The following is a 144,179-nucleotide window of genomic DNA, read 5'->3' as shown; positions in this document are numbered from 1 at the left end:
CTTCTCTCTTATCTTCCAAACTCCTTAGTTTAACTATCCATCTTGTTTTCTCTCTACCTACACTCAACGCATCCTCTATTTCAGTTTTCACACCAAGATATTCCTCCAGAAATTTTCTAATCTTCACCCTTACTGACCCATCACCTACCAATTTTACGTTAGTCAATATGAAATTTTTCTTTCTTTCGCGTCTTTCAAGTTCTTCCACTCTAGCTTTTAATAACCTTGATTCTTCTTTCCACCAATTTACATCCCTTTCCCTCTCGTCGTGAGCCTTTTTAATTTCTTCTTTCACATCTTTAAATTCTTCTATCATTGATAAGTAATCCATTCTAATTTGTTTCAGTTCATTTGTAAGTTTTTCTAAAGCCTCTAGTACCGTATCCATAGGGAACTCCTTTGATTTACCAGGCGAGGAAGCTTTCTTAGGCATCTTTGAACTCTCTTCTGTTTCGTTTAGTTTGTACTCAGTCGGCGTAATCCCCCCTCTTATAGAATCCCTCGCTTCCCTTTTTTCTACAACTCTCTTTACCGAATTTTCTCTGAGTTCTTCTAGACTCGCTACTTTCCTCATCGGCATATATATTAACCCCTTTCGAAAAATTGAACTTCTTAATTAGTACTCTTAACTTAAGAGGTTTACTTGTCTCAGGCCCCAACCTCTTATGTAGCCTCTTAAAGATGTTCACTCAAAGATTCACTCCAAGATGGCTCTAGATGCAAACTAAGAGTTTCCGTGATGATCTAATGTCAAAGGCCGAGTCTCCTCCAAAATACAGCGCCCCAAAGTCGATCACTCACATATCTTGAACCTCCAATGATGTCCTCTTGATTCTCCTGGTCCACTCGTCAACAAGCCCTAAGCGACTTATCAGCAATGTACCTTTTTTTTTACACGAAAGTCACTGGTTGAAAAATTCCAATGCCACGTAGCTCAATATTAGATGGGCTGCCAGATTTTTCCTGCTTTTAAGACCTCCAGGTACCACGGAAATAGAAACCAACACTAGGTTGAGATGCCCGTGGTCTCTGTTTGTCTCTTGGATCACTGAAAATGGGTCTCGGTCCAGAGAAATACAAAAATTTAGTCAAAATAAGTACCACCGCCAAAAATCCGATGTTGACACTTGCCTTAACACTTTAGTACCCCCCCCACGATTTCAATATTGAGGACCAATCCAAGGCTTTTAGAATACTCAATGAAAACTAAAAAACAGCTTTGTTCATGAAAGTATCACAGATAAAAATTTCGAAATTTAATTGAAGATTGTTACTTACGATTGTTTCTATTTGGAGACTAAGGAAAAATGTAATAAGTCATACTAGAGGAAGGGTTTTAGGCTTCGCACTAGATACAAATACAAACACTTCACATCTGGCTTAATAGCAATATATTTTAATATCCAGTCTTAAGTCACACATTTCCTGTAAAAAATAATTCAGATTCATTAAAGGAATATGGGAAAAATATGAAATGTTCAAAGCCAGAGTGTGTGTCAAGCTTAAAAGCCTTCCCCTAATAACTTAATGAAAAAAAGGATAATTTCTTATATTTTCATGTGTATTTGTCAGCTCTTTTATTTCCCAAAATGAGGGTAATTTTTCCTGTGAAGCAATACTTTGGCTGTAGCAAGCGTCCTAGATAGGAAAAGTGTCTCCATCATGACATATGAAACCTTATTGTCCTAATTTGGACGAGTGCATGCAACGAAGGAAGATAAAAATATTGTTGCGGACATAATAAAATGAATCAGACTCTGCCAAATAGCTCTGGTATCCATTTTGGTGCCAATATCTGCACGAAATTTATTTGGGAATTATGTAAAAGCCGCATCATAAACTCCATTTCTTAAATCTTCACTTGAAGTGAGACTGGGATGTAACATTAAAAAATTGTTCTTCCACCATGCCAGCCATTTCTTTTGGCTGGAAAAACATGTTAGTAATGTCGCAGAGGCATTTAAAGCAAATATTTTTCACATTTTCACTCTTCAGTTCTCACAAGGAAGGACTTTTACTGGCAATTCAGCATTTTATTTATTGTTGAGAGAAACATTGAGATTCTTTTGCTAAAATATCCATTAATCAGGTGATATCGTTAAGATAAATTAGTTGTAGAAATGTGGCGGGGTTTAAGGTGTCATAAACGTGATTATTCGTGCGCACCTTTTGCCTCAATGTTCTTACCTTGTGTTCTTGGTGAAGGTATAGGAGAGAATGGGGCAATATTACAAGGAGATTTTCAATTTCCGTAATTTTTCCTAAATGATGTTGTTCGAACTCCAAAAGATAACAATAATCTATTAACTTTTTCTTGAAATAAATAATAAAGTTGATGATTTTGGTTAAATTTAAAAATGAAGCTTATAGTATTGAGAATTAAGTTAGTAAGTCTCTGAGTTTGTTGCCAGAACTAGAGGCAAAAAAATAGATATACTCAGAGAAATCCGAAAAAGTTAAAATAACATTCCGGAAATGTTAATTTTACTCTGCATTATTGATCCAAAATCTGTGTAAATATTAGCATTTTTATGTGTATTGGGGGTTAAAGTTACCCTTTTCATGTTAATTTTACCCTTAAAAAGGTGTAAAATTAACACTAAAAAAATGTTGACATATTTTTACACATAAAAAGTGTTAAAGTTATGAGGAAAAAAAGTTAATCGCACCCTCTTTTTTTCTCAGTCAGTGTAGTGATTTGGAGTCTTCCAATAAATCCCTTCCTCCGAGACTCGGTCTCAGCTTGGTTCATTATTGCAATTTGGAAGATGATTTAGAATGACATTGAGTAATTTCAAAAAGCGATTTTTCAAGGTCATCTAGCAAATTATTCTATAGAACGTGTTTTTCATTAGATTTTGTGTAAAAGCCGTTGAAAAAAAATATGCGAACATGGAGTAAATGGATCCCGGTTAAAATCCCGAAATCCAAAATCCTTAACGCCAAAATCCATGTTCCCGAAAGCCAAAATCCCGATTTTTTAAGTGTCATAGCTACTCCCGCGATTGCACATTCGCTTGCTGGAAGCAAAAGGAAAAGTCTCTGTGTCTTGGGAAATTATTCTAGACATTATCCTCCATATTTTTTCATCCCTTTCAGGATTTTGAACATTCGGGATTTTGGCTCTCGGTATTTTGGCTTTCGAGATTTTGCTTTCGGTATTTTGGCTACCTCCAGGAATAAATACATATGTGCAGTAAAACGATTAAAAAAATTGTTTTATAAAAAATGGGCAGTGAAAAATTTTATTTGGTCAGTAAAAATTAGATTTGGTCAGTACTCGATTATGAACTTGAAAAGCAATTGATATATTATACAAGTTTTGGTAAATGATAAATAAAAGAATTTTCCACTTCACTTTTAACCATCTTTTATGCAAATTCTATAAATTTGTCATATTTTATTGCAAAGATTTGTGTTTTTTCTTACTCACCAAAATTTAATATTTCCGTTTCAAATGTTTTGCATATTTCTATTTCACACTTTCATACTCTTTTTTCTGAAACCTCAAAATAAATTAAATTTAACTCAATCCAATTTTTATGGATAAAGAATAAGATAGGTGGATGCAAAACATTTGCACAAGAATGGGACGTGAATTTTGATTGAATTGAATTTTTTTGTAATTTTCTTTATCGAAACCAAATTTAAATTTTTATTTGGCGAATTTAAAGATATTTTATTAGATGAATTTAAGTTTTTATCCGTTAAACTTTATTTTAGACTAATCGTTTGATTTTTTTAGTAATAATGGCTCCGGAACACGTTTTAGATCTGGAAAATTTCATAAAGTAAAAATTCACATCCATTTCTATCACAAAAGTTCTGCATAGATCTATCCTACTCTTTTGCACTCTCCTTCTTCCTTGAACAGCACACCAAATTCGATTTAGTCCAATCTAATTTTGTAATTGAATTAAATGGGATACTCTTATGCGAGTTTTTCAAAAAGAAAGAATCTACTCTTCTTCTTTTTCTTTTGAAGATCACACCACATTAAATTTAGTTCAGTTCAATTTGGAGTCAAAAGAGTAGGATAGACTTATCAAGATCTTTTGGGAAAGAAAGGGACGTGAATTTTAATTTGATGAAATTTTACCTATCTATAAGGCGTGCCAGATGCTAGTAAAGAAAATTGATTTCTTTAACCCATTGCTTACCATGGTATTATACATCATACGCAAATTGAGTGATTTTTGATGATTTATTTCTGGGCAATTGATAATCCAATTGCTGTCGGAAATAGATTATAAGTAACTTTAGTTCTTTAATTACTTGGGAAAAATAGTCCTACAGAGATGAAAATACATTTTGTTACTGTTTTCTTGCTTCGCGGAAGGCCATGCAAAATTTTTGCTCAAAATGGCGGACGGAAAATTCTACATCCCGTCGAATTTATTAAAATTGGCATCTTTCCTCTTTCCTGATTTGAATTCTGGTTGCCAATTTGCTTTCTTGGATAGTTACTCTATCTAAAGCAATAGAGTTTGTAATGAATTAATGCACAGAATTTAAATTCAATGTCCGTTAAGACGTGTGTTTGAGGGCGAATCCCCGCGCCCCCATAATAGATAAAAATTTTTTCTTTTCAAAAAATTCATCTACTAATTTGTAGGAAACTAATCCCAAAATATGAACATTCTATCTTAAGTATTTCTGGTACATTGACTGAATGGGTTAATGATCAAATTTACTGGTAACCAAATTATATGTTTATTTTGACCAAATTATTTTTTTGCAAATTAAATTAGGTTTCACTGATTCAGTTTACGATTTATCTAAATTACTGACCAAATTTGACCTTTTACTGTGGTCGTGTTACCTGGTGAAAAACTCGAATTTATAAGCACATGGCTTTCCTCGGGAGTGTACACAATATTCATAATCTAGATAAACTGTGAAACTCGTTTGGAGTTTTCCAGTAAAGGCACGTTTTCGAGCATCCCGCAAAGCTGAGACGCTGTTTTTGAAAAAATTCCAAATCTGTATAATTTCTTAAAGTTTTGATAAGCAACATAACATCAAATGTTTCTTCTTTTTTTTATTCTTATTTTTCTCATTTTCTCACGCTGTGCGCCGAAGTTTTGTTTCGAATAAGAATGAATGATACAAAACCAACACATAAGATTTTATACAAGTTCTCAAAAGAAAGATTATTTGTCAACATTAAAAATGTGCCTAAGGTCTCAGTCGAAGTTGAGTTTCAGAAGACTCAACACATCTTTTAGGTGAACTCTTAAATTTGGAAGTTTTTGTGTTGAAAATTTGAAAGGTAATTATTTTAGTTCGATATTACTTAGTATGATTTTCTCTAATTGATGAAAGTAAAGCTAAGGAAACATTATTGAATTTATAATATTTATCTTTAATTAAAACAGCCTTTACTTGTGAAAGTGAAGTAGAGTGATATTTAAAAAAAAAATGGAAGACAAAAATGTTTACAATTTAATTAAAATAATCTAATTTAAAATATATAATTGACAGAAATTTTGAAGTTTGCAAAATAAAGATAAATTTTATTTGTGAATTTTTTTTATTTTGAAAAAAGAACACAAAAAATCATCTTAGATCTTGAAGAAAATTATAAACTAGTTACGCCACTTTCCCACAGAATAAAGTTCATCAACCTGAATTAATAAATAATTCATGAATAAATATTGAAATAAATTTATTCAACAGATGGAACTGATTTTTAAAAAGCAGGAAAGAACATTTCAAAAAACTTGTTAATATTTCAACTTTTTTATTTAAATTTATAGGCTTTGCAAATAAAATCTAGATTTAATTTGGTTTTAGAATGGATTGTTTCACTTCACCGTGTGCGAATTTAAGTACGGGACCTGCAAACCTATACCTTTCAGCGCTTATCAATTTTGCGACGATTTCGCAATGTTCACTGTCACCTCCGGAAAAATGGCCAGCAGATTATGGAGATATAGCCATCAGAAAAGGTTTAAATAAATACAAAATAATATTAAATAAAATACTTTGAAACATTTTTACTTAATTTTCAGGATTCGAGGAGTATGATTTCATCATTGTTGGGGCCGGTTCTGCTGGTTGTGTTCTTGCTAATCGACTTAGTGAAAATCCGAATTGGAACATTTTGCTTCTAGAGGCAGGAGGCGATCCTCCGATTGAATCAGCAGTAAGTTTACCAAATACAAGGAAAAACATCGGGCAAAATATGGCAAAACAGATATTTTATTAGTTTACGATCATGATATCCTACACAGAGAAAAATTACCCTCTAAATTCAAGAAAAAAATACTCTAACTAAGGGTTCGATTTTGCTCCAAGCAATTTTTTTCTTAAATTTCGCTTAAATTAAGAAAAAATTTCTATAAGAGCATTTTCTTAAATTTTAGAGTACGATGGTTTTGAAATTCAGTAGCTTTGAATTTAGACTTTTTTACTCTTAAATTTAGAGAAAAATAGTTTTGAATTTGTAGCAAAAATGGTTTTGATTTTAGAGTATCATGGTTTTGATTTTAGAGTATTGTGGTTTTGATTTTAGAGTATCATGGTTTTGATTTTAGAGAATTGTGGTTTTGATTTTAGAAACTTATGGTTTTGATTTTAGAAACTTATGGTTTTGATTTTAGAGTATCATGGTTTTGATTTTAGAGTATTGTGGTTTTGATTTTAGAAACTTATGGGTTTGATTTTAGAGTATCATGGTTTTGATTTTAGAGTATTGTGGTTTTGATTTTAGAAACTTATGGTTTTGATTTTAGAAACTTATGGTTTTGATTTTAGAAACTTATGGGTTTGATTTTAGAAACTTATGGGTTTGATTTTAGAAACTTATGGTTTTGATTTTAGAGTATTGTGGTTTTGATTTTAGAAACTTATGGTTTTGATTTTAGAGTACCATGGTTTTGATTTTAGAGTATCATGGTTTTGATTTTAGAGTATTGTGGTTTTGATTTTAGAGTATCATGGTTTTGATTTTAGAGAATTGTGGTTTTGATTTTAGAAACTTATGGTTTTGATTTTAGAAACTTATGGTTTTGATTTTAGAAACTTATGGTTTTGATTTTAGAGTATTGTGGTTTTGATTTTAGAAACTTATGGTTTTGATTTTAGAGTATTGTGGTTTTGATTTTAGAAACTTATGGTTTTGATTTTAGAGTATCGTGGTTTTGATTTTAGAGTACCATGGTTTTGATTTTAGAGTATTGTAGTTTTGATTTTAGAGTATCATGGTTTTGATTTTAGAGTACCATGGTTTTGATTTTAGAGTACCATGGTTTTGATTTTAGAGTACCATGGTTTTGATTTTAGAGTACCATGGTTTTGATTTTAGGGTACCATGGTTTTGATTTTAGAGTACCATGGTTTTGATTTTAGAGTACCATGGTTTTGATTTTAGAGTACCATGGTTTTGATTTTGGAGTGTTTGCTGTGTTGATTGTCGAGTATTGCTGGTTCTGAAAGTAGAGTATTCTGAGGTTTTGAATCAAGGCAATTTGAGGGTTTTTTTTGTGAATGTTATATATTTCATTCTTTACCTTTTTCCACGTGATGCATATGATGCTCGCTTATTCACTTCCATGAAACTCTCATATGCATCTTTCATTTCAATTTTCTATATGAACTTTGCCAATCGGAATTTACCTCCACTGAAGTATGTTGCTTAATCTGAAATATTTAAGAGTATAATGGTTTTGATTTTAGAGTATCAAGGCTTAGAACCTCTCATAATGTGTCTTATTTCGATATTTTTATATAAACTTTTCCAATCGGAATTCATCTCCACTGAAGTATGTTGCTTAATCTGAAATATTTAAGACTAATATGGTTTTGATTTTAGAATATTATTGTCTTGCTTTTAGAGTACTTTGGTTTTGATGTTGGTCTATTGTGGTTTTGAATTCTTTTAGAGTATTGTGGTTTTGATTTTAGACTATTGTGGTGATGATTCTACAGCATTGTGGTTTTGATTTTAGAGTATTATAGTTTTGATTTTAGAGCATTGTGGTTTTGATTTTAGAGTATTGTGGTTTTGATTTTAGAAACTTATGGTTTTGATTTTAGAGTATTATGGTTTTGATTTTAGAGTATTGTGGTTTTGATTTTAGAGTATTGTGGTTTTGATTTTAGAGTATTATGGTTTTGATTTTAGAGTATTGTGGTTTTGATTTTAGAGTATTGTGGTTTTGATTTTAGAGTATTATGGTTTGGATTTTAGAAACTTATGGTTTTGATTTTAGAAACTTATGGTTTTGATTTTAGAGTATCATGGTTTTGATTTTAGAAACTCATGGTTTTGATTTTAGAGTATTATGGTTTTGATTTTAGAGTATTGTGGTTTTGATTTTAGAGTATCACGGTTTTGATTTTAGTGTATTGCGGTTTTGATTTTAGAAACTTATGGTTTTGATTTTAGAGTATTGTGGTTTTGATTTTAGAGTATCATTGTTTTGATTTTAGAGTATCATGGTTTTGATTTTAGAAACTCATGGTTTTGATTTTAGAGTATTATGGTTTTGATTTTAGAGTATCATGGTTTTGATTTTAGAGTATCGTGGTTTTGATTTTAGAGTATCATGGTTTTGATTTTAGAGTATTGTGGTTTTGATTTTAGAGTATAGTGGTTTTGATTTTAGAGTATCATGGGTTTGATTTTAGAGTATCGTGGTTTTGATTTTAGAGTATCATGGTTTTGATTTTAGAGTATTGTGGTTTTGATTTTAGAGTATTGTGGTTTTGATTTTAGTGTATTGCGGTTTTGATTTTAGAAACTTATGGTTTTGATTTTAGAGTATCATGGTTTTGATTTTAGAGTATTGTGGTTTTGATTTTAGAGTATCATGGTTTTGATTTTAGAGTATCATGGTTTTGATTTTAGAGTATTATGGTTTTGATTTTAGAGTATCATGGTTTTGATTTTAGAGTATCGTGGTTTTGATTTTAGAGTATCATGGTTTTGATTTTAGAGTATTGTGGTTTTGATTTTAGAGTATTGTGGTTTTGATTTTAGAGTATTGTGGTTTTGATTTTAGAGTATTGTGGTTTTGATTTTAGAGTATCGTGGTTTTGATTTTAGAGTATCATGGTTTTGATTTTAGAGTATTGTGGTTTTGATTTTAGAGTATCATGGTTTTGATTTTAGAGTATCATGGTTTTGATTTAAGAGTATCGTAGTTTTGATTTTAGAAACTTATGGGTTTTGATTTTAGAGTATTGTGCTTTTGATTTTAGAAACTTATGGTTATGATTTTAGAAACTCATGGGTTTGATTTTAGAGTATTATGGTTTTGATTTTAGAGTATCGTGGTTTTGATTTTAGAGTATCAGGGTTTTGATTTTAGAGTCTCATGGTTTTGATTTTAGAGTATCGTGGTTTTGATTTTAGAAACTTATGGTTTTGTTTTTAGAAACTTATGGGTTTGATTGTAGAAACTTATGGTTTTGATTTTAGAAACTTATGGGTTTGATTTTAGAGTATTATGGTTTTGATTTTAGAGTATTATGGTTTTGATTTTAGAGTATCGTGGTTTTGATTTTAAAAACTCATGGGTTTGATTTTAGAGTATCGTGGTTTTGATTTTAGAGCATTGTGGTTTTGATTTTAGAAACTTATGGTTTTGTTTTTAGAAACTTATGGGTTTGATTTTAGAGTATTATGGTTTTGATTTTAGAGTATCGTGGTTTTGATTTTAGAGTATCAGGGTTTTGATTTTAGAGTCTCATGGTTTTGATTTTAGAGTATCGTGGTTTTGATTTTAGAAACTTATGGTTTTGTTTTTAGAAACTAGAAACTTATGGTTTTGATGGGATTTTTTTAGAAACTTATGAAACTTATGGGTTTGATTTTAGAAACTTATAGAGTATCATGGTTTGATTTTAGAGTATTATGGTTTTGATTTTAGAGTATTATGGTTTTGATTTTAGAGTATCGTGGTTTTGATTTTAAAAACTCATGGGTTTGATTTTAGAGTATCGTGGTTTTGATTTTAGAGCATTGTGGTTTTGATTTTAGAAACTTATGATTTTAGAAACTTATGGTAATGTTTTTAGAAACTTATGGGTTTGATTTTAGAAACTTATGGGTTTGATTTTAGAGTATCATGGTTTTGATTTTAGAGTATTATGGTTTTGATTTTAGAGTATCGTGGTTTTGATTTTAGAAACTCATGGGTTTGATTTTAGATTATCGTGGTTTTGATTTTAAAAACTCATGGGTTTGATTTTAGAGTATCGTGGTTTTGATTTTAGAGCATTGTGGTTTTGATTTTAGAAACTTATGGTTATGTTTTTAGAAACTTATGGGTTTGATTTTAGAAACTTATGGGTTTGATTTTAGAGTATCATGGTTTTGATTTTAGAGTATTATGGTTTTGATTTTAGAGCATTGTGGTTTTGATTTTAGAAACTTATGGTTTTGATTTTAGAGTATCATGGTTTTGATTTTAGAAACTTATGGTTTTGATTTTAGAAACTAATGGTTTTGATTTTAGAAACTTATGGGTTTGATTTTAGAGTATTATGGTTTTGATTTTAGAGTATTATGGTTTTGATTTTTTGACACTGATACTCTAAAATCAAAACCACAATGCTCTAAAATCAAAACCATAATACTCTAAAATCAAAACCATAATACTCTAAAATCAAACCCATGAGTTTCTAAAATCATAACCATAAGTTTCTAAAATCAGAAGCATGGTACTCTAAAATCAAAACCACGATACTCTAAAATCAAAACCATGATACCCTAAAATCAAAACCACAATGCTCTAAAATCAAAACCACGATACTCTAAAATCAAAACCACAATGCTCTAAAATCAAACCCATAAGTTTCTAAAATCAAAACCATAAGTTTCTAAAATCAAAACCATGATACCCTAAAATCAAAACCATAAGTTTCTAGAATTAAACCCATAAGTTTCTAAAATCAAACCCATAAGTTTCTAAAATCAAAACCACAAGTTTCTAAAATCAAAACCACAATGCTCTAAAATCAAAACCACGATACTCTAAAATCAAAACCATAATACTCTAAAATCAAACCCATGAGTTTCTAAAATCATAACCATAAGTTTCTAAAATCAGAACCATGGTACTCTAAAATCAAAACCACGATACTCTAAAATCAAAACCATGATACCCTAAAATCAAAACCACAATGCTCTAAAATCAAAACCACGATACTCTAAAATCAAAACCACAATGCTCTAAAATCAAACCCATAAGTTTCTAAAATCAAAACCATAAGTTTCTAAAATCAAAACCATGATACCCTAAAATCAAAACCATAAGTTTCTAGAATTAAACCCATAAGTTTCTAAAATCAAACCCATAAGTTTCTAAAATCAAACCCATAAGTTTCTAAAATCAAAACCATAAGTTTCTAAAATCAAAACCATAAGTTTCTAAAATCAAAACCATGATACTCTAAAATCAAAACCATAAGTTTCTAAAATCAAACCCACAAGTTTCTAAAATCAAAACCACGATACTCTAAAATCAAAACCATGAGACTCTAAAATCAAAACCCTGATACTCTAAAATCAAAACCACGATACTCTAAAATCAAAACCATAATACTCTAAAATCAAACCCATAAGTTTCTAAAAACAAAACCATAAGTTTCTAAAATCAAAACCACAATGCTCTAAAATCAAAACCACGATACTCTAAAATCAAAACCATGATACTCTAAAATCAAAACCACGATACTCTAAAATCAAAACCCTGATACTCTAAAATCAAAACCACGATACTCTAAAATCAAAACCATGAGACTCTAAAATCAAAACCATGATACTCTAAAATCAAAACCACGATACTCTAAAATCAAAACCCTGATACTCTAAAATCAAAACCATGAGACTCTAAAATCAAACCCATAAGTTTCTAAAATCAAACCCATAAGTTTCTAAAATCAAGACCATAAGTTTCTAAAATCAAACCCATGAGTTTCTAAAAACAAAACCATAAGTTTCTAAAATCAAAACCATAAGTTTCTAAAATCAAACCCATGAGTTTCTAAAAACAAAACCATAAGTTTCTAAAATCAAAACCATGATACTCTAAAATCAAAACCACGATACTCTAAAATCAAAACCCTGATTTTCTAAAATCAAAACCATGAGACTCTAAAATCAAACCCATAAGTTTCTAAAATCAAACCCATAAGTTTCTAAAATCAAACCCATAAGTTTCTAAAATCAAAACCATAGGTTTCTAAAATCAAAACCATGATACTCTAAAATCAAAACCATAAGTTTCTAAAATCAAACCCATAAGTTTCTAAAAACAAAACCATAAGTTTCTAAAATCAAAACCATGATACTCTAAAATCAAAACCATCATACTCTAAAATCAAAACCATAAGTTTCTAAAATCAAACCCATAAGTTTCTAAAAACAAAACAATAAGATTCTAAAATCAAAACCACAATGCTCTAAAATCAAAACCACGATACTCTAAAATCAAGACCATGAGACTCTAAAATCAAAACCGTAATACTCTAAAATCAAACCCATGTTTCTAAAATCAAACCCATAAGTTTCTAAAAACAAAACCATAAGTTTCTAGAATCAAAACCACAATGCTCTAAAATCAAAACCACGATACTCTAAAATCAAACCCATAAGTTTCTAAAATTAAACCCATAAGTTTCTAAAAACAAAACAATAAGTTTCTAAAATCAAAACCACAATGCTCTAAAATCAAAACCACGATACTCTAAAATCAAGACCATGAGACTCTAAAATCAAAACCATAATACTCTAAAATCAAACCCATGTTTCTAAAATCAAACCCATAAGTTTCTAAAAACAAAACCATAAGTTTCTAGAATCAAAACCACAATGCTCTAAAATCAAAACCACGATTCTCTAAAATCAAACCCATAAGTTTCTAAAATTAAACCCATAAGTTTCTAAAAACAAAACAATAAGTTTCTAAAATCAAAACCACAATGCTCTAAAATCAAAACCACGATACTCTAAAATCAAGACCATGAGACTCTAAAATCAAAACCATAATACTCTAAAATCAAACCCATGTTTCTAAAATCAAACCCATAAGTTTCTAAAATTAAACCCATAAGTTTCTAAAAACAAAACAATAAGTTTCTAAAATCAAAACCACAATGCTCTAAAATCAAAACCACGATACTCTAAAATCAAGACCATGAGACTCTAAAATCAAAACCATAATACTCTAAAATCAAACCCATAAGTTTCTAAAATCAAACCCATAAGTTTCTAAAATCAAAACCATAAGTTTCTAAAATCAAACCCATAAGTTTCTAAAATCAAACCCATAAGTTTCTAAAATCAAACCCATAAGTTTCTAAAATCAAAACCATAAGTTTCTAAAATCAAACCCATAAGTTTCTAAAATCAAACCCATAAGTTTCTAAAATCAAACCCATAAGTTTCTAAAAACAAGACCACGATACTCTAAAATCAAAACCATGAGTCTCTAAAATCAAAACCCTGATACTCTAAAATCAAAACCCTGATACTCTAAAATCAAAACCATGATACTCTAAAATCAAAACCATCATACTCTAAAATCAAAACCAAAAGTTTCTAAAATCAAACCCATAAGTTTCTAAAATCAAAACCACAATGCTCTAAAATCGAAACCACGATACTCTAAAATCAAAACCACGATACTCTAAAATCAAACCCATAAGTTTCTAAAATCAAAACCACAATACTCTAAAATCAAGACCATAATAGTATAATAGAATTCAAAACCACTATACTCTTATTTCGAAACGATGATTTCGCTAAGATCAAAACCAAAATAGTCTTAACTCGAAACCTCTACACTCTAAAATCAAAACCATAACCTTCTAACTTTAAAACTTCTGTATGCTCTATCAGTGTTCAAAACTACGATTCTCTAAAATCAAACCCACTGTTCTCCTATTATTAAGCACAATTTGTTCTATTTTTTAAACTATCATACTCTTTTAGAGAAATTCAAGCGCAAAATATCTCAATTATAGGGGAAAATAGTTTGAAATTCTTGTACTCTTGATTCAAAACCACGTTTCTTAATTTTTTCTAACTCAAAATTTTTCTCTGTGTAAGAAGAATAAGAGGCTTAAAATTAAGTCCAGTCTTATAGGAAATTTACCACCCTACAACTTTGTTGAAAACCGTTTTCCTCATTCGGAAAAGAACATGCTTTTAGAAACTTTTTTTTAAGTTTGTAGGACATGGGGTAATTTGTGCCATTTTACTCTTGATTTTTACATTTTTTCGTTAAAGAATGAAGTATCTAGCTGATATGTTTTTGTAGGAAATTGTTTTCCCTACAACTTTATTACAGATCATTTTCTCTACCTCAGTGAAAAAATGTGCTTTTCTATAATTTTCTTAAAGCCATTTTTGGTGATAAAAGTCACTTCTTTTAATTTAAAAGAGCCAGAAAAGGCGAACTGGAGACAAGTTGTCACATATATTAGCAATTCTCGAATAATCTTTGTATTTTCTTCTTCATTATACTGCTGATTTAAGTGCTGAAACGGACAAAGCACTTATTACCCAGTTCAAATCTTTACCCGGTGCCGAATGCGCTTTTACCTCGACCGGTCATTTTCGATAAAATAAGTTCTAAAGGTAAAAACTTCCAAAAATAAATCTGAAACGGACAAATAATTCGTGTTCTTCGGATTTAAGTTATAATATGGAAACACTATAAGGTTATCCCAAGCGATAACTCATTATCAATCAGAATAGCTGGAGTTCCCGGTTCCCGATTAATTATATGGGTTGCCCAGGATTCCTTGAAATAAATTAGGGTTTCTTAGGTTTCCCATGAGTATCTTAAAAACTGTATGAATTTCAGACTTCCATATTCCACGGGTTCCCTCATACAATTCATGCTTTCCTCGGGATTCCTGAAAAATTGTATAGGTTCCAGGTTACACAAGTTCCCTAAAGAACATATGGCTATTCAAGGAGTCCTGAAAAAAAACGCAGGGAACCCAGAGAATCCCTGGTGGGTTTTTTGAAAAAGATATTGATTCCCCAGTAAGCATGCAAAAATTTATCTGTTTGCTGGATTCCTGATAGATCCCTTACAAAATGTAATGGTTCCCCAGGCTGTGGATTCTCAGCCTCAACGAATTCCTTGACTAATGTATGGCTTTCCGAAGATTCCTAAAAAATGTGTACATCCCCAGGTTCCACGAGTTTCCTAAATAATGTATGAATTTCCTGGGATTCAAGAAAAATGCATGTATTCCCCAAGTTCTAGATAGGTTCCCTACAAAATGTAATGGTTCCCTTGTAGATTGTTGGGGCTTTTCGACTAGCGTTGGACAACTGGGCTGACTTTAAATTGAATGGTTCCCTTAGTTTCCTAAAAAAAAATATAATGGTTCGTGGTAGGTTATCTGCGAAATGTTTTAGTTCTCCACTTGATTCTCCAGCATTATAAAAATATGTATGGGTTCCCTCGCGGCTTCTCAGTAGGTTCCCTGCAAAATGTACCTATTCCCCGCGATTCCTGAAAAATTGTATGGCATCTCTGGATACCTAGTGGGTTTTCTGCAGAATATACTGGTTTCCAGATACCCTAAAAATGCATGAATTCCCCGGGTTCCTACACTGAAAAAAAGAGAGTGCAATTGATTTTTTTTCCTCATAACTTTAACACTTTTTAGGTGTAAAAACATATCAACATTTTTTAATGTTAATTTTACACCATTTTAAGGGTAAAATTAACATTAAAAAGGGTAACTTTAACCCCCAATACACCTAAAAAGGGTAATATTTACACCGATTTTGGATTAATACTGCAGGGTAAAATTAACATTTGCGCAATGTTATTTTAACTTTTTCGGATTTCTCTCAGTGTAGTAGGTTCTATACAATATGTACTGGTTCCCCGGGATTCCTGAAAAAAACATATGGATTCGAGGGTTCCTAGTGACATGACTACAAAATGAATGGATTTTTCGGTGTTTTTTAAAAAATGCATTGGTTTCTAGTATTCTCAATGGGTTCTTTGTTAAATATACTGGTACCTACACTGAGAAAAAAAAGAGGGTGAAATTAACTTTTTTTCCTTATAACTTTAACATTTTTTAGGTGTAAAAATATATCAACACTTTTTAATGTTAATTTTACACCTTCTTAAGGGTAAAATTAACATGAAAAAGGGTAACTTTAACCCCCAATACACCTAAGAAGGGTAATAATTACACCGATTTCGGATCAATACTGCAGGGTAAAATAACATTTCCGGAATGTTATTTTAACTTTTTCGGATTTCTCTCAGTCAGTGTAAGAATCCTTAAAAAGTGTTTGTCTTGCGCGTATGCTTAGTGGATTTGTCGGGTTCCTGATAGGTTCCCTGTAAAATGTACTGTTTCCCTATGATTCTTAAAAAAATCTACAGATTCCCCATATCCTCAAACGGTTGCCTACATAATTTATGGGTACCCTGGGATTTATGGAAAATCGTATAGGTTCCCTAAGTTCACTGTGAGTTTTCGGACATAACGTTCTTTAAAATTAACTGAGAAAAATTAGTACCCCTTAAAACTTTTAATATTTAAAGTTATTCATTAAGGCTATCTGCAGTACGAATTTGAATCCTCAGTATCGATAGATAAAATCAAACTTTGAAAACATCAAATTGCTATATTCTGCCTCAGGTTTCCCTACTGTCAATTCAGAGTATAGAAATTATTATTCATTGTCCATTTTATTTTGCAGATTCCAAGGCTTTTCCTAGCAGTTCCGGTACCACCTTACGACTGGCAGTACTATGCTGAACGATCAGATAATTTCAGTTTGCTACAGCCAAATGGTGACTTTTGGCCTAGGGGGAAAATGCTAGGAGGATCAAGCTCTACCAATGGAATGTTCTATGTAAGAGGAAACGAAGGTGATTACGACAATTGGGAGAAACTGGGAAATCCAGGTTGGGGATGGAATGATGTTTTGGAGTATTTCAAAAAATCGGAAAATAACAAAAATCCAGAAATTGCTAATGCTTTTGATGGGTACTACCATTCTACAAGTGGACCTATGTCTGTTGAACTTTACAACAGTGACGAACCTATTAATGCTGTAATTGTGCAAGCTGCGAAAGAAATGGGCTTTAAATTTGTCCAGGATATCAATGCTAAGGAACATATTGGATTCACGTATTCTCAAGGAACACTTAACAGTGGCCTTCGGGAAAGTACAGCTACTGCCTTTTTGATTCCAGCTATGAATCGTCCCAATCTACATGTTGTCAAGCATGCTCATGTTCTGGATCTCGTGATCAATGAAGATGGAGAGGTTTCTGGAGTAAGGATGAACCTCAGGGGAGAACAAGAATTGAAGGCTTATGCAAAAAAGGAAGTCATCCTTAGCGCTGGTGCTATAAATTCCCCACAAATTCTAATGCTGTCCGGAATTGGTCCGTCGGCGCACCTTCAAGAAATGGGAATTCCTGTAATCAAAAATCTTCAAGTGGGAAAAAATTTACAAGATCATTCAATAGTACCATTTTTTATCCAGCTCGATAAATCAACTGCTGTCCCAGTCTCAGCAAGTGACATTATACAGGCATTCTTTTTATATTTGACAACTCATACAGGATTTTTTGCCACAACTGGTTCACTACAAACATTGGGCTATATTAATGTACACGATCCCCTTGCAAAATATCCTAACTTCCAGTACTATCACATAGCATTTCAAAAAGGTCAAGTGGCTGATATTGTTGGAACTTTCAAAGGTCTCGGTTATAGTGATGCATTAACCGATTTTGCCGGTAAAATCGTTCAAGAATCTAATATTCTTGTAATCATCCCTTCACTTTTAACACCAAAATCTGAAGGGGAAATCCTCCTACGCAGTGCAGAACCAACTGAGAAACCACGTATCCTCGCTAACTTTTTCGGAGAATATTCCGATATCGAGGCATATATTAAAGCCATTCGGCTATACCTTAGATTCCTGAATACTGAAACCTACAGAACACGCGAAGCTGAATTACTTCGTTTTCCAATTCCAGAATGTGATTTACTGGAATTCAAGAGTGACAAATACTGGGAGTGCTATTGCCGCTACACGGTAAAAACCGTCTTTCATCCTGTGGGTACGGTTAAGATGGGTCCTGACTACGATCCTGGCGCCGTTTTAAACCACAGATTGAAGGTTAAAGGATGCACAGGGCTACGTGTAATTGATGCTAGTGTAATGCCTAAAGTTCCAGGAGGAAATACTAATGCTCCTACAATTATGGTAGCAGAAAAGGGAGCTGACTTCATTAAAGAAGATTGGGGTTATGTCTCACTGTAAGGCCATGTGAGGCCATAAGAAAATTATGTAAAATGATCTAACTAAATATTTTTATATAAAAGGATAAGGAGGTACATTGTTACAATTAGTAAGAGCGTTCGGGTTTTCCGTTCTAAGTTCTCTGGCTCGTCTGACACACTTAAGTGTCCGAATCCCACCCGGTGCAAAGAATTGAAACGTTTGAAGAGATTTTTTTTGCGATACTTTGTAAACAGAATAACCATTTTTAAACCGATAAATGTGAAAAATTGTCAAAATGGCCCACCATTTTAAAATAAATAAATATTTTATATAAAATGATAAGTTAAACTCACAAAAGGCGTTCTCATCTCACTCCGTCAAGTTATAATGTTACGAACAATCATTGTGAAAAAAAATACAAACTTTTACGAACTTCTTAGTGGATTGCACGATTTACCAAGCATTTCGTAAGTCTCCAGTAGGAATTCTCGAACAAAAAGTGGTAAGCAAATACATGAAAATGGCACTGTTTAGCGCTCGCAGCGGATGATGGCAGAACTAAACACTGTCGGTAGATGGCGCTTGACACCATTTAGCAGATTTTCTCTTTCATTTTTTTTCCTTTTCTCTCAAAATGAACTTGGAATTTCCCCTGAAATTATTTATCAACTTGGGAGATATTATAATCACGATTTTTATTACCTATATTGTTATAGGATTTATGCTGCGGTATGCTGCCTATAGATAATGGTCAAATAGGAGTATTAAACATACCCCCGACCAAAAATTCTGCTTTTTTAGAGAATTGCGTCATTATTTTCTTGAGAAAAAAAAATTATTTTTTTCTGAGGAAATATTCAGTCGGGGGTTATAAAATTATTCATTATTTATGATAAATATGTTTTTTCTTTTGAAAATAGCATATTTTCCTCAATTTTTGCAATTAAATGTTGGCATTTTTTCTGAAAAAGCCATCGATATATTATGCTTGCAAGTGATTGAACAGAATTCTGTTCGCTTGGTACGTAATCCCAAGAATTGTGTTTATGCACAGAGAGCGACAATCAGAACAAGTGATTCCCAACCACAATTTTAACCCAAGTAGAGACTGGAAAAAATCCTGTCTCCACCCGGGATCGAACTGGGGTCTTTTCGCTGTCTAGGCGAATGCTCTACCAACTGAGATATGGGGACACACTGGCTCTGACTGTCTTTTTGCCACTGATCTTGATTAATTGCCAACGTGCATTTCAACTCGTTTTCGACTCGTACCACAAGTCTTGCCAACGGTATCATGCGTACAATTAAACCAGCAGCCCATTCCAGCATGCTTGCATTCGATCACAACTATTGTAATTGATCGCGAAACTGGATTCTTCTACATATTTAACTTGATTTGATGATTTATTTATTTTTTAAATTAAAATGACACGTGTTAATATTTTTTAAAAGAGAGATTTTAAATACCGTCGCTGCGGGTGACTTTGCACGTTTTTTCGCTGTTTTTCAACTTTGCCCTCTAAAAGTGGATAGTTAAAGTGAAGGGAGGGGGTTTTTGACTAAAATTATTTGTATTCAGTTATTAATGAATGGATTTTGTGCCACTAGTATTAATTTTATAAAATTTTACTATGTTTAAAAAAATCAAGAAAAAAGGCTTGAACTGGGAATAAGGTGCGGGTGACTTTGCACTTTTTAATAAATACTGAAAAATCAACAATTTCTGATAATAAGCGACAATGAAGATCTTCACATCTAAGGGTAATATGCGCGAGATCTACAAGATGACATGGTCGCCATTTGACGTTTCTGTCCGCCATTTTGAATAACTGTCAAAGTCTAAAACTGGTTCGATTGGGTTGAAATTTTAGTATGTTGTAGCTGATATCAAGACCTTTTCAGAACGTATCTATGTTCCGGTCTACGTCAAGTATTTACCTTGATACAAAGGCTCAGAGTTTAAAAATTTGAAATATTCATATTTTGGCGATCTTTATTTTCTAATCCTGAATTTTAAAACCTAAACGAAATGCCTCAGTAACCATTAGAAATGGTTGAGGCTTTTATTTTATATATTTATTTACTCTTACATAATTAAAAAAAAAATAAATGAAAAGTGCATTTACTTATTTTTTATTTTTTCATCTTTGCAAAAGTTTTTCAGATCTTCAAATAATATGCTGTTATAAAGAAAAACATTACTTTTCTTTTTGTTTGTTATTTAGATCGCATCGCCTAACGATAATACTGCCTTTTTTGTGATGGTTTCGATAAAAGAAGCTCTCCCTAGTTCTGTATTAATGAAAATGTCAAAATTTTGAACTTAGAGCCCCAGTATCCAGACAATCGCTTGACCTAGGTCGGATTTTATATATTTTATGAAAAGGTCTTGACATCATCCAGAACATACTAAAACTTCAGCTCAATCGGATAAGTTTTTTGTTTTGACAGTTATTCAAAATGGCGGACAGAATTGTCAAATCAAGATGGCGACCACACCATCTTGTAGATCTCGGTCATTTTATCTTAAGTTATAAAAAAAATTGGATAATTTTTGGCCAAATACTTCTATAATAAAGCTTAAGAAAGTCCATTATATGCTATTTTATAATATAAATTATGCGTTCTTAGGAAGACTATAGTGAAAAAAAGGAATTTACTAAAAATAATGAACAAAATCGAAGTGAATTATTCTAGCCAGATAAATTTAGAATAGATTTGGGCAATTTACTTCTCTGAAATCGATTTTGGAATTGCATCTTCAGATAACTTTTTCGCAGAGTCGTTTTTTGACAAAATACCTATACTAGGATTTCATTGACTATTACTGAAACTACAAGAATCCCTTTGTGGATCATTGTACCTTACTTGGTACATAACATATCCCTATATAATTTGACATGGTAGACCGGATCGGCGAAGACTATCAATAAGTGCTAGAATTGTTCAAACTCTCACGAACAACAGAGTGCAAAGTCACCCCCCCCCCCCCCCCCCCCGAGTGCAAAGTCACCCGCAACGAGGGTACCTTTAAAGAAAGTCAGGAAAATATGCCAATTAGTTAGAAATCATTTTGCGTCGACTGTACCCTTAAATGAAAATGATATAGGCTCTAAATTTCGTATGTTCTTAGTTTTTTAATATTTAAATGAGTTCCCGAAGCTTTTTCAATATATTTCACGATTTTAGAAAACATAAAATGTTATAATATCTTGAAAATTCCCAAGAATTTCTTTGGTTATTAATTTTCTGAAATAAGCGGACAAGAATTCTTGGCAATGCAATTTTAATTTAGGTGTATTATATATATATATATATATATATACATTTTGTAAATGGATTCATAATATTTAATTTTTTTTAAATAAAATTAAACAATACAAAAATTGAATTGGTCGGAAAAGGTTGAAGAATACATATTTTTCAAAATATATTATAAATATTATTCTTTTTTCATTTTTCGAATTTTTAACTTTTTTGCTATATTTTTTAATATCAAATGTGGTTATTGTAAGAATCATGAAATTGTATTAATGGAAAGGGTTTATATTTAGCTTCTACTCAATCCCGGCAACTTCAGCAAAGACAAAAACCAAATTCATTAAAGTCTCTCACTCGATTGGGGAAAAAGTATAACTTTGACTAATTACCGCTGCGATCGCTAGTGTCACTACAAGGTTAGCAGAACTCAGCTGAAAATATTTATTTTTTCAGCTGATTTGAAAACGCTTAGCATTTGGTGCTCGCTGGGTAATTAATTTTGTATTTTGAAATCTTTCCGTTCGTTACTTCCACTTTGACTGACTATTAAGAAAGGAAATTGTTTCCTCAATGTGATGTAACGTCTTCAATTATCTCTATTTGGACCAAATCTTATTAACGATAGTAGAAGAAAGACGTAAAAAGACCTTAAAAAATCTCTAAATCCTCAGTGTATGATAGTTTTTGGGCTGATCCATTACCGCCAAATTTTTCGAGCTGAGTATTCTCGAGTATCAGCCTGTGTCTATTTTCGGCATAACAAATTCGTTTAATCGTAAGACCTGAAGGACAGCAAATTATAATTTTGCCTAAACCGAAAGACTAATTATGGATTTCACACCACTTGAGGTTGGTAGTTCTAATTTCATAAAATTAATATCTTGTCCTGTAATTTAATTCATTCTAATTATAATATACCTCCCCTACTACCCCATTTGTCATTCTATGTTTTTCCAAGAGCCCAATATTATTGTCCTTTGTGGTGCTCTATTAAATAATAAATGTTCAATTGGATGAATAATTTGAATGAGAAGAAAATTGATTCAATTTTCCTGTTCCCCTAAAGAATTTTCCAAGAAAGTCGCCCTTTAATTTTCACCACTTACATGTCCAGAGCAACAAAACTATAAATATTTTATGGTTATAGTGGAAGTTGAGAAATTAAAGTAGAATTAATGGAATTTTATGGGCATCATCAACAGCCAATAAATTTGGGCTTTTACTCCCCCAGAACTGTCCCCTCTTGATTGTTATCTCATTTTTGGCAGAAAGAAGAATTTCATCAAGCCCTATTCGTATGCAATAAAAGTGGAGGATTGATCAAATAATAAATTATGGGAGACACCAGGGGGGGCGAGACAATAATTGTGTGAGTCTTATTTAAAAATTCCCAACGACCCCCGACACCATAAGAGGGGAGAGAAAGAGAAAAACCTAATAAAAGTCGGTGATTTATTTGCACGGCATATAAAATCAATTTCGATAATGGAAGAGCCAAGGCGCCAGAGACTTTGGTCCCCAGGTGGGTGTCCCATGATAATTTTGTCGTCGCAAATATGTGCACAATTTCGAGGAAGTACACCCTGATAAAATCTTATCAATGGCGTCGTCATATCAACCAACCACTTATGCCATTTTGCTCGTAACAAATGCCCTGATTTATTTTAGAGAATCTCATAAAAGTACGTGAAGAAGAAGGAAACATCAGCACGAGAAGAGGATTAGGGGAAAGTGGGGCAGATTCACGCTTAAAATTCAAATTGAACTTTATGATTGTTTTGTCACTTGTCTTCAATACCGATTTTGATTATTTCGAATGTGAATCAAAGGGTAATTATCGGGAACTGGTCAAAATAGGTATCATGATCTAAGACCTGGGTAAGGGGGGTTAGGGAAGGGCGGGATACAAAAAAAAATCAAAGGGAAATTCATTCCCATTCTTCTTGACAAGGTTTTCTGATTTCTCGAGTTTCGCGATTCGCAATGCATTTTTGAGTTAATCTGGCAATTAGCAATGATTACTAATTCTTGATGTAAGTGGAAATTCCTCCACTATCAGTGATAATTTACAAATATTTATGAAAAATATTTCTCTGTGTGATAAATTTACATAATCCTAGATTTGAGACTTTTGATTTTAGATATTAATATACGTTAATTGTTATTTTATTAATATTTATTATCAACTCGTTGGTCGTAATTCACATTATAAAATAATTCGAACTAGGGTAAACTTTGGAAATACAAATAAGAAAAATTTCAATTTTAAATGTGTTTTTTTAAGCCGAATAAATTTTTTTTTCATTTTCTTTGGGGGAAAGTCTGGCACCTCAGTTTGGTCAGTAATAAATAAAATTTGGTCAGTATGAAATAAAAATGTGGTCAGTAAAAATCAAATTCGGTCGGAGAAAAGTCAAATTCGGCCGGTAAAAAATCAAATTTGGTCAGTACATTTTTTTTAATCAGTAAAATGTGAAATTTAATCAGTGAATCAGTGAAAAATTAAATGTGATCAGTGAATAATAATTTAGTCAATAAAAAACTAAAAGAAAATCAATAAAAGTTTCTAAAATTTAAAACTTTACATATCCGGATAAAAAGTATTGCACATTTCGTATTGCGGAAACTTCGTATTTTAGTACATTTCGTATTTTACCATTTCGTATTTCATATTTCGTCTTTCCTAAATTTTGTACAAAAATTAAACAGATGCTACTGATATCTTCCCAAAACACAGAAAATTTCCCTTTTCCTCAACACGTGTTACATATATCTTCCCAAAATACAGAAAATTTCCCTTTGCCTCAACAGGCGATACAGATAACTTCTCAAAGCACGGAAAATTACCCTTTGCCTCAACAGGAGATACAGATAACTTCCCAAAGCACAAAAAAAATTGATTTTTTACTGACCAGGTTCTTTATTTTTTACTGACCATTTTTTATATTTTACCGATCAAATTTCATTTTTTACTGATCAATTTTGATTTTTCACTGACCAAATTTGATTTTTTACTGACCAAAATATACGATGATAATATTTGATTTTTTACTGACTAGATTCTTTATTTTTTACTGACCATATTTTATTCTTTACTGACCGTATTTTATTTTTTACTGACCGTATTTGATATTTTACTGACCAAATTTGACTTTTACTGACCATATTAAATATTTCACTGACCATATTTTATTTTTAACTGACCACATTTGATTTTTCACTGACCAAATTAGACTTTTTACTGACCAAATTTAATTTTTTACTGGCCAAATTTTATTTTTTATTAACCAAAAAGTCGAAGCCTATATTAATTTATTACGTAAAATGTGCTGTATATTTTTTAATAGCCAGTATCCAAGACAGATTATCAATGGTTTTCGTTTAACTTGAATGTGGTTACTAAACATATGAATAATAGTTCTTTAAATAAACTTTAGCATCCTCAAATGCCCCACTCTGCTGCTCATAATAAAATAATAATATTTTATATTTTAAATTTTGCTACAATTTGCTCACTATAGGATACAAGAATAATTCATTGAGAAGAAGCAGATTAATCAAAAATTCTCATTAATTTTGTAGTTTGAAAGCTTTCGAGTATTGCTAAAGTTTATGCTTTTAAAGATTTCAGAAAGTGGAGAAGTTTTATTGAAATCTTGATTATATAGACTTCATTATATAGAAAGTGAATAACAATAGGACGAAAAGTCCATAAAAGTCTAACTTTTCAGTGCAAGAGTTGAGAATTTAATTCAACATTTGCTCCTAGTTTCGTGAAAGAGCGAGTAAATATCTCAACAATTTGTTTACCGGAAAATTAGTAGTAAGCCCATCCATTTAACCAGAAATATAGAGCTTATCTGTAACAAGATAAAAGTTGTGAGACACACCACTTCTTGCACGGTATATTATGTAGGGCCATATTGTGCGGAAAACCTTTTATATTGCACATAAGCAGTGGAAAATTGGCGTAGATTTTGTAAAAGTTTGACGGTAAATGGGTTAAATTTAAATGAATTTTTGCAAGAGGCAATCAACTTCGTTGCCAATAGCGGAGGTAAATGGAATAAGGGAAAATATAAATATTTTTCCTATATGAAAGATACTCGTGAGAGCAGCAACTGATAAATTTAATTTTCAGACTTTTTCAGCCATGTTTTCACCCACGCCAAATCAACCCAAGAAGACAGAGTTTCAAGTGGAGCCAATTCTCTGAGATTTCAAAGTATTTCCGTGCCAGAAAGGGAATTGCTTTAAGGAGGAACATTAAATTCTCTCTTGCCTCACTTTGCTCCAGTTTATTGTCCTAATGAACAGTCATGTTTACAAAATGAACTCTCAGCGGTTACCACAAATTTTCATATTTTAACCCCCATCTTCGTTCTCAGTTCAGAATTAACACCGCAAACAGACAGATAAATCAAATAAAACTGCAAATTCATTTGGTCAAAATAGGGAGGGTCAGTCCGAAACAATATTTGTTCGCACATTTTTATTGTTTCTCGCACTCTCTTCAATCCCAAAGCCACACCCTAACCATGATTTTGCCAACAACTTGAGAGTCGTAAATAATAATAAAAAGTCATTTCACACTTCGATTGATTCAGTTGAATGATAAAACAAATAAAATAAATAAAAAAAATTGAAAGAGTCAGACGAAAACTTACGCTGCCGCTGAACATGTTCCGGAAAGTGTTTTACTAGTGCTTGAATTTATTGATCACATTGTACTCTTTGCGTAAGAAAAAGCAAGTGGATGAGAAATTTTTTATAATGGTGGGGGTCGGCGAGGGCACATTTCCGGTATCTCTAACCGTTTAGGCTATTGAAAAAAAAGATAAATTGAGACTTCTATTAGGGGGAAGTGGGGAACCTTTGAAATTGGGATTTCTCATCTATTTTTAAATAAAATTGAGACTTATCGTAGAGGCGCAGACAGATTGAGAAACTAAATTACATTATGATATGTATGAAAAATCCCAATTTCAAAGGTGCCCCACTTCCCCCTATATTGAATAAAAAATTAAAGTTCAGAACTTACATTACTTTTTTTTACATAGATGAAGACTTTATGCTTAAAAAAAAGTTCCTAAGTGATTTCAAAAGTTTTCAAACCCGAGTCCCTTGTATCTTAGAGCTCTATCACTTGACCTACTCGTAATGAATAAGCTTTACTCCTTCTTTATTTTAAGGTAACTGAAGATGAAAAGTCGACAGTTTTAACTATTTAAGAATGAGTGAATTATCGGCGACTCATAAAAAAAATTAAGACCGCGACAGGGTTTTAGTGTCAGGGTAAGTTTGCCAAATTTCGGCATAGCTGAATGAAGCACCAAAGTTTGAAATGTAATATTTTAAATTACATTTTGAAATTTCTTATTACTTAGGTATATTTTAGAAATGTTGTTTGAAACGTCGAAGAGTAGTTTATCGTCTTTGTTTTCTTGAAATCAATTCCTAAAATATTGAGAAAGTAATTAAAAAAAATAGACATTGCTTTGCGTAATATTCCGGCCACTTTTAGTGGAATTTCGGCCACTTTGTTTGAAGCCACTTTATGTGAGATAACGGATCGAAAATTTTCGAAACTTCTTACGGAACTAGTATAATATCTACTTTAAGACATTTATATTATCTACAGAGCCCTGAGCCCTGAGATCTTCCGTGTAATTCATCCAAATTTTCGCACAGATTCCCGTAGTGACTTGCTATTGCGGAACCCTTCCAAGAATTTTTTCTCATCATAACAGAGGCAATGCGTTTTTCTTTCTGTGAGCTTTTTGGAACCATGAAACTAAAAAAAAAATCTAAAATTATCAGAAATTTAAGTAAGCAAAAGATGTTGCCAAAATTTTGTCGAATTATACTCAAAATTTAACGATATTTGTGTTATTTTTTTAAAGAATACTTGGCCGAAGTTATACTTGCAGCGGTCGGAATTTAAAACAAACTGAAATTCAGTTCACCCTAATTAATAAAAAAAATCAGTATTTGTCTTAACTTCCATTTTTAGTGCAATTGCGACAAACTTCTATACAAAATTATTTCTAATCAGCAATTGTCATCATTTCTATAGTTCTTATGCTTGGCTCGTAATTTATAGCAATAAGAGAAGTGCTCATAATTTTGGACAGAGTGCTTATAAGCAACAATGTTCTAAGTTTGAAGTGCGATATTTTCAATACTAATTGACTTTTTTTGTTAATCTCTTTTCAGAAGGGTTGTTTAGAAAATTGGCAAGGGTTTATTGCCTTTGTTTTTACTAAAATTAGTCTTAATACGTTCAAAAATGAATTGATATGTAGAGGAGAATTTGACTCGAATTTTGGACGCCTTGGTTGTAAATTTGGACGCTTAGCTTGTAATTTTGGACTGCCAATCCGCCCCAATACGATGCCCTTTGTTCTCCATTTCGAACCTATTTTACGAAGCCTTTTTCCTGTTTGTGAAAAGGAACCGTAGAATGTCACAAGAAGCCCGGAATCTTTCCATATAATTCATTAAAGTGAATTCGGTACTCCAAGTACGTGCGGATTCGCTCATTCCCTGGCCTTTCCCTGGACCCTTTTAAGGCTTTTCTCACTACATTTCAGTCGTAGAGATAATGCTTCTTTACTTCTCTAGGCGTTTATACAACCTAGTCATCACAAAATACTTTACAAAATTTTGAGAAAAAAATCGGTGCAAAATAACTAGTATCACCTTACTGGTAAATGTCAGACAAAATTATTTATTTTTCACATGAAAAATGTTATTCACTCGATACAAATTAATGAGACTTTTATGTACTTTTTCAAATATCTTAAATCAAAACTTATTCAACAGAAGTAAAAAAAATATGTATAAGCTTACACACTGAGGAAAAAAAGAGCGATTAACTTTTTTCCGCGTAACTTTAACACTTTTTATGTGTAAAAATATATCAGAATTTTTTAATGTTAATTTTACACCATTTTAAGTGTAAAATTAACCCCTAATGCAACTAAAAAACATAATATTTACACCGATTTCGGATCAATATTTCAGGGTAAAATTAACATTTCCGGAATGTTATTTTAACTTTTTCGGATTTCTCTCAGTGCAGGAATAGGCAATCTGACCAAGTTTGTTAAATAAAACGCTTATTATCACTAGAACTATTCAAATTGACTATATATTTTTTATGTTGGAAAATTGGCATCATGGTTACCGGTCAAAATCCCCGATGTACCAAAATACCGATTACCAAAATTTTGAAAGTCAAAAACTCGAATTGGAAAAGCGGTCTCTATACTAGAGGTTTATTCAGTCCAGTTTTCTGAAGTTTTGAAAATCCTAAATATAGGGTAAGTGTCCTAATTCAAAACCAGTTCCAGACGCTTTAACTTTGACACAAGATTCAAGACATTAAATTATTTTTTTTCTGAAGAAAATTACATAAATTTGCTCTTTGACTCTTCTAGAATATTACTATTTAGTACAAATTCTTTAAATAGAGTTTGAAAACTACTTTAATATAAGAAAAATACACATGTGCAAAATGCTACTATTGGAAACAATTTAATCCAAATGGAGACAAGGGAAATTTTTCAATTGGAGACAAACACTAAGTGATTAAGAAAATAGTTTATTTAATCATATTTTTTTTAGATGACATCTTTGGTATCCTCATTCTCGCCTTTTCACGGGTTTTCTCAAGCCAGTCAGTGATGTTCTCAGAGGTAACACAGGCTCTTTGGGTGGTATATGATTCTGGTTTACGTCGGCTTAATTCAGGATGTCTCTTCAAAAACTTCCTGAACCAAGCATATCCTGGCCTTCCATCTACAAACTCATTGGTGATCTCGAACTTCTTACACATGAGTTGCACGGTGTCGAGGACTTGGTCCTTAGTTATAGGATGCCATTTGTCAGCGCATTCCAAAATCCATTCAACAAGCTCGTCTTCCATGACCTTTGGTAAAGTGGGGCGCCTTCCCACACTGCATTCCTCCGGATATCTTCTAGTAAGCTTATTATAAAGTGTTGATTTCGGAACGTGAAACAAAACAGACACCTCTTTTAGTGATTTTCCACGACGAAAGGCTTCCAAAGCTTTGTTGAGTTGCTCTTAAGTGTAGGTTTTGTTCTTTTTCCTGGTCTTATTTTCCTTTCCCATCTGAAAAAATAAGGAGATCGCTCCAATAAACCCATATTTTCGGTGTTTCCCATTGAAGCAGCTTGCGCACATTTCACAAATGCACTTTTTCTTCAGAAAATATGTAATTATTTTAATTGAGCACTTCACTTACGGTTAACAATAAAATTTAAGACTTAATTTCACTAAAATTTGCCAGGTATAGTGCATAAACGTAAAAAAATTAATAAACAACAATCAGCTTACTTGCCTTTTTCATAAGAAAAAATGGTCGATCGATGAATTTTTTCGACGATGAAAAGTTACACTGTCAATTGAAATGAGACTTTTAAAGGGACAGATAATCCTAACCGGCTTATGTAGGTGAGATTCTTAACGTGAGCTAACTCGGAGTGCATGCAAATTCGATTTAGAGCTGAAGTTGGGAGACGCCATTCAGTTATCTTGAATAAAATTCGTGAAATTATACAAATTTTGTATTTAAACCAAAATATCAAGGATTTGGATGAACTGACAGAAAAGTGATATATGGGTGAAATGTAGACCAGAATGTTCTCTATAATTTTTCCATAGAACATGATCTCATCGATTACTCAGAAGTCAAGATAATCGAGGTTTTTTGTTTCTTAACTCGTTTTTTCATCCAGAGTTCCCCAAGTAGTCATTTGTTGAACTTCAACTATATCAAAGAATTGTTGTCTTTTGTGGGACTTTCCATTTAAAACCCTATTTTAAGTGTCTTGGTGGAGTAGAGGCAGTCAAATTGGCATCTGAGTGATTTCAAAGCGTTATTATGGGAAAAATCAATTTTTTCACACTTAAACGGCAAAATCTGAGTGATAGCTTAGTCTGAGTGGAAAATGATGTATGGACGAAATGTAGAGACAAATGTGCTCTACAATTATGTAGAAGTAATCATCAAAATCGGTTTAGCGACAGTCGAGATAATTGAGTTTATGTGATATTGAAATTGGTTTTTCGACTGTGGCGCCCCTGGTGTTGGTCCCACGAAGTTCAAATGTTCTAGAAAGTTGTAGTATTTGGTGAGATCTTTCGTTTAAGCCCTCATTGATCAAAATCGGTCACATAGAACCGGAGATATGATTTTTTGAATTTTGTGAACTTTGACCCCTCATATCTCCGGTTCTATTGAAACCACAGCGCACATACGCACCATTTTGGAAACGTCCTAGACTGGACTACAACATACTAAAATTTCATTAACTTGCACAATGCCGTTTTTGAGAAAAGTGACTTTGAATTTCGATGAATTTTGACGCTATCACAGCGCCACCTGTAGTGACTTTTTGAACTTCCATCTGAAAGTGCTCATCGAGACGAAACCAAAAAGGTAAAATTTATGTCGATATGTTAATTAGAACCGGAGATAGAGGCCTGTCAATGTTCGAACTTTGACCCCTTATAGCTCGGGTCAGGGGTTATGGATCGACTTAAGGTTTTTTTTGTTTGATAGGTATAATCAACGGCTACAACATACTAAAATTTCAGCCCGATTGCATAAGGAATTTTTGAGTTATTTAACTTTTAAGATTTAAAAATTCTCTTTTTAATAATAGCGCCCCTAGCGGTGGTTTTATGAACTTGCGATGTTAGAAGAGGAAGTGGCATTTCACGAGAGCTTTCTAAAAAGCCCTCATTTTTTAAATTCTGACAATTAGAACCGGAGTTATGGCCATTTTAAGAAAATTTTTTTGGACCCTTATAGCTCGGGTCAGGGGGGTCGGGGGACCTTAAGTTTGGTATTGATGGAAAGCTCTAAGGCCCAGCTATAACATACTAAAATTTGAGCCCGCTCGATGCCATAGGGCCGGAGCTATTGAGAAAACAAAAAAAGGGGGGTCTTCAAAATGGCGGAAGGAGGGGTGGGGGGTGGGGGGTCACTGCACCATGTTGCAATTTTCATACGATATTTAACCTTTGCCGAAAACCGCAAGTCGATATCTCTTTTAGTTTAGGAGCTATTAAGCTCCAAAGAGCGGCCGGACGGCCGGCCGGCCGGCCGGGAACGTAACTTAGCCCCCCATATATTCGTGATCAGGAAGTGGCGAAACACATTTTGGCCAAGTTTGAGCGCGATCGGAGGACATGAAATTTTGTTAGGATTATAGTAGGTGAGATTGTTAAGAATCTCACCTAATATTAAAACTTATTAATATGAATGGATTTTCGCTTTATTTGAACCATAAGGAACTAAATATTAAAAATGTACCACAGAAAATGTATGAATAAAACTATAAGTTGGGTATTTATTGTGGAAAAAATATGTTTCCATTTGGAGTAGCGAACCTTAGCTACCAAATTTTATTGGTCATTCAGAATATGGGGGTTTATTTGCATTTAATACATGATCCTTGTTAAACAATTTGGCTAAACATCGGTCTGCTAAAGCCCTGACAGTGTCAGAGCTACTCGCGTGATTGCACCGCCGCTTCCCGGAAGCTAAGGCAAATTTTCTGTAATTTCGACCATTTCAGTATTTTGACCATTCGGGATTTTGGCTGCCAACAGTCAGTACAATTTTAAAAATCTCTATTGCTTCAAATTACGGCTTTATAAACTATGGAAGTTACGATACTGCGTTTCTTCCGAAATATATCTCTTTTAGTTTTTAATAAATATCGTAGATATTTTTAAGACTAATAAAGCTTAGCTGATAGTTTCGTCTCCTGAAAAATTGCCAAAAGGAAATTACGACATATTCTGATCTAAGTGACGACTTTATTATTAGTTTGCTTTAGAGTCATAACCATAAGCGTGTTGGTTTTGTAGCTAATTTTAAAATTTTACCTATACGACGCAGGCATTTGTGAATTTTTTTGATTGGCCTGTTAGATAATATTCTAACACATGAATTAGATTTTGGTTTAGTAGCAATTCCTCACATGGGATAGTGTGAAAGCTCTTTCAGCACTCTCAGCACGGTGAGCTTTCGACAGGAGGTGGAAACTTTTCAGACAGGCGGTAATTTTTAACGACCACAGGCAGAACCAGATGCACTATGTGAGAACCCATAAATGCTTCCTTTTTTTTCGCAACCCCCCCATCAAGAGCCTTCCTGGGGATAGATGGTAGGGAGGCCATAGTTGGGTGATAGTTTGACATAGAGCTTTTGGTGCAGTGCACCACGAGAGTTATACATGTTAGAAATGATGGCAGCTGGTCGCAAATACCGCACATTCGTTACGATATCCTTCCCATTCCCACCGCGTCAACATATGGAGCCTGTCATGAAAAATATGAGCTCAACATCATGAGAATTTGTGTGAGGAATTTTCCATGGGGTTTCCCAATGTTTGCTCTTTTGGGGTGATTTCGTTCCCAACCGCCATTAGCGCAAACTGCATTTTTTAGAAAAATAAAATTTTCATCGTATGTCGTGCACAAATAACCAAAACCCTCTCAGGGGACACCCTGACAATATGGGGAAGATCATAAAACCAGAGAATGCAGTAAGTTATTTGTCCCCTCGGTGCTATCCTAGGCATTTCTTTTTTTTTTAGTAGCTCATTCGCCCTCTCACAGGTCGAATCATTAAAAACAACTGGCAACTGCTACAGGAATTGTCTGTGGATTCTCCCACCCTTGAAAAATGGGTGACATAATGACTTCCACATTCTCACTCCATTGGCCAAGGAAGTGAATTAACTGGAAAAACGAGGGGATTCTCCCATTTCATCCTCAAAACACATTTGATCAAACAGTCCTTTGTATCTTTACAGTCTCCATTGTTTCAAAGGGGGACGATGGTTCATGTCCCCTTTGAGAATATGACATTAAATATGCAAATGGGCTATTTAATCATGAAATCGGATTGCATGAGGATATTTTATTCGAGGAACTAAGCTTTAGATCATAATATGAAAAGATAATTATGCATTGGATTATTAATAACTTCCTTTCTCTGAATAGGACTCTGGGAATGTCAGAAACCCAATAATATTACATCGTCAAAAGCAATATTTATTGTATTTGAGTGGTTCTTGGAAGAATCTCACAATGTGAGTCCATTCTCCAATTGGGAAATTGCAATTTTTGCAAATGAAGTATTGTTGCATCTGCAGTTTGCCTTTCAATATTTCAAGGGATAGTAATGTCCCGATTCATTTCAATGGGATAAAAGCTGTCCTGCTCGAAGTTTTTCACTTAATCGTATAATTCATGAAAGCAACATTTAGCGCCACAAAGTCAGCTCGGGTTAGGAATTTATGTATTGTTTGAGTAAACAGATTTTTGTATAAATAAGGTGAATAGTTTTTAATAATACCGCCGATATCGCTATTCTGCTAAATTAAAAATAATTTATTTCTTCTAAAAATCTACCATTCTATATATTCTGACTATACTTAAACTAATTTCAAACTTATTCCGTAGGCAAATCATTTTTACCATTGTTTCTTAGATTTTTAAAAAGATAACAAAGATTTTCAATTTTGAGGATTTCTTGAATTTATGATATACATATACAGGGCGTATATTCTCTAATTTTCGTGAGTTGGTCACGAGTGACAGTCACGAAATAAAATCAACCACTGTTCTCCGAATTATTTTTGAGTCACTGGACTATCGTTCTGTGAGAAGTGTCACGAAAATATCGTGAGAAATGTCGCAAAAATGGGCATGGCGAATCACACTTGAGTTTCGATATTTTCTCATTTTTAGCACCACTGACGTTCTCATAAAATTACAGAATTTACCCCCAGGTCTCCGTGAATTATACTTTTGTTTCTATTGGTTGGGTAGCTGTCGGATTGTGTTGGATTCAGATCTTCCGGTGTTCGTCAGAAAATGGAGAAAAATTTGAGTTTTTAAATTTATAAAAAGAAGCTGTTTCACGAACATCAAAAGATCTTAATCCAATACAATTGCTTGGTTCTTGGTAGCATTCGGGTTTAATACCGATTTAGATAAATGATCAGAATACTATTACGAAATCTGAATTTGTTGAAGAAGTGTACGCTTGTCCCAACCAGGGTCGCGGTCCTAAAACATTCAGATTAGCAGCGCACGCCTGTCGATCCTTCGAAACTTCAGGAACATGTTCGTAGTTTGCGTACAGTGTACATTCGAAAAGAAAAAATATACTTCTAGATAATATTGACTTAATGGAGGGTCACTGAAAATGGGAAGAAGTTATCTTTTACCGTTTGACCTCTAGTTCGGTATCAAACTTACCGACCAATAAAAAGAATCATGCGTGTCAAGTATGGGGAAATCATCTAAAGCTCCAATTAAGAATCCTGGGACTTGATTTGTTCTACATTTAAGTAAAATGTTAGGAATTACAATTAAAATGATAAATCAATAAAAAAAATTATATCAAACAATTAGAAAAATTAGAGAGGGTATTTAGAGAGCGTTCCTCGTTATTTTCTGCAATTTGTTTTAAATACATAATTTGTTTTTGAGTATTTAATTATGCAGGAACTATCCATTTTTTATGGTTATGAATTATGAAAAATGGTGAAATGTAGAAACTGTTGACACGTTATTTCCATTTCAGCTCTAGTGCTACAATTACAACATAAAGCAAACCCCCTCACCTTCTCTTCATTAGTGAATGAATAATGAGGCTCAATTTCAAAATGTGAGTTGTGAAAGCAGTAAAGAAAACAATAAACAGAAGGCTTTATGAAATACATTAATGAAAATTTTGCTATTTTATTGAATGCAGGGGGTAATTTGGAGTATTCTGATGATGCGGATTTTTGGGAGCAGAATAGTAAATTTCTGTATTTCACAGACAATTAGGTCATCATCCCCAAATAGCGAATAATTAGAGGGATAATCCTCTTCTGTTCCTAATGGCATTCACATGGAACAAATTGGATAGAATATTTTGGAGCCTAATTACTGTTCGCACTACAAATTCCTCAAATATGAATAATTAGTAAATTTGTATGCTCCTCACGAGGAATTTTCAAAAAAAAAAGGAAAATGCTTGATATTTCGAATATTCTGTGTAGCTGGAAAATTCCAAAGTTGAAATTGAAAGTGTTCCTGAGCACGGCAAAATTAGAGTTTGAGGTGGCGGATGGTAGGAATGTGAAGGGTGAAATAATGGAGCTACCAACTATAATAGTCATGTAAGTTGAGAAGTCAAAAGTTACGTGGTAATTGCACTTACAGTGTATATAACTTTTTCACATTTTCGGGAAAAAGTTTTCCAACAGCCCCATTCTCACGTACGCTTTTCCCGTGCGTGCCACAACACATGATGTACACATATTCAGCATTTCTTCCAAAAGGGAGAACGGAATTAAAGTATGGCACCACATTGGCAGGATAATCACTTTGTCTTTTGGCACGCAATTCATAAGCAACATCTTGTACCAACAGGAAAATGTGGAGAATTTTCAAATCCTCAGAGACACAAGTACATCATGTCTTTTTGGAGAGCTTTCCATTGGGGGGAAAAGTGCAAGACTCTTGGGATTACTGGTGAAGAAAATTATTAATCTTCACCACGAATGCCACCCTCCTAATTGTCACGAGGGGACACTTCATGGGGAGGGAATTCTGCTAATATGAAGAGACAGATCCATTGACTGGGGAATTTACTCTCCGGCAAATCAACTTGTGTCACATTTATGGCAATGGGAATGTCTCCTTGCCATCCGGGAATACCTGGTAGGGAAGGGGTTGAAGTTGGTGCAATATGTGGGGAATGTTATAGGATTTGCAAAAGAGAAAAATAATTCCGGAGCTCAATATTCCTGGAATTTCTCAAACAAAGTGAGTTGATAAAGATTTTCAAATAATTTCTTATTAATCAACTTTTAAAATTACATTGTAAACAGCAATAATTCATTTTACTGGAACTTATTTATTTTCTTTTTTTTATGATATTTAGTCATCCTGAAGTCCCTTTTTCGCAACATTCTATTTTTATACCCTTCATGCCTGAAAGAGGGAGCTATCAAGACCACTCGAAAGGACTAAGAGAAGAAGTATTTGGTATAAATTCCATGTTTTCATTCCATTTTATTTACTTTCAATATAAGAGAGCGTGGGGTACTTTCACGCAGACACTTCTTTCGAAAATTCACATTTTTGGGACAATAAGTAATATCATCTTCGAATTGTACTGTATATTTTCAGATAGCCTAGACAGTAGAGAAACTAACGATACATAGTTCTTTTGAAATTTGTTCGTATTCTTTTAGGCAAATAGGAGACACCGGGGCAGATTAGCCACGCATGGTATTAAACAGTCCCAATGGGCAAACAATTAGGGGAGACCGGGGAGGTTTGGGACAGAGGTAGTATGGGACAAGGCGATTTTTTCAATTAATTTTTGAAATAAATGGGATTTAACCATTACTGTATCGTAGGCAATATTAAGATGTATCTTGACTAAAAGAATGGATATCCTCAGTTTCATTGTTTTAATTCTATGAACATTTTTTAAAAAATTGATAAAAAGCGTATATTTTGACGTCTCAGTTTTCCTCTTTGTATTTTATATCAGCGATATATAATGAAAACTTTTGGGGTACTTTCTATTAGGTTATTAATTATTTTATTAGGTAGCAGTGTAATCTGGGAACATATTTTTATAAAAGTTTTAGAGATTATACGCTCTTGTTTTTTACATAAAGGTTTTAAATACCAAAACTACACGTGGGGATGTTTGGGACACCTGAAAGGGGATGAATGGGACGTTGATTTTCGACAAGATTGTAGGTGGTATGCAATTGTTTATTGTCAAAATGAAGAGTAATGCCCAGTTTCTACTGGAAATCTCCCTTTTGTACAAGTTTTATCAGTGGAGCAGATTTCTCTAACTACAGGGACAATTAAACCATCATTGTCTTGGGAATCAATAATTCCTTCTCAGAGGATATTCGATCTTTGCCCAATTTAGTTAAAAACTATTTTTTTCGAAAATTTCTCGAACAAGTTCTCCAGAAAAGGCAAGGCGAGGGATAATTCAGAGAAATAATGAGAAAACAGGTACAATGCAGTTGTCGTAAAATCAAACAGGAAATTCATCAATGAGTTCAAAACTAAGAGTTGCAAGAAAATCTATTCGCCTGAGGAATTTGATAATCATGATTGCAATATTTAGAATAAAAAAAGAAAGGAAAGGTAGATGGAAAATAAGAAGAAAATACTTTAAATAATTGATTGACAATAAATGACTCTACTGTACAAATAAAATTGATATTAATTTCTAAGTGTAAATAAAAGATGAAACATTTTTATTTCTATCAGAAATATTTTTAATCTGGTATTTAAAATTAATTAACGTGTTCCAGTAATACAAATTATGCGAGAAAAAACGCGTCCCAAACATCCTCTTTTGCGTCCCATACTGCCCCACATCGGGGAGGTTTGGGACAAAACGTCAAGTTAAATGTTTTATCTTCTCCAAGAAAACTCAGTTGTTTTCCAAGTTCTATCGAGTACTTTTTATAAAGTCAATACCCATAAATATCCTATAGACCGCATAAAATTGTAATACACTATTGTGGTTTTTTGGAATAGTGTTTCAAAGTCAAAACATGAAAAAGTGTCCCAAACCTCCCCGGTCTCCCCTACTCCGACTCAAAAATGACTGGATTTTGTCCTACAAGAAATGGTCAAAAAATTACACCTAATTGGAATCTTAAAAAATAGTCGTATTCGCGTCGAATTTTAGTCATGAAGTAATAAAATCGACTCCAAGGGACGGTCCTTTTCCGTACGAAAACCAGTGATAAGCCCAGATAAGCTTATGGTAGCTGAGATTCTTTACAGGTGACCTCGAAATGCGTGCAACTCGGGGTGCTTGCAACTCGGAATGCGTGAAAATTCGATTGCGAGTTGAATTTTAGGGGCACAGAATCGCGTCCTGATAAAAAAAAAGTAATTCCTGGATGATATTGGTGTGTGAGGACAAAATGTCCGCCTTGGCCATGTCAAAAACATATTTAAAAATGGAAAGGATCGATGGTTTATTTCTTGAGATATTCCCAAAAGAGTGGTTTCTGGAGGAGAAGGAGTGGGATGAGAGGCAAATGCGTGTGTTATTTCGATTCCTTAGATTGACTTTTAGGGAGTACTCAGAACAATCAAATCGCTAACTTTGTCTCTTTGGTCAGAAAATTGATGAGAAGAAATTCTGCTCTTCTAACCAGATTATTACCACGTGCAAGAAGAAGCGGTCAGACGTCTTTGAGATGTATGGATGAAATGTCCGCTAGGACAGTCTCAAAAACATATCCAAAACTGAAATGCATCGATGGTCTAGTTCTTGAGATATTCCTAAAAGAGTGGTTTCTGGAGGGATGGATAGACGTGGGGATGATTTTGAAGTGACATTTGGATTCCTTGGATCAACTTATGGGGGGGGGGGGTACTCAGAACATTCCAAGTCGATATCTTCATCAGTTTGTCCAGAAAAGGGGATGGAAGGATTTCTGTAATTTTTTCTTTGTGTTTAACATTTCAAAATTCTTGCAAAAGTCGATGAATAAAAAAAAAGTAAGATGTCCAAAAAAAAGTTTCTTCCACAAATTATACCCCTTGAGTTCCTCTAACAAATTGTCCTTGTGCGTGAATCATGGGTCACTCCTGGTCCCAGCAGTAGATGGCCAAAAAAGATATTGCAAAAAGTGTCTTCTTCAACATAAATGGTTCTGGATGACCATAGTTTACTCATAGAAGTTTACATATAACAGATTCTGAAAGCTAATGAACCAAGCTTTCCATCAATAGTTCACTCATCCAATTATATTCATCAGGAGCTGAGATATACCACTCCAAACTTTCAACCTCTTCTACTGACAGAATATATGTGCTCATCTAATATATTTTTAGTGTTCAGATAGCTTTCTTTAAACATTAAAAATCATTTGAATATATTCTTCAATGTTACATAATCAATTAAAAATATTACTAGAACACCAAAGTCCAAATCTTCGAATTGGTTTTGAGTGGTATAATACCGTAGCTGAAGGTGACTTTGCCTTCCGATGATGATTTTCCTCATGTTATTCGTTTTCTTTATTAAATCTAACACTTAAAGATGGTCTTTATCTATTGGACATGGTAGATTCAGTGGCTCAAGACATTCCTTAAGTTCTAGAATTAAAGAAAAGCTTAAAAAATCTTTAAAAAAGAACAGTAGGGGACAAAGTCATCCGCATCTACGGTACGCGTTGCCCGGAATTGTATAGTTCTATGGAAGTACAAAAGAAATTTGGAATAGATCGAGCGCTTATGAATTGTTAATTGTGAAAATGATGGAGATATCTCAATGGGATAATTATTATCCAATCGAATTTCGTAACTGAAGATCCAAGTCTCTCTTAAGGGAATAGGGAAATTCATACAAGTTAGAGTTTTATTTTGCTCTGGGCATCACATTACACCAAATTACAATAGATTTGCTTCAATCAGGGATCGTATTAGCCTAGACTTTTCGAAGTACAAGCTCTCCCCCTAAAAACTTTTTCGAAACTTTTCCAAACCTTAAACAGCAACCGATTTTGTTGATTTTTCAAAATGTAATAGGTCATTTGCCCTTAATAATCCAATCCTAAGTTAAAATTTTCCAAAAAATCTTGACTGATAAGATATTGGAGAAGTTAAGCCATATGGCTAAGCCTTAGGTCTGAAGGCCGTATTAGGTTTATCTTTGAGAATATTTAGCTTATAAAATTTATCTGCAAATGATTTCGTAAAGGAAACCTAAGGAAAGGATCTCTAAGTCCTCTATTCTACCTGAATATATTTAAACACTAATGGCTTAACTCTTGAAGTTCTTTTGATGTAATATTTTATTTTTTTTTGGTCCATCAGTTAGATCAGTACATGCATGTGTTAAAAGATTATGCAGCTCTGAAGTTTTAATTATCTTTAAATGTATTATAAATTATTATGCTCAGCGTTACAGAGCTACACAAGAATTTTTCCAGTAGCGAATAGCAGGATATAAAACGAAAGAGTTTGTTAGCTTATCAAAAATGTTTCAAGTAAACGAACTTTCTGCTTCTTGTGTTAATAGGATATCTGTTTTTGCTCTCCTCAAACTCTACTTCTGAGCCCTTTTTGCCATTTTCATATTCTCATTTCACGTCCCAGATATGAATTTAGATGAAAAAGTAAATAATAATATACCCTTGGGAGGAAAAATGTTAAATTCCTTTCCATCTCTCAGCGTAATATCTCCCCTTCATTTCGGAATGATATTGGAAGTGCATTAAAATCCAGGCAAATATTTATCTTTCAACCATGAATTTTTAGCTGAGTGGATTCCATGGAGTATTATTTTATCTCGTCATCCTTAAAATTGGACATTTCGTGAAAATTCACTGCAAGTTTATTTTCCATTTCACAATGAAATTTTTTTTTCATTTAATCTCGCAAAAACTTCCAGAATATCTCTATTTGGATATATACTTTTATTACCCAGGCTCTGTTTAAAAAAAAAGAGGAATTTCCGAACTGAACATGTGTTTGGGGGCGGTGAAATGACACCCAGAAATAAATGCTTCATTCTCAGAATCTCCATTAATGGGCCATTGAGTGACAGTAAAGAAGACGAATGTGGAGCTTTTTTAGCCTATCCTACACCCGCAATTCCCCTTTTGGTGGTCGTTTACGTGATTTGCGGGCCTGCAGATTTATGTGAATTCACAATATCGGTAACTCCTATAAATTCTCAGACATCCATTTCAACCATGTTATGCAGGATTTTATTTTCTCGTTTGCCAGTTCGAAAAAGAGTTCCGCGATAGATTTGTGTGATATATTTTATGTCGTTTTAGATGCACCTTTGGAGCAGACAAGACGGAAGTAAAGTCTAGTGAACTTAAAGGATATTTTTCTCACAACTACGTGCCTTTCACAAATCGGAATATTTTGGAAAATCAATAAAATTTAATTATTATAATTAAAATTTAGTACATACATGTACTAAAATCACTACTGAAAAATTGTAACTTAGAAATTGCAATCATAGGAGGGGTAAAAAAAATGCTGCATAGTAGGAAGGACATAATTGCATATATTAAAAGGATTTATAACAAAAGTATATTTTTTTGAATATTTTAGGGAGTAATAGAGGTCTAAAACTCAGAAAAAAAACAAGTAAAACTAACTCATGTCACTCAAGTCGATGTTAAAATAACTATTTCTTATTAGGACATCCAATTATCTCCTTTTAAAAGTCATTTTTACTTATATTTCGATATTAAAAACAGCTGTTTCAATTGTTTTCAAAGTAAATCTTAGGAGAAGGTCGGGTAGTTTATGCATTATTTTTCGAAAATAAACATTTTTAAGACGAAAAATAATTATTGAACAAGTGGTTCTTCTTCATATTTTCAAATAGTCAATACTCAAGAGAAAGTAATACAACATATTTAGTTAGTTTGAACATGGTTCATATTCATTTAGCAAATTAGTTCTGAAAGAAAAGCAGCTGCGTGAAACTGTCCCACCCTTACTTACTTTTTTCATTTTAAAAATTTACATGAAAGAAGATTTAAAATTACAGTTTTTTTTACAACAAAACAAATAAAAAAAGAATAAAAATTGATATTTTAATTTATTTTATTCAATTAACTTAACTTTATATATTTTTTTTAATTTGATATTTTTAATTGTGAGACTCTAGCATGCATGTGAAGCACGCGTTATCACTAAACACCCGTGATATTCTATTCCATATGAATTTTATAAAATAAAAATCATCTCGACTGAAGCATATTCTTCAGACGAAACAGTTAGGCATATAATTCAGCAGAGTTGAAATTTTACATCGAAAAGGGGTGAAAAAGCGTTCCAGGCTTTGCGAAATGCTCGAACTCATGACTTAAATGCTATACCACAAAAGTACTTTCGAATCATTTACCATTTACCGGTTCTCAACCGATTTGAACTGATTCATAAATCACACAAAAGATCCCCCAAAACAGTTTTAAAAGTAATTGAATCAATTTTCGCATAAAAATTAGTTATCGGTTATGAACCGGTTTAAAAATTCAACAAAATCGATTGGAACCGGTTTAATTCCAAAGACGAGATGGGAATGATGTCTTTTTTGGGCACACTGGGCATACTGGGTTATACACTTTTGAAGGTCCCGGTCAAAATCCCGAAAGCCAAAATCCCGAAAGCCAAATTCCCGAATTCTTAAAAGTGTCATAGTTACTCCCACGATTGCACTCGCGCTTGCTGGAGGCAAAGAGAAATCTTCTGTGTCTCGGGAAATTATTCTAAACATTTTCCTCCATATAATTTCATCCCTTTCAGGATTTTAAACATTCGGAATTTTGGCTTTCGGGATTTTGGCTTTCGAAATTTTGGCCTTTTCGGGATTTTGGCGTTCAGGATTTTGGCTTTCGGGATTTTCGCTGTCACCGCACTTTCGAGACTTCACAACGATAATTTTTTAACACTTCTTAAATAAATTAAAATTTTTCTTTGTAATAACAATTTAAAAAAAAGACATCAAAAAACCAAAAAAGACATTCTGGGCTGAATCTTCTTCCACCTGACGACTACCGCATTATCCATTTAAATAAAACTCAAGGTCGGTTTTCCCTATTTGTTAATTTATTCTGAAATAATAATAATATCATTTTATTACAAATATTTGAAAATTAAATTTCAACAATTTTTTTGATATTTAACTATTTGTTAAAAGCTCCGCATTATGTATTTCTTATTTTTTTCCATTTTTTTGTCTTTGGTAAGCCCTATGTTATTATTTACGTTACAAGAATAAAAAGTCTCTAATCCGATTCTGGGTAGGAATAATTTTTAGATATTGAAACTCAATGGAAAAAATACATACAAAACATATTATCAAAGTTCAAAGTAAAATAAATTAAACTAAAAAACTTTGCTTAAAATTGTACCGACAAAACAGTTTTTTATTAGAAAGTTTGAAAAAAAAGTTGCAAAAGTTCTAACAACTTTTTGCATTGTAGTTCTTCTGATGTTATGTCGACAATCAAATAACATTAATTAAACTTTCTAAGAAGTATTTATCATCCAATTACATGTGCAAAATTTCCTTCAATATTTATTTATTTTACCGATACATCAATTTCATGAATAATTCGCAGTCTATGATAATTCTCCAACATTGTGCTACTTTTCGTATAAACTGTCGAGATCTTTAGAAATTTCCATTTCAATGTGATTCCCTTGGGAAAATTATATGAATGGCAAAAATTTCACCAGATCCATCTATTACTTTTCCTGCACGACAGACTTTTTCGGGAGATTTCTGAGGAAAAACACGTGAAAAGTGGTAAAAAGGGTCTCCAAGGAGAAAACTGAAAGAACTCCTTCATTCTTCACACAAAATGCATTTCACTTCAATTGATACTTTCTATTTGGCCTTCTTGTCGTGCGAATAGAGTAACTTCTTTCCTGTTTGGCAACTTTCTTCATCACCTTCTATCCCTGCACTTTACTTTCCTTTTGCTTTCCCATTTTATTCCAGTCATGAACTATTACGACAGTCTTGTGAACTCCCTGCACCAAACCCCAGGGCCTAGAGAACCCCCAAAGAGTGTGCAGAAGTGTGTAAATAGAGGAAGAACTCAAGGTGGTATCCAACTGCACTGAGAATCCCATTACACTCGGAAAAATACGCTTGATATTCGGGATTTAAGTTTGGTGTAAAAAATAGGTTTAAATTTACACCAACTGTAAGTAAAAATAATATTTTAAAAGCTTCTTGCAGTGTTACTCTGAAGTGTTTTTAAATATTTTTCCTGTAGGTGTATACTTTGAATACCCACACCTGCGTAGGGATGAGACAAGTGTAAGAATTACACATACTGGTATACACTCGCAATGCAGAATTGAATATCACAATAGACGCTTGATACTCTGAGCCACTCAATAAATTTTTATATGATTATTTGTTCCAGGGGCCTCTCGACATTTCATTTTTTCCATACGTTTTTGCATAGATGCACTGAAGACTATTGGCAAGTTTTTTTTGTAAAGAGAATTGACTTGTCAGTCTAATGTATTTCGAAATCGTGCATTAGTAGCTATCTAAAAATACATATTTCATAATGTTCGCCAAAATTATACAAGAACTACGAGCAAATTTGTTTAAGTTGCGGTGCAATAGCTGCAAAATTTTTACAAGGAAAAGTGAACAATAGCTTCACTTTTTATTAGGCTTGATGGGCCCCTGATTTGTTCTAAAAATATTATATTTTATTTTTAGTTGTTTCAAAACATTTCATTTTTTTAATAACCTTTATCTGAAGGGTATTTAATGAAAAATACCCTTCAAATACCCGCTTTGTAGTCATATTTACAATCAAATTCATGTACAGACTTATGGGAAATTGGGGCAGCACTAAACACTGGGTAGAACCGAACGAGACCTGTGTGAATTCACTGAAGAAATGATCATCCTAGTCTAAGTGATTAGAAATAAAAATTGGTGCTACTCCATGTTCGGTGGTGCCCTGGTTTCGCCTAAGTGTTAAAACAAACCCTGATTTGTACACATTTTTACCCTAGATTTATTAAAGTGTATTCTACGTGGAAATACCGGAGGGCTCTTTTTTGGGAGCACAAGGATAGAATTGTATATTTTTCGCTTCAATGAACTACAAACATATGAGAATAAGAGATAGAACATTCGTGTAATATTGAAGAATTTAATAGAAAAAATACACATCTCACGTAAGTATATTCTATTGCCTTTTGTACGATGCAATTTTACGTGGTGTATAAGAAAAGTGAGATTGCCGTCTGGATGTTACAGATGTAGACACCCTAAAACTCAGATTCGTGGCTTTGAGAATGGCACTTCTTTTATGAGCTAAATTGAGGTGAAAAATTCAAAGAAACTTGTGAGAGTCAAAGGTCCCATAAGACGATCCTTTCACTCTGAATTCACCTTTAGAAAATCTCGAGAGAGGGACAATCGTAGATAGTACTGCAGCTGTTATGGAAATCTCACTTTTGTATTCTGCAGACGATTCTAAAAAGTGCTTACTATATTGGTTGGTTCTGACCAATTTTAATAAGAACCTCTCACTGGTGAGATTTTTATTGCTTGTGTATTACTTTTCAGCACAGATTTTCAGAGCTAAAATTAAAATGAGAAATTTAGCGAACCATTTTCGGTTAACACATTATGTAATTTTATTGAATAAGTTTAAAAGTTTTTTATAGTTAAGTGACTTAATTTTAAAGAGTTGCAGAAAAATGCCAGCGCTTTATAGCGAATAGCGAAAATAAGGTGACATAGTTCAACCTTAGCGCTAAGTACTTAATTAAGGTCTTTGTAAAAGTTTTTAATTAGGCACTTTGCTCAAAGACATAGCTCTCCCTTCGAACGTTCATGCCTTCGAATAATGTGAATTTCTTCTGTTTTTCGTAAGAGATTTACACTAAATTATCACGGAATTATTAACAATTGATGATAAACCATCTAAATTTAATAGAAATATGCAAGTCTCTCAGGAAAACTAAAAGAAAATTCATATTATTCGGAGGTATGAACGTTCGCAGGAAGAGTTCTTTCCCCTATCAAATACTTTCAACGTCTTCAACTAAGTGTGTTGTTACTCCAAAAATCTATTAAAACCATTTTCTTTTAAAAAATCATCAAATTAAAAGATATTATCAAGATTGCGAAAAAAATCACAAAATATTCGCCCTAAGTCACTATCTAAGAACATGAAATTTATTTAATTTTTAATTTAAAGTTGTAACTATATTAAATATAAATAAACATTACACAGAAAAAATATTTTGTAAAAGTGTTCGTAAATGTTTGTGAATTCCTATGAGGGAGTTACAAAATTCTCGTAAATAGTATAACCCACAAACAAGTTCGTAAAAGTTTGTACTTTTATCACAAATGTTGTTCGTACACTTGACGTTTTGTGTGTTCGTAAACACACAAAAAATGTTCGTAAACATTTGTCATTTGTTCGTAAATTTTTGTTTGCCTGATGAACATTTTACAAACATTTACGAACAAATGACAAAATTTTACAAACATTTTTTTTGTGTTTACGAACATTTACGAACAAATGTTTGTAAAAGTACAAAAAATGCTCGTCAAGTGATCATGTTACGAACAACGTTTGTGAAAAAAATACAAACTTTTCGAACTTGTTTGTGGGTTATACGATTTATGAGCATTTTGAAACTCACCCATAGGAATTCACAAACATTTACGAACATTTTTACAAAACATTTTTTTCTGTGTAGGAGGGAATGGGACACCTTTGAACTGGGGCAGCTTTAAAATTAGGTTTTTCACATATTTTTCAGTGAAGCTGGACCTTATCATGATATTATTAAGCTCCACAAATCAGCTGTGATGCTGAGTTGCATTATGATAAGACTGAAATCCATTTAAAAAATAGGAGAAAAACCCTAAAGTTTTCCTAATTCAAAGATGCCCCACTTCCCTTACTGTGCCAAATTAACTTTTTTCACATTTACTTGTTTGCTATTTACGTTTTTAATACTTGTTAGCAAATGAATTTAAATATTTTAGAATACAAAAATATTTTTCACATTCTGGATTCAAATATTTTGAGTTTTCACCAGCTTTATCTGCTTTCTTGATTTCATGATTGCTTTCATGATTTTTTTTGGAAAAATTTAACTTAGAATTGGATTATTAAAGATAAATAACCTATTAGGCTTTCAAAAAGCATTTAAATTGCACGCTATTTATGATTTTGAGACCTACGAGAAATGGGCTAAACCTCTAGTCTGAAGACCGCTTAAGACTCTTGTGGTCCACTTGCACTTCCGGATCGCGAGCTTAAGGCATTGTGGGGAAAATTTTCTGATTAAACTCTAAAAGAACTCGTTGTCAAAGATGCCCCATTTACCTCTAATTAAGATTACCAGCTATTTTCATTAGGGGGATGTAAGGTACCTTTGAAATTGGGATTTTTCCTTCTACTTTTAAAAGGAATTGAAGTTTATCGTAATGCAATTTCGCTTGACAATTGGGTTGTCGAATTGAATTATACCATGGTAAAGTCCAGTCAGGGGCCCATCAAGCGTAATAAAAAGTGAAGCTATTTTTCACTTTTCCTTGTAAAAATTTTGCAGATATTGCACCGCGCCATAAACAAATTTGCTCGTAGTTCTTTTATTACTTCCGCGAGCATAATGAAAATATGTATTTTTAGATAGCTACTAATGCACGATTTCGAAATATATTAGACTGATAAGTCAATTCTCTTCAGGAAAAAACTTGCCAATAGTCTTCAGTGTTTCTATCCAAAAACATATGGAAAAATGAAATGTCGAAAAGCCCCTGGTCCAGTTCTATTTAAAAATAGGATAAAATACCCGATTTCAAAGCTGCCCCAATTCACAGGTGCTCCACTTCCCCTTATTTTAATTATTTTTCACTAAACTGTGCAATATAATCCAAGAAAGAGACATGTGTTGATTGCTTAACTACCCCTCTAACTTTTTAGTTGATACATGAAATGTGATAACTTAAATAAACCGGATGAGTATTAAGTATAATCCAGACATAAGTAAGGAAATAAAAAAAATTTATAAGGTGACTTACAACCCACAATAATCGCCTTTTATTCCAAACTCAATGTCACCATTTTGTAGAATAATTTAAATAAATGGTGATCCAATTTGATCGTTTGTGGACACAAAAGGTTTATTTTGGGATTTATTTAAGTGATAAATCAATATTCTACCCCTGTAGTTCAGTTACAATTTCCGCGTTAGCACAGGGGTTGATTTGGCCAACCTCACATGTGGTGACTTTCTCCCTTTTCGTGGAAATAATTTGCATATTTCATAATTACGAATTTTTAGGACCATATTTCCATTAGAGAAAATCGTATTAACTAAAGGGTAAAGTGAAAAATTTTCCCTCTGTGAAATATAATGCCAGATGAAACAATCTGTTGGGTGTTTTAAAAGCTCTCTTGAATTCTTTTTTTTTTCTTGCTCCCAACAACATCCAGCTTGCGTTTGTTATTTCATTAAAATGCGAAGGAAGAGATTCTGCATCCACACCACACATCCTGCCTGAAGAGTACTTCATTCTTGCCTCAGGATATCATATAATTCAAGAGAACTTCAGTTGGTATGCTACCCATTCAAAAGAGGCCTTCTTTCCCAAGTCCTCCAGGCCATTACTGCATTAATTGTGACCATGTTAAAAAGGCAAAGGTCACGTTTTATCCCTCATGCACATTTTCACTCGAGATATGCTCCGCAGAACAAAAGTGCAAGCCTTATACCTTACTGAATACTAATTGAATGGTTTTCCGCACCAATTTGCTGATCCCGAGATAAGACGTGAGCCTCAAGAAATCACAAGGTGCAGTGACTAAATCCCTGAGCAAATGAAGCAGTAAAACTTGGTGCTGGAGGAAAATTGTCCAATTGACCGTGCTGGAGAAACATGAGGAAAATTCTTCTGGTAAGATCGTAAAATCATGGCATGATTTGAATTTTATGGCGAAGATTTTCATTGGAGCCGCGATGGAAATTGCCTTTTGGCAAATACAAAGGGGATATCGGGATGAAATTGCTATTCACCCCAAGGGACTAGAAGACCTCTTGTTTCATTTCGTGTCGCTCCTTGCTGTGCAATATCCTGCCTATTTTTTTTCTCCCAATGTGCAACATTGGAAACATGTGTTTGTTTGCAGAAATAAATAGTTCTTGCCGTTCCTGCAATATTACAGGGGCAGAACCCCATCAAGAAGTTTACATTGATTGAATTACCTTCATATTTTCTTTAATTCTTACTGCACAAACCCTAAGAAATAATATGTAATCCGTTTTGTTTTCAACTTATCACCTATCTAGAGTGTAATCGGAAAGAGATATCGATTTTCGATCTTCGGTGACCCCCATGAGTGAATATTATTTCCAAATATTTTCTCCTATGCACTCCTTCCTCTTCAAAACCGTGTCTTTTGGTTTATTTAGAAAACAGCTGGTTTGTTTTAATTTTTCGGCGGTGGCAGCCAAAACCCCGAACGCCAAAATTCCGAAAAGGCCAATATCCCAAAAGCCAAATTCCCGAATGTTCAAAATCCTGATAAAATTACATGGAGGAAAATGCTTAGAATAATTTCGCACAACACAGAAGATTTCCTTTTGCCTCCAACAAGCGCGGGTACAATCGTGGAAATAGCTATGACACTTTAAAAAATTCGGGATTTTGGCTTTCGGGATTTTGGCCCTTTCGGGATTTTGGCCCTTTCGGGATTTTGGCCCTTTCGGGATTTCGGCTTTCGGGATTTTGGCGCTCTTGATTTTGGCTTTCTGGATTTTGACCGGGACCCGATTAATCTTTCTTAAATGGCTTTGCAGCTGAGATTCTTTACAGTCTTCGCTTTTGTGATCCTAGGTGAAATCCGACCTCGTCAGATCGGGCCCAAATTTTGGATTTGCACGTTTTGGCACTCATATGTAGATCATGAAAAAATCGATTTTCATGGACGTCCCGTCCCGTCCGTCCGTCCGTCTGTACGTCCGTCCGTAGTATAAACACTTCTGGAGAGAGAACGGAGAGAGACATAGACAAGTGGTTTTCGGCAAAGATTAATGTCGATGGACGGCTAGAAGTAGATGATGTCAGATCTACCGCCACCCCCCACCCCTTCAACCACTATTTTGGAATACCCCCAAAATTTGTTATTTCAATAACTCAGCACCTATCGCATCGATCGATCTCAAATTTTACTATGTTATAGCTGGGCCTAAGAGATTTCGATCAGTATCAAAGTTAAGGTACCCCGACGTCCGTGACCCGGGGTGGAAGGGGTCAAAAATTCAATTTTCAAATGCCCTATCTCCGGTTCTAATTATCGGAATTTCAAAAATTTTGGTGTTTTGGAAAGCTCTCGTGGAGTACTACTACCCTTGTGACAGTTCAAAAAAAAAAGAAAGTAAGAAAGTAAAAAAATATCGCGTCGAACCAATTTTATCCATGCTGAGAACCGTTTGCTCGTCGTGATTTTTTATCCCAAAATTCAACTCACAATCAAATTTTCACGCATTCCGAGTTGCAAGCACTACGAGTTGTACGCATTTCGAGGTCACCTGTAAGGAATCTCAGCTACCAAAAGCCTATCTGGGCTTTTTAGAAACTTTTTTTATTTGCCCGAGAATTTTGTAACACAGCTAGAAGCCAAACGGTAAGAAATATCTACTTCCGGTCTTCGATAACCATTCAATTTTGACTAACTGCTCGTAGAATCTTTTTATATTTCGTTTATGATTTAGAAAGCGACTAGGTAAACACTTCGTCAGTATATATAACTATAACCCCATATCACTCTTTCATATCAGTTTATTTACGTTAATATACAAAATATAATATTTTAAACATTTTTATATAATTGCTTAAATGAAATATTTTCAATTTTATATTAATATTTTCGGATTTACAGATAGTTATGCCCAACGCACAATAACTTTTGTTTGTAAACATGTTTTCAAAATTTCCCATGAGAATGAGCGAGATGACTAGATCTAGATCTCACTCACTCTCATTCAAATGTCACAAACATGTTTACAAAACAAAAGTTATTGTGCGTTGGGCATAACAGAGAAGTGTACATCGTGAATTTTGGCTTTCCGTTAAGCTAGAACGCTTTTTTATTTCTTTTTTTTAATAAATCTTGTAAAAACATGGAAGATTAAATTAATGGCAGAATTAATTTAGTTTAAACGTCGCTCAGTCTGTGATTTTATGCCAATGGGCGTATTTTTTAAGAAGAACTGGTCAGTGGACTTGATTCTCACAATTTAAAGCCGAAGTAACCAATTTTAATTTAAAATGTGTTAAAAGAATTGCTGAATGTTAATATTAAGACAGATTGCAATAAACGGTTGGTCATAAAAAAAAAGAATTAATGGAGTTGATCTAAATTAAACTTGCAGCACTACTTGAGCCCTTGTAATATTGAATGAGCGGTATTCTCAACTTAAAAAATATTTCACACAAAAATATTGGTACACAAGCTGTGAGGCTTATTTCAGCAATAAAAAAATGTGCAATAAGATACCTGAAAAATATTCAGAAAATATAGTTTAAATATTGTATTTTTATATGCTTAAGACCTCAAATCATTTCCCAGTTTTTTTTTGACCCAACCCATGTAACCCTTTAATAGAACGAAATTTGTTTTTAAATAATTTATTAGAAGTAGAATTTAGATGGTATTGTTATGATAGTATTTGAACCGTTTTTAGTGTCATATCAACAGAATAACTAAAATTTCCTACTTTTGCGGCAAACAAAATAGATATTAGGTAATTATTCTTATACCTGTTATTATTACTATTTACACCAACGTTATTATGACCATGAATTGTAAGATGCTTTAAAACCATTGAAATAAAGAAGCAACTACAGTGAGTGTCAATAGTTTGTTGCCTAATGGATGTTTGAGAAATCAAGTGAAAAAAATGATAGAAAAAAATACTTTTCCAAATTTTTCTTTTTGCAGATGAGTTCCTTGTAATCCGTAGATATTATTTATAGTTTTCAAAAAAAAAATTAATTTTATTTCATATCAAAAATAATTGTTTTCCAAAAGTTGGTCATTTTTGAAAAATCAAAAGTTTGTTGCCTCATTAAAAAAACTAATTCAAAATGGTGAAAACGTGCAACCAACTTTATGTAAACCGGTTACATTTTGAGCTTATGTCATTTGATAGGCAAATGGTGGATTTGTACATTTTTAAGGCTGTCAATGTTAAATATATAGGTGTAAAAGTGATGATAAATAACAAGAAATAATCAGTTTTTTGATAATTCATAATTTAGATTATAATGGCAAATTACAAAAAGTTGAAAGGTGGGATATTGTCTAGAGATACTGCTGGAAGGAATCGGCGTCGCTTAATTGCCAAATTTTATGTAAATTCATGAAAAGTTATACATAAAATGGTCAAATATTATAGTTATGAGGCACGAGCACATCTGAAAAACGCTACTGGTAGACCCAGGGTTTCGACTCAGAAAGTCGATAACCGCATTCTAGGTATCTCTGATAGTAACCCCATGATGTTTGCTTCAAAAATTCAAAGTCGGCTGGTTACAGAAGGCATACAGGCTTCAAATGCTTCGAAAATCAAACTCAAAATGAAAGAAAATATAAGAATAGGTACTTGGCTCGCAAGATTCCATTGGTAAGCAAAACCAAACTGCGTAAGAGGTTGTATTTTTACGTTTTTAGCATGCTCCAAGTGAATTAACAACCTTTTAACCAGATTGGTTTTGTTTACCAATGGAAACCTGCAAACCAAGTAATTATTCTTACCACTTTCATTAAATTGCGGTTGGTTTTGAAGCATGTATGCCGTCTGTAACCAGCCGACTTTGAATTTTTGAAGCAAACATCATGGGGTTACTATCAGAGATACCTAGAATGCGGTTATCGACTTTCTGAGTCGAAACCCTGGGTCTACCAGTAGCGTTTTTCAGATGTGCTCGTGCCTCATAACTATAATATTTGACCATTTTATGTATAACTTTTCATGAATTTACATAAAATTTGGCAATTAAGCGACGCCGATTCCTTCCAGCAGTATCTCTGGACAATATCCCACCTTTCAACTTTTTGTAATTTGCCATTATAACCTAAATTATGAATTATCAAAAAACTGATTATTTCTTGTTATTTATCATCACTTTTACACCTATATATTTACCATTGACAGCCTTAAAAATGTACAAATCCACCATTTGCCTATCAAATGACATAAGCTCAAAATGTAACCGGTTTACATAAAGTTGGTTGCACGTTTTCACCATTTTGAATTAGTTTTTTTAATGAGGCAACAAACTTTTGATTTTTCAAAAATGACCAACTTTTGGAAAACAATTATTTTTGATATGAAATAAAATTAATTATTTTTTTTGAAAACTATAAATAATATCTACGGATTACAAGGAACTCATCTGCAAAAAGAAAAATTTGGAAAAGTATTTTTTTCTATCATTTTTTTCACTTGATTTCTCAAACATCCATTAGGCAACAAACTATTGACACTCACTGTAAGTGATTACTGGATAGACTATTAAAATATACAGTGGCGGCCAAAATAATGGAATCTCTTTGCAAAGCTTATATTTTTTTTAACTTTTGTATTTTTTCCCAGTTCTTTGATATAATTCTGAAGTAGAACTCTTCAAATTATTAGAATCGTAGAATAAGGGTTGTTTTGGCCGCTAGAGATCTATTTTACACAGAATACGTCAATAGTGAAATTCAGTTCTGCCAAAAAAATTGGAAAACTGTCATTTATGGTTTCTAAATTTGTCTTTATTTAAACTTATTCGATTTATAGAACACAGTCTTTAATTTAAATGAAAGTGGTCCTATCGTGTTGTTGAAATAAAATTTCACTATTCATCTATTCTCTGAAAAATAGTTAGCCGCCAAAACAATACTTATTTGACGTAAGGTAATTATTTAAACACTTCTATATCAAAATTACTTCAACAAATTGGAATAAACAAAAATGTTAAAGGTAAAATAGAGGTCTTTGCGGAGCTGATTCTATTATTTTGGTTGCCACTGTATATCGTGAATATTAGTTTTTGCTATACTTGGGCTTCCTGCAACCGGCCTTGAAAGCAAATGTGTAGAAATATCTATTTCATGTTTTCAAGGATCCATCTATATGTGACGATCCATACTAATTTTGCTTCATCCTCTTATGTCCTACTTCCATCAACACCAATTGTTTTATTTCGGTGCAACAGTCAATATAACTTCAAAACTGCCAACTTCTAAAAATTTTATTCATCATTTAAAAAATATGTAAAATTTTAAGGTAATTGTAAAACCTGTAAACCAATTTTTTAGAATAAGAATTTTACACAACTTTAAGCGAACAAACTAGAAAGTACAGCGATTAATAAATTTAGGGGACACTAGGGCACCACCAAACACTACGATTTTTTAATCAGATATTCGACTTCTAAGGACAAGACCTATAGGAATTTATAGGCACTATAGGGATACTTGTCTATTGAAGAAATGGTTGAGATTTGAGATAATTCAAGTAGTTAAGAAATAAAAATTAGTGTTTGGTGGTGCCCCAGTTTTCCCTATAGTACTGCAGAAATACAATCCTAACTTCAGAAAAATGTCAATGTAGTATAAACATGTGCTAAATACTTTCGTTTACAAACATTAGCAGAAATTACATCATATTTCCAAAGTTTAAAATATAGTTCTATTTACAAGAAGCATCAAATCATTTTTGTGCTAAATTTAAGATCAGTTTAAATTGTTTATCATCTATTCTAGTCATTAATAAATAACTAATTTGTTTTAGTACATGTTGGTATGTGAGGTATACCTACATTAAATTATTTCGTAATGTACTCCTTCACAATTTCACGAAATTTAGATCGTTATGTGATGTTCCAATTATCTTAGTATTTTAAAGTATCAACCGTGTTCATGTTACATGAGAATTTGTGCTTTAGAATTTTGATGTTGTGAAGCACAATAGTTCATAATTCTCTACAAAATTCATTGTGGAATTTCCTTGAGTTGATGGGGTTGTGCTGAGACATTTTCCAAAAGGCATATAGAAAATGTCTTGCGGATGAAAATTAGAAATTGACGATGCCGCATGTGAAATCATTGTGTCCCCATTTACATTTTGCTTGGAACATTAAAGGTTTTTGGGGAGTAAGGGTGTATGAATTGCTATCCTCAAGGGATTTATCATACTAAATGGTTGTCGGTTATCAAGTTCATATTTCCAACCACGTACAATCTTTTATGTTGATGTCGTGCCTTTGACATTTATTCTAAATATTGCTTGTAGGTTTCTTCTGCAAAGGCCATTAGGAAACGCAACTTTTGCAGTCTTTTACCCTCTCCAAAAGTTTATGTTCTATGCTTGGAATAATAAAAGCCGCAAAGTAGCAAATTGTTAAATTATTCAAGGAAATTTTTCAACGACTATAGGTGACTTTATGAGTTCTTTTCTTTCTGCCACTGGCGTTAGAAGAAGTGATATATTATTAAAATGAATGGATTAATTTGCAAATTCATGAGTTTGTCGACTTGCAACTTAATATTGAAGTTTTCCTTCTTCTCAGATTGATCAAATCAGACAACTTTTTCCCTTTCAACAAGTATAAACTTCATGGATTTTGAAATTCTGCCTTTCAATATGTTTGCCAAAGGTTCTCTATAGCAGAAACTTCAGCAAAATATAAGGAAATCTGATGAATATTACTTGAATATTTGATGCAATGTTTGATATAATGGAAGGCATTGGGAGGGAATGGGGGATAGAACTTGGCAAAAGAGGATTATTGAAAAGAAATAAAATTCATGCAACTGTTTCTATTTTATTTACTTTCTGCCCCAATCATATTTTATATGCTTTATTTATATTTGACTCAAAATCATTCATCCAGTTATGAAAAAGGGACAGATAATCCTAACCGGCTTATGTAGGTGAGATTCTTAACATGAGCTAACTCGGAGTGCATGCAAATTCGATTTAGAACTGAAATTGTGAGTCGCCATTCAGTTATCTTGAATAAAATTCGTGAAATTATACAAATTTTGTATTTAAACCAAAATATCAAGGATTGGGATGAACTGGCACAAAAGTGATATATGGGTGAAATGTAGACCAGAATGTACTCTATAATTTTCCTATAGAACATGATCTCATCGATTACTCAGAAGCCAAGATAAGCGAGGTTTTTTGTTTCTTAACTTGTTTTTTCATCCAGAGTGCCCCAAGTAGTCATTTGTTGAACTTCAACTATATCAAAGAATTGTTGTATTTTGTGAGACTTTCCATTTAAACCCCTATTTTAAGTGTCTTGGTGGAGTAGAGGCAGTCAAATTGGCATCTGAGTGATTTCAAAGCGTTATTATGGGAAAAATCAATTTTTTCACACTTAAACGGCAAAATCGGAGTGATAGCGTAGTCTGAGCGGAAAATGATGTATGGACGAAATGTAGAGACAAATGTCCTCTACAATTATGTTGAAGTAATCATCAAAATCGGTTCAGCGACAGTCGAGATAATTGAGGTTATGTGATATTGAAATTGGTTTTTCGACTGTGGCGCCCCTGGTGTTGGTCCCACGAAGTTCAAATATTTTAGAAAGTTGTAGTATTTGGTGAGATCTTTCGTTTAAGCCCTCATTCATCAAAATCGGTCACATAGAACCGGAGATATGATTTTTTGAATTTCGTGAACTTTGACCCCTCATATCTCCGGTTCTGTTTTAACCACAGCGCGCATACGCACCATTTTGGAAACGTCCTAGACTGGACTACAACATACTAAAATTTCATTAACTTGCACAATGCCGTTTTTGAGAAAAGTGACTTTGAATTTCGATGAATTTTGACGCTATCACAGCGCCACCTGTGGTGACTTTTTGAACTTCCATCTGAAAGTGCTCATCGAGACGAAACCAAAAAGGTAAAATTTAGGTCACTATGTTAATTAGAACCGGAGATAGAGGCCGGTCAATGTTCGAACTTTGACCCCTTATAGCTCGGGTCAGGGGTTATGGATCGACTTAAGGTTTTTTTTTGTTTGATAGGTATAATCAACGGCTACAACATACTAAATTTTCAGCCCGATGCACAATGGAATTTTTGAGTTATTTAACTTATAAGATTTAAAAATTTTCTTTTTAATAATAGCGCCCCTAGCGGTGGTTTTATGAACTTGCGATGTTAGAAGGGGAAGTGGCATTTCACGAGAGCTTTCCAAAAAGCCCTCACTTTTTAAATTCTGACAATTAGAACAGGAGTTATGGCTATTTTAAGAAATTTTTTTTGGACCCTTATAGCTCGGGTCAGGGAGGTCGGGGGACCTTAAGTTTGGTATTGATGGAAAGCCCTAAGGCCCAGCTATAACATACTAAAATTTGAGCCCGCTCGATGCCATAGGGGCTGAGCTATTGAGAAAACAAAAAAAGGGGGGTCTTCAAAATGGCGGAAGGAGGGGTGGGGGGTGGGGGGTCAATGCACCAAGTTGCAATTTTCACCCGATATATAACCTTTGCCGAAAACCGCAAGTCGATATCTTTTTTAGTTTAGGAGCTATTAAGCTCCAAAGAGCGGCCGGCCGGCCGGGAACGTAAAATAGCCACATATATATTCGTGATCAGGAAGTGCTGAAACACATTTTGGCCAAGTTTGAGGTCGATCGGACGACATGAAATTTTGTTAGGATTATAGTAGGTGAGATTGTTAAGAATCTCACCTAATACAAGAAGTACACCCACTCAATGAAATATATATGTTTGTGAATTGATTTTCTTAGCAAAAAGCTCATAGGAGAAGCTTTTAAACTAATTATACCTTTGCATGAAGGAGTCTTCGATCAAAATGACTTGCCATCCTTTTTCTCATCTTTTTGACTGAAAGAATCAGAAAAGAAAAAGAGAAAATGGTATAAAAGTATGATGAATTACCTTCTCGCGTTTTTATGTTTATTTCAAATTTTGTAATTTCACGGGAATTTTTTTCTTATTCAAAATAAGAGAATATATTTCTTAGATATCATGGATATCTATTACTGCTTGACTTTCGAATAAAAAACATTGGGGATAGTCATATAATCATCTTGTGCTTGACACGGATTAATAAAAAATTAAATTAAATAAAAAAAATTATCTCATGAAAGTGGGAAGTATTTTTTTTACCAGGGCAGTATAACATCAACTTGATTAATTAATTTCTAAGTAATGGTCCAGTATTCAATGTTTTTCTGAAATTTATGATTTTTAATCAGATTAATTAATTTCTTAAAATTTAACTTCAATACCAAAAATGCAATAGTATGCTCTCTGGAAATGTTCTTTGAAAAAATTTAGGTCACGCCTCTTTCTATTTAGAATTTCCAAATCAAAATATTATAAATTCAAATGAATAATGTGAAAATAATTAAACGTTACAAAATGAAACCATTTTGCGCATTATTAAGTTAAGAGCTCGGTTTCTAAAAATACATAAATGACCCAGTTGGGCGGTCAGGTTAAAATAGGCCACGCCCTCAAATCCAATTAAACAAGAAATGTGACTATCTCAGAATGATTTTTAAACCTATACCATTATCCTAAGATCTTGTGTAATTTTCCGAGAAAATTATAAAATTCGAAGCTTTCTGAGAAGACAAATGAATGCTACAAGGGCTACAAGGGGCGTGGCATTTATTTATTTATTTGTCTTCCAGGAAATTTTATATTATTTCAATATTCCTGCATTTTCTACTAAAGAAGTAGATTAATCTATAAATTGGCAATAATTGGAATTCTGAAAGAGTTTTCAGGAAAAGCGAATATTCTCGTATCTCAATGGTTACATAACAGTATTCATTTAAGTCTTCAATTCAATCCTGGGTGGAGGCAAGAATTTTTCCTGTTCAAATTCTAGTCAGGATTAAAGATTTGGGCATTAAGAATATTCGCGCTAATTAAAGTTTTTTTTTGTATTTTATTGCATAAAAATATTGAGGGGCGTGGCTTATATTTCTATTTAAGACTTTTCAGTCCTAACTTTCGAATGAAATTGTAAATCTTTGTAATCAATACACGGAAAAAAATCAGAAAATTGTTTGTAAATATTTTGTTTTTTGAATTCCCAATATTACTTTACAAAATGCTCATAAATCGTATAACCCACTAAAAAGTTCATAAAAGGTTATAATTATTCATAAACATTGTTTGTTTGTTCTTTTACAAACATTTGTTCGTAAAAGTTTGGTAACACACAAAAAAGATATTCATAAAATTTTGTCATTTATTTGTCAAGTTTTGTCACACAAACAAAAATTTGCGAACCAGTACGTATAAAAAAACAAAAATGTTCGTCAAGTGATCATGTTACAAACAAGGCTTATGAAAAAAGTACAAACTTTTACGAACTTTTTTTTTGGGTTATGCGATTTACGAGTACAACGCAAGTCCCCGATAATGGGAATTTACAAACGTTTATAAATAATTTTTACGAATTATCTTTTTTTAAGTAAGGTACAACATAATCTATATCCTTCTCCGAATGGAATTTTACAAATTAAAATTTACCGATGCAAATAGTGTATTTTCTATTTATGTGGAACATGAAGAATTTAACAAATAAATAGACTGTAATAAAAATTATTTTAAAAATTTGTTACTATATTTTTTAAGGAGAAATTTTGTATTACCTTTTGGAATTGTGAAAAATTCCCATTTAGAGCAAATTCGTTCAGAAATAACCTTTCGAAGTAACAAAGCCAATTCAAAACCTTTTCGAAAATCTACCGGAAGCCTAAAGTGTAAGTTCGCGTACTCGTCGCTTTAGCGCTGATTTTTCTGCCATTTCGATTTTGATATTCTTGACACTCTTGTAGAATCAGGATAGCAGAACGTTTGAATTGATATTAAAATAAAATAAATATCCTTTTGATGAACTTGCTCACTTTTGTGTTATTCGTCTTCGAATCGGTACAGAAAAAACCTCAACTGGAGGTAACTCTCTAATCGAAAAATTTATTACTGAACAACAGGAATTAGGGTGTTCTACTTCATCACCCTTTTTTATCTCAGTTTGAATTAGTACATAGAAAAGTTACTTTAAAGTAACTTTTGAACAGAGTCCAAACTATGGGACTTAAAAAAAAATTACTGCATTCATTAGAAGAACTATCATGCGTCTTATCAGATTAACCATATGGCTTTGTTCCAAGATGTCTCCTTCAGTAATTAAAGTCAAGAAGCTAATTAGTGTCTTATCATTTCTGAGAGACGTAAATGTTCGTTAATCTGCGAAATTCTCTAAAATGAAGCTACACCTTCCACCCTATCAATTAACCAATGATCACCCTTATTGTGTCCATTGAGATAATAATTACGTTGAATATATAAATATCTGACATAGAGCGGATGTGAAATGGACACAAAAGCACATTGACAATCCCTTAAGGGGTTGATGTTGATGCACAACAGACTAACTACAATAGGTGTATTAACTCAATTCCACCCCCTCAGATAATCTCTAAATGTTTTACACGCGACCAACACTTTAATATTCTCCAGTTCGGAAGCATTTAATGGGTAAATTTTATGCACTTCGCCTCTAAATTGTTTAAGTTCCGAGCACATTTACCAGAGGGTGGATCCCATTCAGGGATGATTGGGAACTGGACAATCCATTGAACAAAATGTACATTCCTTCTGTAGTTTATTATAGCTATGGAAAGTTCCTGCAACGTCAGGATGAATCTAGTGGTGGACTTCAGTAATTTTTTCCACCCTCTTCTTGCTTAACGTTCATTGGGATTCAAATCGAAGGGTAATTCATAATAGGAAAAGAATGCTATCATGTCAATCACGAAGAATTATTATCTCAATGAATTTGTTTATGTTATTGTAAAAATCATATTCCAGAAGATTAATTTTATTTATCGAATTAATGATACTAAAACTGTATTCTTATTTCTTAAACCATATCCGTATTTCAAGAATACTCTTCCTCATAATCGGTTTAAACCGGTTATGAGGTTAATTTGGTTGGGAAACCGAATTAAATAGAAATGAGCCTTCGGAATATATTTATTTTTTAATCTGTATAATTTAATATTAATATTAAAAATGTTAAGTGGTCTACTTTTAAATAATTTGCCACTTAAAATTTCTTCATTGTCAACACTCTACTTCAGAGGTGTTCAGGAACCGCTGAAACCGAATAAACGTCAAAATAAGTTTGTTCAGATACCGTTTTGACCATTGACGTACAAGTTTCATTTGACGTTTGTTCGGTTTCCAACGGTTCTTGCACACCTCTGCTCTAATGGTTGGCTGCCGCTATCGTTTCCGTCAATACAATATTTAATGCGTTTGACCATGAGATTCAAAACAATTTATTTTAATCTTTAGTTCTCTTAAAGGAAACATCGTATCTCGTCATGGTAATCCTTGTTAAAATTCATCTGGAAAATTTCTGAACCAAATTTACAACAAAAAACGGGTGATTAAGCGGGCAATTCTCCGCGAAATACTCGAACCCTTGACTCAAGGTGCTATACCCCAGAAGTACTTTAGGAACATTTATCGGTTCATAGCCAGTTTTTTGAGCCGATTTATAAATCATTTAAAACATCATCCAAAATAGATTGGGAGCAATATATTTGATTTTCCTTGAACTCATTGGTTTATAACCTGGTTAAACCAAATTAAGGTGAAACCGATTAAGATTTATAAGGAATTTAAGACTAATTTCCAACAAGCTCAAATATGACTCCTTAACTTGCTCTTTACAATGAAATCAGCACTATGTGCTCCTTGTTGAAAAAATCTGCTGATCGTAGATCGGACAAAAGAGCCTTCACCGTAGTGTGGATGCTTCTTCCGTACTCCCGGAGTTTTTTGGACAGAATGCATATTATCAGCTTCCGTCAATTGTGGTTCCGTCAATTCTTGCTACAGACCATTGGACCGAAATTCTTCACGAATGCATTTTATTATCGTTTTCTTACATCTGAAAATGTCTTTTCTTTTAATTTAAGAATTCGGTCACTATTGGATTATGGGAAAATTAAAACACGGATTGACCTTTGAGCTTTTCTCTTTTTTACTCTCCCTACGACGTTTCGGAGGCTTATTTTCTCCTTCCTCAGGTCTACAAAGCATTTACAATATGGATTTGACTAAAAAACAATTTACAATTTTTGAACGGATAAAGGTTCTCAGACTAATATCTTACATGGAAATTATTGGGGGGAAAATTGTTAGGCGGGAATCTCCTTACATTGGGCACTTGGATTTCAACACTGGAAAACAACATGCAGACGGTCCAACACGAACTGATCAGCTGATAGTTTTCATAGCTTTTTTTTTAGACATTCAGTTGCTTATCACAGTCATAGGGACACCGAAGGGGGCCTCAGTGGATAGAGTAGTGTCTCTATGACTGTGAGGTCTTGGGTTCAAGACTATGTAGCTGCTGACTTTTTAGCTGCTCTACTAGTCTCGAAATCGTCCAGTGAGTGAATGCAAAAGTAATGCAATGCATTGACAATAAACCGCTTAGAAATTAGAGGTTGGTAAGAAATAAATTTCGACATGCAAAGTTCTGTCAAATACAAATACACAGTCATTGCCCAGATCCACAAACTAAGGCTAGTGTACCGTGATATAAGACGGTACTGTGTGTATCAAAACGCACACAGAGCACTGTAATAAAGCAGATTTACCGCTTTGGGGGTTAAGATAGAACATGACAATGGTAAGTGCACAATGGGCCCAAATAAGCGGCCTGCGTGCAGCGGTTCCGGAAGGAATATAACCGACCCATAGACAAATCTAATAGAGACACTACTCTATCTACTGATCCATTTAAAGCCCCCAATGGACAGTTTGTTAGTTATTGTTTTCATACAAGGAACAAAAGTAATTGGAATTGGTGTACCAGTCAGTGACCCTTTGACGTATAATTTTTGAGTCGTTTCAGATTTTCGATTGCTTCCCATTTTCCGTAATCTAACGCTCTTGTAACGTCACGGGACACCTCTTTCCACTCAGACCAGAGTACAGACATCGTTTTTTGAAAAGTTACTCGAGCCGTTAAAACTTCAGTTCTATGAAACACCAATTTGGGTGATTGGACTATGATTAATGTAATGACTTACCCCTTGATTTAAATTCTGAGAGTGAAAAACAAGAACCATCAGTCGTGAGTCGTGATTTAAATTTACTGTGTCTGTCGTTAATTGTATTGCTCAAAACCAATGATTATCCCCCATAAGCTTAAAGAAAATGTGATTCTGACTAGAACACTTCAGAGTACCTTGAACAACTTCGACGTTGATTTGAATTTTGGTTTTATGGCTCAACAACCCTTTAATGTGAAAATCGATCAAAGAAACATAAACTCGCAGTGTTACAGAAGCTGTGATTTTATGGCAGCAGCTTTTCTAATTACCAGTAATTTACATTTATACGTTTCTCTTTCTCTCTGGCGCCCCTTTTACCTCCACTTGACTTGAAAATGGGGGCGCTATTGAAGAGTTAGGGGATCTAGTCACACAACGAATGTGTGGTAAAGAAATTAAATTATGTGTCTCTTCCGTATGAATTGAAAGGAGGGTGGTTTCATAATAATTCCACGACACGAAGCAGTGAATTCGTCTGATGAATTCAATTAATTAAATCTTCATTTCCATTCCGACGCACAATTCCCGCATGACACATTTTTAGTGTCTTCTTAGAAAATTACAAAATTCACTAGAAAAAGGGACTTCTTTGCAATGTTACAAATTTTCTCATTGTAACCCAGAAAACTGGACAAATTGTCAAGTTTGTTAAAGGCGAGATTATTAAAGAAAATTCCCCAAACATTGTGCCACATTGCTCCGTCATTGGGAAATTATACAGAGGAAATAGCCCGCGATATTTTGCCACAAGCAATAAACATAATAATAACAATATAAATAAAAAATATATTTCCAATGTGCGGACAAGGAAGAATGAAATGAAAATGTTTTCTATGGCTTAAACCACTATTTAAGCTAAAAGCTTTTATCCCTCTCAAGACATTACGACCCTCTTTTGTGTCCTTTTCCATCTCCTTCTATCAACCTCTTATGCACGTGGATGACACACAGGAGTTGGGGTGATGGTAAATCCAAATGTTCTTTCTGGTTTTCAAGAGATTTTGGATAAGATTTTTATACCACAACTTGTCTCCATTCAAAAATTCTTCCTTGGGATTTCCTTCGAGTGTGCGTCTTGCAACAAACTTAATTTACTCACAATTCTGTGACATTGGGATTTTCCAAATTGTTTTTCCGTGCCAAGAAAGTATTGCAATGGTTTTTGCTGTCTAGACGAGGAAATGCAATTTATTTACATATAGTATACATTTCTACCAAATCTATTTTCCCTTTGGGATTTTCTTATCACAGAAAATCAGCAAGAATATTATGTATCTTCACATAAACATTTCACAAACATTGAGGAAAATAAAATGATAAAATTTAAAATCCTCTAAATTATTTGTGAAGGTTATTTTATTATGATACAATTTTTATTAAGATGTCAAATAACATTATTTTTATAAATTCTTTTAGTATAAATGAATATTACCTGTGTGTTGGAATAAAATATTCATTAAACGAAAATTTCAAGAAAAATTCTTAATAGGGTGACCGGGGCAGATTTAGCTAGGAAATGATTTTTTTTTTCTCTTCACTAAGAGAAATCCGAAAAAGTTAAAATAACTGGAAATGTTAATTTTACCCTTAAAAATGTGTAAAATTAACAATTAAAAATGTTGATATATTTTTACACCTAAAAAGTGTTAAAGTTATGAAGAAAAAAAGTTAATCGCACCCCCGTTTTTTTCAGTGTTCTTACAATTTAGGAGAAACTTGTTTAAAGTATATAGAATGATTAATAATTCAAATATTGAAAGAAATTCATTAATTTGAATAAACAAGTAGGGTCGAAAAACACCTCTTCGACAAGGAACCCCTATTGACACTTTTGTCAAAATGTTGAAATTTATTTAATTTATCTAACAAAAAGTAAATAATATGGAATTTTTTCATTAATTTACGTTTTTCGATAAAGATAAGTGTTAAAATTTCGTATTCCAAATGGTACAGAGTAGGGTGTCAATAGGTCCTAAAACGAGTTCTTAAAGTGTCAATAGGTGTTCCTTTTATCCTAGTTTGGTCAATATTTTTTCTAAAAAAAACTATAACACTGCACTGGCACTAATATAACTCAACTGCTGCCTAATTCTGCATCAATTTCCCCTACTGGAAAATGTTGATTGTATTTTTTCGAACTTTGTTAATATTTTCCTAATTTTGCATCGTTTTTTAAACTTTATTTGAATTTTGTATTTGGCTTTAATTTATTTGATTTTGTGTATTTTAGTGACTTTACAATAGTAGTGAAAAGCTTACGAACACATCCATAGGTTTTTATTAATAATAAATAAAAGCGCGAAAAATTTTAGTTATCATTTTGAATATTTTTAAGAGGGTTTCAATATTTCTAATCCTTCAAAAGTAGATGGTTAAAAATGTTCGTAACGGAGCTTTTAGAAGCAAGTCTCGATAAAATTCGAACAAGAAATAATGATTTATTCCACTGATTGCTCGATCAGGTCAGAGCTATACTGGGGTGGAATGATAACTTTTCGAGACGATCGAATCGATATTATCGATTAATCTATATCTGTTAGATTAAGTGAATGCCGACTTTTTACGCATTGTTGTGCTATTCATTGTGACATTCTTAAAAGAAAGTGACTGTTGATAAATATATTAATTTCAGAAAGTCTTGCTATCAGAATCGACAGTCGATAGTATCGAAAATAAGTTATCACGTCACACCTGGAGTCCTAGAGACTAATTGTGCCATTGACAACATGAATTATAGCACAAGTAGCAAAACATGGCAGTTCTGCGTTGTTCTATTGTCTGGAGAATAGCCTATATTTTATAATGAAGTAACGATTGCCATAAAATTACCACATGGTAAGTTCATCAATGAGCGATAGCTATAAGTTTCAAGTCCGGCTGCATTAGTGTTGGTTTAGAAACAAATGACTTTTTACCGACTTTTGTCAAGATTTCTAATCGGTTAGTTTTCGGATATGTTTTTATACAGTCCAAGTGAGCATTTCATTAATAAATACCTAATGACCGGTTACAGCCAAAATCTCGAAAAGCTGGAATTCCTTAAAGACACAATCCCGAATGAATCGAAATCCCCAAAGCCAAGATCCCGAATGTCAAAATCCACAAAATCCCAAAACCCAAAATCCAGAATGGATTGAAATCCCGAAAGCCAAATTCCGAACTGATAAAATCCCAAATGGTGCAAATTCTTAAAGGGACGAAATTATTCGGAGGAGAATGCGTAGAATAATTTGCCTCCAACAAGCTTGGGTGCAATTATGGGAGTTAGTTATGATGGTTTTTAGAATTCGAGATTTTGACTTTCGGGATTTTGGCTTTCGGAATTTTCACTTCCAGTTTTTCGAATTTTCACCTTTTCGAGATTTTTGCCTTTTCGGGATTTTGGCTTTCGAAATTTTGACTTTACAGTTTTCGGGATTTTCACCTTTTAGAGATTTTTGTATTTTCGGAATTTTGGCATTCGGGATTTTGGCTTTCGGAATTTTGACTTTCCAGTTTTCTAAATTTTCACCTTTTCGAGATTTTTGCTTTTTCGAGATTTTCGCTTTTTCGGGATTTTGGCTTTCGGAATTTTGACTTTACAGTTATTCGAATTTTCACCTTTTCGAGATTTTTGCCTTTTCGGGATTTTGGCATTCGGGATTTTGGCTTTCGGAATTTTCACTTCCAGTTTTTCGAATTTTCACCTTTTCGAGATTTTTGCCTTTTCGGGATTTTGGCATTCGGGATTTTGGATTTCGGAATTTTGACTTTACAGTTTGCGGGATTTTCACCTTTGTGAGATTTTTGCGTTTTCGGGATTTTGGCATTCGGGATTTTGGCTTCGGAATTTTGACTTTACAGTTTTCGGGATTTTCAACTTTTAGAGATTTTCGGCTTTTCGGGATTTTAGATTTCAGAACCATTTTGCTCAAATGGTTTCTCAAATTTCGTATTAAAAAGTTTTTTTTTTTCAAAACATTCCCTTATCTCGGATCAATTTTCATTTTTTTAAATGGTTTTCTGAAAACTTATTTACTTATTTAAATCGGTATTGAACTAATATAAAATGTAGAAAAACGAATATTCTCGCAGAGCTCTCTTAATAATGTCAATTGTGTAAATTTTAATTTTTCACTGACCACTCTAAATGTTTTACAGCCCATTAATTTATTGTCTGTCACTAGTTCTGACAAAGATGCAAATGATAGATTTAACCTGCATTTTGGAACATGCGTAGTTTCTCAAAATACCGCTAGTACCGCTTAAGTCGCAAAACAATTTTTCAAATGACTAAACGTAAAATCGATATTTTTCTCATGGTTATTGTGCTGCTGATATTGATGATTTTACTTACTTTTATAAAAATGCACTTAAATTATCCCAATTTAAACTGACACTTCAATTGTATCAGTAGCAATGGAATTTGCGAGTGTCTCTTCTGCAAACCAATTTATGTTGCTTCCCCCTTTGGCAAGCTCTTATCTTATGCACCAGAAACAGTCTCGAGAATGCCTAAATGAACCCCTAAATACAATCGATATAGTGCTTGTGTATCTCTTAACCCCTTCATTCGGCACAGATGCTATATATCGAGCACCGACACCCTCTACTTCATTTTCTCTTGCAATGAGAAACAATATCAAACACTCCACCCCCAAAGTCGATCAGGGAAGACAATATAAGATGGTTTGGAGTTCCTGGTATGGGATCATTGTATCACTTCAGCATTTGTGTATCAACTCGTGCGTGTTCTTAAGAGAAATGAATTATTTCATTATTTATCACAATAATTTTCTTCCTTCATGGTATTCATGTGGAGAGAAAGAAGGTCTCCGGAGGAGAAGAAGCGACAATTGGCCATTTGATGGCAATCTCTATAATTACATTTCGCACAGACTTTTAATTGCTCTCTCACCACCCGCCAGCATCACAATCATTCGCCTACAGAGGGTTAAACAACCACTGGGGTAGTTTTAGTATAAAAATCCATTTGACTTTGATATTTTTTTACGGATATGTCGTGGAATTCGCGTCTGCATACGACGCATAATTTAGAATAAATTAATGGGGATTCCGAATGAAACTATCCTGAATGAACAATAAATTTAGGTTTTTCCATTCTTTCGCACTAAAGCCTGATTAATTACTTGCTCATGACACATTTAGAGGTTTATTGTTTGTACTAAAATCTAATCACATTGATTGCTGTACAATTGTTGTTTTACAACGTGTTTGTTGTTTAATTACGCAAAATTCAATTTGGTAGTATAGTTCCTGACTTTATTGTAACCTAATTTGAACAATGTTCGACATACGTTACACACCATTTAGTTCATTTCACTTCACCTCTTAAATCTAACATAGACACAAGGTTCAGCCGTATTCATTTTGACTAGTGATTCTGACGAGCATGTACATAATTTTAAAATAAAGCTAAATTATATTAGAGATGAGCATATAATTTACAGAAATACGGACGTAGGAGCGGAATTTTCTCAAGTGATCAAGAATCTCAGGAATAACCTCGGTTTAGGGAAAGTCTTTAACGCTTCGCACATACTCTGGCTTGGCTTCTTAACACTTCACATTTTTCCTACATTTCTTTAATGAATCTGATTTAAATATTTTTATTATTTATCTTTGTGGAGAATTACCTATAAATATATTGTGGTGTTATAAATCTGTCAGGGACTGTGTGTTTCTTGGGCTTCCTTCTACCGTTTGTGATATTCACGTACCTGTGGTAAACAATAATTTCTCTGTGATAGGATTCTGTGATATCTAATACCCTCTTCTTCCTGCCCAGTTTACCTGGAAATATATATTCCTTTAGTAAATGTCTTCAACAGTGATCCGGAACGTAGGCGGCTGGATTTTCCAGAAGACGTTTCCTCGATGACCGCCAAATGCCCTTCACCAAATCCACTGAGGCAGTGAAACACACTTTTCACCTTCACCAATTATTAGGTGAGATTCTTAACAATCTCACCTACTATAATCCTAACAAAATTTCATGTCCTCCGATCGCGCTCAAACTTGGCCAAAATGTGTTTCGCCACTTCCTGATCACGAATATATATGTGGCTATTTTACGTTCCCGGCCGGCCGGCCGCTCTTTGGAGCTTAATAGCTCCTAAACTAAAAAAGATATCGACTTGCGGTTTTCGGCAAAGGTTATATATCGGGTGAAAATTGCAACTTGGTGCATTGACCCCCCACCCCCCACCCCTCCTTCCGCCATTTTGAAGACCCCCCTTTTTTTGTTTTCTCAATAGCTCCGCCCCTATGGCATTCAGCGGACTCAAATTTTAGTATGTTATAGCTGGGCCTTAGAGCTTTCCATCAATACCAAACTTAAGGTCCCCCGACCCCCCTGACCCGAGTTATAAGGGTCCAAAAAAAATTTCTTAAAATGGCCATAACTCCGGTTCTAATTGTCAGAATTTAAAAAGTGAGGGCTTTTTGGAAAGCTCTCGTGAAATGCCACTTCCCCTTCTAACATCGCAAGTTCATAAAACCACCGCTAGGGGCGCTATTATTAAAAAGAAAATTTTTAAATCTTATAAGTTAAGTAACTCAAAAAATCCATTGTGCATCGGGCTAAAATTTTAGTATGTTGTAGCCGTTGATTATACCTATCAAACAAAAAAAACCTTAAGTCGATCTAAAACCCCTGACCCGAGCTATAAGGGGTCAAAGTTCGAACATTGACCGGCCTCTATCTCCGGTTCTAATTAACATAGCGACCTAAATTTTACCTTTTTGGTTTCGTCTCGATGAGCACTTTCGGATGGAAGTTCAAAAAGTCACCACAGGTGGCGCTGTGATAGCGCCAAAATTCATCGAAATTCAAAGTCACTTTTCTCAAAAACGTCATTGTGCAAGTTAATGAAATTTTATTATGTTGTAGTCCAGTCTAGGACGTTTCCAAAATGGTGCGTATGCGCGCTGTGGTTTCAATAGAACCGGAGATATGAGGGGTCAAAGTTCACAAAATTCAGAAAATCATATCTCCGGTTCTATGTGACCGATTTTGATGAGTGAGGGCTTAAACGAAAGATCTCACCAAATGCTACAACTTTCTAGAATATTTGAACTTCGTGGGACCAACACCAGGGGCGCCACAGTCGAAAAACCAATTTCAATATCACATAACCTCAATTATCTCGACTGTCGCTAAACCGATTTTGATGATTACTTCAACATAATTGTAGAGCACATTTGTCTCTACATTTCGTCCATACATCATTTTCCGCTCGGACTACGCTATCACTCCGATTTTGCCGTTTAAGTGTGAAAAAATTGATTTTTCCCATAATAACGCTTTGAAATCACTCAGATGCCAATTTGACTGCCTCTACTCCACAAAGACACTTAAAATATGGTTTTAAATGGAAAGTCCCACAGAATACAACAATTCTTTGATATAGTTGAAGTTCAACAAATGACTACTTGGGGAACTCTGGATGAAAAAACAAGTTAAGAAACAAAAAACCTCGCTTATCTTGGCTTCTGAGTAGTCGATGAGTTCAAGTTCTACGGCAAAATTATAGAGAACATTCTGGTCTACATTTCACCCATATAACACTTTTCTGTCAGTTCATCCAAATCCTTGATATTTTGGTTTAAATACAAAATTTGTATAATTTCACGAATTTGATTCAAGATAACTGAATGGCGACTCACAATTTCGGCTCTAAATCGAATTTGCATGCACTCCGAGTTAGCTCACGTTAAGAATCTCACCTACATAAGCCGGTTAGGATTATCTGTCCCTTTTATTTACAAGTATTCTCCTCTTAGATTTCACTGAACACGTTTAACTCTACGTCACGTAAATTTTTCTGTAGTTTGAACTAATATTTAATTTATAATTCACAAATAAATTTCATACACTTCTCCTCACGTCTCTTTGATTTTCAAGTCTCTTACGTAATGAACAGACTGGTTCCCGCTCATTCCCCTACTTTCTTTCCAGCCGATCTTTTTCACCACTTTTTCCTCCTTCTCTCTCCCTCCATGCATATTCAAAATCCAACCGTCTTTTGTCTCTTATTTTTAAGAGATCTCCAATCAATGGAAATTCTATACAATCTTAAATAACGAATATCCAAGAGAACCTAGCTGAACCTCCCTGCGTTTTTTGTTTAATCGAAAATCTGCTCTAAAAATCGTAATACTCAACATTACTGGGTGGAATTAATATAGAATACTTAAAATGGATCTACTAATTGATTTTTATTTAATTCATTTTTTTTCAAATTCTTTAAGACAAACTATATCCTCTGAACAAAGTTTGGCCCTATACAAAAAGTTAGGATGAGTTGTTAATGAAGCGTTCCAAGGAACGCTTTGGAACGCTTGACAAAGCGTTTCAGAGAATGACACCCTCCATAAATATGAAGACCGAGTATGGAATCAACATATGCGGACACGTGATCATATTTGCGAAGTTCGAGTCCGAAGACATAGCGCAAACATGAATTAAATGCAAGTCTCAGACAACTATGGGCCTCAGCATGTGTTCTGAAGAACAACTCACACCCGTAAGTGAAAAATGGCACAATAAGTGCTTTAACCAAAAGCAATCTGGTTCCTCGGGGCGCAAAACTTTGGTATCGTCGTAAAGTTCGCAACGTAAGAAAAACCTTGCGGAAAATTTCAGCTGTATGATCCTACCAAGTAAGTGTATCATAAAGATGGCACCTAAATTTTTCACCTTGGAAGAGAGTGAAATTTCTTCATCCGAAAGGAAAAGTGGAAAGGAGATTAAGTTTCTTTCTCTCGAGTGCATCAGTAGTGCCTGCGACTTTCTGGCTTTCAGGACCAGGTCGACCAGGCCATTATTGTCGGCCCAGTTTAAGATCTTCTCCTAATCATCATTCACCGCAACAAATGCGTTAGATAAAGTTAACTGATCTCCAGAGCATTAAATCTGAAGATCGTCTACTCTACATACAAATGGTACTCAAAATATCGGAGAACCTGCGGAAGATCACTTATGAAAAGAGAGAAAAGGATAGGTCCTAAAATGGTACCTTGGGGGATTCTGTGAGTAAGACCAAGGGCAAACGAGATTGATTGCCCGGACCTTACAAACTGAGATCGAGATGCAAGATAGGAATGTATAAGACGAACAGATAGCGTAGAGAAACCGAAGAGTTCCTGAAGTTTGTTACAGAGCTGAGAGTGTGAAATGCTGTCAAAAGCCTTATGCCCTAGACAGACTTACGACTTAGGCCGAGAGACGGCTTAGTGGAAATGATGGAAAAGTAGTTTGACCATTATTGCGAATATAATTGCGCTAAGCCGTCTCTCGGCTAATCCTCAGGTCTGTCGAGACCCTTAGAGATCACCAAAAGGACCAGAACGCTAAGGAGAGCCGAGACAGTACTATGGTTCCTTCGAAAACCAGACTGAAATTAACACAGGAGGTTTTTACGGTCCAGATGTGCAATCATCTGATCCAAAAGGATAATCTCGAGAGGCTTCGACAGTGCGGGCAGGATACTAATTGTCCTAAATTCAGAAAGAGCAATAGGCGCAGATACCTTAGGGATGGGAATCACTACAGCTCTTTTCCAGGAATTGGGAAAGAAGAAGATGTGATGGCATATCATTCATTAAGTAAAAGTCACCTAAATCTACTTTATATATTCTTCTATTCTAAACCTCTGTTTAATACTTATAATATACTCTGAATTAAAGATGTAGCAATTAAATCAAAATTAGAATACTTACTTAAATTGTATATATACCTGTACTTTTAATGGAATAAATATAAATTAAAAATTAAAAAAAGATGTAATGGCAAAATTAAAGAGAGTCAGACGTCGAAGTATGACCGGAAGAAGCAAACGGATGAAATCGAGAGAGATTCCATCAACCCCAACTGCAGAAGATTTGATTCGCTGTATAGCCGAAAGAACTACGTATGAGGGCACACTGCATTGAATTCAGGCGCCGGAGTATCCGCAAAAACAGGAGGACACGGGCAATCTCGACGCGGAGTGGCGGTGCATAAAAATGAGTTGAGCGCATTTGGATCAGCATCAGCTGAATGTGAAGTCATTTTTAGACCAAAACGACCCAAGTCCAAGACCAAGACGGCACGATACCGCAGATTCCCGCGATGGATTCAGCTGACCGTGATAGTAGTTAGTCTTCTCATCACGAATCAAAGTTTTCATTTTGTTACGAAGAACTTTAAAAGCGGATCAGCGAGAAGGCTGACTGGAGCTCCTTCACACCCTGTAAGCCCTATAACGACCTTGAATCGCCTTCAAAATGTATGGAAGCATCCAAGGGGTCCTGGGATTGTGCAATAGTACCCTTCTGAAGGGAACATGTGACTCATACAGAGAGCCTAAGAGACCACTCAGCAGCTCGGCCCGATCATTGACCGACGGCAAGAGATTAATCGACTTCCAATCTATATTAGCAGCGGTCCGAAGAAGAGAATCAGCGTCAACCTACTTGAGATCTCTCAAAAAACGGTAACGGTTTAACTTGTCAACTTGTGGCATACCGAAGGAGAACTGAATCAAATCATGATTAGAGACACCCGGAAGAACCTTCTGACCATAAGAACGGAGCAATTGATGACAATCGTCAGGAAGTAGCGCTACAATCAAGCAAGGACTGACCACGAGTTGAAGAGAAGGGTATGTATGGCTAAGGGAGAAAATGCGGCAGGTAGCTAGGAAATCTGTACATACACGTCCTGGCTCAAGAAAATTAACATTGAAATCTCCTAGAATGAAATAGCAACCAAAAGGTGCAAGAAGATTAAATAACTCTACGAGTGGTTCAATAGATCTAACAGGGGTTGGATAGCAAATACAAATAATGAATTTTTATCACTGAGCAAAAAGAATTAAACCAAAAAAATCAATAGGCTAACGTTTAACGTTTTTTTTTTAATGAAGATCTGCTCGATAACGCGTAATACTCAATATTTCTGGATGAAATTAACATAAAATACTTGAACTGGTTCTACTAATCGATTTCTATCACTGGATTTATTTTTATGGATCGAAAAGATTTTATTTATTGAACACAAGTAGACCTCTTTCATTTCAATATCCAAACGTTACAGTTTAGGAAAACAATGAAAATAATTTTTTTAATTTGTTTATTTTATTAATTTTTGATAGCTTTTTATAAAAAAAAACTGTTTTAGTATGTTACAAATTTATCGGCTCTTTATAGATGTAAAAATGTTTGCCTGCTATCCTTCTCAGGGGCATGTACAGCCAAAGATCGTTGACGTATACCGGGGTACAGTAGGATAGGACTTGAGGATGAATTGCTTCAGGCATTCCAGGTGGTAGCTCATAATCCGGATCTGGATGATAGAGCCATTGCGGTGTTGGGGTTCCAAGAGGATGTGGAGCATTGAGGAGTATTTGAGGTTTGTCTGAATTGAGATCAGGAATGAACATTCCATTACAGAACCGAATATCATAGCCTGTTTCTTCTTTGTCCTGCTCTTTGTGTTTATTTCTCTTCTGATCCCTCATGATGTTGTAGGCCCAAGATGATCCATCCCTTCCGATTGCACCAAAAGCAGAAGACCTCAAGTCTTCCGTCTCATAGGGCCCAACGTCCTTTCCGTTGAACTCAAACTCTGATTTGTGACTATACATTTGGTTTTTAAGGTTTGGAGTTTCGAAACGACAATGCGATGTGACTAGCTCCGTGGTAGAAATACTTCTGAAGCAAATGTCCTCAGGTACGTGCCTTTTATATGCCTCGAGTCGAGATAGTTTTGACCTAAACGCTAATTCTTAAAGGGTTGGATTATTATTCTGGAAAACCTAAAAGAGGTTTTAATGATAACCAGAATTTAATGATGGTTCGATTTTAATTACATCACATTAAAATTTATTTATAAAATCTATAACCATATTGTACAGTAAATCTTTAATATCTGTGGCTATGATGTAGTCAAAATGATTAAAATCTTCCATTTCGATAAGATGGGTTTTATAGACACTCGGCAGGATTGACGCCAACCTTTCCACGTCAGTCACATTGAGAATCCAGTCATTCGAGGAATAGTGAAGGACAGTGGGGACTTTTGTCCTTCGAAGTCGATAATCCGGAGGGTTCATTTGATGGTACCGACGGAAATTTTCAATGGTCCCAAAATCATATTGACGAAATGACTTGGAATTAACCAGTTGACAGTAATGAAATCCTTGGCGAGCTGACGATCCAGCTGGCATATGACCCAAGTATTGTGGGAGTATGGACTAGAAGATAAAGCGTCAATCTCCCGGTTTCTTTAATTCCTTTTCACATTAATACCTACCGAGTTCATTTGCTGAGAATCAAATCCAGCAACCAGGAACAGGGCATTCTGACACATGTAGGCCATAGAGTTCGTTTCGCTGCACAAGAGCTGGGTTGAAGTCCTAAGCCAGTCTGATGAGGGCATAAACTCAAAGATCCCCATTGTCGCAAATAGAACTTCGACAGTTTGTAAATTCTGAGCAAAAGCCTGAATAACTGGGGATCGAGGATTAGTCATAAAAGCCACCGGAGCAAATGCCTGCATCAGAATGATCTTGCTGTTATACTCAGGAAGTTCAGATAACATCACCCAGAAAATCGTTGCTCCCTGGGAATGTCCGCAGTAGAATAGACTGCTCTGACCAGTGTGATCTAGCACGTAGTCAATGGTAACCGGAAGATCATATACCCCGATTTCATGCCATGAGAACAGCCAGAAATCCCTGCTATCGGGATTAAGAGAGATGTGCTTTCGTGAATAGCGATTACCTCGAGCATTACCCAACCAGACGTCATAGTTCTGATCAGAGAGCAAATACCCAAGGCCTAGATCTGGACCTAGGATTACCCAGTCTGCCGAGGATCCCAGTAGGCAGTGCATCAGCAAAACCACGCGCTTTCCAGGTTTTGGCGGGAAACGATCGCTTCCCGATATTCGATGCAGTTCTAAGATGTAACCATCCTTCGTCGTAACGTTATGAACTTCGGCGTAATAATTGTACTTATGGATTAATTCAACCTGAATAATTTCATTAATTTATTAGAGAAAAATAGGGGGAAGTGTGTACCTTTGAAAGGGCACCTTTGAAATTGGGATTTTTCACCCATTTTTAAATAAAATTTAGCCTTATCGTGATATAATTCAGCTCTTAGCTGCACAAACAGATTCATAAGTTAAATTACATTATGATATGGCTCAGTTCCACTTAAACATTGGAGAAAAATCCCAATTTCAAAAGTACCCCTCTTTCAAAGGTGACCCACTTCCCCCCACTTTAAAAAAAATAAGTAAATTGCACTAAACTGTTGTTAGATAGGCGTCTTCTCTGATGTCGTCAGGTGTCCTCTGACCCTTGACTAATAAATTTGCACCAAGAATTAGGAAAATTAAGAAAATCATTTTATACAAGTTTTGCACCTAAAAAAAAACAAAAAATACAATATTGTGTTACCGAATTGGAAAGCCGTACTCACTATGGCGCTGTTATCTTGTAATATCGTTATCTCGTTATCTCGTTATGTTCTCGTAATGTATTTTATAAATGAAAAATTATAACAAGATAACAGATTACGGAGATTACGAGATAACAACGCCATAGTGAGTACGGCTATTACGAGAACATAACGAGATAACGAGATAACGATATTACAAGATAACAGCGCCATAGTGAGTACGGCTATAGATTCATTGATATTGCTAACAATTTTATTTAACATCTTTTGTTATTTTAATTTGTGTTATAAGCCTAGATCAGCTGATTGTAGGTGAGATTCTTGACATGAGAAAAGTCGGATTTCATGAAAATTCGATTTGGAACTAAAGATGAGAGATATTATATAGCAATTTAGAATTAAATTTCTGAAAAATTGCAAATTTTTTATTTAAATCAAAATAGGATGTAAATGAACTGACATATATAGACCAGAATTTCCCCTATGATTTTGCCTCACACCTTGATCTTTTCGGTTACTCGGTAGCCGAGATAATTCAATTTATTTGATTTGGAACACGGTTTATGACTCAGCGAGCATTTCGTCCATGTGACGAACTACGACAATATCAAAGAATGAGTATTAAATGAGATGGCATGTCGCTCTTCCGGCGTAAGGGGAATCAGTAAACTGCGTGCTGGTGATGGAAATTTGCTTCGGGATGGACAAGGAATTTCCAATGAAATGAACAATTACTTTTCTTCTGCAATCATGGAGCTTACATCGAGCATTGATTCTAATTTAGAGTCTCCCTGGCCTGATAGGCACTGTCTTGGCTCTTTATATCTGTTTCCCACTTCTTCTCATGAGGTGCACACGGTCATTTCGGGGCTGAGGAACCAGTGTGCGCCTGGTTCGGATGGCTTGAGCAACAAGGTTCTTAAGCAGGTGTCTTTTTACATTGTGGATGTACTGGCGTATCTTGTAAACGTCTCATTTGAGTCAGGCGAGTTCCCTGCTGTGTTGAAGACAGTTCTCGTTGTCCCTGTATTTAAGAAAGGCGATAGGGAATCCATGTCCAATTACCGCCCAATCTGTTTAGTCTCTTCAATCTCAAAGATCATTGAAAAAATTATGCACTCCAGAATCTCCGGCTTCCTTACTGCGAATAGTTATTTGTCTAGATCTCAGTATGGCTTCCGTGAAGGTGTGGGATGTGAGGACGCTGTGGCCCAGCTCTTGGGGATGCTCAACGACTCGCTGAATAGACTACCCAGGAGGAAGGCTACAGTTATATTCTTGGATCTTACAAAAGCCTTTGATGCGGTGAGGCATGATAAACTACTGATAAAGTGTGAAAGGGCTGGAGTGCGGGGCGCTGCCCTGCAGTGGCTGACTTCGTTCTTGGTTGGGAGAACGCAGAGGGTGAAGCTACATCCAAACCATGTCAGTGAGCCCTCAGTATGCTCTCTGGGTGTTCCACAGGGCTCAGTCTTGGGCCCTCTGCTCTTTTTGCTGTATATAAATAGTTTGCTTGACAGCAATCTGTATGGCCATGCAATCGCATATGCTGATGATGTCGCTTTGCTCTACGTGGACGGCAGTGCTGAGGTGATTGAGAGCAAAGTGCGGGCGGACTTGAGATTCCTGAGGCAGTGGCTTGATAGCCATGGAATGCTGCTAAGCTCGAAGTCTGTACTAATGGAATTTGGGAGATCTCAGCCAAATTTGAATGGAGTAGTCTGCCATTCGTCTCGCTGCTCTCTCGACGGTTGTCATCAGGATTGTGTGCTCATAAGAAGAGTTGATGAATTCAAATACCTTGGAATAATGTTGGACAGCTCCTTGAAATGGACCGCTCATACCAGCCTGGTTCGGGATGGATTGCGCATGGTGTGTAGGCAGGTTTTTGCCATCAGAAACTCGTGCTCTCTGCAATTGCTTCGTGCATTCTACTTCGCTCTTGGTGAGTCTAGAGTGAGATATGGACTTATCTTCTGGGGCGGTGCCTTTGAAACCCATATAAAACACGTTATTATGGCACAAAAATACATTCTGCGTGCAATGTCATTTGCGCGGTCAAGAGAACACACGGGTCCATTGTTTCTCAAATGGGGAATTATGACAGTCCTTCAGCTGTATTGCTACAAAGTTTTTGACATTTTTTTGACGCAGTCCTTGCACACCAACTTCTTTGTCAGAAGTAACGCGGGCTCACGCATGGGTGAGTTGCTGCAGGTGCCACGCCCAAACTCGGAAGCGTTCATGAGAAGCATCAACTATCTTGCTCCTGTTGTAGTCAATAATTTAGCGAAATTCGTACGACATTTGACTAGAGGAGAAGTCCGCCATGTTTTGAGAGAAATGGAACCCGCAGCCGTCAAGGGTCTTCTAACATCAATGTATAGAAGATAATCCACTAGAGTCGCTAGAGCCAAACAGCCTTACAGGCTTGGCTCTAATCATCTCAGATTCGCAGCCCAGACTTCCTAGCAATCTTGGGATTGCAAAACATACAACCAGAGAAGGGACTTTCCATCGTTTCCGTCCCGGAGTTGGTTGGGAGCAACGCTAAGACGGCGATGGCCGCAAGGGAAGGGGGGAAGCGTTAATCTGATGAATAAATATGAATTGAATTGAATTGAATTGAATGATTAAATTTTTTAAGTTTTTAAATTTGTATTTTAGAAACCATAGTCAATTATAAGCGGTCATATCAGCACCAGCGTATTTTCGCAGCATTATTGTGGGAAAAATCTTTTTTTTTACACTTAAAACGACCAAATCGGACATATAGCATAATCCGAGCAAAAAAAAGTTTTGGGCAAAACATAAATATAAATGTCCTCTATAATTATGCCGAAGTAATCATCACAATCGGTTCAGCAAGAGTCGAGATAATTGAGGTTATGTAATATGAAAATTGGTTTTTCGACTGTGACGCTTCTACATTGGTTTATGAAGTTCAAATATTCTATAAAGTTGTTGAACTTAGCGAGACCTTTAATTTGCGTATTCACGCTTCAAAATCGGTCAGATAGAACCGGAGATATAGCGTTTTGAATTTAATGAATTTTGACCTTTCATATCTCCCATTCTATTTTATCTACAGCAAACCCATGCCACTTTTTGGAAACTTTATTAGCCAAGATTATAACACTCTAAAATTTAATCAAAATGCGCAATGGCGTTTTTGAGCAAAATCAGTTTGAATTTTGACGCTATCACAGTGCCACCTGTGATGACTTTTTGAATTTCCATTTGAAAGTGATCATCGAGACGAACCCAAAAAACTTAAATTTAGGTCAAAATATTAATTAGAACCGGAGATAGGCCGGCCAATTTTCTAACTTTGACCCGTTATAGCTCAGGTCAGGGGTTATCGATCAACTTCAGTATTTTTTGTTTGAAAGGTATAATTTGCGGCCACAACATACTAAAATTTCAACCCGATGCACAAAGGAATTTTTGAGTGTGTTTTCGGTCAAGGAAAATTATACACGGTGATGATCCTTGTTCACGCCCCTACCGAGGAATCCTCTGACCAGGAAAAAGATGCGTTCTACGATCAAGTGGAGCGAACACTAAGTGCCTGCCCCAGGTACGATGTTAAAATCGTCTTGGGTGACATGAATGGAAAAGTAGGGAGGGAGCCAATTCACAGGCAGTATGCAGGCTCCCACAGTTTGCACGAGATTTCCAACGACAACGGACTACGCATCACCCACCTCGCCGCTGCACACAATCTGATTGTTGGAAGCACCTGGTTTCCGCGGAGAGATGTACACAAAGCTACATGGACTTCACCAGATGGGATTACTTCCAACCAGATTGATCACGTGTTGATTGACCGCCGACACCGGACATCCCTGATGAATGTACGCACATATCGTGGGGCCAACATCGACTCTGACCACTATCTTGTTGGCGCAGTGTTCAGGGCTCGCATATCCACACCCAAGGAAGTTGTGCCAGCGGGGATGTCCCAAATCAACACAGATGGTCTTAAAATAGAGCAGCTCCGTAATAAATATGCTGAGGAACTGGATGATGCACTCGTGAACTTCGCGAGTAGCCCTGGAGACAGGATGCCAATCAACGATATGTGGCAACATATCAAAACACACGTTGTTGGAAAGGCCACCACTATCCTTGGCCACAGTCGGAAGAAAGATCGGAACGACTGGTTCGATGATGAATGCAAACTGGCGACTGAGCGTAAGAACGAAGCATACCGAGCCATGCTTAGTTCACAGAAAACGCGGGCACGTGTGGAGTCTTACCGGGAGCTAAGAAAACAGGAGAAGAAGCTGCACAGACGCAATAAAAAAGCTTGGGAAGAACAACTGGTCAGTGTAGTTGAGGAGTATAGAGCGCAGCCGCACCAAGCGCGGAAGTTTTACCAGCAAGTCCGGGGTATGAAGCCATATACGCCACGAACTTCATACTGTAAGGACAAGCAAGGGAATCTGGTTTCCGATCAGAATGGCATCCTGGAGCGATGGGTAGAGTACTTTGATGAACTTCTCAACGGACAGCTCAATGATGAGTTGGAGGTCCCAACAACTCAAGGTGTTGATGCCATACTAGAGCCACCTAGTATGGACGAGGTCGAAAATGCAATCCGTCGGCTTAAACACAACAGAGCGCCAGGAGTAGACGGAATTGCAGCAGAGCTGTACCAACATGGAGGCGCCCAACTACACCGAGTTGTTCATCAACTAGTGCTCCGTGTATGGGACGAAGAGGTAATGCCAGACGAATGGAAAATAGGCATTATCTGTCCTATACATAAGAAAGGAGATATCACAAACTGTAGCCATTATAGAGGTATTACGTTGTTGAGTACCGCCTATAAGATATTCTCCTCTATTCTGCTTGGTCGAATAGCCCCATTCGCTCAGACCATTATTGGCTCATACCAATGTGGTTTCACTCCAGGCAAATCAACAACAGACCAAATCTTTTCCCTTCGGCTGTCTAGTCCACGCAGCTCCTAGCCTATGCTGACGACATTGACATTATGGGGCGCAATCCCAGAGCTGTACAGGAGGCCTTCATCCAGATTGAGCATGCGGCACGAAATCTGGGGCTGCAGATAAATGAAGGCAAAACGAAGTACATGGTGGCCTCGTCAGCAGCGACTCCGGCAACATCTACGGAGAGCATCGGTCAAACAGGGCTCCCGATGGGGGACTACAACTTTGAAGTTGTCAACTCCTTCGTGTACCTTGGGTCAACAATCACAGCCGACAACAACTTCTCAACAGAAGTCCGCGCACGGCTGCTGAAAGCCAACAAAGCCTATTTCAGTCTATCAAGAGTGTTTCGGTCCAGAAACTTAAGCATAAAGACTAAGCTACTGCTGTATAGGACTATGATCCTGCCAGTCCTCACGTATTCGTCTGAGACGTGGGTCCTCAGCAAACAGAATTTCGAACTCTTGGCCGCGTTTCAGAGGAGGATCCTACGACGGATTTTTGGCCCCATATGTGAGGAGGGACGATTCCGGAGCCTATACAACCATGAGCTGTATGAGCGCTACCAAATGGTAACTGTCGTCAAGCAAATACGCCTCAATAGGCTCCGGTGGGCTGGTCATCTGGTTCGCAAGGATGAGGACGACCCAGCCTGGAAAGTCTTTAGGGGCGGACTTTATGCTACGAGGAGACGAGGTCGACCCAGCCTCAGATGGACCGACGGCGTGGACCAGGACGCCAACTCATTAGGGGTGCGGAATTGGAGAACAGTGGCGCGTAACAGGCTCGAGTGGCGACGGGTCCTGAGTCAGGCCAAGACCAGTAATTGGTTGTAGCGCCGGATAAGTAAGTAAGTAGATGATCCTTGTTCTTTCTTCTCCTTTATTCTCTCATACGACGATTCGGAGGCAGATTTCCTCCTTCTTACAATTATAATTAAATTTAAACTCTTACAATTATAACCGGAGTTATAGTCAGTTTCAGAATTTTTTTGAACCCTTATATTTAGCTCCGGTCAGGGGGGTCGGGGGACCTTAATTTTTGTTCTGATCAAAAGGTATAAGGGTCAGCTATAACATACTAAAATTTGAGCTCGATCGATGCCATAGGGGCTGAGCTATTGAGAAAACAAAAAAGTGGGATATTCAAAATGGCGGAATGAGGGGTGGGGTGTTGGGGGTCAATGCACCAAGTTTCAATTTTCATACGATTTATAACCTTTGCCGAAAACCGCAAGTCGATATCCTTCTTAGTTTGGGAGCTACTGAGCTCCAAAGAGCGGCCGGCCAGCCGGCCGGGAACGTAACTTAGCCCCCCCATATATTCGTTATCAGGAAGTGGTCAAATATATTCTAGCAAAGTTTGGGGCCGATCGAAAGACATGAAATTTTGTTAGGATTATAGTAGGTGAGATTGTTAATAGCTGTTGACTCTATTGGAGATTGACTATATCGAGGGTTGATTCTATCGAGGGACCACTGTAATTGTGATTTTAAAACTCTTATATTAAGAGTTATTAGGCGGGATTTTATAATTTGAGTATTTTGTGATTTTAGTACATTATAATAGATTCTCTATCTTCCTCCAGATGGCGCGGTAAATTTTTACATTAAGAACTACACTGTTAAAATGATTACCTTTATTTAATGTGTTTTACAAATAAATAGCGTTTAAGAATCACAAAACCGTGAAGCCAGTAATATCAATAGGAAAAGAAAGTAAATTTAAGGGAAATAGTAAAAAATTTGCATGTGTCTTCAAACTCTTGAACGTGAATTATTAAAAGTGATTAAAATGTTGTATTTTTCTTGGTTTTTTTACAGTGTACAACTGTCAGTTTGAAGTAAAGTATAGCTGTCAGCTGAAGTACTAAAACTTCAGGTTGGTGTATAAAGTAGCCCGAAAAAAAACCAAACACTGCTTCGACTCCAATTTTCTCTGGATTTTCCAGCAAAATTCAGTGATTTTGTGCAGGAAGTGCAAGTGCAATCGATCCGTGAGTGTGACTGGTGACAAAGACAGGTGAAAAATTGACAGGTGGATGGCTGTGAGGGGTGAAAAACGGTGCTGAAAAGCAAAGGTGAGTTGCATCGGAAGCTGCAGAAGAAAAGCAAAATGGAGAAAAAATTCTAAATTTATCAACGCGTTACGGCTCTATCGCAATTCTTATTAATCAAATCCAGTTGAGATTGTCCTCCGGCTCTATCTGGGAATACATCAAGAGAGTATTGCTGCCTGGATTGATGGTTTATCTAATGATTTTGCATTTTCTTCGGGATTCCTTTGGATGTTTTTGTTGTCATTTTTTTTTGTCACGGCTATTGCGTTCCAAGTTGTGAGCTTGATAAGGAATTAATGCAGTTCAGTTTAGTATCAAATACTTCCTGCAATGTTTCTCGGAATTTAGTGTAGGGACATGGTATAAAATTTTTGAAATTGAGAGGGCAAGAAAAATCTCATGTTATCAACAAGTTATTGATAAGGGCTAGAAAGTGTTAGGGGGACTGCAAAAGGCTTTTGGTCTTTTTAGTGTTTGCCTTTTCCAAGAAACCGCGAGTAAACAACATTTTTCCGTCTCTCTCAAAAATGGAAATGTGAGGTAAACTCTTCGTCGCACCTCGTCAAAGAACCCCAATCGACCGTCTAACTAAATAAATTAGCATTTTTATTAATTCATTCTTTCCATTTTAAATTATTCACTACCGCAAACAAATTCAGGGAAACCAATTGATAGTCTGACCAAATGGTATTCGCAGGGCTTTTTGGGCAATAATGGATAAAGTGATAAAGAAAATTAGTTCAGTGATAAACGCGATCAAATTGATTAAATTGATAAAAATTACAGAAGGAGCAAAAGGTATTATTAAGGTTGCAACACATTGATCAACAGAAAAAAGGAAAACAGAAAATTGTGACTTCTGACGGTTCACCCGCGAAGCGCACTTATCCAATGGAAGCGGCAAACTGAACAAGTATTCAACAGGCGCGCGATGAACCATTTCATATTGCAATTAAGTGTTTATTTGATATTAGGGGAAAGTTCTCTCTCTTCGAACGTTCATGCCTTCGAATAATGTGAATTTTCTTTAAGTTTTCCTAAGAGACTTACACTTTTTTATTAAATATTAGTTAGATTAATATCAATTATTGATAATTATGTGATAATCATAAGTCAATCTCTTAGGAAAAGTAAAAGAAATTCACATTATTCGAAGGCATGAACGTTCGAAAGGAGAGTACTTTCTCCTACAGGGGCATAACTCAAATAAAAAATATATTTATATTTTACGTGAAAATTTAAAGAAAAGAACCTAAAATTTTAATCAGTATTTCCGTAAATGTGATCAGTTCAAATCAAACGTGTTATGTAATCTATAATACTCAATGGACGCTGAAATATATGCGTGATAATTGTTTACCAAACCTCGAGGAAAATATGTGCTAAACAGAAGTAGGGGAAACCGGGGGGGGGGGGGATTTCTGTAACTCTGTGAAGTGATCACCTGTCAAAATTGGTGAATACTTCACTAAAGTGATAACAAAAGAGATTCTGCAAAGGGTAGATAACTGTGCCGTTCAGGGTTCACTCGAGTGCTTATCAGCGATCTTTTGTAAAAAAAAAAAAATGTTCCAATTTGTCGATATCGCACAGATTTGTCGATCTCGTGCCGATCGTGCCGATCTATCGGTCTCGCAACGGGCTGCCGATTCGGCAGAATTTAAATCTTCATTAGGTAAGATTCTTAACAATCTCACCTACAATAATCCTAACAAAATCTCATGTCCTCCGATCGGCCCCAAACTTTGCCAAAATGTGATTCGCGACTCCCTGATTCCGAATATATTCGTCAGTTAAATCAGCATTTGTCGTAACTTCATTTTTGCGATTTTGAGATATATACATATTTGGAATCAACGTAATTTTGTTTATTAAACGCACTTGTGAAAAAGAAACTTTTATAAGCCCAATAAAAATTATTTTAAACAAAAATTATCGTAAGTGCCCTTAATTAACAAAATTTATCAGAATTTGTCGTAACTTCCATTTTTGAGAAAGTTACGACAAATTTCCATACAAAATTTTCAATAATCAGCATTTGCCATAACTTCTTTTGCTTACTTGCTTGGCTTGTAATTTGCAGCAAAATTGCAATATTTCTCAATAAAACGTTTATAAACTCTTCCAAATATCGAAAGACAGTGCGAATAGTGTAACATGAAATCATTTTAATTCAATATTTGCGAGAAAAAAGTGAGAAAAAATCCCTACCCATCTGTCATTAATTCAAAACAAAACAAGCGACGTGGCGCACAAAATTTATTCAACAAAACTTATGAAATAAAAGCTTTTAGGGACAAGGATAACAGTATTATTGACTAATTTAGTCAAATAATGGCGCTTATTATCACTAAAATAATTCAAATTGATATAATGCATTTTAGAAAATTGTCGTTACTTCCAGAATCTCCATACATTGGAAGTTACGGCTTTATAAATTATGGAAGTTACGATAAAATATTATTGTGTTTCTTCTAACATATATCTCAATATTTCAACTTATAAATCATTTTATAAAGATTTTCTCGAGTTAACTTACAGCTTATTAGTGCCACTTTCATTATTTTGACTCAAAAGTATCGCATTCGGGGCTCATTTTTAAGAAAAATAATATTGAACTGAAAATTCCGTCTCCTGAAAAGTTGTCAAAACGAAGTTACGACAAATGCTGATTTAACTGACGATATGGGGGGCTAAGTTACGTTCCCGGCCGTCCGGCCGGCCGCTCTTTGGAGTTTAATAGCTCCTAAACTTAAAGAGATATCGACTTGCGGTTTTCGGCAAAGGTTATATATCGGGTGAAAATTGCAACTTGGTGTGTTGACCCCCACCCCCCACCCCTCCTTCCGCCATTTTGAATACCCCCCTTTTTTGTTTTCTCAATAGCTCAGCCCCTATGGCATCGATCGGGTTCAAATTTTAGTATGTTATAGCTGGGCCTTAAGGCTTTCCATCAATACTAAACTTAAGGTCCCCTGACCCCCCTGACCCGAGCTATAAGGGTCCAAAATAAAATTCTTAAAATGGTCATAATTCCGGTTCTAATTGTCAGAATTTACAAAGTGAGGGCGTTTTGGAAAGCTCTCGTGAAATGCCACTTCCCCTTCTAACATCACAAGTTCATAAAACCACCGCTAGGGGCGCTATTTTTAAAAAGAAGATTTTTCAATTTTCTAAGTTAAATAACTCAAAAATTCCATTGTGCATCGGGCTGAAATTTTAGTATGTTGTAGCCGCTGATTATACCTATCAAACAAAAAAAAATACTTAAGTCGATCCATAACCCCTGACCCGAGCTATAAAGGGTCAAAGTTCGAAAATTGACCGGCCTTTATCTTCGGTTCTAGTTATCATTTTGAGATATATTTTGGGCTTTTGGTTTCATCTCAATGAGCACTTTTAGATGGAAGTTCAAAAAGTCACCACAGGTGGCGCTGCGATAGCGTCAAAATTCATCAAAATTCAAACTCATTTTTCTCAAAAACGGCATTGTGCAAGTTAATCAAATTTTAGAGTGTTGTAGTCTAGTCTATGAAGTTTCCAAAAAGTGGCGTTGGTTCGCTGTGGTTGAAATAGAACCGGAGATATGAGGGGTCAAAATTGGGGGCTCAAATGAAAGATCTCACAAAATTCTATAACTTTCTAGAACATTCGAACTTCGTGGGACCAACACCAGGGGCACCACAGTCGAAAAACCAATTTCAATATCACATAACCTCAATTATATCGACAGTCGCTGAACCGATTTTGATGATTACTTCGACATAATTGTAGAGAACATTCGTGTGTACATTTCGTCCATACATCATTTTTCGATCAGATAATGCTATCTGTCCGATTTTGTCGTTTAAGTGTGAAAAAATTGATTTTTCTCATAATAAGGCTTTGAAACCACTCACAGATGCCAATTTGACTGCCTCTACTCGACCAAGACACTTAAAATAGGGTTTTAAATGGAAAGTCTCACAAAATACAACAATTCTTTGATATAGTTGAAGTTCATCAAATGAACACTTGGGGCGATCTGGTCGAAAAAACGTGTTCAGAAACAAACAACGTCGATTATCTCGGCTTCTGATTAATCGATGAGATCTAGTTCTTCGGCAAAATTATAGAGAGCATTCTGGTCTACATTTCACCCATACAGTAGACTCTCACTCAATCGGCTCTTTTTCAATCGGGCGACAAATTTTGTTGACAATTTTCACGTTTAATTATGAACCTAATTTGCTCAAATTCGCTGTAGTTCTTCTTATTTTATCGTGATTCTTTATAATTGAGCAGTTTTTGTGGAATTTACAAAGGCTTTGACGCTCAATTCTATCGCTAAACCGGATGACATTTCGCCCGATATTCCCGATTGAGAAAGAGTCTACTGTATATCACTTTTCCGTCAGTCTATCCAAATCTTTGATATTTTGGTTTAAATACAAAATTTGTATAATTTCACGAATTTGATTCAAGATAACTGAATGGCGTCTCCCAACTTCAGCTCTAAATCGAATTTGCATGCACTCCGAGTTAGCTCACGTTAAGAATCTCACCTACAATAAGCCGGTTAGGATTATCTGTCCCTTTCTTATACTAAGTTAGGGATTGCATATTTTCAATGACATACCCTTTGTCTTCCTATGCAATTATCTTGGTATCCTAATTAAGAAGACTCTTTGAGAAATCCAAAAGAACTCACAATCTTTCTTGAAACACTTTCAACGACTGAATGTTGCGAATATTTCATGCACTGTGAGTTGTTTTCATCCGAAAAATTTGTCTAAATTGAGGAAGTTTGGCTCATTTGTGGAAAGATTTCAATCACGGCAGAGAAATAAATAAATAAATGATTATTCATAATGTGCAATATAGAGTTATTCTGATAATGTTAGGCAGTCGGCGAGATCGTGATCAAAAGTTATCAAAACTCTGGTTATATTCTTTTATCTAAATATTTTTCTTTTTTTTTGTAAATAATTCTTCACAGCGCTGGAGCAGAGTTTCAGTGAAGAAGACGCCTCGTAAAAAATGGCTTCGTGCGAGGTATTTCTCTACAACAGAAATGAATACACTACAATTGAGCATGATCCCACGGATACCTGCGAAACAGTCTGCAACATCGTTTGCCGGATGCTCAATATTCAGCCCTACGTGGAGCTTCTGTTTGGACTTCGTGTGACGGGATCGAAGAATTTTGTGGCTCCCTGCCAGCCGCTTGTCACCAAGCAGAAGTTTGAATTCCGGATCAGATACAAGGTAAATTGTCATTTAGAATTATGCAAAGAGAAATTGAATAGCAGAAAATCAAAGTGAATATGCCAGATTGAATTCCTGGTATTACTCCAGGTTGTCCCAATTCTCAAGCCACTCTCCAAAGAACTCTGCTGCAATCGCAATGTTTTGCACTCAGTAGAAGCTTTCGATGAATTTTATTGAAAATATAAACATGCGATAAGGCTAACAATTTTTTTCTCTGAATTTCCTCTTATATTACGCGGATTTGATTTATTAAAAATAGGCAAAATGAAAGATAAATTTCTTTATATTTTAGTTATTTTATATTTATTTATTTATTTCTCATAGCGCTGGAATTCTTTTGAAATTGAAACATTAAAAATCAATTCAGAAATCATATTGAAAAATAAATAAAAATAATTTGCAAATTGTAAGATTCAATTTTTCGATAAATAACAATTACCGATTTATTTCCAATTTATCACCGGATGCAACAAGTTATAAATTTCAAGACCTTTCGAATAAATTCAATTTTAATGGAATACAGTGAATTAGAGAGAAGTCAATTGTGTAAACAAAGAGAATCTTCGCAAATACTTGCTTATGTTGATGCGTACAAAACATCACTGTCTTAATATCGCGCTACTGCTATAAGAATAGCATAACCTAGTTTGAACATTTTTTTAAGAGACAAAAGGACAACAAAAAGGGTGGCAAAGCGTCCCAGTTCCAGGCTTTGCGGAATACTCGAACTCGTGACTTGGATGCCATACCTCAAAAGTACTTTCACATAATTTACCGTTTACCGGTTCACAACCGATTTATTGAACCGATTCGTAAATCATTCAAAAGATCATACAAAACAGCTTAGGAGTAATACAATTGATTTTCGGATAAAAATTACTTATCGGTTGATTACCGGTTCATTACCGATTGGCACCGATTCAGTCTTGCCAGAAATTCCAAGACCTTTCCAACGAACTCTAACATGACGCCATTTGATTGAGAAATACGAGAAATACGCTCTCTAGAGCCCTTAAAACCACTGACTTTGAAAAACCGTTGTTAGGAATGATTCAACGGGATTTTCGTATAATAATGGAATGTCCACCTGGATAACCTCTAAAACATATTTGAAAATAAAAATAATGGTCCCAGGGTCGTTTTATGGGGTCCCCCGAAGGTCCCAAGCTGCTATCTTTAACCGTTTGGCTTCTTGAGCTGGCAACAGCCAGACGCACAGACGGACGGATGGAGGAACAGCATGACGTCAAAAACTTGAAACTTCAGATTTCCAAAATTTTATTAAAATATGACTCTTTAAGAGGTCTATTAATCTAAATTGAGGGATTATGTATACTGCTCTGTGAAGCAAAATTATCGGTTAGAAACCGATATCTGACCAGTTTAAATCCATTCAGACTTATCAAGTATTCTAAAACCTTTCAAACACTGAGAAAAAAAGAGGGTGCGATTAACATTTTTTCCTCAGAAATTTAACACTTTTTAGGTGTAAAAATATATCAACATTTTTTAATGTTAATTTTATACCTTATTAAGAGTAAAATTAACATGAAAAAGGATACCTTTAACACCTAATACACCTAAAAAGGGTAATATTTACACCGATTTTGGATCAATACTGCAGGATAAAATTAACATATCCTGAATGTTATTTTAACTTTTTCGGATTTCTCTTACTTATTGAACGAACCTAAACTCGCCTCAATCAATTGATAAATACGTTCTCTAAAGAGTCGGGTCACTAAGAGAAATCTGAAAAAGTTAAAATAACATTCCGGAAATGTTAATTTTACCCTGCAGTATTGATCCAAAATCGGTGTAAATATTACCCTTTTTAGGTGTATTGGGGGTTAAAGTTACCCTTTTTCATGCTAATTTTACCCTTAAAAGAGTGTAAAATTATCATTAAAAAATGTTGATATATTTTTACACCTAAAAAGTGTTAAAGTTATGAGGAAAAAAAGTTAATCGCACCCTCTTTTTTTCTTATAGAAACTATATTCTTATAGAAAAATTCAACTCACCATCGAATTTTCATGCCTTCGGAGTTGCAAGCACCCCGAGTTGTACGGATTTCAAAGTCACCTGTAAAGAATCTCAGCTACCATAAGCTTATCTGGGCTTATCACTGGTCATTTTCTATTTTAAAATGTCCGAGTGGGGAAGGTTAACAAAAGAAAAAACGTTCATTGAAATCGGTTAATAAACATTAAAAGTAGAGTCCGGTCCATTTGAATATAGTAAGGGTAGTAAGTACAGTGGGTTTGAATAGAGACACATGGGACTCATCGTAAGGAAGATCTCGATCTCAGATACTAAAATTTCATCGAAATCGCTCCATAAACACTGAAAATATGGTCCGGTCACGACATTTTCGATTATAGTTCGATTAGTTTTCGATTATAGGTCAGGGAACATCGAGGGTGGAGTGCGACCCATTATTTAAAAGGTCTCGACCCCGGCTTGCTTTAAAGAAAATGCATCGTCTAGTTTTCCAAATATTCGAAATCGAAATTTCGAAAATCCATTTTTCGATTAATCGAACCTTTCGATTAAATCGGATGAAATTGGAGTGTCATAGAGGTTGTAGTATTTCACGCGAACTTTCCGAAACACCAAAATTTTTCAAATTCCGATAATTTAGAACCGGAGATATGGTCATTTGAGAATTGAATTTTTGATCCCTTCTAGGGTCAGGGGGGGCTTATTTTTTTTTAATCGAAAGCTCTTAGGCCCAGACACTAAAATTTGAGATTGATCGATGCCATAGGGGTAGAGTTATTGAGAAAACAAAAGAACAATGGACAAAAGTGGTCTATGGTGCGACCACCAATGAGACCTATATCATTGAATAAGCCATGGTATAGGTAACAACTTTTGTTCCGGGACCAAAGTTCTAAATCATGGGGGAGAATTCTAGAGCAAAAAAACTATTTTCGTAGAAGAAAAATAATCTCTGATATGAAAAGTGCGCATTTATACTGCCTTTTTTAAGGAAAAAATAAATAAATTGTACATAAAATATATTAAATGACTGCATATTTTCAAAATGGACATAAAAGCATATGTCTTTACAATGCATAACATGCGTAGGAGGACATTGAAACGTAAGGGCTGAAAGTCAAAACTTTAAACCTTATATCTCAGAGATTTTTCAACCGAATTTAATCAACGTAAATTTAGTCAAAATAATAATTAGACTACATTTCCATCAGTTTCCCATTAAGCCGTCTCTCGGCTTAAGCTTAGGTGTGTCTAGGGGATTACAGTTAAAGCCGAGATATGGCTTAGTGGGAATGAGAAATTGATGGAAATGAAATCTAATCAATATTTTGATTATAATTACATTAAGCTGTATCTAGCATATAAGCTTCACTTTAACTGAGGCTTTATTCGCTAAGCAGATCCTAAAAGCCGAACTCTAGATATACGGCTTAGTGAAAAAATCATGGAAACAGAGTTTAATCAGCATTGCGGTTATAATCACATTAACCTCTTTATCGGTTATTCTTCAGGTTTCAGTAGGCTCTTATTGGGTAAAGCCACTCATCGTTGATTAATTCTCGACTCTTGCTACAACTCAATTAAATTTAATCGAAATCGAAGATTTTTTCAATTTAGATTTTATCGAGTTTTCGATTTCAACATCTAGAACAAGATAAAATTGCTTACGGAAACCTCCCGAATGTTTCTTGTATTATCTTGAAATTTCCTAGTCATTTCCATGTAGGGGGAGGCTTTGATGTTTCGCATACAAAAATGATGTCCAAGTTAAGTAATTTTTTCTGACTACAACACGAACCGTATCAATTCACCAACTATGCCAAAAAAACCTCTTACTTACTAGGTTCAAAATCCTATCTCACAAAATCCTGGGAAATCCTCACATTTTTCTCTAGAAGAAAATGAAAATTTAATGGCGATTTGTCCGATAGTTCAATCAAGTTTCTATTTTCGCATATAATTTACATCACTCAAAAACGTACCATTTTCACCGTAAATTTTGCACCCGACATTAAAAGTTACACATCATTGTTTAGACGGAACTCTAGTCTATCTGATTAAATAGTTTATGTGAGGAATAATATCTTTTAATATTACTTTTATGAAGATTTGTAAAAGGCATAATTTTATACACTGAGGAATCCATTTTCTTTCTTTGATTTTCAAATTCCATGAAAATGTCACTTTGGCAACCCCAAAATGTATGTGGAAATTTGAAGGTTATGTTGCATTGACGTCCGCAACACACAAGTGAGGTTATGTTAGAACATTAAAATTATAGTGTTGCCAGATTCACTATGCGATACATAATAATTCTTAATATCCGATCGATGAATATGGGTCAAGTTTGCGAATTTTTTTCCACCCACAAAAACGGCCTTCTTCATTCCAAGAGGTTTTTATACAAATTTAAACCCTAATAACCCCTCTACATCCTGTGATAGTAGTTTTCCAAAAAAAGTGATATCAATTGTGCAAAATTGTACAAAATATTACACATTAAAATTACAGTTTTGCACCTGTTTTTAATTTTTGTTTCCTGAAACTAGGAAAAAAGAATTAGACACCCAATTTTTTCAGGAGAGGTGGGATTTAAGAGTAGCTATTAAAATATATAGCCATATGTGAGATTCATAAAGGAATACGGAAGAAATACGAAGTGTTTGATGGTAGCGTATATGCGAAACATCAAAGCTTCCCCCTAGTGAGGGTCTTTAATCATCGAAGTAATTTTTTTGATGTTCGAAAAACATAATCAATGCAGAAAATCAATCCCTGATTCTTATCTGAGTAGAGACAGAAAATGACATAAATTGAGGAAATTGTGTGGAAACGTCTTGAACATTTATCCAATATGCTGTTTTATACAAAGAAAATTTGTCTCCATAGTTTGTCCTCCTATAAACCTTCGTTTCTATTTGAAATTAATTTTAATAGTATAAAAGGCTTTGAATCAGTGCATTAAAGCAATTAAAACAGAACAAATCTACAAATAATGCGTGTTAGTGTTATTAATTGTCCGTACTGCACAGATGATAAATCCACGTGATTGCAAGGGAAATTAATCAATAGATTAAACCCCTTAATATATTAATTTATTACTCAGATATTTTCAATTTCAATTGATTACCCTGCATTATCTCAAAGAAAGAACAATAGCGATTTGCAATATGCTCGCGGTTAGTGGAGAAAACTAAAATAAACAGAGGAGTTTCTCGCTGAAAACTAATCAAGTGAAGTTTCTTATAGTGTTGTCCTCTGGAAAGCAATCATGCGAGTTTCAAATAACAACAATAGAGAGCTTTTGATACTGAATTAAATTTCCCAATTAAAAGGAACACGCAATGTGTGAACAATTGTCTTTGATCTTGCTAGAACTTTAATAGCGACTTAATAATGCCTGGTAGAAAAAAAAATAAATAAAAGCATTATAAAATGTCATGTAAAATTGCAGAGCAAACCCTTGGGAAAGGACAGTTGCTGTTGTAATTTTAAATGTTTTCCAATAAGAGAGAATTCGTAACGAGTTTAGCGCAAAAATTATATGATATTTATGACGAAATTGGATTGAAAACTTTTCTACTGGTTGTGGTCGTAATTAAGTAGGTGGTTAATTTGAGTACAACAAAATTTATAGGAATAGTGCGAAAGGTTTCTGTGAAAAACTTTTAAACTATAATAACTCTTGGTCTCGGAACATTGAGAAGTGTAAAATAAACAAGGACTGTGGAACCCTATAATTTAAATTATTGTAAAATTTACAATTCTTAATCGGTTTTTAAATTGTTTTTAAATTGAAGTGTTGCAACTATACATAACCCGGCTAATACATTAAGTACTTATTAAGTAGTTAATAAGTTCTTAACTCAATCGCTTAATTTTGAGGAGCTGTTAACTACTGGAACAAATAGAAATTCAAAAGTTTGTTTCAGTTATTCGAATTAGAGCATTGATCTTGAAAATTTTATGTTTTAAATAATCGGACCTATTGTCCGTTGTTTCAATATTCCATCATCCATCTGTTTTAGAGCTGAAGCTAAGCGTCTATAGATATTATCAACTTCGATTGTTTGATGATTCTCTTTTAAGTCATTTCTTACCCTGAAACAAAAAGTTCATAACACTGTTTATCAAAACCTTGTTAGTTGTAGTAAGATGTTCTACCACCAATTTGATAGATCTTTTTCATATTTTATTTAGGGGAACATCCCTTTGTAATATTTTAAGAAAAAAAGCAATATAATTTTTATGGGGAACAATTCGGCTATAGAAGGAAGTTTTCCCACTTACAAGATCAAGAACTGCTTTTTCTCTATTGAAAAGATTTCTTTTGATTTTTGGAGGGCGATTAATATTTCCGAAAAATCTGTTTATACTAATAATTCCTTACCAAACGATGTGTAGAAAGCTCTAGATAAACAGAAGTTTTCGATCTTGGTTTAAAGGCTCCACAAATTGTGTTGACGCAGTTGTTGACGTTTCTCCTTACAACTCTCCTTTTCAGCTTGAAAATTATTTCGTTCGTGGTTTTTCGGGGTCAAATATTAAAAGGATATAGAGGGAATGATTCTTAACCGAATAGGTCAACCTTAAATTCAGTTGAACGGTCTTTGAATCCTGGTTTGAAACAAACGATTTTTCGATCTGATGAAGTGATTTAAATAGTGAACGGAATAAGACTCTTATGGATTGTTTAGCTTTTTATTCGATACAATATTTCGGGATATTTTTCAATGATATCGGACTGATAGGCGGCGTAGGGGCATAATGGGCAATGGACATAGGAATTAGACCTATGTTGAGGTGTTCTATATTATTGTTTTACAACGTTTTGATTGACACAGAATGATGCAAATCTGAGTCAATTATTGGAATTTGAAGAGAATGTAGTGGCCGTAGTGACAATTTCTCCTCGTAACGTCCTAGACGTTTTTTTTTAAAGTATCAAACTGTCAATAACTTAAAAAAGAAATAATCAATAAATAACGGAAACGGACTACAACACACTTGAAATCCACTCCTATAAGTGAAAATAGCCAGACTACCATAAATTTTATACACTTATCTTATTTCTCTATACAAATTTTGCAATTAATTTTAACGGTCCAGCTAGCTTGTTCTCTAGACACAGCGCTAATATGTCTCTAACATAGAGGTTAGGGTATATAGCGCTGCACGAGTCAACAAGCTCCTCTCTACCAACCTCGAAACGAGAACACTTGAAGAGGACATGATCAATGTCTTCGTATTCGATACATTCGGCGTATAATGGGTCCTCGGTTATGGATATCCAATTCAAGTGAGTTCTCAGACCGTTGTGGTTCGAATTAAGGCTGCTTATAATGACTTCCCTGTTCAATTTCCCGTTCCCATAAACCAAGGTTGTATACTACAAGTTGGCAAAATTGAATGACAGTATCTACTATCTACTCAGTTCGCCCATATGCCATGCCATCCTCCACTGAGTTATGCACTCCCATCTAGCAGTCGCGAACCAATCTTCCGTTCTCGACATTTCCTCTTGGACTACCGATGCACACACTCCCCGTCTCGCTGCTGCATCCGCTATATCATTTCCGGTCACTCCTACGTGCGACGGAACCCACTGTCCTAGACGTATAAAAGTGAATAAAATAGGAAGCCAACTCTTCCATTCGGTGCGAGTTTTATTGCCTGTTTCTGGAAACTATGATTGCTTTGTAAGGCATGGAATATTAAGAAACACTAAATGTTTGAAGTTACTTAGCTTTCATTTGGCATTGATGGGTAAAGATACAAATTACTAGCGATGGGATTAAAACGAAAAACATTATCTAAGGGCCTTGACATACCTAAGGATTAACCGCGAGACGACTTAGCGTAATTATATTCGAAATAATGGTTAAACTATATCGTCGGTTGCGTCTACTTCTGTCGTATATGCATTTCTTTTGTGTCAGCATTTCACGCAAGAGGGGACGTCTGTATTGTTGCTTGCACCAAATGCAGATACGACAGAGGTAGCCGCAACCGACGATATTTCTATCATTTTCCACTAAGCCGTCACTCGGCTTAAGGCGTAAGTGTGTCAAGGACCTTGGACTAGAGGAAATTGATGATTTAGTTCTCTGTCCAGGCCCTGCTTTGTCTTTTAGAAACACCATTTCTAGGCATATCTGAAGAACTGAACCATCAATTCCCTTTAGTTCTAGATATATTTGAAGACATTAGCTTACAGGACATATATAACATACATCCCAAAGACGTCCTACTCTTCCTTCTTGATACTTTCAAGACTGAAAGTCCAAAACTTCTGTAGAACATGAAAATTTCTACCTACTATTCATAGTAAGGTTATCCGTGGTAAAAGGGATTTTAGAAATTCTCACCATGCATAGGATAAATTGGATGTCCCAAGATCCCCATGATCCATTTTGTCCTTCAGTTTAAGTGCAAACGAATGAAGTTAACTCAATTCTTATATGTTCCTTCCCAAAAATCATTCGTCCTTAAAGAGGCATGGATTCCTAAAACATATTGAATAAAAAGCGAAAGAAGCAAAAACTATCGAATGCGTTGAATGACACTGGCGCCATGTCTGGTGGAGTCAGTGTGACATGGGAAGGCTCAGTCAGAGTGTAGATACTGAGCATGCGATTCCGAAAAAGGGGACCACCCCTGTTGACTGTGTCAGTAGTACAGAAGGGCTACATTGTGGAGATTCCTTATAAAATCACCCATTAACGCTAGATCTATTACGGCTATTATGGATACATTAGGACGCTAGATCTATTACACAGGAGTTTCCCTTGTTCTTGTTCAACTGGAGACTGGAAGTGTCCCTATTGAAATGGGCGATTTCTGTACGGATAACCGTAGTTCTCCAAATATTTGAAATTCAGAACTTATCGCTCTTGTCTGTTTCCCGAGTAGTGGCCTTCCATTCTTTCCACACATATCGATGCTTCCATTCCATACTATGCTAACTCAGAATGACAACATTTCAGAGAGCCATTTTGTAAACCTAATATAATATTTCCAATCAATTGTATATGTTGCAAAAATTCCTGGCAGTTATAAACGTTTCTATTCAAATCCGTCCCTGGGCCGCTTCTAAGCCATTGCGGTCTCATTGCCTTCAGGGTCTTTGTCACTGTACCTATAAGTTGAAGAGCCGAGAAAGTCAGTCCGGTCTAGAACGTCAGGGAAGAAGGACGTGTGGACTTGGGTCTCTCGGGGAAATCTGGCTGGGTACTAGAAGGTGTGGTGACTAGTTGCTTAAGACAGCCCATTTCCTATCAATCGTTCCAACCTAAGAATCCGACCGGTAATTTACAATTTGAAGTTGGCGATTTCCTATGCTGCCTGTGTAATTTTTTTTTCTAAAAAATGGAATATCACGTTACCCGGTCGTTGGATGATCATCAAATTTACACCAGTTGTAGATCTCGGTTCCAGGAATAACATATCTATCTCTCGGAGTAATAAAAGGTTAATTCGACTTAGCATAATATGGAATGGAGCTGTCGATATAAAATCGCAGTTGTATATGTGTTGCTCGCATGAATTATACCTTTAATACGAAAAATCATTTACTTTATGCAACGAAGACAATAAAAAGAGATTGAATATGTTAGAAAGGTCTTGAGAATACCCCATAAGTTTGAAATCGCCAAAGACTTGTTACTTAAGTGCAGAAAGTAATGCGCTGCTCATTAACTCCTTTTAGCTGCCTGATGTACTACAGCTGAAAGAGCTAGATAAGCAGTTGTTCAAGTACTACTTTAGTCAGGTGAAGCATGATTTGCTGCACAATAAGATTCCTCATTTGGAATACAGTGATCATACGCAGAAGATCATGGGTCTTGTGCTAACGGATATGTACCTGGAGATGGTGCAAGACAAGGTGACACCACAAGATCTCATTGGGCGGTACAAGAGGTACGTCCCAAAAGTTATTCTCAAGGGTCATCCGAAATTCTTTATCAGGCGTGCCATTAAGAGAGAACTGGACGCCATTGAGAAGCTCGATCACGATCCCTTCTACATAATTCAGTCGTACATTTCGGAGATGTCAAATATTGCTCCTGAATATCTGACTGAAGAATATTCGGCAAATTCCCCGTACCTGGAAAGGGATCAGGCGGGGAAGACAGGCTGGTGCCCAGTGACCATGGAAATTAATCCGTATCACAGTGAGAAGCCGGGATTGAGAGTGCATTATTCATACAAGAAAGCCTGGCACAATATCACCATTGAAAATATGAGTGGTATTGAGATTCTGGGGGAGGAAGTAAAGATTATCACACAGAATGAGAGGGATAAATTTGTACTGAAGTTCAAAGATCGGGAGAGTTTGGAATCATTTGTTAGTTGTTTGTCCGGATACTACAGGCTAATGGTGAAGTGGTCAATTAATCTCTGTGGGAATCTACCTTCTCCGTCCCTGGGCAGGCTTGAATATATGCGCTGTCATGGGCCAATAGGGAAGGAATATGCTTACAAGAAAATTCAAGTCAATAGCAACGAAAGTGGTTCATTTCTTGCGAGAGTCTGTGAGGAATGCTACGATGTCTATTACATCGATATTGCCTTCCGCAAAGATGACTTTCGAACATTCAAGGTCACCTTCAAGCAAGACAAATTCTACCTACAGAATCCCAGTGGAACAGAAACTGCCTTTGACAACCTCCTCGAGGCTGCCAAGAGCATTTCCGTACCCTCCGGAAAGCATATCCGGTTAACCCAGTCTGAATACGACAAAGCGTCGAAACTTCTGCTTTGTCGATGTGCAGAGGAGAAACCCCATCTGACCTTGGTGTCAGAAGTGGCTGAGATGCGGCAGGGAAAGCCCCTGCTGATTGATGCTCAGAGAGAATTGCAGTTGGATGAGAGTAGTGAGAGGAATCGTGATGTGCTCTCGGTTATGAATGGGTATCTTATTGTCAATGAAAAGAGCAAGGTCAAGGTGACCTTGAAGATTCTGCGACAGGAAGAGACTGAGAAGAATTTGCAGGCTTTCATGCATTTGGCTCACAAATGGAGCCGACTCAATTCGCCGGATCTCATGAGGATGTACGGCTTTACGCTTTTCCATCCCATCGCCATGGTGATGGAGTCTTCGGGGCTGGGACCTCTGGATGAGTATCTGAGACGTATCAGCCTGTCCATGTCATCGTTGATGAACATTGTCTTCTCACTGCTCAAGGCCATTGTGTACCTGCAGGATCACAGCATAGTCCACAATAGGATTCGCTGCTCAACCCTCTTTGTGGTCAGTGACCATGACGGTGACGTCTACGTTCGACTCGGGGATCCTGGATTCGCGACTGAACTCACGAGAAATGAGTAAGTTTACCTTTGATTTTCTTTCTATGACTTTTATTGCAATCATACGTATTTAACTTTTCTAGGTTTTTTTTTTAAATACTTTGTTCTTAAGCCCAGCCCATAAAGAATTTTAAGCAACGCCCCCTTAGGAGCTATCATAAATACAATGAAACTGCATTCTGATGCCGTTTCATTGTATTGTTGTTTTATAAATCTTTAGTGAAGTAGACTTCAAATTAACGTAAACCTTGTACTAGTGTAGCTCTCTATCCCAGAACAGCGAACTTCATCAAACGTCCAGAACCCCTACTTCTCGCAAATAGAGAAAACACGGAATTTTGACCTGGTTCTCCTCCTCCTTTATTCTCTAGCCAACGTTTCGAAGCTAAAAGGCTCTTTCCACAGGTATGAAAATTGGTGAAAAAAGGACCCTACTTCTCAGCCTTCTGTTCCCCGACCGCAACTCCACTCACTATGCTTCCTTGAATATGTCCCGACTAGTCACTTCGTTCCCAATGGATGAAAAATGACAGCTGATTTTCAAATTCTGACCGTTGCGATTCAAATATAAAATCATCATCTACACTAGAACGTAAAATCTAAATTATAAGTTAAGTTTTACACTCAAGCTTATACTTCGGGAGGACAACGTAAATTGCTTTGCGTATAGGAACCCGATGCACTGGTAAAAATAAAAGGATCAAATTGATCCTTTTGCAAAGGATAAATTAAATTAACATGTTCTATTATGACAAATGTTCTTTCAGAGTTTGAAATTTGATCCATCCTTTGCAAAAGGATCAAATTTGGATCAATTGAGGGTTGAAGATTGACATGTACACGGTCCAACACGTTCGTATTGGACCGTGTACATATCAATGTCCAATGTGAAAGTCCCAGTGCCCACTGTAAGAGGATTCCCGCCAAACAATTCCCCCCCCCCCAATAGTTTCCATACCTGAGGAAGGAGGAAATAAGCCTCCGAAACGTTGTAAGGAAAGTAAAGGAGTGAAAAACAGTAAGGTCAATCCGTGTCTTTTTCATCGTTTTTACGATACCTTCTCTTCTTCTTGGGATTCGAGAAGATCACCTTCTTTAACGATTCTATAAACGATTCCCATAGTCCTACAGAAGGCGTGGCTAAATTATTAAAGAATGGGTCACTTATAGCTCCATCTACAGTGAAATTTGTTAGTTTACGTTGTTCAAGGAAATGTCTTAGGGTAAATGTCCTAATTCAAAACCATTTCCAGACGCTTTAACTTTGACAGAAAATTCAACACATCAAGTTCAATGCTTTTTTGAAGATAATTACATAACTTTGCTTCTTGACTCTTCTAGAATGTTACTGTTTAGTGAAAATTCTTTAAATATATTTTGAATACTTCTAAAATACAAGGAGAATGCACAAGTGCAAAATGCTGCTATTGGAAACAAATTAATCCAAATGGAGACAGGGGAAATTTTCTAATTGGAGACAAACAGTATAACTGTGTTATCACACTTGCACATTAAAATTTTAATATGATTCACATTAATTGTCGCTGGTGAAAGTCCAAATGTGTAATTTGTGTGTTTGAATCATTTTATATTCAAAATTTGATCTATTTGTTGATAAAAGGGTAGACTTGGCCCGCAAAATTTGATATAAATTGATTTATAGCATTAATGCGAAAAATTAATGCGATTTTTTCTTTAATTTTTTAATGTGAAAAATATTTACGCTTTAGGTAAATTTAAACTTATTTTTGCAGGCCAAGTCCACTTCTTTATCAATAAATAGAAAAACCCTAAATATTAAGTGACTCAAAGACACAAATAACATATTGGGACGCTCACAAGCGACAATTAATGTGAATCACATTAAAATTTTAATGTGCAAGTGTGATAACGCCGTAAGGGCCTTGACAGACCTGAGGATTAGTCGGGAGACGGCTTAATGTAATTATGTTGGAAATAATGGTTAATCCACATTTCTATCATTTTCCACTAAGCCGTCTCTCGGCTTAAGTCGTAAGTGTGTCAAGGGCCTAAGTGAAACCGCGACGAAAGGCTTCCAAAACCTTGCTGAGTTGCTTTTCTCATTTCCCATCTAAAACAATAAGAAAATCTCTCCAAAAAATCATATTTTCGGGGTTTCCTATTGAAGCATTTGCAGACACTTTAGAGTTTAGAAAACCCTTTTTGTTCACGAAATAGGTAATTATTTCACTTAATTAAACTAAAATTATCCAGAAATATGACATAAATGTTGAACAAAACGAATAAACAACAGTCACCTTATTGTGTTTTTCTTTGGAAAACATGGTCGATCGATGAAAAATTCGATGGTGAGAAGGCACACTTTTAATTTTTCTGAAAAAATAACAAATTAAAATTTGTGAATATGAATGGATTTTCGCTTTATTTGGAGCAAAATTAGCTAAATAATGAAACTGAGTTAAAGAAAATATATAGAGTACTGTAATTATCATGAAAACAATGACGTTTCCATTTAGAGTAGCGAAAAATTTCCATTTGGAGCAGATTTTGAATTAGCTTAATTTACCCTATTATCTTCCTATGCATTTTTGATGAAACTCCAAGGGGTAGCTCATTCACATTTTTTTCTGACAAGTGTTCCTGGTTTCGCGGGTTTCGCGATGGAATTTTTGGGTTTCTCAGGTTTTGCGATGCAGAGATTGGGTTTCTCGGGTTTCGCGATGCAGAGATTGGGTTTCCCGGATTTCGCGATGCAGAGATTGGGTTTCTTCTCGGGTTTCGCGATGCAGAAATTGGGTTTCTCGGGTTTCGCGATGCAGAAATTGGGTTTCTCGGGTTTCGCAATGCAGAGATTGGGTTTCCCGGATTTCGCGATGCAGAGATTGGGTTTCTTCTCGGGTTTCGCGATGCAGAAATTGGGTTTCTCGGGTTTCGCGATGCAGACACTGGGTTTCTCGATGCAATTTTTGGGTTTCCCGGATTTCGCGATGCAGAAATTGGGTTTCTCGGGTTTCGCGATGCAGAAATTGGGTTTCTCGGGTTTCGCAATGCAGAGATTGGGTTTCCCGGATTTCGCGATGCAGAGATTGGGTTTCTTCTCGGGTTTCGCGATGCAGAAATTGGGTTTCTCGGGTTACGCGATGCAATTTTTGGGTTTCTCGGGTTTTGCGATGCAGAGATTGGGTTTCTCGGGTTTCGCAATGCAGAAATTGGGTTTCTCGGGTTTCGCGATGCATAAATTGGGTTTCTCGGGTTTCGCGATGCAATTTTTGGGTTTCTTCTCGGGTTTCGCGATGCATAAATTGGGTCTCTCGGGTTTCGCGATGCAGAAATTGGGTTTCTCGGGTTTCGCAATGCAGAAATTGGGTTTCTCGGGTTTCGCGATGCATAAATTGGGTTTCTCGGGTTTCGCGATGCGATTTTTGGGTTTCTTCTCGGGTTTCGCGATGCATAAATTGGGTCTCTCGGGTTTCGCGATGCAGAAATTGGGTTTCTCGGGTTTCGCGATGCAGAAATTGGGTTTCTCGGGTTTCGCAATGCAGAGATTGGGTTTCTCGGGTTTCGCGATGCAATTTTTGGGTTTCTATGGTTTCGCGATGGAATTTTTGGGTTTCTCGGGTTTCGCGAAGCGTTTCTCGGATAAGTGACAAGGGTTTCTCAATATGAGTTACCTCTTGTGAAACTCCCTGTTGCACTCAAACCAGAACATTAAACCATGCACAATTGATTGCAGTAATTATCTGATTTGAACAAACAAGAGAAGCATCACAAGCTTTATTGAATTTCATGCCAGTAATTGTTGCAGCAAATAAAGCGGCAACAAAATCAGAAGATTAATTTGATTTTTGTGATTAGCCCAAAATGAGGTTAGTTAATTTGGTTGGTGTATGGGGAAATGTTTTTTTGCAGCATTCCGTGGATCCCTCAGGAATATCACAAGCACAACAGCATGGGACTGTCGCGGTATGATCTGAAGGCGGACATTTGGGCATGTGCAACGACAATGTGGGAGATTTTTTCACATGGGGCCTCTCTTGAGCCTCATATGAATTGTTTTCTGCATCAGCGTCCGCCAAAGCCACAAAAGCCTCAGTGTTGTCCGCAGGAAATGTATGAGATTATGTGTTCGGGTTGGCTTGATCCGGATTCGCGTTTTAAGCCCCAATCAATCTTTACGGCGCTGCATGTCATTCAGCAGAAGTATCAGCACTACTACTATCCCCTTCAGCCCAAATGTGAGACTGGATCTCTGAGCAGTGGTCAGAGTCGGGAGACTGAGCAGATTTTCGTGGAGACAAATGGGGATCTGTCGAGTACGAGTACGGGCGTAGGGAGTCAGAGTTCCATTGATTCATCCCGGATCAATGGGACTGAGCATCTGGATAGCCTGGAACCGTCAAATTGGCCAGGAAGGAAGGATTTCTTCCCGGACAATGTCTACATGAGCGATGAGTTCAAGGTTGTGCGTCAGGGATTGATTGGGAGTGGGAACTACGGGGCGGTGTATCGGGGAGAAATTCAGGATATCAATGATCACAGGAATGGGAAGCAGGTGGCCATTAAGGTGCTGGATATTACACAGAGTCGAAATGGGAGGAATGACTTTGACTACGAGTGCAAGATCATGAAGGCACTCAAGCATCCCAATATCGTGCAAATTTTCGATGTCATCACAGACGATGCCAATTGCATGGCCATCGTGATGGAATATGTAGAAAATAGTTCACTCGATGGATACCTCAGAGGGAATCATCTCATCAATCCCAAACCAGCGAAATTGCTAGAATTCGCCAAAGATATTGCAAGTGTAAGTACTGTTTTTATTTCTCTTTGATTACGTTTATACGCAAATGGAAATCCTGGGGGCCAATTCTGACCGTATCTAGTCAGACTACATATATGTAGTCTGACTACATAGCTGTACATGTACACTGCTGGTGAATGTGTGTGAGTGTAGTCGAGACACATTTTTCAGTATTGCCGTATCCCTATCTAGTCTCTGGGATTCGTTAAGTTGGTTAACGAATTGAAAACGCGACAACCCCTGACTAGATAGGAGACTACATAGCCAAAAGCTATCTAGGCACCTCTTGGACATGCCTAGATGGCAAAAATTTCTCTGAAATTGGCCAAAAATGTCTTTAGTATTGTTGAAGACATTCAGTAAATGTAAAAAATGCTAAATAATTAAAGTTATATGAAATGTATGCACAAATTCCATATATTTAAAATTGCATTTTTTGTATGCAAAAGTCCACTCAAAATTAGAATATTTCTTTACATCTAACGTTTGAAAGCTTAGAATCGCTGTTATTTGAATTTAAAATTTCTTTTCTAAGGTTAATTTTTTATGGATGTATGGTTGCCTATTTAAAAATGTGCCACCCTTAAATTTTATTGCTCGAATTCAAAGAGGGAGCAAGAATATTCTCATTTCTTTGAAAGAGAAGATTAAATTAAATTAAAAAAAAATAGATATAAAATATTTTGATGTATTAACTTGTTCATTTTCCTCTTTAGAAGATATAAACATTTAAAGACTTGAGGTCTCGTGTTCACTAATCAACATAATTAGTGAAAATAAAGAATTATAAAGATGTATAAATATAAAAAAAAGTTTTTAATCCACGAGGTTTGTTAAAAAAAAGACTTAAAAATTCTGCAAGCTACGTACATTTTGTCTGAAGTACTCTTACATTCTTAACACAAAAATTAGTAGAACTCTTTAATATCTCTTTAGAATATTATAACAATATTCTTGTTGTCTTTCAGAAGCATTATATCATAGTAAACAATAAACAATAAATAATGATAGAGTATTTACCAAAAAAAAAAGCTTTTCTTATGAACAATGCCCAATTTTAATACTCCCTCCGTCCCGAAAAAATTCATACTTTTGCTAATACATTTTATATGAAAGAATGTACGACATTTTTAGGACAGAGGGAGTATTAATTTTCTCATGCAAATATAATTTATAAATAAAGTATAGATAAAATTCAATCACTAATACTCAAATTTGCAATTAATTGAAAATTGTGATTTTCCGATAAATAATACAAATGAAATTAGAAAAATTATTTCTAACTTGAGAGTTTTTTAATCCCAATAATATGGTTTTGTAAAAGCTATAAAAAGAATGCATAAATAACTATATTAAGCCTTAATGTTGCTTTCAAATTTCAAATTGAAAAGGTTCTAAAGGAAAAATCCTTTAGAAATAACAATTTGTCTTTTAAAGTTGTTAAAAAAGAAAGATATAAGAAATTATAATAGAATTTTAATAATTTTTCTCCTTGTCTTTCTCAATACCCGCAAGCTTCTAAGCTTTAATACCTAAATTTCCCTATGTACAGTGCAAGCATATTAAATTAACAGTAATTAAATAGTCCTATACCATAAAAATTAATTCACATCTCATTACGAATTATCGTAGACCGCATTATTGTTAACTCTAAAAGAGTTTTATTAAAAAAAACCGTCAATTTATTAGCAAAATGTCATAAAACTTTTTTTGAAAATAATGCAGAATTTTATCGTTTTCTATTACCCGTTAACTACCCCAAGGCCTTCATTTAACTGTTTTACCACGTTCTTGTACGAGGATCAAACTCTATTTGCTGTAAATAAATTTAAATTTAATTGAAACTGTTTTTGACTTATCAATTAGCGTTTTATTTTTTCTCTTGATATTTTTAGAATTTTTTTATAACGATTATAGCCAGAAATTAAATTATTTATCATCAAATACCACAAACCTTTTGCAAGAAATAAAGGAATTATTTATTACTTCACTTCTTTTTTAAATGAAGAAAATGGGTAATTTAATGCAGCCAACAATATTAATGTACCCTTTCCCAAAAAAGATGCAATTTGAATTCAAATAATTACCGCGAAAATAAATAGCGATTTTCAGTCTCAATCAGTGTGTCTCCACTGAATTTCGTCAATTCCGGTAGTTGTCTCAGTCACCGCCGAGTTTTCGTTGTTGACTAAATGAAAAACAACAGCTCCGCAAAAGACAGTTTTGTGCAGTTTAATTGCGGAAAAACCTATTAATTCGATTAGAATCTGTAAAATACATTTCAATAAGGTATCATCTGTTTTCCAAAGTGTTTTAGTGCCTGTATTCGTAGGTAGTAAAATGTGAAGTGGCAAAAGCTCGGCATCCTGTGGCTCACACACACAGAGACATTTCAACGAAGCTATGTAGTCTCTTACTACATAGCAAATAAACTTCAGAATTGGCCCCCTGGATTGAAACTGTTCTCAAGTTTGATTCAACTTTTATTCGTTTACAGCGGAATTTAAAAGGTCCATCACTTTATCTATAAATAATTCATTTAATTAATCGTTTTTGGTATTATCTTCGAAAAAAAAACCTAATTGAAATATGAGACAGTGGAACCGAATTTTCAAGGGAGAATTTTTGAATTTCATTTGGTGCTACTCCATCACTGAGAGAAATCCGAAAAAGTTAAAATAACATTCCGGAAATGTTAATTTTACCCTGCAGTATTGATCCAAAATCGGTGTAAATATTACCCTTTTCAGGTGTATTAGAGGTTAAAGGTACCCTTCTTCATGTTAATTTTACCCTCAATAAGGTGTAAAATTAACATAAAATGTTGATATATTTTTACACCTAAAAAGTGTTAAATTTATGAGAAAAAATATTAATCGAGCCCTCTTTTTTTCTCAGTGATGTTCAGTGGTGCTCTAGTTTCCCTTGTGCAAAAAGTTTTCGGTGCATATTATTTGAACTATTTTCAGCGCCAATGGTTCATAGGAAAAAAATTGCATACATTTAAAGGTATTTCAAAAAATGGTTTTATAAATTAGCTCCCGGTAGTAGGCAAATTCAGGGTGCGTTTTTTAAATTGAGACTTATTCATCTTCGTATTCTTACTAATATTTTATTAATTCTCAGGCAAAAAAGAAAAATTTTTGTCTCCACCATTTTTCTCATTGGGTATTATAGATTACATTCCTTCGATATATCCCCCTCCCACTGCCACAACAGACTCCATCCTGGCCCTGAAGCGCTCACGTCACAGGCGTGATGAAGCGTATCTTTATCCGTACCACGAAATGCAGACTCAATATTTGCTTTTAGATGCAGTACGCTGGGATGTCTGAACTTGTTAGTTACTCTTTCGATGATGCTCCACACGTCATGGGATTCACATCCGGGCTATTTAGAGCCAGAAATATTTGAGTCAGAACATGTCCACTGTTCACATTGTCCTTCAACCAATTTTGAACCAAATTACTTGTCTTCGCGGACGCTCCATCCTGTTGCAAGACATAACGTCTTCTAGACGCTACTCTGACGCATCGTGTGATAACGAAGTCAATCAATCAATGCCATTTTCCGAATTGATGGCCTTGGATCTTCACAAATCATCGTCTGAGCGCGTTGAATCATTTCAGAACCAGGAGTCCTCACGGAAGGTTTCCTAACGTATTTCTTCCTGATCGATATGTTGATAATATCTCCTGTCCTGACTGACCCATTAGCTTTCTGAAATTTGCAGGCGATATGGTAAACTGTGGGTTTTGTGTACCAGGAAATAGACGGAAACACTGAACCTTTCTTGATTTTCACAGTTTTATTCTCTACGACGACGTTTCGAGGATGGATGTCCTCTTCATCAGATATCGAATATAGCAGGGAAAATCACGTACAGGTGGGAGTTGTTATACTGCACTTGGACTTGGATCACAACTTGATCTGTAATGAAGAATATCAGAATTCTGTGTCAGTCAGTCGAATAGTGAACATTACAGATCAAGTTGTGATTCAAGTCCAAGTGCAGTGTAACAACTCCCACCTGTACGTGATTTTTCCTGCTTATATTCCATACCTTATGAAGAGGACATCCATCCTCGAATCGTCGTAGAGAATAAAATTGTGAAAATCAAGAAAGGTTCAGTGTCTCTGTCTATTTCCTGCTACATTCCTTTGAACCGAAATTCTAATGAAAGGGTTCGTGTACGAGAAAAATTTAATTATTTCTAATTCAGTTTGACTGGCGCGGAGGGCTTCTCTAATGGTCATTCGGCGATTGTGCTCTTCACTTGATTTCACCATTGCATTTTTTCTGTTTCTAAACTATCAGCTGATGTACCTAGAAAGAAATGGCCACCAACAGACCTTGAAGTCAGTCTCAATTTAAAGCACGCACCCTGTATTTGAGTCTTTTAGTCGGTTGCCACATTAACTGGTTACTGTAGTCTATTCAGATGAGGGACATTTGTAAATAAAACTTTAGTTCTCAATTGGAAAAAAGGAGTCTAAATAAAACTTTCATTAATTTATAATCAATTTGGTAGAACTTTTGACTGAATATTTATGAATTAAAAATTGATAACAGTTTCCAGAATAATCGAATGGAAAAAATGTAAAATGTAAAGGGCTTACATACCAAGCGAGCAGAAGTCTGTTCAAAAATATTCAATAAATAATTTCTTCCTTGGAAACATGGACTGCTGATTCAATTGTATGCATGATACCGTTTCTTAGGCTCGCTGTGACTCAAAATGAGTTGATGTGCGCATGGCAATTGGTTGAGATCAGTGGCAAAGACAATGAGAGCCAGTGCCCCCATAGGTCCTCAGTTAGTAAAGCATTCGCCTAGACAACGAAAGGCCGCCGGTTCAATCCTGGGTGGAGGCAGAAATTTTTTCCTGTCTCTATTCGGGTGTAATTGGTGGAGTTGGGAATCACTGGTTATTATTGTTGCCTCTCTGTGCATAAATACAAAATTTCTTGGGATTACGTACCAAGCGAACATAAGTCTGTTCAAAAACACCCAGTAAAATGTAATATTTGACAGCTTGACTCAGCTGTTGACTTAAATAGTGAGTTGGGAACAGTTACATCGAAAATGAGTACAGATTCCGGCGAAAAAATATCAGTCTCTGTTTTTTTTTAGCTCCCAAATTGATCGTATAACTACTAAAATTCTAGGTAGTTTTAAATCTATTTTGATGAAGGATATTTGTGCAAAAATCTTGAATCCTTTTAAAGCTTAAAAAGTCAAAAATTGAGAACAGTTCCCGAAACTACGATATAAAATTTTGTAATGATTATGATTAAGCAGAAATGTTCTAAGCAAACATTTGACAGCCTGGCGCTGCTGTTGACTTGAACAGCAAGTTTAGAACAGTCGCAGCGAAAATGAGAACAGTCACGGCGAATATCAATTATTTTTAAATCAAAATTTGTGGAATTATCCTCTTTTCTTGAAGATAAATCCAATAATTACATGAGAGTATAAACGTATTCTTGGATTACTTTGGTCTCCGGGAGTTCCTGATGTGAACTTGAGCTTGAGCTTTGGACCATTTACAGGGAATGCAGTACTTGCAACTGCAGAAGATTGTTCATCGGGACTTGGCGGCTCGAAATGTTCTAGTCGATAAGAATGAGAGACTGAAGATATCGGATTTTGGTCTGGCGCGCTTTGTCAACATTGACGGTTACTACATGTGCGGCGACCTCTACAAGAAGGTCCCGATCACTTGGTATGCCCCGGAAACCCTCTCCCAGTCCATCTATACCGTTCATTCGGACATTTGGTCGTACGGAGTGACGCTCTACGAAATCTTCTCTGGCGGAATGGATCCTTGTCTGTTGCCCGGAGAGGAACTCAATACAGAATCTCTCCTCAAAGCTCTCACAGACGGAATAAGGTTAGTAAGATATTTTTTAATTTAATTAATCAGGTCAAAGGATTAATTTGTAATCCTTGTTGGATCCTTTTAGACTCCAACGACCTCCCCAATGCCCCACAAATGTTTACGAGAAGCTGATGATACCGTGCTGGGCTCAGATGAAAAGCAGGCGGCCTACATTTACAACAATACTAGATATTATTGATAAGTTAATGTCGGAATTTGGCCAAGAAGTTTAAAGTAAAAAAGAAAAAAAGAAAAGTTTATATATATATCCCAATCGAGCTTCATGAGAGAAATTTTCCAGAGTCTGGGAAATGTTAATTATTTTCTAGTTAAGTTTTTTTCATACAAGAATTTTTTTTCTTGGTTAAGAAAAAACTTTTGTTGTGCAGTAAACTCTATTTTGTATTTTCATTATATTTTTTTTTGTCAATATAGAGAAGTTTACAATATTTCCTGTAATTGTTTGTTTTTTTTTGACATTTTCGGAGAAGTAAAAATCTACTTAAACATTGAGAATTTATAAAAAAAAAAACAACAACAACGTAATGTTCTTAAGATAAAAGGGCGAAAAAAATACTACGCCTGAGAATATTGTATCTGTGGGATATAAAAAAAAATCTATATTAAAGAGAAAAATGAAGAAAATGCAAGAGTTTTTAGTTGTTGGGCACGAAGACTTCGTAGGACTTGTAACCGATTTCCTTTCCGGCGTACGGAATGTAGCAGAGCTTGTGCGACGGCTGGATCTTTCCGATGGTTTGGGAGCCTTTATGGTTCGCTCTGCCGATGTAAAGGGTCTCGCCCTTCTCGCTCGTTCCGCCCGGAAGTGCATGGGGCGAGTAGTTGCCTCGGGAGGCGGAAATCCAGGTGCCGGAACAGTTGCAGAGCACTTCGTAGTGCTTCACAGAATGCTCACGACCTCCCCAAGGCACGTAGCAGCAGCGGTGAGACGGTACCAACTGCAAGAAAGATGACATTTAAAATTATTTTGATTGCATCAGATTTGGCAGTAGATTAGTAAAAATGGTCAGTTACAGTTTTAGCACATCTTAGATCAGGAAAATTTCATGAAATCAAAATTCACATCGTACTCAAAATTAAATTGAACTAAATCGAATTTGTTGCTATCTTCAAAAAAGTAGAAAACGAATTGAAAGAATGAGTTTGTTCATCCAGCGAACAATGATTCCAGAAAAATATCAAATCAAACACTGCATCATTTTGAGAAGATCACTTTTATCAATACGAAATTATTCAACATGAAACTATACAGAATCTAAAAAACAGTGCTCATCCAAAATCAAATGGATCCTGTATTTGTTCAGAGATAAGTCTGGATGAAAATTCTGCAGCAATGTTAAAACAGGACAAAACAAGTACTAGCGTATGCTATACCTCATCGAAGTTCAGAAAATTGAGTGAATTTCACTGGCTGTAACGAAAGAAGTTTGTCGGAGGCGTACGTGTGATTTTGGTGAAAATCTTAAGTTAATTGAAAACAGAGCGAGAGCGGACCTCTCGGAAAGAGACATTTCAAATTCCGAGAAGAAGGAGAACAAACGCACGAAATTAAAAAAATAAATCTAAGTGTTTCGAGATAGATCTAGAGTAAAATTGTACAGTAATGTTAAAACAGAACAAAGCGAGTACTAGCGTATGCTATACCTAATCGAAGTTCAGAAAATTGAATGAGGATCAGCCATGTGATGAACTAAATCACGGACCTGAGCCAGGAGTCTCACGAATATCACCCTAAAGATGTCTTTCGAGTCAGATTGAACCAAACACTGCAGAAGAACCCATGAGAAATGAAACTAATCTTGTTGACTTATGGTACTACTCCAATAAGAAATGAGAGGGAGAAATATTTCTCCTGAACATTTTTTTAAGTATACGACTGTTATCAGGAGGCTCTACATTATCGACTTTTCTTTGTGTTGATTCCTATCATGACGGATGGTTTTGAAACTCAACAAGGAATGAGGAAAAAATCATTCCAGGCACCAACACAAAAAAGTCGAGAACGCAGAATCACATGAAAAACAGTTATGTACTAAAAAAAATGTTCAGGAGAAAGATCTTCTCACTTTTCATTGGATTAGCACTATTCTTCATTCAGCGAAGAATGATTACAGAAAAATATCAAACCAAACACAGCATCTTTTTGAGAAGATCACTTTTATGAATGCGAAATTATTCAATATGAAACTATAAAAAATCTGAAAAACTCTCAACGATGAACTGGCGCAATTGACTTTAGAGGTATGTCACCGGTGATTGCCAGTGAAAGACCCTAAGATAAAAACACTTTTTTGGTTTGTGGCCAAACCAAAAAGGTGTTTTCATCTTTGGGTGACTAACATTTTCTCTGGCAATCACCGGAGACATCCCTCTAAAATCTGAAAAAACAGTGCCCTTCCAAAATTAAATGGATGTCTGGATGAAAATTGTGCAGCAATGTTAAAACAGGACTAAGCAAGCATTAGCGTATGCTATATCCGATACAAATTTCAGAAAATTTTATGAAGATCACCCATGTGCTGAACAAATTCTCCGACCGTCTCACGAAAATTGCCCTAAAGATACCTTTCGAGTCAGATTGAGCCAGAGATTGCAGAACAATCTATAAGAAATGAGACTAATCTTATTGACTTATGGAGTTATTCCAATGACAAATAAAAGAGAGGAATTTCTCCTGGACATGTTTTTTCTTAGCTCTTTACTGTTCTCAAGTGCTTCTACATAATCGACTTTTTTTTGTTGGTTCCGGTCACGACTATTTGGTGGTTAAAGAAAACAGTCGAGATGAACTAATACAAAGAACAGTCGGTTATGCAGAAGCACTTAATAACAGTAAAGTACTAAAAAATGTTGTAAAAATATTTCCACTGCTCATTGGAACAGCACCATTAGAGATAAGATAATACAAAATGTAATTCAATTAAATTCAATATATTTCTCCTCAATTAATGTCTGGTTGCGGCTGCCGCCTACTTACCACAACCAAATCACAGTTAAAATTTTAATATTTTTGTTTTTGGATTTGAAGAAAAATTATTTCCATTTCAAAATTTTGTCATTGCCGAGTTAGAAATACGAAAAAGAAATTTTTAATTGCCCAATTAATTTTCATTTAAATTATTAATTAATAGCGAACTAATTAGTCATATATAAAAAATATTTAGTTATTTGTGATTAACCTATTGTATGTGAGGCCCTATTCAAAGTTCATTCAAAGTCGGAAAGAATCGGAAGAAATTGTGTCGAAATTATCCTACACTGGATGTCATCTTAATAATTGTAAAATTGTGGTAAATAGTAAAATTTTTTTTACAATTGTGATTAAGGAAAACGATAAAAGTAAAAAAGTAAAGTATCCTAGCTTTGAAATATAAAACGATTCTTGAACAATTTTAATTAAATAAAAACTTTTAATATTACTTTTAATGAGGAGAAACCTTAATGTATGATTAGTAGGGGAGACTGGGGCAAAATTAGTGTACAAATGAAATGTTTCTACACGTAATTCACAAAAAATCTTAATAATAGGTTTATAAACATTTTAAAGAACAGGAATGAAGGTGTTTACTTTGATGAAATTATGATTTTCAAAATGTTTCTTGTAAGGCAAACTATAACATCCTAATATCTAACACCATCCGTGAATAATTTTATCCCAGTCTCCCCTATATACTCTATTTTAAGACATATGAAACTGAAAGATGTATAATATGTCGCAGTTAAAATTGAGGATTATCTCTTTTAAAATAAAAGCCAGTACCGTCGTTGCGGGTGACTGCAGTTTTTTTCGCTGTTTTTCAACTTTACCTTCTAAAAGTGGATAGTTAAAGTGAAGGGAGGGGGATTTTTGAGTAAAATTATTTGTATTCAGTTGTTAATGAATGGATTTTGTGCCACTATCATTAATTTTATAAAACTTTACTATGTTAAAATAAATCAAGAAAAAAGGCTTACACTTGGGATAAGGTGCGGGTGACTGCACTCTTTAATAAATACTAAAAAATCAACAATTTCTGATAATAAACGACAATGAAGATCTTCACATCTAAGGGTAAGATGCACGAGATCTACAAGATGACGTGGTCGCCATCTTGATTTGACGTTTCTGTCCGCCATTTTGAGTAACTGTCAAAATTTAAAGATTGTCCTATTGGGCCGAAAATTTAGTATATTGTAGCTGATGTCAAGACCTTTTCAGAACGTATCTATGTTCCAGTGTACGTTAAGTATTTACCTAGATACAGAGGCTCAAAGTTTAAAATTTTGAAATATTCATATTTTGACTATTTTCAAATCCTGAATTTTAAAACCTAAACGAGATGCCTCAGTAACCATTAACATGGTTGAGGCTTTTATTTTATATATATATATATATTTACTCTTACATAATTAAAAGAAATAAACGAAAAGTGCATTTATTTATTTTATTTTTTATTTTTCATCTTTGCAAAACAGTTTTTCAGATCCTCAAATAATACGCTGTTATAAACAAAAACATTACTTTTCTTTTTGTTTGTTTGTTAGATATCATCGCCTAACGATAATGCTGTCTTTTTTGTGATGGTTTCGATAAAAGAAGCTCCCCGTAGTTCTGCTTTCATGAAAGTGTCAAAATCTTGAACTTGGAGCCTCTGTATCCAGACAATCGCTTGACCTAGGTCGGATTTTATATATATTATGAAAAGGCCTTGACATCAGCTAGAACATACTAAATTTCAGCTCAATTGGATGAGATTTTTGTTTTGACGGTTATTAAAAATGGCGGACAGGAACGTCAAATAAAGACGACGACCATACCATCTTGTAGATCTCGGTCATTTTATCTTACATTCTCAAAAAATTGGATAATTTTAAGCCAAATTCTTCTACAATGAAGCTTTAGAAAGACCATAATATGCAATTTTATAACAAATCATGCGTTCTTACGAAATAATAGTGAAAAAAAGTATTTAAAAAAATGAACAAAATCGAAGTGGATTATTCTAGCCAGATAAATTTAGAATAGATTTAAGCAATTTACTACTGTGAAACCGTTTTTGGCATTAGACCTTCAGATAACTTTCACAGAGCGGCGTTTTGGCAAAATACCTATATTTGCATTTTATTGAATATTACTAAAACTGCAAGTATCCTTTTGAGGATCCTTCTACGTTACTTGGTACACAACACATCCCTATATACTTTGACATGGTAAACCGGATCGGCGAAGACTATCAATAAATGCTAGAATTAATGAAAGTTTCACGAACAGCAGAGCGCAGTCACCCGCAACGACGGTATCATTTATTGCCAAGTTTGTTACAAAAGCTCAGTTATTTTCAAGCCTTTTGCATTTGAAATGAAATTTTAAATGGTTTTTTTTTTCATTAGATCTTTATTGAAAAATTCTTACCAAAATAAATATTTTTTAAAGATCATTTTATATACTTAACGTAACTTAACAAGATTTTTTTTGAATACTAACACGATAATTTAATACGGTTATATAGAGACTTTTGTATCTAAAAATATTAAAGTAGTGCAAGATATTGAGTACTTCCAAACAGATGGAAACTATACAGGTTACCTGAAATAACGAATTTGAGGTAACCTGAATAAATAAATAATAAAAATTGAAATATAATGACTTTCAGAGAAGTGCAAAATTCTAGCAAAAGAGGACACATTTTTCTAGACTTACGCACAAAAATAATAAGTATTTAGTAAATTTTCAAGAGAAATTCCCTACACGCAGAAAAAATTTATAAATAACTAGAAAATTTGAAATATTTCTTAAAAATTTAAACCATACAAATACAGCCAATTTGTTTTTGATTCGGCCTTTTCAATGAGTTTACAGAGACAACAATATTCGAAGAGTGGAATGCTCTCTGGCAATCCAATTTGAAGATTTCCATCCTCAATTTAATTGACTATCTCATTTCAAGTATTAATCGGTTATCAAATGTGATTTTAATTGGCAATTTCTCAGATATTTCCACTAATTCTGCTCTGGAGCAATATAGCAAAGTTGTTTTGTCATTTATGTCGCCGACAATAACTTTTTAGTCTCTATTTTGTTTTTGTACATCAAAGCCATTTAGACTTGAAATCCCATTACGCTAAATTAAAATTGGTTGGAGATTCATTGGACATTATTCAAACTCTATCGTCAGCCTTTTGCAAAATTCAGAGAGTTTTTTTTTGTGAAAACTTATAATCTGGAACTTTCATTAAATTTTCACTAATATTACTCTCGTCATTGTTTCACTTCAGAACACAATGAGTCACAAGTTCTATAATTTTCAATATCAACTCACACTTATGGCATTTATGATTAAGCCTGATGTGCGTGCAGTGATAAGCTGAGATGTGAACAAGTTGGATTTATTTAAAGATTAAATTGTGAATAAGAGGCGGAATGTTGGAGAAAAAGCGTAATTTTCAAACCAGACACTGAGAGTATCTCATATTATTTACTACAATTAACCACGAAAACCACAGACAAATCTTACTTATGCTATTCAATATGAAGCAAGAGGGTTTAGTTTGCAAGTTTTCCGATTGATTACACCAAATTCCTTATTAACTAAAGAAAACGTCATCTCTTTTACCCTCAAAATAATTGCTTTTATCTATAAAATAAGCATAATTTCTAAGAAAAGCATTATTGCTCATTAACAATCAATGTTATTCCGTAAATTGCAATCTGTCTTTCGCAATTTCCCATTAAAATTGCGAAGAAAAAGCGCGCCAAATTCTCTGACTCACCTTTCCGGGGATCAATGCTCCGCCGTGTCGTGCGCGAGCAACGTAGAGCTTCTCGCCGCCGACCTCGTGACCCCCAACGACGGCACCAGGCGGCACTTGACCTTCACTGGCCGGCAGCCAGAAGGGATTACCGCTGAGGGTGCTACTGATGGCCGTTTGTACCTGTGCAGCAGCATCTTGCAGCTGCTGAGGCAGCAGGGATTGCCCGTGGCTGATGATGTTCTGCATCTGAGGTGATATGGTGGACTGAATGGTAGAAGTACCTGGCCCTGGGATCTGCATATTGTTCTGCACAGGCTGAAGGACGTAGGGAGCACTGGGTGCAATAGGGTTAGGGATCTGTGGGTAGATTGAGTTGTAGGACGGCGGCGGCTGGTTAGGGGGATGATTATTGGCGGCAATTTGAGTTGGTGGTGTGGGCTGAATCGGCTGCTCGGCGCCACCCGCCTTCAAGTTCCAACCAACTGTGGAAAATTTGCACAGATTATTGCAACATTCACCAGCAATTGTCGCTGTGATTCTTTCGCAGTCACAGTTATTGTAATGTCGCGATTCAGTCAAACACTTCCGATCGGTCTCATATTCGCAGTGTAGATGTTTTTGAATATCCCCAATTTAGAAAATGATCTACATCAAAATCGGATTCATTCGTTGGTATTAGACCATATATCCTATTTTCAAGAGATTATCTATATCAGAGGTGTGCAAGAACCGTTTGAAACCGAATAAACCGAATCTTGTACGTCAATGGTCAAAACGCTACAAGAACAAACTTATTTTGACGTTTATTCGGTTTCAGACGGTTCTTGCACACCCCTGATCTATATTTCTTTACATATTATAAATTACCGGTCGGATTCTTAGATTAGAAGGATTGATAGGAAATGGGCTCTCTTAAGGAATTAGCCGCCTCACCTTCTAGTACCCAGCCAGATTCCCCCGAGAGACCCAAGTCCAGACGTCCTTCTTCTCTGACGTTCTAGACAGGACTGACTCTCTCGGCTCTCCAACTTATAGGTACAGTGACAAAGACCCTGAAGGCAATGACACCGCAACGGCTTAGAAGCGGCCCAGGGACGGATTTGAATAGTAACGTTTATAACTGCCAGGATTTTTGCAACGTATACAATTCATTGGAAACAATAGGCTTACAATATTTATCTTTGAGTTTTTTTTGCACACGCACAAGAAACTGTACCATGTCGTAAGAAAAATAGAATTGTCAAAACTACAATCTTCTATAAAGAAAATTCTATACTAACTAGCTGGTGGGAATAACACTCTACAACGACTCTTAAGATCACAAGAACTTAATAAAAATAATAATAATGCTGGCACAACATTCCATGAAGGAACAAGGCCTTCCCGCAAGGGGATTTCTAGAAATGAATTATTATATTTTCTTGTACGGGATGAGGTTATCAGTCCCATGCCCCGTGGAATCAAGTGCAGTGAAGCTCACTGGATGCATTCCGAACACATCTAACGCCAGAGAAATTCCTGGTGACCTAAAGGGGATTCGAACCCGGTACACTTGCATAATAGATCGAGTGCTCTACCACTTGACCCATTGAGTGCCCTGCACAAGAACTTACGATCGACTAATTTAAGAAGAACTTGAGGTACCTACGAGGTCTCCCTGGAAACGGAAAAGCCATTAGGGAAACCGGGTAATTAATAGGTTTTTTTATGTAAACCTATAAGCTCGAATCAAGATGGTGCAGATTCCCTTGAAGAACATGGCCTTCTCGCAAACGAGATTTCTAAACATGCATTATTATTTTTCTTATACAAACATGGACTGTCAATCCTATTTCAGTCTTTGAGGTAAACGGATCCTGAAAGACACATTTTTTACATTGGCGTGTGACTTATTAAGATTTCCAATTCTCGCTCTGTCGCTGTCCACATTCGAGTTTTCGGACTCATTAGATTTTCCTACATAATTTTGAGATTATCAAGCCCATTACTTTAGTTTCAGAATTGAACTTATCCAACTGTTTTATCTGAAAAGCTCCTCTCATTAAATTAAACACCTTATTATTATTGAAAATGACTAAATGCGCTTACTGCCAGTGACAGAATACTAGCCAAAGTTCATTTTCAGAATAATTTTTCTAAGTCTTTACTTACTAGGGTAAGATGGGGTAATTTGGAATCATGTCTATTTTGGAATTTTGAGATTTTCTCACTATTTCAGATGGTCAAAGAGAAAAATAAAATAAAGGAGAAGTATAAGACTTCACATTCAATAGTACTTCTTCGTTGTTTTTTTTCATTTTGTCTTCTAAAACTGTTAGGAAATCTCAAAGTTTCGAATTAGACATGATTCGAAATTATCCCATCTTACCCTATAGGTAAAGAATACGGATTCTACATTCGTGCAATAAATAACTATACATAAAGCATCAGATAAAAAACTACGCCATTTTCTGAAGATCACAATTATGAATGCACAATCATTCAACATAGACTAAAAATAATCACAAAAACAGTGCTCTTCAAAAATTTAATGGATCCGCTAGAGAAAGGCTTTTAGGCTTCGCACACAATTCAGTAACTTCGAATACTTCATATATTCCCCATATTCCTTTAATGAATCTGACCCATCTTACAGCAATAAATTTCAGTAACTAGTCTTAAATTACACATTTCCTGAAAAAAGGTTATATTATTAAAGGAATATGGGAAAAATTTTAAATGATCCAAGCCAGAGTGTGTGCGAACCCTGAATCCATTAATTGTTCTTAGGGGACAAATTTTGACGGACTGTGAAAAAAGAAGTTTGCAAGAGACGTACGTGTGATTTTGGTGACACAAGTACTAGCATATGCTATACCTCATCGAAGTTCAGAAAATTGAATGACATTAAGCCATGTGCTGAACGAAATCACCAACGTCAGCCAGAAGTCTCACGAAAATCTGCCTAAAGATATCTTTCCAATTAAATTGAATTAAATACTGAAGAACAATCCACAAGAAATGAAACTAATCTTGTTAACTTTAGGCCCATATAGACTCAGTCTGATCCTCGAGAATATTTAGCCTGTAAAGTTTGGCAGTACTAGATCCCAATTTGTATCAGTTCATCTGTTCATTTTGCTGCCAAATTTTACAGGCTGAATACTCTCGAAGATCAGCCTGAGTTTATTTGAGTCCTTAGACTCTCATTTGTCTTAACTTTAACTTGAAGTGGAAAACTTTGTTATATGCCAATTTTTCCATAAACCCTACACAAAGTGGAATGAAAATGAGAAGAAATTTTGGTTAGAATTGCACTATGGCTCTTCAATATTTTACAGATTTATGTTCACTTGTTAAAAGAGCAATTGATATGGATTCATTTTATAAGAAATGCGTTCTTTTGTTGGATGAAATGAATGTAACTGCGTGCAATGCGGGAACAGAATAACATCTTGAACGAAGACTTCTTCAACATAAGAACAGCTTTCAGAAAGACAAGGAAGACATAGAACAATATGAGTTCGACTTCGACAGTTTTGATATTTTGGATCAATCGAAGCACTATCATTGGCTAATGACTCTAAAAATGATCCATATACAAGTGCATAGGAAGAGCACAGTGATACTACTGAACTTGATACAACTTATACTGCTATCATCCACATATTGCAACAAAAATCTCAGGAAGATAACAATCGTAACAATCCCGTTTCTGTGCCAGATCTGAGAGTCCTGTTAACTCTTAAAGCGCTTGAGACAAATGGGATAAAAATGAAAACGGCGTCACAAAAGCACCGAAAGAGAAGGGGGAGATTGACGCTTGCCAGGAAAGAAGCAGCAGCATAGAATTTATTGATTTCCTGTACCACTAAATGAAGTATTTAATAAAAAGTTTATTGCTGTGTTGATTTAAATAAATTGAAAGAAGTCAATCTCATTTCTTTCTCCTTTGAGTTCGTTGTCCGACGTCTTTGGCATACTACTTGCGAGGTGTGGGATCGCACCCCCTCCAAATCGTAGCATTAAAAGATTGTGAAAACTGCTCTCTCTTGGAGTTCGAGCAGTTAAAAATGATAAATGGATTCAAATTTACCGGTTTGTCAGGGGCAGCTTCTTTTATTTAATTTGAAAATCTCAAATTTTTCTCCAAAGCTTTCGACCCTTGGTATGGGTCTTCCTTAGTAAACCAAGTGGAATAGTTTACTCAATTGAAAGATTCTAATCAAACCACTACTGGAGGAAGATCCATACAAAGGGTCGAAAGCTCTGGAGAAAAATTTAAGTTTTTTTCAATTGAGCAAAAGAAGCTGCCTTTGACGAACACAGGAAGATTTGAATCCAGTATAATCCACCAGATACCCTATCTGTAAGTTATGATAAATGGACTGTTGATGAGAGAGGGTTACCAGATGATTCAGAAAATCACAACAATCTTCAAATGATAATAGATAAGAAAACGTTAAAAGAAGAAAAACAGAAAAGTAGCGTTGTTTGTGAGTTCGTCAATTGTTCTCCTTAGTACTTTGATGCCCTGAAGAACCAGGATTGGTACATTGACTTTATTGCTAAAAAAAACGGTCAAAATCTATAGTGGGTACCGGCAGTATGTATATTTTCGGGACCGGGAGAAAGCGTGCGAAACGGCTTTATGCATACAGAAACTTTGTATACTTTCGGGACACTTCTTTCGAATAAGTTACGGAAATGCCGTAAAATATGCAAAATCAAAATCAGAATTTTGTATTTTCGGGATATTGACCCATTCGGGGTTTTGGGTTTTGGATTTTGATTGTGACGCGTAGAAACCCTGGAGACTTAAAGTCTTTTCTCACTTTTTTTTCTCGAAAAGATTAAGTATCTTTCAAGTCTATGATTTCGATTTTGAAGAATTAAAGAAGTTAAATTAAGTTTAAGGATATTTAAAAATCGGATGAGTTGTAAAATTTTGCTTATTGAAACTAAAGAAAAAATGTTGCAATTTTCCAGCACGCGAGAATTTAGAGCAACCTTAAGTCGAAATAATCTCTAACGTTCTGGAATATATTGGAGAAATATTTAAAACTGGTTTAATAGTAATACTTGAATAACGTTAATACATATTTCGGTTTAAATAAGTAGTTATCATCGTTCAAAAAATCCGAAAAATCTAAGAGACTGTTCAATTATGATTGATTCGGGTATGAAGTTTCTTTGTAATTTCCCTAGAAATTTCCAACTTTCTTTAGTAAAAAAATAGTACGAATTTTATTGATGACCCTGTAAAGCTTTTTATCATTTGAAATGCAATCAACTGCAATTTCGTGGCTTGTAAGCTTTACTGTTCTTTTTTTTTAATATCTACATTTCAAAGTAGAATTATAAATTTAACACACCTAATAAAAGTTTTATTTTTTTTTAACTGACGTCACGTTTATGCTTCTTTGCAATTAATTCTCTTGATTCTTCAAAATTTAACAAATTTTTTTCTGTTAATCGTGATTATCTTTTTAAATGTTGGTACCAAAAACTGGAATCCAGACGTAAACTTTCCACTTCTACGAAATGTTTTGTCAAGAATAATGTTTTCAATATTTGCCTTCAAGGCACCTGCAAAAATCTAATACCCGGACGATAAATTTAATTTTTTTTAAATCCCTAAAAAGATCGTTTAAAATCTTTATCCAGTTTTAAAATCTCATATCCGGTGTAAAAATTATAATGATCGGGTATCTGTACCAAATTTCGGACTGCTTCCAATTTCGGCCATATCTTTTGTTCTTCAAATTTCCACGAATTCTTGCACACTACTGATGAGATTATCTAATGCAAAAAAGAAAACAAGAAGAATTCCGAAGAACTCCGGAAAAGCAAGGAACTATGAGAATCAATGTGTCCGAAATATTACGCAAAGCTATGTCTATATGTTTATTCATTTTAAAATGTATTAAGATAATCAAGAATAATTTTGGAGAAAACAGAGACGATAAACTATCTTCAAGGTTTCAAGCAATAGGGGAATTGTGCCAAATTTCGACATAGTTGCATGCAAGCGCCGAAGTGTCAAGTTTCAAATGTAATATTTTTTAATACAAATTGAATTTTTTGTTACTCTTTTATAAGGTGTATTGCATGGAATAGTGTAGACAATTTATTGTCTTTATTTTCTCTAAAATAATTCTTAATATATTCTAAAATGAATAAAAATGTAGACATAGCATTAGTGGCCTATTCCGGCCGCCTTCATTCTCATAGTTCCTTGTCCTTCCGGAATTCTTCCAATGCCTTTTTCAGATCATCTAGCTCGTCTAAGCTATATTTTTTGTTTTTTTTTTGTTGTTGCATTGTGTAATCTCTAGAGTATGCAAAAGCTAAAAATTCATGGAAATTTGAAGAACAAAAAATGTGGCCGGAATTGCAATCTGGCACACTTACCCTAATCCTTTAAAAGGAGTAACAAAAAATTCAAACTTAAGACTTTTACGTTTCATACAACTATGCCGAAATTTGGCACAGTAACCTATTCGGTCTTGCAGTTCTGATAAAACACAACTAAACACAAAAAGGTTACAAATACAAAAATTTTGGAAAATACTATGCAATTATTTCTAAGTTCAATCGCAATAATAACGAGATTAGTTTATAAACAATTTTCTACCAACTTTGCTTACAAACCGACTCAGCTCTGAAAGAATCACAAGCTCCATAAGCCATTTAAGCTTATCACTAGCTTTCGCATTATTTTGCAAAACACGTCAACTAATTATCGAACTAGCTCTATTTTGTCCCTTGCTCTTCATCACAATTTCGTGGAACACTTAATTAATGAAGACTCATTATTCAACTAAAAAAAGAGATAATGGGATTTTTACACAACAAAAATCAAACAATTTCATCAGAAATAACAGAAATTGCACAAAACGATATTCTCTTGCAATATTACTTGGAGATTAGGAAACAGAATTAATGCCAGAAGTAAATTTTATATTTATATAAAAAAAACTTGACTCACTGTTCGACATTTTTCTTCACAAGAATATATTAAACATGCGCACACAGATAAAAAGACTCTTTTTTCAATGCCAAATATCTGACGTTTCTATAAAAATGTTATTAATTATGCGAATGGAGAGATTCTCAGCGTTTAGTTCCATGGACAATTCACACTCTTTCGACACTGCCACAAGACTGATGGTTTTTCTTTTGGTGTAATTCTAACATGGGGACCTCCCCACTATTCTACAACTTTCGTCATTCACTACACTTGTATGCTGCCCATAAGATATTCCAATTGGACTCACACATTTCCGCGCCCAAATAAGAAAAAAAATCAATGAAACTTTTTCGGCGCTTAATACGCAAAACCCCGAAAAAGTTAGAGGCAACAACGGCGCATCTCATCAACTATTTGACCAAAAGCTTCAATTGAGCCTCAAGAGCCTTTATCAAAAGCGTAATATCGATTTTTTGCCCTACCTAGTCGCCTATCTTATTGTTTGCGATCTACAGCTAATGGTCGCGATATTACGATCAGATATAAAGCATTTCCTGCAATTAGACTGTTATTGCTTGAAATCAACGAGAAAAATGTAACAATATAATGTATGGAATTTAGGCATAAGGTTTAATGTAAACCGCCCTTAGTCGACCGGTAGAATTATTTATTCAATTTATTTATATTTGCTATAACATTTAGCGTATGATGTAGCATTAATGGGTTCATTACTATTCCATAAATAATACGAATCAGTGACAAAATGGAGCCGCCGGTCGAGTGAGGGCAGTTTACCTTACTTAATTGGCTTTAGTCGCTTTAGTAGTTCAAAATCCTTAACAGGCATTTATTTTGAATCTTTATTAAAAGTACCTTTCAGATTTGGAAAAATTTCTTCAATTGCTAGCAGTCTAGAAATTCTTCTAAACAAACCTTCATGAACTTTGCTAAATATCTATTTTAAAGACAACTTTACATTCCGTTAAACTTGGTTTTACAAATATAGAGACACCTGGGGCTAAATATAGCTATCAGAAAATTTCAAAATTCGATATCTTCCTAGGAGCCCAAGAGTTCAAATTTTTATAACAGCCTTCATAAAATTTAGGGACTTCAGGGACCAGTGAATCATCGGTGAATCAAAAAAATATATTTGCAAAACCACTTTCTAAAGTCCGAAAAATTGTTCCAATTTTACAGTAATCTACTGGCCTTCAAAGGGTTAAGAGTTAAAGATTTGAGTGTTTCCAGTATATAGAACACATTGAAATTTTGGGTTTCCTTTTGGAAATAGGGTGGCGGTATTACTTGTGGCCTCTGTCCTTAGAGGAAATTGGGGTAGGGGAGACTGGGGCACATGTAACCATTTTCGATAGATGCGTATTTGAGGCGATTTTTCAAGCACACAGTGGTTTTTTGGAAAATTTTTCTTATCTAATGTTTTACCCTTGGGTATAGGCAATACATCGAGGGTAATGCGGATGCTGGAAAACTTTTGAGTTTTCCATAAAAATAAAATTTGTGTCACTGCATTTTTCTCTTTTCACAAAATACCTGGGGTAGAACTAAACACTTTCTGTGGAGGATATAAACACTGTTTATTCCACCCTTTAAATTAACTTTGCACCACTTTCAATTATTTTAATTACTTCAGAGATATATAAAGACTGTATATTTTCAAAAAATCACTACACTTTTAACAAAGAATAATTAAAAGAGCAAAAAAAAACTAAAAGCATGCAAATCAAAGACATTTTTCAATAGATTTTCCCTATATTTTGACATCATGTGACTTTTTATTGAACACAGAGCCACCAATTTTTTCGCAGTCAATAAATTAGAAATTTCGCATGAAAACAAAAAAAAATGCCATTTATTCTACACTCACGACATCTACAATTACAGGAAAATTGCCTGTTTACATCTACCCCAAATGCTGTTTTCTGTCCAATTGTTAATTCTTTTAAAAAATTGAGAATCTCAATATCTTTAGTAAATACATTAATATAACCCTAAAGGTTGTAGGAAAGAACTGGTATTGCTACATTTCGATTATTTTACACAGTTCTCAATTTCTAGGTGGAAATCCAAATGACCAAAATAATCGAAATATTAACATTTTCGAGAAAAATGATTTTTATTTTTAGGATTTTATTGACCAATTCATCTGTGTGCATACATCCCCATGGTATCTATGAATGCTTATGGGTTTTATCCTCTGGAGTCTTAAAATTAATGAAAAAATCACAGTGTTTACAACTACCCCTGTTTACTACTGCCCCAGTTCCCCCTACCATCAAAAACGGGACAGCATCAAACACTGCGATTTTTTAATCAGATAATCGACTTCAAAGGACAAGACTTATATAAATTTAAAAAAGCTATAGGGATGCTTGACCACTGAAGAAATGCTCGGGACAGTCCAAGTAGTTTAGAAATAAAAATTAGTGTTCGGTGCTACCCAGTGTTTGGTGGTGCCCCAGTTTCCCCTTTTTATGGCCTACTCGCAAAAAACTTTACAATGTCTAAATCATTTTGAAAAACCTCAAAATAAAAAAAAATATTTTATGTGTTTTAACAGCACATCAAGCTTTACAAGCTTTGTTTTTGTCAATAAAAGGCATTTTTATTTGAAAATCAAAAAAAAAAATTCAAAAACGGGAGATCGAAAATTTTTGATTTTTAACTGTTTATAAGTATTGTGGTGTAATGTATTCCGTGAAAAGTTGAACTCAAAATTTTGAGTTTAACTGTTCTTTTTTGAAAATGTTGTAAATATTTGAATATTTTTTTTTTAAATAAATAAGCGCAGAAGTGAAAGCTCGCCTTTTCAGAGAATATAGTAGGGCGAAAGGAACGTCTATTGACACTTTAAGAATTCATGTCAGCACCTATTGACACCATTGACACCCTACTCTGTACCATTTAGGATATGAAATTTGAACATCTCTGTTTATACTAAAAGGTATATTACAGAAAAAACCGTTATATTACTTATATTTTACTAGATATATTAAATAATTTTCAACATTTTGACAAAAGTGTCATTAGGTGTTCCCTGTCGAACAGACGTTCCTCCGACCCTACTCAATGTTACTAATCAACAGTAAAAAAATGAAAATTTTTGAGAATGGGGTTTTTGAGAAAAAATAATTTTAAATTTTTTCAAAAAAAAATCAAAAAACCGTTACAAAAAACTTGAGCAGATAGTGCAAAAACTAGGATATCGTTTTAAAGAGTATAAAATTATCTTTCAAATAAAAAAGAAGAGTAAGAAGAAATCTCAACCCGTTCGCGAGATAGAGCATTTTGAAATATTTGCCAAAAATCTCATTTGACGAATGAAGCGCGAGACGCCATCTTTGGCGCCATGTATCTTCCTCCAGAAATTTTTTTTGGGAAAAAAATAACGGTATATTATTTGATCGTGTATTTTAACATACAGTCGAGTTTCTCAAATTTGAACTCCTCAAATTCGAACGACGGTTGAGCTCAAAATGTAAAATTGGAGGCTATGTGAAGAAAGTTTTGCGTGGAGACTGCATTAGAACTATTTTTCTCTGGTGTTTCCTCAATATTATCGTATTAGGGGAAGTGCTTATAATTTTGGACAGTCTGCTTATAAGCATCGAAGTTCCAAGTTTGAAGTGCGATATTTTCAATACTAGTTGACATTTCTTGTTATTTTCTTTTCAGAAGGGTTGTTTAGAAACTTAGCAAGCTATTTATCGTCTTATTTTTATTAAAATTAGTTTTAATACGTTTAAAAATGAATTGATAAGTAGAGGTGACCTTGGCTCTTATTTTGGACAACTTTTTTATTAATTTGTCCAACTTGGCTGTAAATTTGGACAGCTAATCCGCCTCAATAGGATGCCCATTGGTCTTCATTTATGAACCAATCTTACCAAGTCCTCTTCCTGTTCATGTAAGGGAAACGTAGAATGTCACAAGAAGCCCGGAAACTTTCTATATAATTCATTAAAGTGAGTTGACTTCGGTACTCCAAGTACGTGCGGATTCGCTCATTCCCTGCCTTTCCGGGAGCCTTTCAAGGCATTTCTCGCTACATCTCTTTCGTAGAGATGATGCTCCTTTGTTTCTCCAGGCATTTGTCCAACCTAGTCATCACAAAAGCTAAAACTTCACGAAATTTCGTGAGAAAAACACCTGTCCAAAATAAGAGCCATCACCTCACTGGTGAATGTCTTAAAAAATTTCCCATTTTTCACACGAAAAATATAATTCACAAGGCAAATCTCACTTCAGGTCAAATGTACAAATCATCAGTAACGTGAATCAACACAATATTCAATGAATATTCAATAATATCACTCAAAAACAGCGAACAAACTTTGTTAGTACTTCACCACAGCTAAATAAGACTGAAGTAAGCCACGAAATTCTGTCATATTTCTCGTAAGCAATTGCTCACACTGATTTTTCAACAAAGCAATTTCAACTCAAATCATATTCAAATTTTAACGTATTTAGTGTTAAAATCTTCCAAAATGAACAAATATTTAGATAGAATTCATTATTCATCAAATATTGGAATAAAAATCCATCATTTTAATCAATTTATTTTTAGTGTCCAATGTTATCCTCAAAGTATCCAAAATAAGAAACTGGACAAAATTATGAGCATTTCCCCTATATTAACTTCCACAACAAATTCCATTTATTTCACAATAAATTACATTGATACATTCTCTATTGTTATTTTTCTTAATTTAGGGAGAGTGAATTTGACATGAATTCCGTTAAGTTTTTGAAAATATTGTTCAAATTTGAGGAGTGATAAATGTCATCTATACCCCCAAATGTTCAAATTTGAGGAACTCTACTGTATGTAAAATTCAGAAACATCTGAGACCATGAAGGGTACCCCTATGGTCGTCTTGAGATGGATTGGCCCATATTATAATCGCTCGATTTTCTCATCCCCCCCCCCCAAATTTCCACCTTCGATCCCCCGGAGACCACTTTTGTCAACAAATCTTTACGTTTCAGAAGATTTCTGAGATAATACGTCACGCTGTTTGTTCGTCTGTCCGTCCGGCTGTTGCCAGATCTAGAGGTCAAACGGTAAGAGATAGCGACTTGGAACCTTCGGAGGAACCCCCATAAGTCGACCCAAGGATCATTAACATGCCCTGCATTCCCCCCCTCTCCTTCTCTTCAAAACAATGTTTTTGCGATTGCTCGAAAACGCGTCGTGCGATTGTTTTCATTTCTGGATATGTTTTAGAGATTATCCAGGCGGATATTTCGTCCTGAGACGAAAAATACAGTTGAATCATTCCTAATAACGATTTATCAAGGTCAAAAGTTAAAAAGGCTCTAGAGAGCGCATTTATCAATCGAATGGGGTCATGTTTGGGCTCGTTGGAAAGGTCTTGGAACTTCCTATAAAATTGAGTCGGTTTCAATCAGTTTTGAATCGGTAATGAACCGTTTCATAATCCATAAATAATTTTCATACGAAATTCAATTAAATTACTCAAGGAAGTATTTTGAGTGATTTATTAATCGGTTCAAATCGGTTGTTAGGAAATCTCACAGTTCCAAATTAGACATGATTCCAAATTACCCCATCTTACTCTACTGGAAATTTCGTCAAAATATTCAAATTAATTTAATACATATATCTAATAAAATGCAAGTATCATGAAGTTTTTTTTCATTAATCTGCCTTTTTCTGTAGGAATAGGTGTTCAAATTTCATGTGTCAAATGATACAAAATAAGGTGCAAAAGGTCGGGTTGGGATACGATTTCTTAAAGTGCCATTAGGTGTTACTTCGACCCAACATTGTAACATGAAAGCCACATGATGCATTAATTATGTACAGGGACCTCAATTAAATAAATAAATAAATTTTCTTTATTTATTTACTCCCATGAATTTGGAGAAATTTATTTAATATATTACATTATTATTAAATTAAATAGAAAACTTATTTCATTAAATAATTCTAAAGCTCCTCACCGAAATCGATCGGAATTGATTTTTCGAAAGCCGGATGTTGATATCTCTTATCGTTTGGCCCCAATATCGCTAAACAAAATCAAATTCAGTAACAAAAGTTTTCTAATGTGTAATTCTTAAAATAGAATAAGTAACTCAAGAAAATAAATAACTATAAAATTCTTTTTAATTAGGACTCGTTCTGCATCAATCACAGTTTTTTCTTTAAATCCTAATTTGCATTGCACAAATTGAAAATACCTAAAATAATTCATTCAATTTATAAATGTGTGAAAATATGATCTATCCTTAAATATTCTTTATTAAGCAGAACCAAGCAGAACACTCTATCTGTTGTTATTAAAAAGCATTATTCCAGTTTTGCTTTTAAAGAATTTTTCTTGCTATCCTATGAAACTCTCTACAAAATATAAAACTCATAATGATTTTGTCGCGAGAATGCTTCAAAGGACGTGTCAAGCGACTCGGGTAAGAAATTGGCGAAGTGGAAAGATGGAGCCTTTTGCTGGGAAAAAGGATTGCCATTCGAGATTCATGAAAATTTCAATTGAAGCGCGTTCTTGCCAAAGCAGCAATCCACTTATTTATTCATTTGGGTTGGAATGTGCAAAAGAAGTAGTGGATGTTGTTGTTAAGATCAATATTTACTCTTTGGAAAATTTTAGCGAAATTGCTGGAAAGCACTCAATGAACACAGACCTTAGCAGCAGACGAAAGGGCTTAAATTGTGAAAATATTTTCCTTTCCGTGGTATTCTTAAATACAAACAGAGGCAAAGTATGTTTGTGTTAGGAAAAGAATCATTGAGATGCTGTAGTTTGCACAAGGTAAAATACTCAAGTACAAGTACTACTTATAGGTGATTTTCCTCTTCAGAATCTCTAAAACTATGAATTTTAATGCAGAAAACAAGGGAAATGTCTTTATTGTTGAAAAGCTTGAAAAGCAGAAGGAACATGAATAAGTATCGAATAATCAGCAATGTAAAATGCAAATTCTTCATCAGAACTCAACCATCGTTTAATACACTCATTTTTCGATACCCCTTCCTCTAAATAGGACTTCAATTTATTCAATAAAAGCTTTAAAAGTCTTCAGGAAACTTCATTAGCAATCGAGAAGCATGATGAATAAATCAAAAGCAAATTTAAATATTTATTTTTTTATTTTTATGGTTTACATAAAAAATTTTTGAGCTTATTATTTTGTTGGTTTTTCTCATTTTGATTTCAAAATTTACCGAAAATATATTTACATACTGGAAATTGGATATTTAGTAAAAAAATATAAAATTAGTGAAAAACAGTGCCCGCTTTTTATTCGGATGATTGGGGACAATATGACAGATCTTCAAAGTTCTCAAAGTTGCACAATGTTTATATTCTTTTTCTAAACTTATCTAAATTTAGTACAATAATAGTGCTATTTCAATAAAATATGAAAAAGGAAGCCTTGCTCCTAAACATTTTTTTTTAGCACATGACTGATCTCAATGTGCATTTGCAGTACCAACTCTTCTTTGTAGTGGCTCATGTCACGATTGTTTTCTTTATTCCTTGTTCTGTTCCAAAACTACCTCTCCATTCAGTCATGAGAGGAACAAGCACAGATAAGGCGATTGCACACATGAGACGAATCATGTACTAAAAAAAATGTTCAGAAGTAAGATTCCCCCCTTTCATTTTTCTTTAGAATAGAACCATAACTCAACCATTTTAAATAATGATTTTTTAATGTAATGAAAAATAAAGGGAAAAACAAAAAGAAAACATCTGGAAATAATGTTGACTTATGAGGGGTCGTCGAAGACCGCAATTAGATATGTGTTAACGTTTGAGCTCTTAGCGAGTGACAATTAAAGAAAAAAAACGAAATGAACATTTCGACGGATTTATTCCATACTATTCTATGTCGACTTAGAATTATATTACTTCGATATGTTGTTCCGGGGATCAAGATCTACAACTGGTGAAATTTTGGTGGTCATCCGACATTCGGGTAACGAGATATTCTATTTTTTAGAAAAAAATTAACACGGACAGCATAGGAAATCGCCAACTTCAAATTGTTCTCCTGAAAAGTTGTCATTCTGAGATAGAATATTGTGGAATGGAACCGTCGATTTATTCTGTTTACTTTGAGTTCAAGTAAGAAAATTCATAAAATGGTTATTAAATTTTTTAGTACTACTTATAAATATTAGTACATGTATTCATGTGCTAAATCTTTAGTCTCGCCATAGTATTTTTTAACATTTTTCATTTTCTGTTGCAAAACCTTGTTCATCGAACTGTATCTATATGCTTTACACATAAAAATAAATACTTATTTATTATAACATTATGTACCTTATGTACTAAACCAATAAAAGTTTCGTTAAAAAAAAAACATAATATCTCATGAAAAGTTTCTAAACGCATCCATACAATACCTAGTACTAGTATATCTAGTACTAGGTATTAGATTGTTTATATTCGGGAAGTTCCTTATAAATTTTTAGATGAATATTGTGAATAGAATAATGTTTTGTTTTTTTAGGGGGTACAGGGAGATGCTTTCACAAACACACACTTTAACTAATAAATTATTTATATTATGTAACTATCTAAGAAACAAGTTTGTCACCTAGAATTCAAATCCTTAGAGAATATGAAGGAAAATATTATCAAAATCGACGCAATGTCAAATTTTTCTTACGCAATTTCGTTCAAGAATTTCCCATGATTATTCGTGAAGCATGAAAAGTGCAACAAGATACTAAGAATCCTATCATTAAATTATCAGAAATGAATAAAAGATTTAGATGAATTTTGATCCAATGGAATGTAGTAGGAAGCGGACGGAAAAACTGAACTTTTCTTAACTTACACAATTTTATTCTCTACGACATTACGTGAATGAATGCCCTCTTTTTCAGGCCTATGTCTTGCCTTTGATATATTTATCAAAGAGAAGAATAAAAAATTGTTGGTTTACCTTACAATACTCATAAATACGGTGAGGCCGTTAATGTTAAGTTGGCGGCAGACGCAATCTAAGCTCCGTAATACTTGAACTAATAGCTTCTACACACTAGGAAAATTTATATTCATATTGAAACAAATTCCCTATTCCCTGCGCTTGTGTAGGTAAAACTTTAATATGGAAATAAATTTCTCTAGTGTGTAGGGACCATAAAGTACAGTAAACTCTCTCAAATTTGAACGACCAACGCGACAATTGAATTCCAAATGTCAAATATGAGATTATGGTAAAACATCGTGTGGAAAATTGAGAACCATATTTCCATGCTACTTCTTGAATATCTACTTTACTCTACACTGAGAAAAAAAGACGGTGTGATTAACTTTTTTTCCTCATAAATTTAACACTTTTTAGGTGTAAAAATATATCAACATTTTATAATTTTAATTTTACACCTTTTTAAGGGTAAAATTAACATGAAAAAGGGTTAATTTAAAGCCCTAATACACCTAAAAAGGGTAATATTTACACCGATTTTGGATCAATACTGCAGGGTAAAATTAACATTTCAGGAATGTTGTTTTAACTTTTTCGGATTTCTCTCACTCAGTGTATCTACTCATATTAGAATCGTACTAAATGAAAAGGAATACGTCACCACGGAGATTTCATAGAAAGTACAGACATTTGACATAAAGTGCAATTCAATCTCATTGTATTCTTATACGAGCTTCAGACCTAAGGCTTAGCCAAATGGCTTAACTGCTTTAGTTTCTTATCAATCACGACATTTTGGAAAAATTTAACTTAGGATTGGATTATTAAAGATAAATGACCTATTAGGTTCTCAAAAGCAATAAAATTGCTCTCTATTCAAGATTTTGAGACCTTCGGGAACTGGGCTAAACCTCTATTCCGAAGACCGCTTTACGTCAATGCAGTATTTCCGATTTCTAAAGGTTACAATAGTGCATAAAAATCATGCAAAAATCATTAAGTATGGATATTTGTACTAAATGGTACTAAAACTACTAACTTACTAAATCACTTTTCAACAGGAAGTTTATCAAAGTTGAGGCTGTAAATGAAATATTCGAAATTCAATCCGTATTATTTGTGAGTTGTGAGTTGTAGTTTTTGTACTAAATATCTAGTTGTTCTAAATTACATTTTTAAATCATGAATAGATACATTGAGAAGATTTATTAGCGGATTATGAGATTTATCAAGTCTGAAAATTATGAATAATTTTTAGATAGTATAATTCTTGCTATTAATCCTAAAAATGACTAAAAATATCTCATTAATTTTTAGTACAAACTATCACGGGAGATTCTGTATTTTTTTATGTTATAATAATTTTTGCAATTCATGAACTTCAAAAGAGATAAAGCTTTATCACTTCCAGTACAGATACATATACTTAATGTTGTCATGCTTTCTTATATGCTGTAAATGTTTTCTTATTATTTTATATGTTGTTTTTGTGGAGATTGCGACTGTATTGAGAAGCTTTTAAGTTCGTGTGGTTCACCACACTTATCATAGATTTTATGCGTTCATGTACGTAATTGTATGTATTAAATGACCTTGAAAAAAAATGGGAAAAAGTCAATTTTCCGTCTGTGTGTTCAATTAGCCGGAGAGTTCAGTTGACCGAAGTCTTTCACAGTGCTTGGAGCTTTTTTTTTCTTCCAGTCCAGTATCTAGTGTCACACATCCTTCGGAGGATGGAGGTTTAAATGGGGTGTCGTAAGTTTTGGTTGGGGTGAAAAGCAGCAAAACGGGTGAAAATTTCGTGACTCAATCACTGTGTTTGTGACTCCGGTGGCAATAAAATATGTTATCAGCACTGCTTTGGGTGCTTTTAGTGCTTATTCTGGGGGTTTATGTGCACTTTCGGAGGCGCTACAGATTTTGGAAGGAGCTGGAGGTACCCTTCTTGACGCCAACCTTTCCCTTGGGAAATGTGGCAGACTCCGTGGCGGCTGGTAACCATTTCAGCTATGCCATGCAGAGTCTGTATCAGCGTACCAAGGAGCACAAATATGCAGGAATCTTCTTCTTCTGCTCACCGTGTCTCCTGGTCAATTGCCCAGAAATGGCAAAGAATATCCTAGTGAGGGATTTTCATTGCTTCACAGATAGGGGAGTGTTTTACAATGAAAAACTCGATCCTTTGGGGGCTAATTTATTCTTCATGGAGGGTCAGAAGTGGAAGAATCTACGGGCAAAGATTTCCCCAACTTTTACCAGTGGAAAGCTCAAAGCTATGTTCCATACCGTAGCTGCAGTTAGTGAAGAGCTTTTGGGCTTAATAGCCGAACGCCTGGAAGTTTCACCGAGTGGAAAATCCTTGGAGATCAAGGATCTCATGGCTAGGTTCACGACAGACATAATTGGAATAACAGCCTTCGGGATTAATTGTGACAGCCTCCACAATCCTCAATCCGAATTCCGAAAGATGGGGAACAGGATCGTTAACATGACAAAGAGCCGAGGACTTGCCATGTTCTTGGGAATGGTCAACAGAAATCTGGCACTGAAGTTAAATGTAAGATTTACTGATCCATCAGATGAAGGCTTCTTTATGGATGTCATCAGGCAGACAATAGAGCAGCGTGAGGCAAAGAATATCAAAAGGAATGACTTCATGGATCTCATGATTCAGCTCAAGAACAAAGGAAAATTGGATGATGCCGAATGCTCCGAAGCCTCCAAAGGAGGATTGACTTTCGAAGAAATTTGCGCTCAGTGCTGGATATTCTACTTTGCTGGCTTTGAGACATCCTCCACAACCATAACTGTTGCCATGCATCAGCTCTCTCTCCACGAGGACATCCAGGAAAGGGCCCGCGAAGAAGTGAGACGAGTCCTGGACAAATACGATGGGAAATTAACTTATGAAGCTGTGATGGAGATGGAATACCTCGGTCATATTGTTAACGGTGAGTTGTGAACAGCTTTTTTTCAAGTCATTTCTGAGATAGCTAAAGCATGGTGATAAATTACGTATCGACTTATCACGGAGATAGCCAAAGATTAGAGGTGAAATAATGACTGAACATTTTTCATATCTACTTCTTGGGATAAACATTTTCGCAATGATTGTCATTTTAAATCTATTGAGAAAATGTTCTCTTATATACTGAAATATCAAGTACGGGCAGGAAGCGTGGCTTGATGTTCAGAAGACTTATGATGCTATTCCAATGAAAGCACAGCTAAATGCAAAGGCGAAATCTTTCTCCTTAACATTATTTTTTAGTACATGACCACTTTCATATGCTTCTGCATTATCGACTTTTCTTTGGATTGGTTGCTGTCTCGACTGTTTTCCTCAGTCCTTGAGATGGTCTAACATTACCAAAAGGTCATGACAAGGGACAAGAAGCATTACGAAAAGTAGTCGATTATGTAGAAAAATTGTTATGAGAACGAAAAATAAATCAGAAGAGAGATTTCCCCAATTTTAGGGAATTTACTTTAAAACAGCCGTGACAGAAATCAAAACAGCGAAAAGTTAATAAGGTAGAGGCACTTTAGAACAGAACAGTGCTAAGAAAACATGTTCATTTTTCATTGAAAGTACCATTATTGTGCTATTCCAATGAAAAAATGAGTATGTTTTTTTTTAGCACATTACTGTTCTCAAGTACTAAAAAGACCATGACTGTTCTCACATGTTATTTCAATTAATGTCAGATGGCATTGTGATCGGGTGAAAGCTTGTTTAGAGATTAATTTAATGTTTTTACTTTCATAGTATTTTGTACATGATCTTTATCATAATAGACAAGATGTAAGGTTCTTCTCTCTACACAAAACTTCAAATTTTACCCGTCCATGTCGTGTTCCAAAATCACCAAATAGTCATGACAGGAACCGACACAAAAGAAAAGTTCAACCGAAATCCGAATTCGAATATTTCCTCCGAGTAAGCTTTCACCCGATCACAATACCATCTGACATTCAGTCAGTGTGGTGTAACCTATCATGTCAGCTTGGTTGCGTGACACAGTTCGGTCATCGGGAGTTGGCAACTTTAGTCTCAACCACGGGTTTTCCCAGGTTGAGTTTTCCCGTGAATGCTCAGTGGTGAAAATTCGACATTAATATTCCCTACTCATTATTTTCCTTGAAAAGACGCATGGGAAGAGTCATGATCTTTTTTAGTACTTGAAACCAGTAATGTGCTAAAAAACATGGTCACTTTTTTATTGGAATAGCACCATTAGTCCTTTTGGTTCCATTTATAATTAAATTAGAGATGGCTTTTCCTTTTAGTTTGATGCTAGTCCCCGGCGAGTGGCCTTCAAAGTTGAAGCCAATTTCTTACTTTCATATACAAATGCGTATGGGAATTTTTCTGCACTCGTGATCGTTATGCTAAATATTTAAAATGCGAGAAGTTTTTCCGTATTATAAGACACCTTTCCGTATGGAGGGATAAATATACTAAATTTTTGTTGAAATTATTTTTTTTCCTTGGAGCACTGTGAGCTGAGTCCGAGATCAATTTAGGAATTGGCTTCAAATAGTTCCATATAAAAAGGCCAACTTGCCAGACGCTTGGTTTGATGTTTCTACATTTAAAATAGAAGTAAAAAAAACAATTGTAAGATAATAGATATTCAAAAGTTAAGCCAGGAGTTTTGAATAAATTTTACGTTGAAGTATTGCACGAAATTAAGAGATATTTAGCTCAGACTAATATTTTAATATAATATTTGCATTATTTAGTACACACTTAATAAGGCATTTGCTAACGGAGCTGTTACAATAAATCATGTTAAAATTATTTTATATTAAATACATTTTTGATTTTTTATTATTTATTAGCAATTTCCAATGATTTATACTTAAAAAAAAAAGTACAAAAATTTAGTACAGATACACACTGACATCACATAACATTTCTTTCCGATAAACGTTTTACTAAAACAATTAGCACAGAAAGTTTAACTTTTCTCTTGTGCTTGGCCATTGATTTACAATTTTTAGTAGAAGATAAGTGTTCATATTCAATAAGTATTGACGTTTTCGAAGGCTGAAATAATGCATATTCTTCTTCTTTTGTGGCACTACAGCCCGAAGTTGGCCCTGGCCTCCGCAACAATTTGCCTCCAAACTTCTCTGTCCATCGCTATTTTATTACTATTTATTTTATTACTATATAAATATTACTATGAAAAAATCATTCCGCAAGATATGTGTACTAAATAGTGCTAAGTCTATTAACTTACAAAATCACATTTTATCCAAGTTGAGCCTGTAAATGAAATATTGTTATGTTGATCCAGTATTTGTAATATTTCGAACTTAAAAATTTAAAATTGTGAAATAACCTTGCGCAAAAAGTTTTCGTAGTAAATCTTTAGCTGTTTTAAATGGTACTGAATCAAATTTTGAAATCATGTATAGATACTAAGATGAAATTCTTCGAATTTTTCGCAATACGGGAATTTTATTTCAAGTGTATTCAAATTAAGTAGATGCTTGATCTTTCTGCATTTCTTGACACTTCAAAAACCGACTAAACAATATTGAGGTGATTTGTGTAGATTATGTCAATATTGAATTTGTCAATATTCAATTGCAAAGAAAATTTGTAAAACATTTTTTTATACTAAATTTGTTTTTCTCCAATATCTAAAAACTTTTTATAAAAAGTGTTTTAATACATTCTGATATATGGTATTTATTGAACATTAGATCCCTAATTTATGAAATTGAAATATTTAAATGTAAATACTTGTACTAAATTTCAAGTTTTCGAAAATTCTGGTTTATTAATTTTTTGTGCATAACAAATTAAATATTTGATATTTAAACATAGATTGACACCACAAAAGGTGTCTAAGTACATCGTAATGATGATCTTTCAAGAAAAATGTATTTTTGTACTAAATTTCCTTTTCATAAAATGCTTAAATTTTACAAGTATTCTTTAATAGTTTCTTATTTAATGCGTACCCCATATTCGGGTCCTTCATTTATGGGATACGAATTTGTGAATGTCTATATTTGTACTAATTTTCAATTTTTCTAAAAAGAACTATGATCTATTTTTAGAACATTATTATTAAAAATCAATTGCTATGCACGGAAATTGAACTTTTTTAAAGTTGAAAAAAAAACTAATACAATATTTATACTAAATTTGTTTTTTTTTTTCAACTAAAAATTATATTTTAATTTAATATGTTTTTGGTCTATTACTTTTTAGTACATTTACTATGAAATAATTCTTTATACACTTTTTAGTACGAAAAGAGTTCTTGAAGTCTAATGGTTTATTAACCAATATTAAATATACTACTAATATTATACTTGATTTTTTAAATAATTTCTTGCAGATATCAAATTAAATCTTCTGTCTGGCTATCTATCAATTTGCCAACAATAGAAATTTATCTTACTAAATTTAATCTGCATTATCGTAAGTTAAGTGTCTTACTGATAATGAGAGTTAATTGATTGAATAGTCAAGTATAAAAGCTTACGAAAGCTCAGCAGAAGCAATTCACGTGTCTTGTGGGAAATTTATTCGAAAGCAGACCTTTTAGTCTTGAGCTTGTTTTCCTTTTTTTCCTCATACATACATTAATTTATGTTATTTAATTACCACAATAAATCGAGATGTCGTAATTTATCAGTGCCTGTGCATGAGAAAAACGCGAGGGTAGTCAATATTCCACAACATTTGGCAATATCTCTCTCTTCATGTTACATTTTCTTCTTTTTTATGTTCATCCCCAAAAGAGACGTTGAGGTTGTTTCCACCGGTTGGAACCATTCATCGTGTCTCAAATCAGGACTATCGCCTCCCAAATGGCGCCATAATGCCCAAAGGCACATTCGTTGTCATCCCCAACATGGCATATCAGTACGATGAGAAATTTTTCCCCAATGCCCAACACTTCGATCCAGATAGATTCAAGGAGGATGCCAGAGGTGATCGTCACCATTTCACTTTTATCCCCTTCGGTGAAGGACCAAGAATATGCATCGGAATGAGATTTGGGCTGCTGGTGGTGAAGATAGCTCTAGCACAAATTCTCTCTCAATACAGATTTACGAAAAATGAGAAAACTAGTACAGAATTGGAAATTAATAGCACAGCTTTTGTTCATACGCCCAAAAACGACATTTGGCTTAATTTGACTGCCATTCATTAGGTCTGCATTCATCAGAGGCTATTTAATTGTGCAGAAAAATAGCGAAAACAGAAGCATGAAATCAATAAATATTTATTCAATAAAATGCCAATGCTGAAAATCGAAAGCAATAGATGAAATTTATGAGGTTTTAATGCAGGTTGAATCAATGGCAGAGTTCACAGGATGAACCATCATTGGCCAAGCTATAATTTTATTTGCCAATCTAATTGAAAAAATGTAAATAAATGGGAAATGATTTTTATCTCGCTTTTTTATCACATTTTTTTGTGTAATCTGCCCCCCAATTCCGATGTCCGTCACGAAATTTATCCAGATTTTTCGGAATGATGGTTGTGTGTGTGAAGCCGCTTCAGCTCATATTTTGTGCATTTTTGAGCAAATTATTCACATTTAAACACAGAAACACCTTTCACAAGATGAAAATTGTTGTGATTTGATTTACTAAAACATTAAATTCGCGAAAAACTAGAGAAAAATCCGTAAAATTCAACGCTTGTTCAATGAGTCTGTCATTTCTCAATCATGCCATTGCTCTCGCTCGCACTCTCTCATTCACTCTTTATTTGCGGGATATTTTCAAAATCATTTCCGTTAGATACACAATTTTATCAAATCACTCAAATTTTAATTTCTTTGCTACAAGTTTGATCCAAGGCAACAAAATATTTTTTTTAAATGATTTTTCCATATGAATTTATTAATGCTTTGGGTGTTTATTTAACAATCTCGTTATTACTGTAATACCTAAAGTGTTTTTTTTTTCTAAAACACAATGCAATAAAATTAAATCCTTTCTCGTGAGACGGAAGTAGATGATTACTTCTGTGGTCCTTTTGGTGTTTCATGAACATATATTCTTCAAAGACATTTATGGAGGAGTACCACTTTAAATTTCTGAGATATGTTCAGGTGAAAATTCTCAAGAAATGAATTGACTTGTTTGTTTAAACTCATATTATTAATGACTATTCATTGCAGGACATTGGTGTCCAGAATCTAGGAATGATTTGCAAAGGTGAATTCAAGGAAAAATTCCCTAGAACAAACAATTTCCTTATCACTTAATTTTCCTGTGTTTTCCTCGATTTTCCTTATAAATCCTTGAATATATTTCAAACTTACGAATAAAGCTGTATGGGACAACTTGTGTCCTTCACGTGAATATTTTCTTGAAGAAAAAGCTAGGATCACTGAATATTATAGGATCGAGAAGGACACTGTTAACAATATGGTAAAATATGAACAAAAAAAAACGTCTTAAAATATGAATATGACCCTAAATTATTTGAAGCGCGTTTTCGGTCAAGTAAATAGATGTAAAAATATATTCACAGTGATGACCTTTGTACTGCCTTATATAAGAAATGATGCAGGTTGTATGAGAGAATAAAAGAGAAGATTGTACAGATAACATCACCGTGTTATATATTCCTAAATTATTTGATTAGAATTTCTTTGAACACCTTAACTTTTTAGTATTTATGATCTTCAGTGACTTTGCTCTTTTTCGTAAAGAAAATAAGTAGTCCTGCGCAATCCTTTTCGTGGATTCGAATGGTATTCAGGTATTTATGAGGAAAATGAAGAAAATTATAGAAAAAGACATGGCAAATCGTCCCGGCTTTGCGGAGTGCTCGAACTCACGGAAAAGAGCTATCCGTGTATCATCTTTTCGCATGCTTTTTGGGTACATACCGCATTACTACCGATTAAATTAATTGATAAATTAAAAAATAAACCATTCAAAAATAAGACACTGCTTAAGAAAGTAGGTTTTAAAATATCTTAGCATGAGTAACAAGCATACGAACAAATTAAAAAGTAATATACGCGAAAAAAATCCTAATTTAAGCAAATCGATTGAAAATAGGCCGTCCAAAGTGATTATAAACATTCATATTTGAAAATTCGATATCGAAATGGTTTTTGAACACAGGTGTCCCATAAGTATAAGAAATTAAAAATTAAAATATAAGAAAGTGGTTGGTTCTAGGGCAGTCTTCTTTGAATTGTCTTCCACGAACCGTTTCTGTACACCAACATCCTATTAAGTATTATTATTGAGGTAACATGAACTTAATAAAAATAATTCTACCCATTTCTTGAGAATTTTCACATTAAAATATCTTAGAATTTTGACGTCCGAATCATATAACCATATTACACAAATGAGTACCTTCGTGAGATATGTTCAGGAGGCACCAAGAAACCCCAAAGTGTTCATCGATAATCATTTCAATTTTTCATCGTGGACAGTGTTATTTATAATTATAAATCATAGTATAAATTAAATAAAAAACAATTTTAACAAATATTTTTTGTGCACTAAATCGCGAAATTTTCACATAAAATGCATTTATTTTTCCAATTCGCGACCTCCAGGAGCTCGCGAGATAAAATTCGCGGGATATTCATAATAACAGCAATTATTCCGCTTTTTGTGCACTACTACACATGCCATCCCGCTGAGAGCGCCACACTCTTTATCCGTGTCCACTCATACAGAGTGAAGACTCTGTGTATGATGTGTATTTCTATTTCGCAAAATCGGGAAAATTTTGGCGGGATAGCAATGTGACGGCGTCAGAATTGCATCACTGAGTTAATCAAGGAATCATATTATCGTAATCCGACACATTTTTTTCGAATTTATTTTTTGTTGTTAAGCTGCTTTTATATGAGCATTTTAAAGCTCCACAGCAGTCACCAAAAGCATCCTGTCGCTTGGATATCCTACTATCGTAAGTATATTGTAAAGGTTTTTCAGAATGAGAAGCTTTACATTTAAATTTTTTTTCTATCATTGAGTGCTAAATGATTCTCTTTTTAACTCTTGGAATTAAAAGATGGACTAAATCCTCTTAATTACTATGAAAAAATAGATTTCTAACTATTTTTTAAATTTGCTTGAAAAACATTCTTATGACAATTTGACAGCATTATTTGAAAATGTTAAAAAAATTTAAAATAGACAAATTGACACTTATTTCCAAAATTGTATATAAATATAAAATAATAAAAACTCCAAAAATCTACTGAAAGACTATTGGATAAGAAAGAACTTAAAAGGATTGGAGGTAAGATTCAAAGCAATTAAAATAAAAAAAAAGAATTTGATATATTTTAGAGACTTCGGTAAGTATATGGGTATTCAAGTGAATTTATTTCATATTCGCTCCTAAGTGACATGGCACTTTTAGCGAAGATACAACAAATAACATAGTGCAAATTCTAATATTAAGTTTGCAGCAATTAATGCAATTAAGCAATTAGTTAGGTTTGTCACGTAATGCTCTATTTGTTCAATACAAGGTGAGTCAAGTAAACAGCAATTTTTGAATGTGCTGTATTTTT

At 34.7% G+C, this 144,179-nt stretch overlaps 5 protein-coding genes and 1 long non-coding RNA gene across 7 annotated transcripts; 4 read left to right on the top strand and 2 right to left on the bottom strand.

Moving 5' to 3' along the window:
- The first annotated feature begins 5,206 nt into the window (after positions 1 to 5,206).
- Positions 5,207 to 18,593, top strand: LOC129808324 (glucose dehydrogenase [FAD, quinone]-like). The gene is made up of 4 exons (XM_055858168.1): positions 5,207 to 5,272; positions 5,797 to 5,951; positions 6,015 to 6,148; positions 16,700 to 18,593. The coding sequence occupies exons 2-4, from the start codon at positions 5,798 to 5,800 to the stop codon at positions 18,278 to 18,280; spliced, it is 1,869 nt and encodes a 622-aa protein (XP_055714143.1). The 5' UTR covers positions 5,207 to 5,272; position 5,797; the 3' UTR covers positions 18,281 to 18,593.
- A 16,552-nt stretch (positions 18,594 to 35,145) lies between these two features.
- On the top strand, positions 35,146 to 36,380 carry LOC129808323 (uncharacterized). The gene is made up of 3 exons (XR_008752364.1): positions 35,146 to 35,223; positions 35,311 to 35,722; positions 35,799 to 36,380. It is a non-coding gene; the product is annotated as an uncharacterized LOC129808323 (long non-coding RNA).
- Positions 36,381 to 74,670: 38,290 nt separating this feature from the next.
- On the bottom strand, positions 74,671 to 77,503 carry LOC129805223 (lipase 3-like). Its single transcript, XM_055852996.1, has 3 exons — positions 77,495 to 77,503; positions 75,580 to 76,299; positions 74,671 to 75,520 (listed from the first exon to the last, which is right to left on the bottom strand). Exons 1-3 carry the CDS (start codon positions 77,501 to 77,503, stop codon positions 75,143 to 75,145), a joined length of 1,107 nt encoding a protein of 368 aa, XP_055708971.1. The 3' UTR covers positions 74,671 to 75,142.
- A 6,059-nt stretch (positions 77,504 to 83,562) lies between these two features.
- On the top strand, positions 83,563 to 111,626 carry LOC129808321 (tyrosine-protein kinase hopscotch). The gene is made up of 6 exons (XM_055858163.1): positions 83,563 to 83,771; positions 88,729 to 88,997; positions 98,713 to 100,331; positions 104,205 to 105,102; positions 110,653 to 110,993; positions 111,067 to 111,626. The coding sequence occupies exons 2-6, from the start codon at positions 88,770 to 88,772 to the stop codon at positions 111,212 to 111,214; spliced, it is 3,234 nt and encodes a 1,077-aa protein (XP_055714138.1). The 5' UTR covers positions 83,563 to 83,771; positions 88,729 to 88,769; the 3' UTR covers positions 111,215 to 111,626.
- Positions 111,358 to 125,079, bottom strand: LOC129808322 (uncharacterized). Of its 2 annotated transcripts, none has more exons than XM_055858167.1 (3): positions 124,705 to 125,079; positions 117,753 to 118,216; positions 111,358 to 111,940 (listed from the first exon to the last, which is right to left on the bottom strand). In XM_055858167.1, exons 1-3 carry the CDS (start codon positions 124,712 to 124,714, stop codon positions 111,638 to 111,640), a joined length of 777 nt encoding a protein of 258 aa, XP_055714142.1. In that variant the 5' UTR covers positions 124,715 to 125,079; the 3' UTR covers positions 111,358 to 111,637. The 2 variants fall into 2 exon arrangements, with proteins under 2 accessions (XP_055714142.1, XP_055714141.1); XM_055858166.1 differs by having other exon boundaries at positions 124,364 to 124,705.
- Positions 125,080 to 135,291: 10,212 nt separating this feature from the next.
- LOC129808320 (cytochrome P450 6a2-like) lies at positions 135,292 to 141,064 on the top strand. The gene is made up of 2 exons (XM_055858162.1): positions 135,292 to 136,589; positions 140,407 to 141,064. The coding sequence occupies exons 1-2, from the start codon at positions 135,482 to 135,484 to the stop codon at positions 140,820 to 140,822; spliced, it is 1,524 nt and encodes a 507-aa protein (XP_055714137.1). The 5' UTR covers positions 135,292 to 135,481; the 3' UTR covers positions 140,823 to 141,064.
- Positions 141,065 to 144,179: the final 3,115 nt, after the last annotated feature.

This window comes from Phlebotomus papatasi, chromosome 3 (assembly GCF_024763615.1).
Source record: "Phlebotomus papatasi isolate M1 chromosome 3, Ppap_2.1, whole genome shotgun sequence".
In the NCBI taxonomy this organism is placed as follows: Eukaryota; Metazoa; Arthropoda; class Insecta; order Diptera; family Psychodidae; genus Phlebotomus; species Phlebotomus papatasi.
Note: the sequence above shows the minus strand (reverse complement) of the source record. Positions and strands in the feature narration are given on the sequence as shown.

Excerpts from the sequence above, each read along its gene's own strand:
- LOC129808324 (XM_055858168.1), top strand. The coding sequence starts at position 5,798 with ATGGATTGTTTCACTTCACCGTGTGCGAATTTAAGTACGGGACCTGCA. Across the intron at positions 5,952-6,014 it reads AGATATAGCCATCAGAAAAG|GATTCGAGGAGTATGATTTC; the intron begins GTTTAAATAAAT and ends CTTAATTTTCAG. Across the intron at positions 6,149-16,699 it reads ATCCTCCGATTGAATCAGCA|ATTCCAAGGCTTTTCCTAGC; the intron begins GTAAGTTTACCA and ends TTTATTTTGCAG.
- LOC129805223 (XM_055852996.1), bottom strand. Across the intron at positions 75,521-75,579 it reads ATTCTCAGCAAATGAACTCG|TCCATACTCCCACAATACTT; the intron begins GTAGGTATTAAT and ends TTTATCTTCTAG.
- LOC129808321 (XM_055858163.1), top strand. The coding sequence starts at position 88,770 with ATGGCTTCGTGCGAGGTATTTCTCTACAACAGAAATGAATACACTACA. Across the intron at positions 100,332-104,204 it reads ACTGAACTCACGAGAAATGA|CATTCCGTGGATCCCTCAGG; the intron begins GTAAGTTTACCT and ends GTTTTTTTGCAG. Across the intron at positions 105,103-110,652 it reads TCGCCAAAGATATTGCAAGT|GGAATGCAGTACTTGCAACT; the intron begins GTAAGTACTGTT and ends GACCATTTACAG.
- LOC129808322 (XM_055858166.1), bottom strand. The coding sequence starts at position 124,406 with ATGGCTTATGGAGCTTGTGATTCTTTCAGAGCTGAGTCGGTTT. Across the intron at positions 118,217-124,363 it reads TTTCAGAGCTGAGTCGGTTT|TTGGTTGGAACTTGAAGGCG; the intron begins GTAAGCAAAGTT and ends AATTTTCCACAG. Across the intron at positions 111,941-117,752 it reads GAGCATTGATCCCCGGAAAG|TTGGTACCGTCTCACCGCTG; the intron begins GTGAGTCAGAGA and ends TCTTTCTTGCAG.
- LOC129808320 (XM_055858162.1), top strand. The coding sequence starts at position 135,482 with ATGTTATCAGCACTGCTTTGGGTGCTTTTAGTGCTTATTCTGGGGGTT. Across the intron at positions 136,590-140,406 it reads CCTCGGTCATATTGTTAACG|AGACGTTGAGGTTGTTTCCA; the intron begins GTGAGTTGTGAA and ends CATCCCCAAAAG.